The 103,912-nt window shown below is 35.7% G+C and overlaps 14 protein-coding genes and 1 pseudogene across 39 annotated transcripts in view; 6 read left to right on the forward strand and 9 right to left on the reverse strand.

Moving 5' to 3' along the window:
• LOC18585699 (ent-kaurenoic acid oxidase 1) overlaps nt 1-15,419 on the reverse strand; it is a 19,586-nt gene extending 4,167 nt beyond the window's left edge. The window contains exons 1-8 of one of the 2 annotated variants that reach the window (XM_007008644.2): nt 14,964-15,418; nt 13,155-13,632; nt 12,806-13,069; nt 12,615-12,704; nt 12,427-12,505; nt 12,214-12,320; nt 11,973-12,094; nt 11,585-11,715 (exon numbers count right to left, since the gene is read on the reverse strand). In XM_007008644.2, the coding sequence (XP_007008706.2) occupies nt 11,598-11,715; nt 11,973-12,094; nt 12,214-12,320; nt 12,427-12,505; nt 12,615-12,704; nt 12,806-13,069; nt 13,155-13,632; nt 14,964-15,196 (1,491 nt within the window). In that variant the 5' untranslated portion in view covers nt 15,197-15,418 and the 3' untranslated portion in view covers nt 11,585-11,597. Of the gene's footprint in view, nt 1-11,584; nt 11,716-11,972; nt 12,095-12,213; nt 12,321-12,426; nt 12,506-12,614; nt 12,705-12,805; nt 13,070-13,154; nt 13,633-14,963 lie in introns of both variants that reach the window. The other variant, XM_018129705.1, reaches the window with a different exon arrangement.
• On the reverse strand, nt 17,195-24,510 carry LOC18585703 (probable serine/threonine-protein kinase At5g41260). Of its 8 annotated transcripts, none has more exons than XM_018129525.1 (12): nt 23,991-24,510; nt 23,545-23,895; nt 23,279-23,412; nt 22,610-22,715; nt 22,333-22,418; nt 21,309-21,497; nt 21,040-21,198; nt 20,618-20,731; nt 19,145-20,306; nt 18,730-18,830; nt 18,451-18,616; nt 17,195-17,746 (listed from the first exon to the last, which is right to left on the reverse strand). In XM_018129525.1, the coding sequence occupies exons 1-9, from the start codon at nt 24,451-24,453 to the stop codon at nt 20,055-20,057; spliced, it is 1,854 nt and encodes a 617-aa protein (XP_017985014.1). In that variant the 5' UTR covers nt 24,454-24,510; the 3' UTR covers nt 17,195-17,746; nt 18,451-18,616; nt 18,730-18,830; nt 19,145-20,054. The 8 variants fall into 8 exon arrangements, with proteins under 8 accessions (XP_017985014.1, XP_017985013.1, XP_017985012.1 ...); XM_018129524.1 differs by having other exon boundaries at nt 18,451-18,632; XM_018129523.1 differs by having other exon boundaries at nt 18,451-18,637.
• On the forward strand, nt 29,489-33,571 carry LOC18585704 (protein NRT1/ PTR FAMILY 7.2). The gene is made up of 5 exons (XM_007008652.2): nt 29,489-29,625; nt 30,862-30,988; nt 31,434-31,651; nt 31,782-32,344; nt 32,494-33,571. Exons 1-5 carry the CDS (start codon nt 29,596-29,598, stop codon nt 33,383-33,385), a joined length of 1,830 nt encoding a protein of 609 aa, XP_007008714.1. The 5' UTR covers nt 29,489-29,595; the 3' UTR covers nt 33,386-33,571.
• LOC18585705 (NADH dehydrogenase [ubiquinone] 1 alpha subcomplex assembly factor 3) lies at nt 33,938-36,901 on the forward strand. 2 transcript variants are annotated; one of them, XM_007008654.2, is made up of 5 exons: nt 33,938-34,338; nt 34,469-34,585; nt 34,971-35,005; nt 35,676-35,776; nt 36,330-36,901. In XM_007008654.2, the coding sequence occupies exons 1-5, from the start codon at nt 34,163-34,165 to the stop codon at nt 36,426-36,428; spliced, it is 528 nt and encodes a 175-aa protein (XP_007008716.2). In that variant the 5' UTR covers nt 33,938-34,162; the 3' UTR covers nt 36,429-36,901. The 2 variants fall into 2 exon arrangements, with proteins under 2 accessions (XP_007008716.2, XP_007008715.2); XM_007008653.2 differs by having other exon boundaries at nt 33,948-34,338; nt 36,398-36,901.
• Nucleotides 37,157-41,723, forward strand: LOC18585706 (ribose-phosphate pyrophosphokinase 1). 2 transcript variants are annotated; one of them, XM_007008655.2, is made up of 9 exons: nt 37,157-37,639; nt 37,752-37,931; nt 38,062-38,310; nt 38,867-39,010; nt 39,382-39,549; nt 39,995-40,064; nt 40,250-40,331; nt 40,957-41,116; nt 41,453-41,723. In XM_007008655.2, exons 1-9 carry the CDS (start codon nt 37,547-37,549, stop codon nt 41,489-41,491), a joined length of 1,185 nt encoding a protein of 394 aa, XP_007008717.2. In that variant the 5' UTR covers nt 37,157-37,546; the 3' UTR covers nt 41,492-41,723. The 2 variants fall into 2 exon arrangements, with proteins under 2 accessions (XP_007008717.2, XP_007008718.2); XM_007008656.2 differs by having other exon boundaries at nt 38,140-38,310.
• LOC18585707 (WD-40 repeat-containing protein MSI1) lies at nt 42,027-44,553 on the forward strand. The gene is made up of 4 exons (XM_007008657.2): nt 42,027-43,074; nt 43,439-43,563; nt 43,747-43,842; nt 44,087-44,553. Exons 1-4 carry the CDS (start codon nt 42,250-42,252, stop codon nt 44,313-44,315), a joined length of 1,275 nt encoding a protein of 424 aa, XP_007008719.1. The 5' UTR covers nt 42,027-42,249; the 3' UTR covers nt 44,316-44,553.
• On the reverse strand, nt 44,697-47,077 carry LOC18585708. Of its 8 annotated transcripts, none has more exons than XR_001929788.1 (6): nt 46,713-47,073; nt 46,083-46,179; nt 45,700-45,754; nt 45,305-45,608; nt 45,089-45,130; nt 44,697-45,000 (listed from the first exon to the last, which is right to left on the reverse strand). XR_001929788.1 is itself a non-coding variant. In XM_018129065.1 (4 exons), the coding sequence occupies exons 1-4, from the start codon at nt 46,842-46,844 to the stop codon at nt 45,365-45,367; spliced, it is 528 nt and encodes a 175-aa protein (XP_017984554.1). In that variant the 5' UTR covers nt 46,845-47,073; the 3' UTR covers nt 45,077-45,364. The 8 variants fall into 8 exon arrangements, 1 of the variants encoding a protein (XP_017984554.1); XR_001929787.1 differs by having other exon boundaries at nt 45,082-45,130; XR_001929785.1 differs by having other exon boundaries at nt 45,082-45,130; nt 45,239-45,608.
• On the reverse strand, nt 47,385-55,889 carry LOC18585709 (putative ABC transporter C family member 15). 2 transcript variants are annotated; one of them, XM_007008659.2, is made up of 11 exons: nt 55,422-55,871; nt 52,092-54,445; nt 51,831-51,917; nt 50,878-51,528; nt 50,158-50,322; nt 49,594-49,888; nt 49,172-49,386; nt 48,677-48,982; nt 48,361-48,424; nt 48,027-48,266; nt 47,385-47,921 (listed from the first exon to the last, which is right to left on the reverse strand). In XM_007008659.2, the coding sequence occupies exons 1-11, from the start codon at nt 55,450-55,452 to the stop codon at nt 47,794-47,796; spliced, it is 4,536 nt and encodes a 1,511-aa protein (XP_007008721.2). In that variant the 5' UTR covers nt 55,453-55,871; the 3' UTR covers nt 47,385-47,793. The 2 variants fall into 2 exon arrangements, 1 of the variants encoding a protein (XP_007008721.2); XR_001929783.1 differs by lacking the exons at nt 47,385-47,921; nt 48,027-48,266 and having other exon boundaries at nt 49,172-49,336; nt 55,422-55,889.
• On the reverse strand, nt 58,415-69,544 carry LOC18585710 (DNA replication ATP-dependent helicase/nuclease DNA2). 4 transcript variants are annotated; one of them, XM_018128575.1, is made up of 34 exons: nt 69,063-69,542; nt 68,820-68,975; nt 68,519-68,737; nt 68,263-68,313; nt 67,795-68,004; nt 67,638-67,691; nt 67,499-67,560; nt 66,932-67,064; nt 66,640-66,750; nt 66,415-66,511; nt 66,131-66,213; nt 65,709-65,774; nt 65,146-65,301; nt 64,974-65,029; nt 64,790-64,847; nt 64,529-64,639; nt 64,380-64,436; nt 64,053-64,187; nt 63,723-63,968; nt 62,970-63,044; nt 62,670-62,791; nt 62,465-62,537; nt 62,251-62,355; nt 61,952-62,119; nt 61,231-61,300; nt 61,000-61,151; nt 60,465-60,542; nt 60,282-60,374; nt 60,049-60,189; nt 59,901-59,940; nt 59,743-59,816; nt 59,500-59,562; nt 59,255-59,374; nt 58,415-58,884 (listed from the first exon to the last, which is right to left on the reverse strand). In XM_018128575.1, exons 1-34 carry the CDS (start codon nt 69,480-69,482, stop codon nt 58,720-58,722), a joined length of 4,020 nt encoding a protein of 1,339 aa, XP_017984064.1. In that variant the 5' UTR covers nt 69,483-69,542; the 3' UTR covers nt 58,415-58,719. The 4 variants fall into 4 exon arrangements, with proteins under 4 accessions (XP_017984064.1, XP_017984063.1, XP_017984065.1 ...); XM_018128574.1 differs by having other exon boundaries at nt 59,500-59,634; nt 69,063-69,541; XM_018128576.1 differs by lacking the exon at nt 62,970-63,044 and having other exon boundaries at nt 59,500-59,634; nt 69,063-69,541.
• Nucleotides 69,878-77,691, reverse strand: LOC18585711 (annotated as a pseudogene).
• Nucleotides 79,692-82,170, reverse strand: LOC18585713 (sister chromatid cohesion protein DCC1). 4 transcript variants are annotated; one of them, XM_007008664.2, is made up of 4 exons: nt 82,069-82,170; nt 81,206-81,393; nt 80,175-81,101; nt 79,692-80,085 (listed from the first exon to the last, which is right to left on the reverse strand). In XM_007008664.2, exons 2-4 carry the CDS (start codon nt 81,367-81,369, stop codon nt 79,983-79,985), a joined length of 1,194 nt encoding a protein of 397 aa, XP_007008726.1. In that variant the 5' UTR covers nt 81,370-81,393; nt 82,069-82,170; the 3' UTR covers nt 79,692-79,982. The 4 variants fall into 4 exon arrangements, with proteins under 4 accessions (XP_007008726.1, XP_007008727.1, XP_017984122.1 ...); XM_007008665.2 differs by having other exon boundaries at nt 81,206-81,484; nt 82,069-82,166; XM_018128633.1 differs by having other exon boundaries at nt 81,206-81,586; nt 82,069-82,166.
• LOC18585715 (protein ECERIFERUM 1) lies at nt 85,811-90,525 on the forward strand. Its single transcript, XM_007008667.2, has 10 exons — nt 85,811-85,925; nt 86,048-86,271; nt 86,435-86,667; nt 87,448-87,667; nt 88,528-88,903; nt 88,994-89,101; nt 89,227-89,427; nt 89,658-89,756; nt 89,861-90,034; nt 90,145-90,525. The coding sequence occupies exons 1-10, from the start codon at nt 85,866-85,868 to the stop codon at nt 90,319-90,321; spliced, it is 1,872 nt and encodes a 623-aa protein (XP_007008729.1). The 5' UTR covers nt 85,811-85,865; the 3' UTR covers nt 90,322-90,525.
• Nucleotides 94,442-95,589, forward strand: LOC18585717 (50S ribosomal protein L18). Of its 2 annotated transcripts, none has more exons than XM_007008671.2 (2): nt 94,442-94,877; nt 95,138-95,589. In XM_007008671.2, exons 1-2 carry the CDS (start codon nt 94,814-94,816, stop codon nt 95,515-95,517), a joined length of 444 nt encoding a protein of 147 aa, XP_007008733.1. In that variant the 5' UTR covers nt 94,442-94,813; the 3' UTR covers nt 95,518-95,589. The 2 variants fall into 2 exon arrangements, with proteins under 2 accessions (XP_007008733.1, XP_007008732.1); XM_007008670.2 differs by having other exon boundaries at nt 94,459-94,877; nt 95,122-95,589.
• Nucleotides 95,711-99,526, reverse strand: LOC18585718 (UMP-CMP kinase 3). The gene is made up of 10 exons (XM_007008673.2): nt 99,164-99,526; nt 98,609-98,665; nt 98,360-98,411; nt 98,108-98,225; nt 97,268-97,424; nt 97,056-97,136; nt 96,823-96,930; nt 96,664-96,735; nt 96,005-96,059; nt 95,711-95,925 (listed from the first exon to the last, which is right to left on the reverse strand). The coding sequence occupies exons 2-9, from the start codon at nt 98,633-98,635 to the stop codon at nt 96,048-96,050; spliced, it is 627 nt and encodes a 208-aa protein (XP_007008735.1). The 5' UTR covers nt 98,636-98,665; nt 99,164-99,526; the 3' UTR covers nt 95,711-95,925; nt 96,005-96,047.
• On the reverse strand, nt 99,833-103,828 carry LOC18585719 (dynamin-related protein 1E; the record flags this gene model as incomplete). Its single annotated transcript, XM_018129578.1, has 13 exons — nt 99,833-100,208; nt 100,468-100,854; nt 100,949-100,999; nt 101,117-101,342; nt 101,790-101,860; nt 101,941-102,060; nt 102,144-102,338; nt 102,477-102,541; nt 102,642-102,732; nt 103,096-103,157; nt 103,248-103,298; nt 103,376-103,477; nt 103,711-103,828. Coding segments are annotated over 13 exons (1,668 nt in total), but the record flags the coding sequence as incomplete, so codon positions are not given.

Below are 103,912 nucleotides of genomic sequence, written 5' to 3' on the forward strand. Positions count from 1 at the left end.
ATACTAAATGTTACTAAACACCTAAAAACACTAAGTTACCTTGAAATTCAACTAAATTCATCACCAACTTTCTCTCTCCAAATCTGGCCAGCATATTGCCCCTCATGAAAACTTGAATTTAATTCATGGAAAATGGAAAAAAATGCATGGGCAAGATGAATTTCAAGCTTAATATTAAAAATCTTACCTTTAGTCATCAATTTCTTGAAAATTCAACAATTTTTCCTTAGTTTTTCCTCCCTAGGGTTTTTCTTTTCTTTTCTTCTCTTTTCTGCAGGTGCTGGTCGGCCTTGAAATGCTGAGTGGAAGAGTGTGGGCTGGTTTTTAAATGGCAACATAAAAATATTAAATTTTTGACACATGTCACCTTTTTATTGGTCCACTTGTTTTAACTTAATTTTTAAGCCTTTTCTTACCACCACAAATGCTCTAATATTTATCCATAGCATAAAATAACAAGAGGTAGAATTCTGGAGCTTGAAAAATGTTATGGTTGTGTAAAATTACAATTTTGCCACTAGGGTGGTAAAATTACCATTTTACCCCTATGCTCTGAAAATACCAGAATTAAATTTTTTTTTCACTTATTAACCTCAAATCATACTCCAATACTCAAATCATACTATAATAAGTCAAATGGGGTCAAAAAATCGTTTCTAAAAATTTCCATTTTGTCCCCAAGTGGCAAATGACCATTTTTCCCCTGGATAGTGAAAATTCCGTTTGACTCCAAATTTATCCTCGAACTCCAAATCACCATATTAAACCATTCTGGTACTTTAATATCCTTAATTTCATCTCAAATTCTCTATTTGATCTAGCTCGAGGCTTAAATCAACTTTGTTGTACCTCTAGGTACAATACCTACTTTTGTAAATTTTTCGAGACTCTCTTAACATGCAATCATGCTATCATCACATGTATGTCATGACAAGTATTTTATAAGGTTGGGCTTTACAATATACTTTAAAAGATTGATTTATTAACTTCATTCATTAATTTTCCTGCACACTTAAGTAAAGGCATTGACACAAACGAATGAGAATGTTTCATCATCATCAAAAACTAATGGAGCCAACATTTTTAATGGATTTTTATTGTCATCTTAAGTATTTTAAAGTTTTTTTATAGATTTCAAAAGATTTTTAAGGTGTTTTCAAGGATTCTCAAGGGATTTTATGCATTTTTAAGGTTTTGAAAGTTATTTTTAAAAGATCTGTAAAGTCTTTCGAAGCATTTTTTAGAATTTTTAATGAATTTTAAAAATATTTTTAAAGATATTTAAAGATTTTTAGAAATTTTTCAAGAAATTTAAAGGATTTTTAATGTTCTTAAGGTATTTTTAATTTTCTTAATTATTTATTATGAGTTTTTAGGATTTTTAATACATTTTTAAAGATTTTTAGGGTCTTTCCAAAAGTGTTTAAAGTCATTCTAAGTATTTTTAAGGTTTTTTTTCATTAACTTCAAAGGATTTTAAAGTTGTTTCCAAGGTATTTTATGAATTTTTAAGGTTTTGTAACTTATTTTTAAAAGATTTTTAAAGCCTTTTGAAGCATTTTTAAGGTTCTTTTCATGGATTTTAAAGTATTTTTAAAGTCCCTATAAGGATATTAAAAGTTTTTTTAGAGATTTTTCAAGGAATTAGAAGGATTTTTTATGTTTTTAAGGGATTTTTAATTTTCTTAATTATTTATTACGAATTTTAAAGATTTTTAAGGCATTTCCAAGGATTTTAAAGCTCTTTTTAAGGGCGTTTAAGGTCATTTTAAACATTTTCAAGGTTTTTTTCATAGATTTCAAAGGATTTCTAAGGTGTTTTCAAGGATTTTTAATGGATTTTATGGATTTTTAAGGTTTTTTAAGTCACTTTTAAAAGATTTCTAAAGTCTTTTTCAAGATTTTTAAGGTTTTTTCCATGAATTTTTAAACATTTTTAAGGCCTTTTCAGAAAATTTAAGGTTTTTTAGAGATTGTTTATGAAATTTAAAAGATTTTTTTATGTTTTTAAAGGATTTTTAATTTTTTAACTATTTATTACAAATTTTAATATTTTTAAGGCTTTTTCAAGATATTTTAGGGTCTTTTAAGGATTAATGTCATTCTAAGCATTTTTAAGGTTTTTTTCATTAATTTCAAAAGATTTTAAAGTTGTTTTCAAGGTATTTTAGGGATTTTTAAGATTTTATAAGTTATTTTAAAATATTTTTAAAGTCTTTTGAAGCATTTTTTAGGTTTTTTTCATGGATTTTTAAGGTCCTTTTAAGGATATTAAAGGTTTTTTAGAATTTTTTCAAGAAATTTAAATGATTTTTAATGTTTTTCGGGTATTTTAAATTTTCTTAATTATTTATTAAGATTTTTAAGGATTTTTTAATATTATTTTAAGGCATTTTCAAGTATTTTCAGGGTCTTTTTAAGGATGTTTAAGATCATTCTAAATATTTTTAAGGTTCTTTCATAGATTTTTAGGGTCATACTAACCATTTTAAGGTTTTTTTTCATGGATTTAAAGGATTTTTAAGGTGTTTTCAAGGATTTTTGAAGGGATTTTTTGCATTGTTAAGGTTTTTCAAGTCATTTAAAAAAATTTTAAAGACTTTTTAAGGATTTTAAAGGTATTTTTAGTGGATTTTTAAGCATTTTTAATGGCCTTTCAAAGATATTTAAGGCTTTTTAGAAATTTTTCAAGAAATTTGAAGGATTTTTAATGTTTTTAAGGTATTTTTAATTTTTGTAATTATTTATTAGGATTTGTTAAGATTTTTTTAGATTTTTTAAAGAATTTTTAATGCCTTTTTAAGGATGTTTATGGTCATTCTAAGCATTTTAAAGGTTTTTTTCATTAATTTCAAAAGATTTTAAAGTTGTTTTCAAGGTATTTTATGGATTTTTAAGGTTTTGTAAGTTATTTTTAAAAGATTTTTAAAGTCTTTTGAAGCATTTTTAAGGTTTTTTTAATATATTTTTGAGCATTTTTCAGGTTCTTTTAACGATATTTAAGGATTTTTGGAGATTTTTCAAGGAATTAGATGGATTTTTGATATTTTAAGGGATTTTTTAATTTCTTAATTATTTATTACGAATTTTAAAGATTTTTTAAAGTATTTTCAAGGACTTTTTGGATCTTTTCAAGGATGTTTAAGGTAATTCTAAGAAGTTTTAAGGTTTTTTTCATATAGTTAAAAGGATTTTTAAGATGTTTTCAATGATTTTCGAGGGATTTTACGAATTTTTAAGGTTTTGTAACTCATTTTCAAAAGATTTTTAAAGTCTTTTTAAGGATTTTTAACGTATTTTTAATGAATTTTTAAGCATTTTTAGGTCTTTTTATCGATATTTAAGGGTTTTTAGAGATTTTTCAAGAAATTTGAAAGATTTTTTATGTTTTTAAGGGATCTTTAATTTTTTAAATTATTTATTATGAATTTTAAAGATTTTTTAAGGCTTTTTCATGGATTTTTATTGTCATTCTAAGCATTTTAAAGTTTTTTTTTATGGATTTCAAAGGATTTTAAGGTGCTTTCAAAGATTTTCAAGAGATTTTATGGATTTTTAAGGTTTTGTAAGTTATTTTTACAAGATTTTTAAAATCTTTTAAAGCATTTTTAAGGTTTTTTTCATAGATTTTTAAGCATTTTTAAGGTCCCTCTAAAGATATTTAAGGTTTTTTTTTTTAGATTTTTCAAGGAATTAATGGATTTTTGATGTTTTGAAGGGATTTTTAATTTCTTAATTATTTATTCTGAATTTTAAGAATTTTTTAAGGCATTTTCAAGGATTTTTAGGGTCCTTTTAAGTATGTTAAAGGTCATTCTAAGCATTTTTAAGGTTTTTGTTCATGGATTTCAAAGGATTTTTAAGGTGTTTTCAATAAATTTTCAGAGATTTTGTGGATTTTTAAGGTTTTGTAAGTCATTTTAAAAAAAATTTTAACGTCTTTCTAAAGATTTTTTAGGATTTTTTTCATTAATTTTTAAGCATTTTTAAGGTCATTTTAAGGATATATAGGGTTTTTTTATAGACTTTTCAAGTAATTAAAAAGATTTTTTATGTTTTTAAGGGATGTTTAATTTTTTTAATTATTCATTACGAATTTTCAAGATTTTTTATGAAATTTTCAAGGATTTTTAGGAGTTTTTAAGGATGTTTAAGATTGCTCTAAACATTTTTAAGGTTATTTTTTCATGGATTTCAAAAGATCTTTAAGGTGCTTTCAAGTTGTTTTCAAAAGATTTTACGGATTTTTAAGGTTTTTAAAGTCATTTTTAAATTATTTTTAAAGCCTTTTCAAGCATTTTAAGGATATTTTCATGGATTTTTAAGCATTTTAAGGTCCTTTTATGGATATTTAAGGTTTTTTACAGATTTTTCAAGGAATTTGAATGATTTTTTATGTTTTTAAGGGATTTTTAATTTTCTTAATTATTTATTACGAATTTGAAGAATTTTTTAAGGCATTTTAAAGGATTTTTAGTCTCATTTTAGGGATGTTTAAGGTCATTCTAAGCATTTTAAAGTTATTTTCATGGATTTCAAAGGATTTTTAAGGTATTTTCAAAGATTTGCATGGGATTTTATGCATTTTTAAGGTTTTTTAAGTCATTTTTAAAAGATTTTTAAAGTCTTTTTAGGAATTTTTAAGGTATTTTTAAAGGATTTTTAAACATTTTTAATGTCCCTCTAAGGATATTTAAGGTTTTTTTAGAAAATTTTCAAGAAATTTGAAAGATTTTAATGTTTTTAAGATATTTTTAATTTACATAATTATTTATTAGGATTTTTGAGGAATTTTTCAGATTTTTTAAAGAATTTTTAGGGTCTTTTTAAGGATGTTTAAGGTCATTTTAAGCATTTTAAAGTTCTTTTCATGGATTTCAAAGGATTTTTAAAGTGTTTTCAAAGATTTTCAAGGTATGTTATGGATTTTTAAGGTTTTGTAAGTTATTTTTAAAAGATTTTTAAAGTCTTTTAAAGCATTTTTAAGGTCCTTTTAAGCATATTTAAGATTTTTTAGAGATTTTTCAAGGAATTAGAAGGATTTTTAATGTTTTTGATGGATTTTTAATTTTCTTAATAATTTATTACGAATTTTAAAGATTTTTTAAGGCAATTTCAAGAATTTTTAGGGTCTTTTTAAGTATGTTTAAGGTCATTCTAAACATTTTTAAGGTTTTTTTCAAAGATTTTTTTATGTTTTTGAGAGATTTTTAATTTTTGTAATTATTTATTACGAATTTTAAATATTTTTACGACTTTTTCATGAACTTTTATTCTCATTCTAAGTATTTTTAAAGTTTTTTTCCTGGATTTTATATGATTTTTAAAATGTTTTCAAAGATTTTCAGGGGATTTTATGAATTTTTAAGGTTTTGTAAGTTATTTTTAAAAGATTTTAAAATCTTTTGAAGAATTTGTAAGGTTTTTTTTAGATTTTTAAGCATTTTTAAGGTCTTTTTAAATATATTTAAAAAATTTTAGAACATTTTCAAGAAATTTGGAAGATTTTTAATGTTTTTAAAGTATTTGTAATTTTTTTAATTATTTATTACAAATTTTAGGATTTTTTAGATTTTAAAGGATTTTTAGGGTCTTTTTAAAGATGTTTATGGTCATTCTAATCATTTTAAAGGTTTTTTTCATTAACTTTAAAGGATTTTTAAGTTGTTTTCAAACTATTTTATGGATTTTTAAGGTTTTGCAGGTTATTTTTAAATTATTTTTAAACTTTTTTTATGAATTTTAAGCATTTTTAAGATCCTTTTAAGGATATTTAAGGGCTTTTAAAGATTTTTCAAGGACTTAGAAAGATTTTTTATGTTTTTAAGGGATTTTTAATTTTTTTAATTATTTATTACGAATTTTAAGAATTTTTAAGGCATTTTCATGGAATTTTTAGGGTCTTTTTAAGGATGTTTAAGGTCATTCTAAACATTTTTAAATTTTTTTTAAGGAATTTGAAAGGATTTTTAAGGTGTTTTCATGGATTTTCAAGAGATTCTATGAATTTTCAAAGTTTTGTAAGTCATTTTAAAAGATTTTTGACATCTTTTCAAATATTTTTAAAGCTTTTTTCATAGATTTCTAAGTATTTTTAAGGTCCTTTTAAGAATATTTAATGTTTTTTAGATTTTTTTGAAGAATTTTGAAGGGTTTTTGATGTTTTTAAGTGATTTTTAATTTTTTAAATTATTTATTACTAATTTTAAAGATTTTTTAAGGCATTTTTAAAGATTTTTAGAGTCATTTTAAGGATGTTTAAGGTCATTCTAAGCATTTTAAGTTTTTTCTCATGTATTTCAATGGATTTTTAAGGCGTTTTTCAAGGGATTTTATGAATTTTTAAGGTTTTTCAAGTCATTTTAAAAAGATTTTTAAAGTCTTTTTAAGGATTTTTAAGGTTTTTTCATTAATTTTTAAGTATTTTTAAGGTCCTTTTAAGCATATTTAAGGTTTTTTAAAGATTTTTAAGAAATTTGAAGATTTTTTTTTGTTTTTAAAGGATTTTTAATTTTCTTAATTATTTATTATGATTTTTAAGGTTTTTCAAAAGTTTTTTAAAGGACTTGTAAGATCTTTTTGGAGATGTTTAAGGTCATTCTAAGCATTTTGAAGGTATATTTCATTAATTTTAAAGGATTTTTAAAGTGTTTTTATGGGATTTTAAAGATTTTTGAGGTTTTGTAAATCATTTTCAAAAGATTTTTAAAGTCTTTTTAAGGATTTTTAAGGTTTTTTATATATTTTTGAAGGAATTTTAAGAATTTTTTTATGTTTTTAAAGGATTTTCAATTTTTTAATTATTTATTAATAATTTTAAAGATTTTTTAAAGCTTTTTTAATGAGTTTTAGGGTCTTTTTAAAGATGTTTAAGGTCATACTAAGCATTTTTTAGGGTTTTTTTTAAGGATTTCAAAGAATTTTTAAGGTCTTTTCAATGATTTTCAAGGGATTTTATGGATTTTTAATGTTCTGTAAGTCATTTTTAAAAGATTTTTAAAGTCTTTTTAGGGATTTTTAATATCTTTTATGGATTTTTAAGTATGTTTAAGGTTATTTTAAGGATATTTAAGGTTTTTAGAGATTTTTGAAGGAATTTGAAAGATTTTTGACATTTTTAAGAGATTTTTAATTTCCTTAATTATTTATTACGAATTTTAAATATTTTTAAGGCATTTTTAATGATTTTTAGGATTTTTTTAAGGATGTTTAAGGTGATGCTAATCATTTTTTAAGTTTTTTTCATGGATTTGAAAAGATTTTTAAGGTATTTTCAACGATTTTCAAAGGATTTTATGGATTTTTAGGGTTTTGTAAGTCATTTTTAAAAATATTTTAAATTCTTTTTTAGTATTTTTAAGGTGTTTTTAATGGATTTTTAAGCATTTAAGGTCCTTTTAAGGATATTTAAGGTTTTTTAGAGATTTTTCAAAGTATTTGAAAGATTTTTGATGATTTTGAGGGATTTTTAATTTTCTTAATTATTTATTACATATTTTAAGGTTTTTTTAAGTCTTTTTTATGGATTCTTACAGTCATTCTAAGCATTTAAGGGTTTTTTTTTCATGGATTTTAAAAGATTTTTAAGGTGTTTTCAAGGGATTTTATGGATTTTTAAGGTTTTTCAAGTCATTTTTAAAATATTTTTAAAGTCTTTTTAATTATTTTTAAGGTTTTTTTCATTGATTTTTAAACATTTTTAAGGTCCTTTTAAGGATATTTAAGGTTTTTTAGTGATTATTCAAGGAATTTAAAAGATTTTTTTATGTTTTTAACAGATTTTTAATTTTTTTAATTATTTATTACGAATTCTAAGGATTTTTTAAGGCTTTTTCATGGATTTTTATTGTCATTCTAAGAATTTTAAAGTTTTTTTCATGGATTTTAAAGGATTTTTAAGGTGTTTTCAAGGATTTTCCAAGGAATTTATGGATTTTTTAGGTTTTGTAAGTTATTTTTAAAAGATTTTAAAATCTTTTGAAGCATTTTTAAGATTTTTTCATGGATTTTTAAACATTTTTAAGGTCTTGTTAAAGATATTTAAAGATTTTTAGAAATTTTTCAAGAAATTTTTCAAGAAATTTGAAGTATTTTTAATATTTTTAAAGTATTTTTAATTTTTTTAATTATTTATTACGATTTTTTAGGATTTTTTTAATTTTTTAAATGATTTTTAGGATCTTTTTAAGGATGCTTAAGGTTATTCTAAGCATTTTTAAGGTTTTTTCCATTAATTTCAAAGGATTTTTAAGTTGTCTTCAAGGTATTTTATGGATTTTTAAGGTTTTGTAAGTTATTTTTAAAACATTTTTAAAGTCTTTTGAAGTATTTTTAAAGTTTTTTTCATGAATTTTAAAAGCATTTTTAAGGTTCTTTTAAAGATATTTAAGGTTTTAATTTGTTTTCCTTTCTTGTTGCTTATCCAATATTTGTCGTAACGTGTGGGTCCGGGAACCCGACCGCCAGACGCGAGTGAAAACTCTAAAACTAGGAGTCGCCATCAATCTTTTTTATTAGGTGTGATTGGTCACCTATTGACTCGATTCTAATTGACAGAGTCTTAATTAGATTTAAGCCCGCCGAAAGAATCTTAAACTGATCTACATTTTTTGAGATCTAGGTTCGGGAGTACGGTTACGCCCGGAGAAGGATTATCACCCCCGGAACGCCCGTTCTATGAACGGTACCATTTTTAGATTATCCTATTAGGCTTTATTTATATTTATTATTATTATTTATTTTTTTTAGTTCATTTTATTTCCTTAGCTATAACTTGCTTATTATATCTCCAATTTTATTAAATTATTTTGTTTGATTTTAAAATGAAATGCAAGTGTGAGGTAAGATTAAATGCATGGCGTGGGATAAAAGTATGTCGGATGAATATCCTTTTATCGAGGACGTTCTCCTGAATTCGCCCATCATACTGGTGGGATCCGGGGTGTTCTCTCACCTAGGGAATTATTCGAGAAACTCGCCTTCGCAAATTCAACGAATAATTCCCATCATTGGAGTCATCGTACGTTTTTCTTTAAAAAATAATATTTTCATTAATAATGAACCTAATACGAGCGAAAGCTTTTTATTAAAGATATTTACCGAGCCCTCCCATCATACTGGTGGGACTTGGGGACATTTATCACTTAGAAAACTTTTCGAGAAATACTCACCTTCGCAAGATCCTCGAAAAATCCCATCATCGGGGCTTAACTCATAAACAAAAATACTTATATGCAATGGTATGCATGATGCAATAGAAATATATGTTATGTTTGTGAAGTTTATGCTTATTTTATTTTTATTTATTTTTATATATTTTTTATTTTCATTTTTTTCATTTTATCTATTTATTGTTTTATTATTTTTCTTATTTTTGACTAATTTTTTTTATGTAGTAAAATTTTATTTATTTAGAATAAAAATCTTGAAATCTCAAAATCGAGACCCTCCCATTGTACTGGTGAAACCTTAATTCAGATTTCAAACTTAGGGAAAATTAGCCCGGGATTACGACTTCTCGCGTCCCGACCGATCATCCCATCATCGGTTATATTACACTTGTAGTTAATATCATGGTATTTTGTATTTATTTATTTATTTATTCTATATTTTTTATTATTATTTTTTGTTAGAGTTAATTTTCCAAGATTGATTCCCATATCTATTTTATTATAATTATTTTAATACTTAATCAAATAATTTTCAAATTTTTTAGTTAATCTATATGTAAATCTTTATCCTACCCTTTATTTCCTTCATTTATATGTTATTTTCCCTTTTTATATTTATTATTTATCTCCATAACTCCATCATTGTAAACATATTCCACTTAACAATCTATTTTTTTGCACATGAACTTCACTTGCCTAAGTTTAAATACTTTTAATAAGTATTCTCCTACATTTAAATTTTCCTTAATTAAATATACAAGTTTTTATTTTTATATTATATATATATTTATATTCCCCTATATGTATTATTCTCTTTATCCGAAAAATAACATATAAAAATCTTTGAACATTATGCTAAAGTAATCCAATCTTAATCCTAAATGATTAAATAATAAATCTGAAAGCTAACAAAATGAGCAAGCCCAAATCATTACAAATCTTAATAGCATGACAAAGAATTTACCTTTATGGGCCAAATACCCACCCAACTTTAGTCCTCCTGCTTCTCCACGGCCCGAATTCTGCTTTAGGAGAACCTGGATCAGTAGACGGCCCGCTTACCCACTTCAGGGATTCGGTCCCTTCTCTCCAAACTGTGTCGTTTCAAGCTTTTTAATTGTTTACAACCTTCCCTGAAACGGTGTCGTTTGAGCCTAGATCCAAGTATAAAAGCTCCCTTTCTTCTTCATGTCTTCATTTTCTATCCCCATTTTCTCTTTCTACCGCTAGACTCTCTCTTCTCTCTTTAAAAATCTCACATTTCTCTCTCACGCTACCCGTCGGCAGCTTGAGGAGTTTCTTTTTCTCTCTACTGTCATTGGCTACGAGACCCAAAGCTTCCCTTTCGCCGAACCTCTCTCACTCCCCCTTAACCGATTGGTTCCCTCTCTCTATATTCCTCTATTACCTTTCGCCGGTCGTCGGCTCTCTCTTTTCATCCCTATGCCTACCGTTCGAATCTCTCTCCTCTACCTCTTCCTCTCGTCGACGGCAAGCCCAAAGCTCCAAATCTCCCTTCCTAAAACCGACGGCAGCAAAGCCCAAATCCTAATCCCCCTAAACCGACAACACTTTCCCAAAGCTTTTACTCAACCGGCTGCACTACCCAAACCAAAAAATCCCTCTCCAAAAATCAAAATCCACCCTTAAAAAAAAACAAACCAAAGAAACCTCTCTGTTTCTCAGTCTCCATGGTGTATTTTTTTGTTGATTTTTTACTTTTTTTTTTGTATTTTTTGACTGTGGATTTTGTGGTTGGTTCATTGGTTGGCTGCTAGAATAGGATTTTTATGGTTTTGATGCTGCTAGGTTTTTGGGTTGCTAAGGATTCCTAGGGTTTTTCGATTCAATTTTTGGCTACTCTATGATTTTTTGCTTCTGGATCCCTTTTTGCTACAGTGCCCCCTCCCCTTTATACTCAATTCTTGACCTCTGGAGGGGGCACGCTCCCACTACTTTGCCAGACGCGAGTTTTTCGCGTCTGGCAGAAAGGGTGGTGCTTGGCAAGGTGTGTCCGCACCTTGCCAGTCGTACCCCTCTCTCTCTCTTCTATTTTTATTATTTTTTTAATTCATTTTTGTTTATGATTTTTGTTTTATGATTTTTTTATTTTCTCTTTTTTTTATTAATAAAGTTTTATTATAATTTTTTAGTGTCTACGATATTAAATAAATGTTGGTGATTGAATCTGCATGCAGGGTATTTTAATTGGTGAAGACCTGAATGGCTGTGCATTTGTTTGTGGATCATTGTTCATTGATCTCCTTGAACAATACCTCCTGTTCCTTTGTGAAATATTGCTACCACCACCACCACCACCATCATCATCATCATTATCATTATTACTATTATTATTATTATTATTATTATCATCATCATTATTGTAAAAAGAAATTATTATCATACGTACAAACCTACTAATATTTTTCACTTTTCTTCCTTAGGCAGACGAGGAGGGTGTTTCTTAATTCTCGCCAAGCAATTATCTGCAGGTCTTGAATGTGGTAAATACCTAATTTTACTCTCAGGATTAAGCCGCTCCAGCCTGCAACACACCAGAACAAAAGGAAAATATTACTAATTCATTCTTATTAGAAGTATGCTCCAATCAACGTGGTGCTTAAAGGCATTATCAAACACCAAACTGTGACTTGCAGCATTTTTCTTAAATATTGTTGGTGATTGTGATGATGTAATGTTTTTTAAATTATTAAAAAAATGATGTGAAAACCGATAATCACGTTATAAAGAAATCATGAACTATATATAAAGATAAATAACTGACATTGCAAAATAACTTACTGATAGTTGAGGAGAAAATGATGAAGAAAAATAGCAATTTCAAGCTTGGCAAGATCATTTCCAGGGCACAACCTGCTTCCTGCTCCAAAAGGAAGGAAAGTTCCTGCTCTGGCAGCATGATACTGCACAGATTTTTAAATTTGTACAATTTATAACTAATATGTTACGCTTATGGCTGATGCACATAGATATAGAGCAAAAGCATTAATTTAAATAAGTATGAAAGCGCTCTAAAACTTACGTCCCATCGAGAAGGATTAAATTCTTTTGGATTTGTATAAATCTCAGGATCCAAGTGAATGCTTCTGAACCAGACTAAAACTTTCCATCCCTTGGGAATGGTGTAACCTGAACAAAAAAAAACAAGAAATTCATGCAACAATATTAGTAATGTATGATTTTGGAGTATTTCATAAACAGACCTAAATTAAGAAATTCTGGAATGTCATATTACCGCTTATATGGACATCTGTTTTTGCCTCTCGGAAGACCGTCAATGAGAATGTTATCAAGCGAAGCGTCTCATCAATCACCTTCATATATAAATAAAATTACTGAGTGAAATGAAAGGTTCCATCTTGTACTCAACATCAGACAATCTTGCCCAAACCATAAAATTCACCAAATATAACAGAGAGGTACCTTAGAAAGATAATCCATTTCTCTAATTTCCTTAAGGGTTAAACCCTTCTGTGTTGATGGCCTTTTTTTAATGATCCTCTCTTGCTCCGCCTGTAACATTGTCATGTCTAATGAAAAAGCAGCAAACGAAAGCTCTAATAATACTCAAGAAAGTAAATTAATTAACAAGAAACAGCTCTATGTTATGTTACCTTTGCCTTTTCTAGAAATTCCGAGTATTGTTGCAGGAAAATAGTGGCCCACATTGTAGTATGGCCAGAAGATTCATGGCCTGCATTCAGGTACATCAGCATGATATCAATGATTTCCTCGTCATCTAATGTTTCACCTTTCTCGTCTTTGACATCCATCAAGGCATCTAACATGTCTTTCTTGTTCGTTGAGTTATTCATCTTCTTCTGCTTTCTCCGCTTATTCACCATAGATTGAAACACTGCCACTAAGTTTTTCCGAGCCTGAAGGAAAGAAAATCCAGTTCTATCCCTTGTTAACGTTCAATAATCATCTTCGCATGCAAGAAAAGAAGTAAGAAAATCTCACCTTGAGGGCTTTATGGTAAGAAAATCCGGGGACATTGATTGCCATGGCTCTAACTCCATAGTTAAGCGTTGTGTACTCCCTTTCCAAGGCTTCCATTTCCTCTTCGCTTTCTGAGCTGAGGAAAATATACATTATTATCCTAAAAGTGAGCTTTCGGAGTTCCGATAAGAATTCATTATCTCCCATCTTGGACCATTTGTCCAAGGCAGATATCACATTCTCTTCAATGTATTGGATGTACATGGACAATGCTTCATGGCCATTGACAGAAGCTGCAGTTAAACGGCGGAGACGCTTGTGCTGTTCGTAAGAAATGCCAATAAATGATTTCTTTCCTATGAGCTCCACTGTGGCAGTCGGCCATCCTGGCTTAAATGCATCATCATCATTTAATACTCTTTTACATGTTTCGGGCGTTGTGACAATTACACTGGGGCTCCCAAACATGAAGGCCTTGTAGATTCCAATGTGTCCGAATCTGCGTGGTTTGTTCAATTACGCAGCAAAAGTTATTAGCACGTTGGGAAATAAGCTCGTGCATCAATGAAGTTGTGATAAAAATGTACAGAAATGCCTAATTTTTGGAGAGTTAGAGTATATTATTTATACAAAATAAGATAAAATATTGTAAAAAAAGTTAATTTTTTTTATGTTAAAAGTATTTGATAATGATTGTATAATTATTCAGAAGAAATAAATATTTGTAAAGTTACTATTTCATTACTTTATGGCATTATTAAAAACATGTGAGTGCCCAAAACCATTCAAGTTTGCATAGATACTGTGTTTTCCTTCATGACCACGATAGCTATAAATGTTGGATTGTACATTGTAAGTGTTAAGGAGAGAGAGAAATGCTCAATATTTATCAGCTTCCCGCTGGAAAAGGAGAAAGTGTCCGATTTGGTTGCAAGCCGAACCCAAAAGTAAAACAGACGCTGTGCGTGTATGTTTGCCAAGTTTTTGAAGGTGTCGGATAACTTTACCGACTCCTATTGAAAAAGAAAAACACAAGTCTTGGACTAGGATAGTGAAGTGGAATGTGCAGATACGCGTGTTCTAGCAAATAGCAATAATAGTAGGCGACAAGAGTGCCAACTGCCCCATTCCCCAGACATGAAGTGGTGGGTCCAGAAACAAAGTTGGAGCTCAACTCACGTGGTGCCCAAACATGTACGATACGAGTCCATGTACTTTTGTTGAAAACTGGAAGTTAACATTGGACTCTCTAAGATGAACTGTGAAGGTTGGAGTATTTCATGACAGACAATGGAGGTCGGTCAGATCCTGGATGCTCCTCATAACACTACGATGCATCTATGATACATTTAAATAGCCAAAGCCAAAGGCAATGCTAAAGCAATTAATAAACGCAACATATTATTGTAATTAAACAAAACACTTAGACGGGGTAGCAAAAATGACAAAAAGAGGCCAGCCTTTCTCTCTCTCTCGCTCTCAATCGAAGTATGAAACGTCTTGCATGACGTCTCTCAATGTCCTTTCCGCACTAACTAAAAGTATTTCGCCCGAGATGACACGCAGAGACAAACAGTTAGCTGCTCCACTTTGAACCACTTACCTACTTCAAACGATCCTCCACCCCAACAAATTCTATTTGGATTTTCCTTTCCCTGCCTAATCGTTAATTTTAGCTGGTGGGGATAGCTATTCCCAGAAAGACTCAAGAGTAGAGATGGATACTTCTGTATGTATATCACTGCAGACATACACTTTTTTTGGGGCAAATCAACTTTATATATAAATACATACAGAAACTTGAAGAGAGAGAGCGGTGAGGGAAAGTACCTGGAAACGAAGGAACGGATGAAAGAGTCACGATCGTCGGACTTGAAGGCTCGCAGGAAAGACCACATATCGCCAACAAAAGGCCAACCCAAATCCCCTGGCGGCAGAGAGTACTGCATATCACCCAACTGGGATTCATACAGCCACCAATTCACTCTCTCCAGAACCCATTTTACAGACGCCAAGCCAGCCAATATTGCTAAGAGGACCATCCACATCGAACCCATCTCCATTGCAGGGTGCTGCACAGCTTTAACCCCCAATATTTGTATATCAAACTTGAGACTTCTCTCAAGGATGTGAGTCGTTCTATATCGTGCGTTCTCAATGGCTGTTAGAGCCACAATATACAATATACTATCACTGAAAGTGATAAAGATGAAAGGGCAGCACTTTGAGCATTTAAGGAAAGTGACAGAGAGAAACGAAAGCAAGACCACAAAACATGCTAGTGAAAGGCTAATGGTGCTACACTAACTTACCATATTAAAGGACCAAGGAAATAGAAAGACAGGAGGAACTTGCCGGCCTATATTTACTCTTTTGTCGTTTCTATATTGGATTTGATTCCCTATAAGAGCCTTCCTTCTACTGGTCAGTAGTCACTCTACAATCTACTTACCGAATTAATTAACATTTCTAATTATGCGTTTAAAATAAATACTATACAAAACATTCGTTCCTCCATATATATATATATATATATATATATATATATATATNTTACTATATATATATATATATATATATATATATATATATGTATGTATATTTGAGCTGGAATACTTTCATTTGCATTACATAAAATTCCGGGGTGGGAAATCTTATTTCTTCATCATTTCTGCCCTCTTCAAATTGAAATTACTTAATATCGAAGATACTGTAAATAAATCTCTACCACTACATAACATATAGGTTGAAGTAGTCTCTCACAAATTTAATCTTTTCCTAAATTCTTTTAAATGAACACATCTCCATGTCTCCAAAAGAATTTTCCAATAGCTTAATTATAAAATTAAAAATTTCAATATCAAAGATCTTATATTGGAATCTCGGATAAGAAGACAGAAGAATAGAGATTTTATCATTCAAATGCTTTTAAATTCTCACTCGTGCTCACATAGGGGTTGTGCCAAGATTTCGACAGGTGCAAGCAAACAGAAGCAGAGTTGATGGCTAAACTTCTTGATTGATCCCGATCCCTATACTGTATGCCTTTACTGTTCATTTTAATATGTTTGACGGTTGTTCTAGATGGTTAATATATAGCTATCAACCAAATAAAATCATTAAACATGATAACATGTTTTATAAATGCCTGTGTATATATATCACAAAGGTCAAGGGCACCTTTTTTTTTTTTTCCTTCCTTTCTTCTTTCTTGCTCTCAAGTCTGTAGAAATAAATAGGCGTTCTAGACACCAAGCGCAATTGTTGAACCACTAAATTTTGGTAGAAGGCACAAGGGCCATGAGATTTTAAGGCAAATCAAATGTCCCCTAAAGTTAGCACAGAAGAAGGAATTGGTGGTAGCTGACATTAGATCCTTCTTTGATCATGTCTGTCCTTGAGATCTTTGATTGCGACTGAAACGCAATACAACACGTTCCTGTAATCAGTTAGCCATACAAAAAAAGAAACAGAGAAGACATCTCTCCAACCTTGAAAAATAAAATTCACTGCCTTCTGACTGTTTGCATTCTTCTCCTATACGTACAGGATGTGGACACTTAAATTCCTTAAATAATTTCTTATTCTTTGGACCTGAAAAAGAGAAATATTATTCAAAGATGAAAGAACAATCCCAACCGCTGATATAATTCAGTAACAACATCATTCATCAGTTATGACCACACACATTGTACTGTCATCAGGTTAAGATTCACCATTAATTGTTGTTACTTGTTAGTTTTACAAGTACTAAAAGTAGGCAGTTGTACTAGTTGTTATTCTTCTCTGGGGTTAGGGTTTAGGGTTTAGGATTTAATTTACATTAATTGTTGTTACTTCATTGTGTGAGCTTGTATAGTTCGACCTGGTAAGAAATTTAACTCCACTTGTTAGATATCGAGCCAAGGATGGGTATCTCTTAATACTTGGCTTACGGGTTAACGAATCTAATCGATTTTAGCTCGACTCCAGCCCATCACCTCCCTGATTATATCGCATTAAATAACACATTTCAACAAAAAGTTAAAAGAGAAGTAGAATTTGCAAAGCATGCGTTGAACTGATGAAAAAGACGCATGAAGAAAGCATGCTTTGACTGCAAAGTCTATGAGGTTCATATGGCAAACAATTGAGTTCAACAGATACATCCGCAGTTTCACCAATATTATTTACAAGTCCACACACACAGAATGACAGTAGTTCTAGATCATAACAGACGATGATTGAACGATACATTACATGCACCCATTTACGAGGTTCAGAAAACTCCTCCCCAAGTCTCTCAAGAAGGGAAAAAGAGAAAAAAAAAAAAAAAAGGTAAGAGGAGACGAATTTTCACCATCAAGTCTAATTCTTCGGTCCGTTCAGTGTAGATGGTAAGCTCTCACTGTCAGGTGACTGGGAATAGGATATGGAGATTAGCGCAGACCTGTATTCTTCGGCTCCATCACAATCTATTCCTTCATCCAGCTTCTCACATTTCAAATTATCTGATGAGAGTTTAGAAACAACACCCTTGTCCGGTACAGAGGAGGAGATAGCAATGAGTGACTCCCGTGTCACTTCCCCTTGTCCCTCTCTCCTCGGTGTCTTATTATCCATGAAATGAAAATCTGCATGAAGCAGATAAGGTTATTCTATTTGGTACAACTCAACTAATTCAACGACAATATCAGGAATTCAGAATAGGAGCAACAGAAAAAGACTTGTACAGCAGCAGAAGGATTGAACGTAATCTGTGCACAGCCATCTAAACCCTAAAGCATGGAGATCAATCTCTTAAAACAATAGGGGAAAAAGCATAGAGCTACAGCGAAATACTTTAATGTACCAAATAAAACTTAGGGGCGTGCTTCTACTCTTTTCTCCTGTAAACTCTGACTTTGTTTTAGGGCCAGATTCCATAATTTTATCGATTCCCTTAACTCTTAAAGAAAATGACCCCATTAGATGATTGCCCCAGTAATCTTAAACACCTTTTCAATTGCATTATTAAGCACTCTTTTGTAGCGCAAACTATGCTCTGCCACTGTTGTCAAAGTATAAAGCCTCGAACTACTAAAAAGAGAATTATGAACTTTTAAACATATACAGAAGAGTTCAGTCAATGAAATGATTCTAATTTTCAAAATTAAAAAAAAAACATATACAGAACAGAATCCAAGCAGTTGGAGGAAACGAGTTGATTTAGCGAATGCAGGAGAATGAGGAAGAGGTCTAGAGTTGGGGGCGTGGCTGCATGCAATCTTTGCAGTAAAAAAGGGTTCAATGCACACAACACAGACCCACATATCTTCCTATGGAGAAAACTGCTCACCAATGTTACTTTGAGAATTTGTCGAAGTTTCATCAGAGAAAGTAGTGGGAAAAACTATCCTGCAAATAAATCTAAAGAAGCAGTGAACAGCAGCAGCACAAGGTTCTTAGAAAATGCAGCGGCAGCATATCTTAACAAAGCCCTCTCAGTCACACATCTTGCTTCCCTGTTAGTTAAACCGCCTGGTCTTTCAAAATCAATGGAAAAACTGGAAATTTTCAATGTGGACATGACAAATTTCACATAAAAGACTAGTTCCAAAAATTGCGAATCTCTTACTCGTATCGTTTCTTAGTACTCTTTATAACAATGTTTCGTAAAACTTGGTTATGGGCTGATTAGAATAAGGAATATACCATCTTTTCTGTTGCCTGTATTAGCTATGAGAAAGACAAAAGCTTAAAGTCAAACGGGAAAAACAAGAAGCTTTGGAATTAAAATTAAAATCATAGATAGATCCATTAAATTGAATTCTGCAGAGGTCTAAAAAACTCATTTTTAAGAATTCACGAGGCGTAATTCTAACAGAAAAGAAAGCCTAAAGAAAATAATAAAAATGGACATTGAGCTGCAAAGAAATAAATAATAGTAGTTGAAAACAGAGCAAGGATGAAAAGAAAGTAGCGACGGGCGGATGAGGTCTGGAAGAAACGAAATGGAAAAGAGATCGAGGAAGGATGAAGGAGGAACTGACCTATTTTCTTCCTTGTCCGCTTCTGCCGTCCGAATGGCTATTGCCTATGACTCTCCCTGTCCTTTTTATTTTCCTTTCCTTATAACAACAGTAAAAATTGTTTACTTCTCTGTCTGTTTTTTCATCCCAGCAGGGGTGTCTAAATAGCACAACGCTGCCATCTCTACGGAGTTAATCTTTGGCTTTTCTCGGAAGTTATCAGTTACTACTTACTGCCACTGTTTTTATACTCCTTGGGAACGTCGTGCTTCAATCATCTTTCTGTCCTAACAAAAAATACTGGTCTTTTCCTCCGATTTGCAATGCAAGAATGTATGAAGTATAAACTATAGACCCAATGCTTTCTTTCTCTTTTTTGGGTTTAACATAACAACGCTTTCTTCGCTAATGCCAACCCCATGAATTAAAATAAAGTTGCTTCTCTTTTTTATATATGCTGGCTGGCTCTGTTAAACCACCATGATAAATGAAATAATCATAACATCATCCTAATTTGACACGTCCATTCAATTTTCTCTTTTAATCTCCCAATAACGTTGTGCACCATCTGATGTTAAATCTCAACCGCCCAACCTCACTCTCATGTCCTCCCTCTTCATACACCGTACCCACCCTTCGATTCATAATGACAATAGCTCATACGAAAAGTTGTACCAAAAAACCAGCACCACCAGTATCAAATTCATTGGTCAGTTACTACTCTAATTGTTTCTTCATGTCTAGTATCCTTTATACATTTCTCTACGTCAAACTATTCTTTAACATAATAAAACAACTCGACTCAAAATAGTCCTCACACACAGACTTCCTTTCTGCTACCATCTTCTTCCAAGCTCTCAGCAGCTCGACGATATGCATGGGGAAAAGAATCCAGAAAGAATTACCACCTAAAAGCTTAAAACATTGCTGCTTAGACACGCCAGCCATTCTGCTTCTTTGCCTCAAATGAGGCTCCATCATTAAGCATGTCTTGCGCATCAGTTTCCATTCCAAGCTTGGAGAGGGCAAGAGCTTGCATGTAGAAGGCAGTGGGCCATTCGGGCAAGCACACCTGAGCCTGCATGGCATCTCTCAAGGCAAATTCTGGTTGACCAATCATCAAGAATGAGAGGGCTCTTCTCACAAATACAGTACCAGAAGGAACAGACATCATCGATACCAACTGCATTTAGGGGAAGAAATGAACCAACTTTTAATACAAAACACAGTGCAAGTAGAGAGAGATCAAACTAGAGCTAGTCCATAATACCCAAAGCAAATATAAAGCCTTATTTTGCGTAGTTAAGGAGAACATGGAATAGCTACTTAACATATCAGCAGGTTGAACTACCTTTTGGAAATTCAACAAAGGCCAATTTATATTTTTCCAAACAAAAGAAAAAAAATACAAAATTTCTAACTTATTTTTGAACATAACATCCCAGGCATCAAGCTTGCGGATTGTAAATAAATCCACTAGAGAAAGAAAGGTACCTTCGAGTAGTAATCAATAGCATTTTTAAAATCTTTGTCTCTAAATGCAATATCCCCAAATTTCTTTGTATTCAGCATATCTTGAACCTGTTGCGTCCACTCTTGGAATGACAGCTTCATCAATAACACAGTGGCAGCGAATTAGATCGTGAGAGTAACAGAGAAAGGAAATGAAACCATGCATAGGCAATGATATCAGAACAACCACAATTTCTGTGCTGACAAGAGAAAACACCCCAGGGAAACAATACATGCAAATTCATTTCAATAAATTCCTATACTATTAAATTAACAAAACCAATAGAAGCCCACAACTTAAGTCCTTACGGATTCTCAAGAAATGCCGACTACTTCTGTCTGTTTTTCAGGCTCAATAACAGAACATTTTTGTACCATTGAGAAGTAAGATAGCCGTAACCCACCTCATTTTCTGCACCTTCTTCATCTCTATAACCAGTTTTAAGCAAGATATCATGCACTGCAGTAAGATCCATCCTGGCACATGCCTTTCCAAGTGCAGAAAGCATAGTTGGCAACAGTGATGGGGTTCTTGATAGACCCATTAGAACATGTGATGCAACCTACAGAAAGCAATGTGAACCTATTAATTTAGTAGGGTTTAAGATGCATCCATATATCACACACTTTCAAAATTGAAACAGTGGTGACTTCAATGACTTGAAAATTTCACCTCTTTCTGCTTTTGAAGAGGTACCACTGCTGAAAGGAGGAATTCAATATCAGGTCGATCTCTAGCCTCGTACTGAAGACATTTTGAAGCCAATTCAACCAATTCGCTGGCATCTTCATTAGCATATTGACCTTCCAGAGAAGAATCCATTAACAACAATAAATTCTTTCCTCTTATCAAGTCCAATGCCTGGAGAATCAACAGTGATGCAATAGTGTTAAAACCAATGTACACAGCATTGACTGCAGATGAAGTTGTAGCATACTCAGAAGCTTATAAGAACAACGACCAAAATAAATGAATGAGCAGAATGTCACCATTCACCATTCACCAAAAAAGAAGCCCAAAATCAAAAAGTCACAGCCCCAAGTAAGGCTTGCCCAAGAAAAAGATATACAAGAGAAGGTACCATCCTTCAAACAGTGCAAGAGTCACCCGATTTTAGTGTCTGTTTGAGCCTCATACATATGATATTTCCATTGTTTTTCCTTGACCAATCTTATGGGACACAGCTGAAACTCACTACCAAATACATGGAGGTCCAGGTATATGATATTATCCATAGGACTGTTCCAGAATAGAAAAATAAATATTAAAGACTTTTACTTTAGGACATTTTGAATTCTGATAACATTTTACAGAATTTCCATGACTTTCTAAGCCTCCCAACATTAACAACTTCCTGTGGAACTTGGCAGGAGGTCTTAATTGCTTAATTAATTAAACAAGCTCCAAAATGTACAAAAAAAATCACCAAAAGCCTCAGTTCCAGGTACTTCTTAGATGAACAGCATCATCATTAAATTCCAATTCTAAGCTCAATTATCAAAGGAACAGTTTCTAAGAAACTCAAAATAGATTCATCCAAATTCTACCAGAAAAGCAAATTTTCATCACTAAGAACTTTATGAGCGATATTAGCAGGGAAAAAATAAAGAAAGAAAAAGTTATCTATAAAAAACTAAATAAGAAATCAAGGAACACATTGGAGGGCAACCCAATTAATTTGGATAACGTATCATACATGGCTGGGAGGAATATGCTTTCCACTTAAGAGATCCAAGAGAACAGTTCCATAACTGTAAATAACACTCTCAGGGATGACCCTGCCTGCAGAGTTGAACATTCAAATAATCAGCAGTGAAAATATCCATTCAGTAATTAAATGCCTTACATTCCAAAAGGGCCATAAAATGTCTATTCTTTCTTATTTTAAGATTAAAAAAGAAAAACAAATCAGTTTGTTAAAGTTGAAAATCCTAGTAGTTAATAGGTGAACAAGTGAAATCAGAAGAATATACCTGTCCTCAAAAACTCCGGAGGAGTATAAGCCAAATTAGTACTGTAACTTTTTCCATCTCGGCTATTTTTCATCAATCCAAAACTAGATAATCGAGGATCACCATCCTGGCAATAAATGAAATTAAAAGCAGAAAATAAACAGGAAAGTTCAATGTCAATGCTGGCAACTGGTCTGTCTCGAGATGCAAGTCATAAACATGAAGCACATATCAATCTAAACTTTTACATGGCAATTTAATACTTTTGAAGACAGGCCATATTTCTATTTTGGCAATGCTACTCTCTATATTCCTCTATCCTGCTCAAACAATCAACTTTGAGATTTCCCAAACTCACACCATAAGGCCCTTGCCAGGCGAGATGCGGCCAACCATTAGAAGGCTCTCCAATGAGAATGGGTTGAAATTCTAAAGAAATAATACCATTTTTCACCCACTACGAAAAGAAACTGACACATATCATAATGTCCAAAAGATTCAAACATTGAACTATACAGAATGCTGAGAATAAATGGATACAACAACGATGAAACTACTCCCAACCTGAACTAGAGTAACAAGAAACAAGGTGTCATTCAAACTCCTCTTGAATGAGCCCTATTTACTAAAGCCATGGAAGCACAGTTAAGATAAATATCGTGGTAGAATTAGGGAATAAGCAAAGCGTACCTCATCGAAAAGAACTCTGTAAGCATTTAAATCGTGATAAATTTTACGGTTTTCAGCGTTGCAGTGATCAAGGGCTTGTGCAATATGGTACGCAACTCTGAGGCGCATTTCCCATGGCAAAGGCTGTTTCTCCCCTGCATTGTTCATGTTTCATACATAAATAAAGCAAGCAGTGAATGATGGTGTTTTTCTTTTCAAGAAAAACATCAAGAAAGAAAATTTTAGAAAGGAGCAAAGACAAAAACAAAAACAGGAAAAAGACGTGCAGTGGAAAAGATGCTTAGAGAGGGTATCATTAGGCATATACTCAGCGACCAACAAGCGCTCGTCTCCCTCGGCGCAACAGCCAATCAAATTGACCAATCTTTTGTGGCGGACTTTTCCAACCCCAGCAGCTTCGTTAACGAACTGGTGAGGATCAGGCCATGACTGCCTCGAGAATCGCTTAATGGCCACCACTCGATTGTTCTTCAGCTTCCCTCTGTACACCACATTCGGAGCCTTCTCTCCGCTCTCTGAAACTATCAGCTCACTGCTGAATCCGTTGGTCGCCGCCCGCAGCTCCACCAGACCGAACTCCTTGAATGCGGGCAATGACGACTGCTCCCCGTCCCCATCTGATAATTAATGATAATAATAGAAAAACATCATCAGCAAATAAATAGAATGAGCAAATGAAAATGTTTAATCTCTAGGAAGAGAGGAAGGAAACCTAGATCTGGCTTGGTTTGAGGAGGAGGATCTTGATCAGGGGATGGAAGATGGGTGGTTTTGGACTGAAAGCAGCCCATCACTGTTGGTCTGCCTTTGTTCACATATAATAGTATAAGCAAGAGCAGCAGGAGCAGGAGGACTCCAGTGTAGAGTATAGAGTAAGTGTGGTATAGTATAGTAGGAACTTGGAACAAGACTTGAGAGTTTGGGGAGGCAGGACTGAGGAGTGGGAAGAAAGAAAGTTGACTAAAATGAGGAGTTGAATGGGGGGTTCCAAGTGAATACTTTTGCCCTTTTTGTTTGTTGTGAATTGAAAGAATAATACTAACTCCAAGTGTGAGTTTTTGATGTGATAATATAAAATAGGGTTTTTTGTATAAATAATAACTCCAAGGAAGGATTTTTGTTAACATTACGTAATAATAATAGTAATAATAAAAGTATAAATTAGTGGAAAGCATGAACAGACGAGAAGAGGGCGTGGGGACTGACTGACTACTGGGCAACACAAACAGAAACATAAGGCAGAGTGATTCAACCAACTCAAACAAGAAGAGTGAAGAGAGAAGTGGTCACATGACATGCTGATCCGCAGCACGTGAAGCGAAGCGTAGAGACATATTCTTTATTATTTATGGTTGGGGATAGTTACTGCAGTACAGTACTGTCTAGTACAGGGTTTGAGTGAGTAAGTAGCTAGGCGGAGCCTCTCATCCCATTCGTTTTCTTTTGCTTTTGGTTACTTCCAGAAGAAAGAGAGAGCTGTGGTGTTGCCCTTCTGCAAAATCTCACTTTCCCCAAAAGCCGCTGCCATTTGCCTTGCCTTTCTCTACCAGCTTTACATTTCATCATCAAGATAATTCTCGTCTTTTCTTGTTGCTGCCTGTTGGTACAAATAACAAAAAGCAAAAATAGCGTATTTATAGGTGGGCCAGGGCCAGGGCCACCAAAAAGTATACCCTTCTTTCCAGTACTGGAGAGGGCTTGCTCCCTTGGACACTAAATCCATCGAAAACAGGCCTATTTGTTATAGTGGGTCTGCCTCCTTCCATTGAAAAACAAAGCAACAACATCAAACGTTTGGATGGATTCCAATTGCGTTATGCCTATGCCGTGAACAAAAACCAAAAAATATGCATAACGCCTGCCTAACCAAAGTCATCCTACCTATCACTCTATCTATATCTGCATCCCCTGGCGGCCGCCTTGTATTCATAACAAAAGAGAGGCAAAACAGAATGACGTGGTCTACTTGTGTTTGCTTATGACATGAGCTATTGTTATATAGAATATGAGCATGAGCGTTTCTCTTCCTTATTCCCATTGTTTGTGAAACATATTTTAATTAAAGAGATAGGTCTTGAAAAAGATGCTTGGCGTGAAGCTCATATATTGTAAAAATCAACGTGGTAATCGTAACAAGACTTTTTTAAAGTTGCAGCTAGCTAGTAGTCAACCGATGCTTATCCAAGAAAGTGGACACAAGCAAGAAACAAGGAGAAAGCTATGGTATAGGGTATACGTCGGGTTTGAAAACCTTGCCACTGGCTGATTAGGTTGCTGAAAATGTCAAATTAGCTGATAAGCACACTTTGCATGAGATATTTGAGTGTGCTTATTCACGAAGATCACATGTAACCACTTGTCACTTTAGACCTTGATAAGCGACAGGAAATAAGCCGTGGTGCAATTGAATACGTGCTGCTGCTTTTAATAAATGGACTATGGGAAGCCAAGTTGGACACAAAGTCTAAACCTACCCATTTGGAGGCTTTCTTTCTTGCCCCGAAAAGGCACCACAAGGCCACCAAGGGCAGAGCCATCACTATTGTCCACTTGCACTGTGCAAATGCTAGTTACTCTGTAGGTCTTGTAGCTTATCTTTAATTACTTTTGCGTTACCATACGAATTCCTTCAACTTGCAAGATTTTTATACTTTATTCCACAGATTCTCACTGGAATTTTGTTCCCATTTGAGCTATGTATGCAAGTGACATCTAGCTGGACTCATGAATCCCGTTTCACCTCTTGGAGTTGAAACCTTATTACAAAACAAAAATTAAAAAACAAATATCTTCTAATGTTGGATGTTCAAATTAAAAGGAACCACATATATAGTTGGAAAAAGATTTTTGTAATTCAGCTTTCACGCCCCACCCATGTCTAGTCTTCTAGGCATTAGGCATACCTAATTACTTGGGTGGACACATCTGATAATCCTTTCGGCAGTCTGCTAATTACAACTTGATCGCATTTAATATATATATATATATTTAAGGTAAATCAATCATATTTATTTATTGATTATATACTTACCTTAAGTAAAAATGATCCATATTCACTTTACAATGAAATAAGTTGAATAATTAGCCACAAAGATATAGTTTCTTATGAGACCATATATATTCATGTAACAATCATAAACTTTTTTCATATACATATGGATATTACAACTTAACAACCAATTAATAATACCTATTACCTAACAGTTATCTATGCATTTAATTTGTTAGGTAATAGTTAGGTAATTATTAAATAAATCTTGGTTAGGTAATTAATATAATAATTCGACATTCATTGTATCAAATTAATTAGGTGATATATTCTTTTATTAAATAACGCTTGGTGTAAATTACTTTGAGTTATTGATCAATAAATGAGAAATTGTTAGGCAATAGAAATAAACACAAATGAGGACCTATGGCCGTTGAAATTTTTGTACCACGCACTAGAGGAAAGAAAATATATATGACCATTGATTATAATTGTTTTGTTGGGACATACCATTGATCATAATTTGAGTGGTTGATATTAATTGAGAAAGTAGTCGTTTATATACTCAAAACTTGTGATTGTGGTAATGTCACGTCCAAAATTTCGTGGTAATTCTTTACTCGATGGGATCATCGATTAATTCGTAAAATATGTTCAAATAGACATACATGGCATACAATATAAGTTACACTCACCACCAGCAAATCATAAGAAAAATTTTCTTAGTTTAAAGACTTTTAAAATTTAATAATGATATTTGACCCATATGTTCATATGTATATCTTAATTCAAAGAGTTGGGTTTGAATTATCTTTCCCTAGAAATTGTATCTTATATGAAAAAAATTTATAAAGATATTAATAAAGCCATTTACAATCAAATTTGTTTATGTTTACAAGAGATTTATCAAATTAAATGTTGTTTCTAATGAGACATTTTAAGTGATAGGATTTGATATTTTAACCTATAGATTTTAGTTGTTTTTTTATCAATAGAATTTTAATTTGACTCTTAGGATGGAGTGGAAGGGTTTATGGATATAAAATATTTACCTCCCTTTATAAAATAGAATTCTTCTCTATTGGGAAATAAAAGATTAATGGTTTAATTCTATAAGGACTCTAATTTGTTTTAGTAGGCCAGTAAACATATATATATATATATATAATCTATTTGAAACCAAAATCATTAATTTGGGGTTTTTGTTGAGGTATTTAATTCATCATATAATTTTGGTGATTTTTGAATAAATAGATCCAATTACATACATGGATTTATTGTATACCTCTTTTATAAGTAATCAACAAAAAGAATAATGTCTATATATATATATAGAAATTTAATAAAATTATTAAATTTTAACTATACACATATGTACACTTGTGTGTATATATACATATATATTTATTGAGTTTCAAAACCTATTCTTTAATTTAGAACATTCCAACCAAATACATTGAGGTTAATGTTATTTGCATGGGAACATCGTCTCTGAGTCCTAGCAAAAAAGAGAGGGAAGCTTGAGGGACAGACAATTACTGTGTGATACTTCCTAAGTAGAAGACTGAGGCTTGCTTTCTCGCCGTAAAGGTCATTGATGTATGGTTGTACTGTTTGCCTGGTTCTGCATCTGCATCAAGTCATGTAAAACATTTGTTTTGATATTCAAGGTGCCGCAGTAACTTGCAGCTAGTTATTAGCAAGAAAAAAAAAATCATCACGCATGGAACCAACTCAGAAAGCAGGCTTATGAATATGCAAGGCCTTAATTACTTTACATTTGGAAACCTCGTGCTTAATTAGTCACAAGTGGTCGGATCGTGAGTCTAGTCAGCTGATCAACATCAAACAACAGCATCGATCCCTGCCAAGATCTCAGTCTAATACGCAAATTATTTTAATTTGATGCCCCGCTCTCCCTCTAGATTAATGGTTTACTAGTGCTAGTAGTAATTAATTATAATAATGCATGGAATAAAGTCATCAGAAAGAAACTAGACATACTCGGCTGCTGCACAATGTCGGGGTCTGCAGTATTCCTTTTTGCTGACTCATGGATGCCTTCTCCGGTGCTGGAGCCTGGAGCGGACTGCAGCAGATGGTATGAAATTGCTGACCACCTTGTTGAAATTTGAAACTTGAAAGTGGTAGTGCAGTCTAACCTGCACATGAAAAGTGAGCAAACAAAAGAAACAAAATTAAAGTATAGATATAGCGTCCACATGCGTTGCATCAATGTTGTCTACTCAACGTCTATAGATAGCTTGCCCCTTTTTCCACGTCATAACATCATATAAATCACGTCTTAATCATTACAAATGTTGATCAGTTTCTTGATTCTAAGCGTATTTATCTTAATGTAAGCTTTGGTTGGCTAGAGATCAGCTTTTTTACTTCATTCGTAAATCTGCTGGCCTAGCTATCAATGTTTTCTTCAACTTTTCTAGCAAAAGTCTTGCATAATTCGAGGAGCAAAATTGTTACGTAGCTAGGATATGGTCCATCAAAGAGAAAAATCGTGTTTTTCTTTGATTTAACGTCCTGGAAATGTGGCAAAAAGTTGTCCAAGAAACACCCTTCACTAGATACATTTGTGTATACTCCAATCATGGTCCCAAATAATAGCTTTGCCTATACTCCATTTCCCTGTTAATGAGGCCAGAAACTCTAGAAGGCTGCTAATAAATGAGCAATTGTGAAATTTCCCTTGGAAAAGAAGCCTAAAAGAAATTGAACAAATATTTGTTTGGTGATTGACTTGATTCTGCACACCAATAAACCCTTCAAGGGTCCTACAATGAATCACAACTCACAAGTCATACCAGAGAAAATAAATCATCAGATGCATAAAGAGCATGTCTCTCAATCAACAAAAAAAGGAAAACGGGCCATTTTCAAAACATGTCAATATCAGGACAGCTTAGTCACAACCAGCACCCCCTACGGGTAAGTGCTATGATTCCAGTCATAGTCATGATGACGGTGGTGAAGCTGGCGGTCAATTGGCCATCTCATCACTATATCCAGCAATATCACGACTCTTTTTCTTGTGCCCCCATCTAAGCCTGTTGCTTCCCAACGCTTTTTGCTTTCCTTTTCATTTCCTAATTTCCCCCTGTACACGTGGGCCATCCCTGTTGTTTCACCTATGAAAATTCAGCCGTCCATTAAATGCTGCCTTCCTCTATATAAGCACAACCCATCCACCGGTAGCCATTGCCTTCAAACTGTTCTTCTCTTCTTTGTCTGGTCTTTTAGTCTCATCTCCCAAGCTTGTTTTACTTACTAGTTTGAGATAGTCATTATTCGTTTTTGTGAGTTGGCACCCATGGCTTGTCTAAATAACAATTGCAAAGAGGTTGGTGATTTTTTCTTTCTTCTTTTGGTCATCCCGTACCAGCAAGCTAGCTAGATCATGATAGAAGCAGATGACCTTTTGCAGAAGGCCTTTTCACGAGGGGGTTTCTGCTAATATTGTATCTATATGAAATGGGGTCGTCTATTTTAGTACCATTTCTGTTGATGTTATTTCTTCCGGCAAGCTAGCTAACCTCTCACCATATATACAACACACAAGAATAAAGCTGTGCTGCATGCCATGAGATATTTGCTATGCCTTGGGATTTGCTTTTGCCTTTTCACCTTTCCTATATTCCCGTATAATCTGCTTTTCTAGGGTCGGAGACAACAAATGAAAGAAAACAAAAGGGTCAAAATATTTTTCTTTCTATCTTTTTTGTGTATACGACTACTATGTGATAACCGTATGTTATTTATATATTTATCTAGGTAGATATAACTTGTTTACTTATGCAAGAAAAAGGATATAATTTAACACATATAGGATATGAAAGGCAGAGTCCACTAAATCAAAACAGGGTTAATTTCGTAGTAAAATGAGATGTTCTAGCTTGACGCAGGTGGTTTGCGTACCTTCTTGTTTCTTTTTAACAAGCAACGATTCGATACATATGGTGACATTGGATTTCCACTAGTTAATTGGTAGTAGGGTTTGTTTGTCCTGGATGAAGAAGGAAATTTCTATTTGCTCTCTTTTTGGAACAAAATTTTGGAGTGTAGTCAGAGAAAACTTAAAATTTGATGCACCCTATATATAGATGATTATAGAAAATCGATTATACACTTGATCAAAATAAGCTTTCACCAACAAGATTTTAAATATTTCTACGATTGTGATTCATTAAAGTGCTTAACTAACTAGTTGAGAAAATCGATGCTCGTGTATTTGTTAGGTATTATTCAGTATCTTCATGTTAACGTGGAACTGTTTACGGTCGTACAAAATAATATTTCTTGAATATTGCGACTTTTGTCTTAGGCTGCTAGACTGCGTTGCATCTTCATCGCAAGGAATTGATTGGTTCCAAGTCTAGCGAAGAATAAAAGAAAAGTCCTCTTGATCAGAATTTTAACACCATTATTTTTAATTTACGGATTAGATCTCTAAACACAAGGAATCAAACTCATTAATTAATTCTTAGACATTATTATTCCACGTCTAGCATCTTTCAATTTTTTTTATTATTATCCTTAAAATTGCAGATAATTAAGCTGTATACGTTGAAATTATCAGGTGAGCATTGAGAAGAAGATGATAAAGGAGGAAGAGTCATATACCTTAGATGGAGCTGTGGATCGACATGGTCGTCCCGCTATTCGAGGCAGAACTGGAACATGGGTTGCTGGAATTCTACTTCTAGGTAAATCTCCAAACTTACACTGCAATTAGAGCAGGTACACACATGCATGTATGTATGAACCAACTTCTCCTTGTAGAATTGTTGGAATACTTGGTATCAATATTTTTATTCTGATTCTAAAAGAGTTTTGAGAATACACTCATTTAACATGGCTTCTGTACACGGCAATCTTAATTAGTACTAGAAATAAGTTTGCGCCTATAAGTTTCTTGTATGCAAAGCTTTTTTCATATTGGATAGTCAACAAATTACACTTTGAACACGGGTTTAGCACTTGTGTTCTGTTCCCCTTACCACACCAATATCGACTTGCCCACTAGGTTTTTCTTCACATGGTTTACGTGATCCCTTTATTTTTGCCTCACATCATCACATGTTTATTATCCAAGATTCCTTCTCCCCTAATCAAATCTCTAATTCCTTCAATTCAAACTACTTCCATCAGTTAATCAAGGTCTGGCAACATTGGCATTCTTTGGAGTTGGGGTCAACCTGGTGTTGTTCTTAACGAGGGTGCTGGGCCAGGACAACGCAGATGCTGCAAACAACGTCAGCAAATGGACTGGGACGGTCTACATTTTCTCTTTGCTTGGTGCCTTTCTTAGTGACTCTTACTGGGGAAGGTACAAGACTTGTGCCATATTCCAGGCTGTCTTTGTTGTTGTAAGTTACAAACAACTTCTCTCATCTTTCTCATGTACATGCATAAGTAGTACTAATTTTTTATTCATACGGTAGAAAATTGAAATTCAATTGTTGATTCCATGCTAATGCAAGTTTTGTTTGAACACAGGGCTTGGTGCTGTCATCGGTTTCAACCTCCGTATTCTTACTCAAGCCTAGCGGCTGTGGTGATGAAGACACTTCATGCGGATCTCACTCCGCTTTCCATATCGTGTTCTTCTACTTTGCCATATACCTCGTAGCCCTTGGAAACGGAGGTTACCAGCCTAACATCGCCACTTTTGGGGCTGATCAGTTTGATGAGGAAGACCCCAAAGAAGGGCACTCAAAAATAGCCTTCTTTAGCTACTTTTACTTGGCTTTGAACCTTGGATCACTCTTTTCAAACACCATATTGGGCTATTTTGAGGATCAGGGCATGTGGGTACTTGGATTTTGGGCATCCGCTGCCTCTGCCTTTGTGGCATTAGTCCTGTTTCTGATCGGGACACCCAGATATAGACACTTCAAACCTACGGGCAACCCTCTCTCAAGGTTTTGCCAAGTATTGGTTGCTGCATCAAGAAAATGGAAGGTTCAGATGACACCAGGAGGAGAGAATTTGTTTGAAGTGGAAAAAAAAGAATCTGCCACGAATGGGGCTAGAAAGATACTCCACACAGAAGGTTTCAGGTAGGTTCATCTGCTCTCTCTCTCTTCTGCAAAATTGTTCACGTGCTTTCTGATAAATACTCGACAAAAATTCTCTCGAGTCTAATTAGATTAGATCAACTTGATCGTAAGATAACTTTATTAACATTGTATTCATATTCATTTTCCAGGTTTTTGGATAGAGCAGCAATTATGACACCCAGGGATTATGCTGATGGGCAAGAGAAAAATATCGATGGTCGCAATCCATGGTCCCTCTGCACAGTAACACAAGTAGAAGAAGTCAAATGCATACTGAGACTCCTCCCAATATGGCTATGCACCATACTCTACTCTGTGGTTTTCACTCAAATGGCATCACTCTTTGTAGAACAAGGAGCTGCCATGAAAACTACAATTTCAAACTTCCACATCCCAGCGGCGAGCATGTCTAGTTTTGACATACTCAGTGTGGCAACATTCATTTTCATTTACAGGCGAGTTCTTGACCCTATTGTTGCAAGAATAAAGACAAAACCAAAGGGCCTCACCGAGCTCCAGAGGATGGGGATTGGCCTTGTTATAGCTATACTGGCAATGGTCTCAGCTGGAATTGTAGAGCTTTTCAGGTTAAAGTACGCAGACAAAGATTGCCCGAGCTGCGAAAATGCCAGCTCTTTGAGCATATTCTGGCAAGTTCCTCAGTATATGCTTATAGGAGCATCTGAGGTATTCATGTATGTTGGTCAATTAGAGTTCTTTAACGGGCAGGCACCAGATGGGTTAAAGAGCTTTGGAAGTGCACTTTGCATGACATCCATATCACTGGGGAATTACGTGAGTAGCTTGCTAGTGACAATTGTTATGAAAATATCTACAAGAGATGATATGCCTGGATGGATCCCAGGAAACCTCAACAGAGGTCATCTAGACAGATTTTATTTCCTGTTAGCAGCTTTGACAACAGCTGATCTAGTGGTGTACATAATTTGCGCCAAGTGGTATAAATATATTAAGTTCGAAGGAAGGAGTGGAGAAGATAATAGCACTGATGGGCAGGCAGCAGCGGAGCTTAAAGTTTAAGGAGTATGTATGGTCAATGGTGTCATGGTGTTTGCTTGCGCAGGAATGTTTTAAAGATCAATGCCATGTTAATTGTGTTGTGATATAAATAAAGCACAAAAAAAGGAATGTGGATTGTGGAAGAAAAGAAGTCGGTCGGCTTCTGCGATGAAACTGGAGAAATTAATGGCATTTTTCATTTCTCTATGTCGAGCATTGAGCATTATTATTATAATTATAAAAGACAAAAGTTCATGAGTTGCAACTAGCAGCAGCAGAGATAGATATGTTCACATTCATATTCTATTATTTATTTCCTGGCCAGTGGCCGCTAGCTTTATGTATTCATAATTGTACTCTAAACTATTCATCTATAACTAGTACATTTTTTGCTGCAAATTGTAGTCGTAATCAAATGCGAGTTATGGCTTAAGCCACTAAATTGCCCTTGAGCGAATTAATCCGTTTCTCTTGGTTAAATTCGACCCATTTGAAAATCATGATTGAAATTAATGTGATAAAAACTTATTCTTCCAGCACAAAATCATATCACAGGTCGAAAACACCAAAGCTCCGAGTTTTTTTCCAAGTGAAAACTTTTTCCTGTACGCAAACACTCGTGAAGCAGGGGAAAGGGCTAGTTACTCGCAATAAAAGAAAACAGCAAAACGCGGTCGTTGCCTTGCCTTCATTTGTGGCCGTGGGGTTGGGCTTGGCCGATAGGCAGCCACTTAAAAGTTGAGGCTTTTGAAAGCCGTCAGCCTTGGGAGAGGCAGGGGCAGAGGAATATTGAACAAGATGGCGGCGAGAGGCAGAGCGGTAGAAACGCTGCCCAAGCTGATCAGAAGCCTGAGGAAGGACTCACCCTCTTCAACCCGGCGTCAGCCCTTGCCATCCCTCAGACGCGCTTTTTCTCTCTATGATCAGATCAATCTCATCGATAATGTCCCCGAAGACCAGCTTCGTTTCCAAGGGTATATCTTCTTCTTATTCTCGTTAATTTTATATCAGCTAACATCAAATCCAACGCTGACCTTAAATTTCATATGGGTCGTTCCCCCCCCCCCCCCCCCCCCTCCTTTGTCTTTTGGTTTGATATGGCAGATATACCGACACAGGATTCACCGTGAATGGGGTCAACTATGAAGGCAGCTTGCTATGTGTGGGAAATTTGCTCACTTCTTGGGTTCCCAATAAGTTTTCTCAAATTACTCCCGACAGGTATTGGCTTCCCTAATTGTGCTTCAATGCTTTTCTGCTGTGCTTACTTAATCTAAAATTTAGTACGTCTCTTATACTAGCCATTGCTAAAATCCTTCTTGCTTGCACTCTCCAATCACATTTTCTGTTCACTTTACCTATTCCCCGGTGGTTATCATTTTTCCCACTAATAGTTTTCGAACTATAGTCTTAAAGTGAAACTAAATTTAAATAATACTTTTCTTCAAAAGCTTTAGCTTTTCTGTCCCCTAATCAAAATGATTAGTGCCATGTCTGTATTATGCACAAGCTTCAGCTGGCTAACAATTTATCTCCTGGAACAATGAAATATTGCAACTTTAGAGCACCAATATCTCTCATTATATCTTTATTGTTCTTTGTGCAGCTTATCTATCTTCCAAATCATACGACCTATTCCAGGTGAGACTACATGAAGAAGAAATTTGATACTTAATAGAGAATATCAATGATGCATCCCCTGGGGTTAATCATCTTGTGGACCTAATTTAAGTTGCATGGCACTTAGAGTTTAGGTATATCACTCAGGTATTAAAATAGAAATATTAATGCAAAGATGCACACATGGCCATTAGCCTCTTGTTGGGCACCTGTCCTTCACAGTTAGAGTGGCGGATGTTTAACTGTCAAAAGCAGTTCGGTCTCTCTATGTTGATAATTGGTTTTTTACATCTATCAGACTTTTTCAGCTTTTGTATTTATGAGCCATCACCTGTGACATCTCTATGTTATGGCTGATATTTTTTTCTTTTAGGAATAATTATAGTTATTTCATGATATCATTTTGTCTTGAGGCCAGATCTCTTGTAATGGTTTAACTAGGACATGTTACTTGCAGCATTGCCCTTCTGTTTTTAGCATTCCAGTAATATCACATGCTGCTATGCAAAGTGCTATTTCTGGAGAACAAACAATGCTGAGTATGATTGCCGGGCACAGTTAGACAAAGAAATAAGCTTGTTTATGCATGTGTTCTGTTTCTTCGTTTCTGCTGTTTTTGGTTCTCATGGAGCATTTCTCTCTCTGCCTCTCTTCTTATTCTTTTTTTTATTTTTTTACTTTTTTTTTGTAGAAATCTTGATTCTTGGCTGTGGAAGGAACATTGAACCAGTGGATCCTGAACTCAGGCACTTCATCCGATCTACTGGCATGAAGTTGGAAGCTCTAGACTCGGTATTATCATTTTCATTGCAGTATTGTAGTTGCTACTGAGTTTGAGAAATTTAATTTTGGCATTTGATAGTTTTTATTTGCATGTATATCATATACCTGTGTGACTAATTTCCTACATGGCAGGGGTTGGACTGCCCCTCCTCTCCTGGTCAATCTATTGCCTACCCTTACATACGCGAGGCTGAATAAAATTACTAAGCTATGTGTTATTTCGCAGATTTGAATTAAATTACTAACCTATACTTTAAGTCATCAAATTATAGGCCTTCTCATTTGCAAGAAGGCTGAGAGGTTGCACTCTTCTTTTCTTATGTACAAACCTTATTTCTGTGGAGGTTAAGAGACTGAGTTTCGGCACCAGTTTCTCAATTATTTTTCCACCTTCAATGTGCCTGCTTCAAGCATCAAGAGCTCTTTTACGTTCATTCATTAGAATTCCACGTACATATTTGTGCTTGTATTTTGTGTTTGACTTCTATCTGTCTATTTGCTGTCTTGATTAATGCATGTGCGTAAATGCTGTTTGCTGATGCTTGTTTAGTGGTGAAATTAGAAGCACCAGAAGGAACCAACTTCGACCACAATCTCCGGGGGCTCAATTTTTTGTTTCTCCTGTTGCAGAGAAATGCTGCATCTACTTATAACATACTGAATGAGGAAGGTAGAATTGTGGCTGCGGCGCTGCTCCCGAATGGAGTTTCTTCATGAATCTTGCAACTTCTGATTTTACAATGGAGGGTTTAAATTGTGTCAGAGCTGACAATTATAGGTCTGAAGGGTTTACCCTTGGTTGAAAGTGAAACACAGTGGCTGGCTTTACAGCCGTTTCTATTTTGTGCCTGTGTTATTTTTGTTGTTCTTTTCCCCCCAGTTCTTGGGAGAGGTGGAGGCTGTGAACCCCCTGATAGTGACATAAATTTTAGTTGCTTATGATTTGTCGAGACCTAAAACTGAAGCCATTCTGAGTTGTGGACAGCTAGCTAATAGAAGTAATGCTTCAGGCAGTTGAACGTGATCGTGACTTATATGGATCTTGGTACGAGGAAGGAAGCTTTGTTGCTTCCATGATAAATATATTATTTTTTTCGGTTTCCATGTGAAATGTATTAGTTGCGTCCTTCGATTACTTTTATCTTGGTAAAGGCTGTTATTAATAGATGTATGATGGGGCTCAACAGTTGTCATGGTAAACTGTCAAGTCGGGGGAATTTGCAAGTTTTGGGCTTTTAGTTTGGATTTACTGCGGAATAGACAAACTTTGTTAGATGTATGATAGAGGAAAGGAAAAACAAAAGGGAAAATCAGAAACTTGATTGATTTGAAGGGGGTCATAGTCTTGGTTCTTGACACAGTTTGTACCCAAAGAAAGAATCTTTACACAGGATAGGAAAATAAGGGGAAAGAAATAATGCTTATTAAAACATGTGCTGAGCTCGTTGCACTCATACATGCTCTCTGAACCCGTAAATAAATCTTTGACAGCTTTCCTTTGCAAAATCAAGAGTGAAGACGTAGATGGCTCGGGGATTTGTTAAATGTTTTGTTTGTGAAAAGAAAGGGACCTTTCTTTTTCTTTTTTTTTTATTTGTTTTTTGGGTTCCAGTTCAAATGCCTACCAAAACCAAAATATCTTCTAGGTCCTAGTATTACTATTAAGCCTCTACCGAGCACTTGAACAACACCCACAACAACAGGAACAGTCGACAGTTGAATAGAAGATGAAGAGAAGCATCTGAAACCCTAAAAAAAGACCAGAAACCAGTTGAATGCATGGCCTCATCTCTGCTCTGCACTCCCACTTCATCACTCTCTCCCGCTACTCTCTTCAAGGCTCACCCTCGCTTCCCTCTCCGACACCGCTTCGTGAGTTCCCTTTTTCTTTTCTTTGCTGTTAATTCAAATCCTTTTTCTCTTTGAATTTGTTATGAATATCCAGCTAAGCTAAATCCTGGGCTTTTTGTTTGCGGTGTTTTAGAGATGTAATGTGGTCGAGCCGTTGAAGTTCGACAATGGAAAGCCTTTCTTTCCTCTCCTCACCACAGACCCTGCATTGCCCACCTTTTTGTCTTCAAATTCCCATTTGGAAAGGTCTATCAACAAAAACGATACAAGGCTCCGTATATTTTCTGGCACTGCTAACCCTGCTCTAGCTCAGGTTTTGATTTTGTTATGCTATATGATAATATACTTTTAAAAAACTTTCTTTCATATTGTTTGGCTATCTTAAATCTATAATCCTTTTATGTTTGTGTAATTTTTGATATTTCTATTTCTGTATTGGATAGGAAATCGCGTGCTATATGGGTCTGGAGCTTGGGAAAATCAAGATAAAGCGTTTTGCTGATGGTGAGATTTATGTGCAGTTGCAGGACAGTGTAAGAGGGTGTGATGTGTACCTGGTGCAACCCACATGTCCTCCTGCCAATGAGAATCTTATGGAGCTTCTCATTATGGTTGATGCTTGTCGAAGGGCTTCTGCTAAGAATATTACTGCTGTCATTCCCTATTTTGGCTATGCCAGGGCTGATAGAAAGGTATCTCTTCCCCAACTATGCACAATTATTAGAATTTTGCTGCAATCTTTTGCTTGCTTTCAATACTTCTGGAATGCTTGATCAAATGGAATTTAGTTCCAAATATCCGGTTGAAGTATTGTTAATTCCATTTCTTGGAATCATTTCATTCATGTGATAAAATTCTCTTTATTGTTGGCTTTAAAACGTTGAATCTATGTCCTTTTGCATTGTTCTAAGTGAGGGAAGTTAATCTAATTCTCTTGATTTATATTCATTCCAAACAAGCTAATTGAAGTATGAAATGGATTTAGTTGAATTATTTCCCTTGGAATTTAATTCTTCAGGTTCAAAACGTTGGCTTTTTAGAATTTCCAAATATCCATTAAAACCATGAAGTCCCTGGATTTAGAGAAGCAAAAAAGAAAAGAAAGGATACTGTTGCCAAGTATGAAGCTTTAGAGGTCTTAAATATGGCAAAGGGACAACTGAAATAATAACTATATTCTGCACATGCGTTCTTCATTGAACACATAAATATTGCTTGAATGGTTATGTTTGTCCACTGTTCTTCCAGACTCAAGGGCGTGAATCTATTGCTGCCAAACTCGTAGCAAATTTGATTACTGAAGCTGGTGCAAACCGTGTTCTTGCTTGTGATCTTCATTCTGGGCAATCCATGGGTTACTTTGATATCCCTGTGGATCATGTTTATGGTCAGGTAATTCCCTTATATATATCCCTTCAATATTTTGTTTTTAGAGGTAATAAATCAATATTACATATAAGCATTAAGCACAAATATTGGAGTATGGTACAAGAATCTGAATTAGAATTACTTTTCAAATAAAAAATCTGAATTAGAAGTTATTTCGAATTACTTTAGTACTTAAGAAAAGCTTAAAATATAATCTTCCCATTATCAGTTGCTTTATATTCATATTTTGTTTTTGACATTAACTTATGAATTGTTGCTGCAATAGCTTTATCCATGCTCTATCAGCTCCTCTTGCATACTGGTCTATTCTGTGTCAGCAACATTTACTATATAAACTTTTTGCTCATTATGAATATTTCTCTCTGCAATTCCAGCCTGTGATTCTTGATTATCTTGCTAGCAAGACAATATGTTCTGATGATTTGGTTGTAGTCTCACCGGATGTTGGTGGTGTTGCCAGAGCTCGTGCTTTTGCCAAAAAATTATCCGATGCACCTCTTGCAATTGTTGATAAAAGGCGTCATGGGCATAATGTTGCAGAGGTGAGATCTACTTCATTTTGGGTGTGGTGTTATGCTTCCTATTTGGATAAGACAGGATATCGTTTCTCTTTTTCGAATATGTCTTGATTGATCAAGATTTCAATGTTTGGGGTGAAAAGAACGTGATGGATAGAAATGTGAATAATCATGAACTCAAAAGAAACAGAGTAGAGAGTAATATAGAGGGTGTAAGGCAGGTTAATATCATTTCAACAGATGATAGATATTAACTAATTGAAATCATGTAATGTAGTGGCTGTGCACTGGCTATGTACATGGAAAATTATTTAAAACTGATTAAATAACACTCTTCTATTCCAATGTCTACTCCATTCTCATGCTTGATCCTTTTATTTCTTCCACTCTTTCTCATCACCCATTTTCATCTGTAAAGTAATACTATGTATTCTCAATTTGAACTCGACTTACAACTATTATCTTGTAGGTGATGAATTTAATTGGTGATGTGAAAGGAAAGGTAGCAGTTATGGTGGATGACATGATTGACACGGCTGGTGAGTTATGTATTATCTCTTTATCTTTTGGGAAAAATGTGATTCAGATGATAATTTGTTGTGTCCTAGAATCAGGATATATCGGCCATGCTATATTATATTTTCTGCTTTATCTAGTGTTAACATGTGAATGGTAGTTATTGATTCCTTAGTAAATGTTAATTATTGGGTTGTGGGCTTCACAGGGACAATTGCCAAAGGTGCAGCTCTATTGCATCAAGAAGGGGCACGGGAAGTGTATGCATGCAGTACGCATGCCGTCTTTAGGTATCTGGATTGTTAATGGCTCATGGATGCTTGGTAGTTCTATAGCATAGCGTGAAAATCTGGTCAGCAGAAGTTGTTTCCTTATAATTACATATTTGAGCAATTTCACCTTGTGCAGGGGTTTCCGCATATCTTAAAAGTTTGAGTTTATCCTGAATGCTCTTGTAGCTGTTTTAGGAAGTTAGTTCCCCTCAAAACTGTTAAAGTTTGCTATTTATTAATGAACTTTGTTTGAAATGCTATGAAGGCAATTGATGCTCAAGCAACCAAATGTTAAAAGAAGTGATTATCTTTTTTGACAGTAATAGAAGTCTAACTGAGTGTCTGGAATAAATCTGGCACCAGGCTGTTAAAAGTACTGAATGACTTCCATTCTGAGTTCCTTCGCATGCATTTATCACAATGAAATCCGACTGACTGTTGGAGATCACAAGTACCTATATGCTCTCCACAGAGGGTGATATTGGTTGCTTTTTTGTACTCATTGCAAAAGCCTTGTAGGTGAAGACATAAGACATTGTTTTACTGCATTCTGTTGTATGTGTATCTTTGATAAAGACTGCTATATCCAATGGTACTATTAAATGCTCATCATACTCATCCGTTTGTTTGTATGGTTACACAGTCCTCCAGCAATAGAGAGGTTGTCAAGTGGTCTTTTCCAAGAAGTAATCATAACAAACACCATACCAGTGTATGAGCAGAACTATTTTCCTCAGTTGACAGTTCTCTCTGTGGCGAACCTTCTGGGAGAGACAATATGGCGTGTTCATGATGACTGCTCTGTGAGTGAATCATTTTAATAATGATCGGCAACTAAATTTGTTTTTTCTAGGAAAGTAGAAAAATGAGATTATTTCATCTCTGCCTTAGTTCATGAGGTGTTGATTAGTTGCAAATATGTTTTTTTTTTCTTGTTCTTTATGAGCTTTGATGCATTTATGTTTCCGGGATCTGCTGCATCATAGATTATATTTCTAAAGATAGGCAGAGGGATTGTTAGAAAGTTATGATCTTTCATAGATTTCACCTAATCAGGGGGTTTTAATTCTGATTTTTATCTAGTTTGGGCAATGTGGAGTAGGGAGAGTTTATTAATTTGATCTCATTGTGATTGGCAGGGAGGGTTCGAACCCTATTCAACATTGGGCATTGATTGATGAGAGTTGCCTGGGAATCATTGTCTATCTGGTGCAGAGGGGTAGTCTCTTTTGATCCACACTTGGTCATTTGGAGCAAGGAGTGTGTTTTTCGCGTTTCATTTTGTGGGATCTCATTATTCTCGTTTCCTTTTCCTTGTTATGTTTTTGTAAATAGTTCAATTTGGTTAAAAAAAAGGGGTAATAAAAATAATTGACTTTTATAACGTTAATAGTAATAGGATTGTGAATACCTGCTGCTGTTGCACCCAACCTCATCTCCATTGACAATGTAATTGCGTGGGAGCCACTGCGGTAGCAATGGCCTCCTCTAATCCTTTCCAACAGAAATACTCGTCAAAAATAGTATTGCCTCATCCTTGACCCATTATCATGTCATCTTATCAACACAATTCAGCACATGGAGCTTGCTTTTATCTTTAGGGATAAAAAAAATTAATGAATATGTATTAATTTTGTGACTTTGTAAGGGCATTGGCCAAATAATCATAAAATAATTCTAACTCAAAAAAAAAAAAAAAAGAAAAACCCCTAGTGTAAAGTAAAGGCAGGAGGAAGGAGGTATCCATCAGGTACGGTATAAAATAAAAAGTATAATTATTAGGACTGGTTTGAAAACCTGCTAGGCTAGGGTTTCAGGAATTCTGTCTCGTAAGTTGGCTCCCAAATCAAACCCCTTGGCGGGAAGTTGCCAGTGGGAACCCAAACCAACCCAAAAGATAAGAACCCTAGCATTCCCCGACGCAATTGAATGAGAGATGGGAAAGGACGAGGAAGAAATGCGTGGAGAGATTGAGGAGAGGCTGATCAACGAAGAGTACAAGATTTGGAAAAAGAACACTCCTTTCCTCTACGATCTGGTCATTACACACGCCCTTGAGTGGCCCTCTCTCACCGTCGAATGGCTTCCCGACCGCGACGAGCCTCCCGGCAAGGACTACTCCGTTCAAAAGATGATCTTGGGCACCCACACCTCTGAAAACGAGCCCAATTACCTCATGCTGGCCCAGGTCCAGCTCCCCCTCCAGGACTCTGAGAACGACGCTCGCCACTACGACCACGACCGCTCCGATCTCGGTGGCTTCGGATGCGCCAGCGGCAAGGTCCAAATTATTCAGCAGATCAATCACGAAGGGGAGGTCAATAGGGCTCGTTATATGCCCCAGAATCCTTTTATTATAGCCACCAAGACCGTCAGCGCTGAGGTTTTTGTGTTCGACTACAGCAAGCATCCGTCCAAGCCACCTTTGGATGGGGCATGCAGTCCTGATTTGAGGCTCCGGGGCCATAGCACTGAGGGGTATGGGCTGTCCTGGAGTAAGTTCAAGCAAGGCCATTTGCTTAGTGGGTCTGATGATGCTCAGATTTGTTTATGGGACATCAACGCCACTCCCAAGAACAAGTCTCTTGATGCTACGCAGATCTTCAAGGTCCACGAGGGCGTCGTTGAAGACGTTGCCTGGCATCTCAGACATGAGTATTTATTTGGTTCCGTTGGGGATGACCAATACCTACTTATTTGGGACCTGCGAACCCCATCTGTCACCAAGCCTATCCAGTCCGTAGTTGCTCACCAGAGTGAGGTGCCTATCAATCAAATTTATCTTCTTTTATATTCTATGTATGTAATTTATGTAAAGAAAATTCAACTGTTTTCACTAAACAATTGTGCATTAGCTGAATTCTTTTCTTTCTGTTTAGTTAGGTTGAATATTACTTTCGCTTCTTGCTTCATTTGTCGGTGCTATTTTAGTACAATTCTGTTCTGGCTTCAATTGCTGCTGCTTGTTTAGTCATAATTCAAATAGAGTAATGAATTGAATTTATACATGCTCCAATAATTTGGCTTTTGTTGATTGGAAATGCTAACAAGTTGCTAATTTTCAATATTTTATGGCAAGTTTGTATACCTTCTGTAGTTTAATGTTATTATTTTCATGTTATCAGGTTAACTGCTTAGCTTTCAATCCCTTTAATGAGTGGGTTGTGGCCACGGGTTCTACTGATAAGACGGTTAAGTTATTTGATCTCCGCAAGATCAGTACGGCACTCCACACCTTTGATAGCCACAAGTAAGAAATTCTACCCAAGACATATTATTGTTACTATTGTGGATTTGTGAAATATTCTTGTTTTCTCTCTTTTTGGATACTTAATGCATTGGTGCAATTCTTGGAGATATATATGTTTATAACCAATCAGGAAGTGTTTATCTTTCTGTCTCATGAAGTTATTTTTGCAATGGTGTGCAACAGGGAGGAGGTTTTCCAAGTTGGGTGGAATCCAAAGAATGAGACAATCTTAGCATCCTGTTGTCTTGGTAGAAGGCTCATGGTGTGGGATCTTAGCAGGTGAGTACTTTGTTGCCAAATTGTATTTCGTTTTCCAAGTGAATGTAACCTTTAGTATAGTTTCTAAGCAAAGAGAGAGAAAAACAGAAAGTAGAAAGGAACTCTGTACATTACATTTCATGTTTAGTTTTGTCTCAATAAAACTGACTGGATTACCTACTTATTTTCTTTTTATGCAACAATATGCAATGGCCTCTCTGGCATTAATACTATATGTTATGATCATTTGAATCTTCTTTTGCAGGATTGATGAAGAACAGACACCAGAGGATGCTGAAGACGGTCCACCTGAGTTGCTCTTCATTCATGGGGGTCACACCAGTAAAATTTCTGATTTTTCGTGGAACCCATGTGAAGATTGGGTTATTGCTAGTGTAGCTGAAGATAACATTCTTCAAATATGGCAGATGGCAGAGAATATTTACCATGATGAGGATGACATACCAGGAGATGAATCCACCAAAGGTTCTTAAATGGTTTTTTCTCCCAACTTGAGGGGAGCCATAGGAGGTTGACAAATTTAGGAGTAAATTTAGCTTGTTTTTTTATGTTTCATAGTTAGAAATGGTGTACCCAACCCGCTTTCAACTCTTTTAACTCCTTTGTGTTGAGTTGGTGATGTGATCACATCTGCTGAACTGTAACTGTTACTACAATACATGCATTGTATTTAACTGTTTATTTCAGAGCTATCTTCTTTCATTCTCTATATTTCCCACGTTTAGTAAATAGCTAAAGTTCTGATTGATTAATGTTTTTGTTACTTATTTCTAGTTTTGGAAGTAAAAAAGCAAAAAAAGTAAATGGATTAAAATGTAAAATACATTTATTTTTGTTAGAAACTTGTCGAGAAGTAAAAGATGAAGAAACAAACGGAGATTGATTCGTTTCATATGCAAGTCTCAGACTGAGACCTACGGATATACAGGATTTTCCGCCCGTTCCCTGCCCTTTCTCACTCGTTGACATGGTGATGCAGAAACCAAACCCAGGTTTGGTCTTCATTTGTACTAAAAGCTACTGTCTCGTAGTAGTCCGTCACTAATTCTTTCCTCCAACCGGCCTAATCATGTGGCTCATTTCATTTTAGCCTCACTTTGGTCTTTAACTTTGCAAGACTTCCCATTGCTTCCTGCTGTCCAGCTCCAAACCAAAACCCTGAAAAGACAAATAATTCTCCTTTGGATGCAATTATTAAAGAGAAGGAGAAAGGGAAGCAGAGGAGGGAACGGTCTTTACTACACACCAGGTTTACTGCCTAGAGGCCGCAATCTCATTGCATCAAAATCTGCAAGGAGTATCAACTTGTTTAACATCTATGATACTAGCAATGTTTTATCCCAAATTCTTTAAGCCTGTAACACTTGTGCTCAATATGAATATACAGAACTTGCACCTTTTGGAATTTATGGTTCCCATCCCATCTAAGTAGAATTTCAGACGCACGTTTAGGTTTAATCACCTCTTGGGTTACAAAACATGGAGTCTCCTTCAGTAAGAGAAATTCAGTATGGAAGTCTCATCATGCTGTTATATCCATGTTTCCACCAGCTCTTTCTATCTCATCATCTGAATTGTTCTGCTCATGATGAAGCAGTCGGTCTGCTGCACTCTGTGAACCATGGTCACCTTGAATCTGATACTTGTTATCTTGGGTGTGATCATCATCTCTCTTCATGAAATGGAAGCCCATTATATACCTGTATTCCCCAGTTCCAAGGCATCGGGAGCAGTAGCTGAGGCCACTGCCACCACAAGTCCTGCACCTGCAGAAGTGATCAAAAGAAGTTGATTGGAACACCACTACCAGTGAATATTGCGGCTTACTTAGGAATGATGTTTATTTTGATACCTCACCATTTTGGCCATTCTCCTTTGGGAAGCATCTCTAGATGAACATGATTTGTCCTTCCTACAATATCACAACACAACAGTACCATAAGCTATAACCAAAGAGCTGAATACTGCTAAAAACCAATACAAGTAGTGGCAGAAAAAGGTAGAAAGCAAAAATTTACAGCCTCCCCAAAAGGGCATACAAGAAAAAAAAAACAAGTAGAATTGATCCAAGAAGCCTAAACCTTTTAAGTTATAATCCACCCCCACATCCCCACCCCCCAAGAAAAAAAAAAAAAGTCTTGTATCTATGATTGGCATCAAGACTGCATGAGTTTTGAAAGTCTAAAATGGCAGTTTTAACACTAATCGTTCCCAGATATCATATAGGAGGGAAGAGAGACCTCTTCCATAACAATATTGGCAATCAACTCTTCCGCTTCCCTGGCAGACAACACATGGTGGATTAGGCTTCTTCACTCTCTCTCGCCGAACATTAGACTGCACAAACAAGAATTGAATGAATGGAAACAACCCCAATCACTTCCAATTTTTCCTCAATTCATAGAAACGTAAATTTTAGTTTGATGGCATTTAGGTTGCAGATAAAACAAATCCTTTTTAAACTGATGAGATATGTTATATTGTTTTTGTTCCAAAGTTTAGTTGCTACCGATTATAAGAAATTTGGAAGTATAGCTCATGGTTATAAAACCCTAATGCATTTAGCACAAGAATTACAATACAAGCATGAAAAGTTCTTCATTGGCGGTAAATTTCAGCATAATAGAATCAACTATGGACATGAGGGTTTGAACAAGAACTACAAAGAACATGAGCAGAAATACTAAAACATAGTTAGTATATCTTTTGCTTTTCAAGAAATCCAAGAGAAATTAGAAACTTTTGGAGCCCAAAACTACAATTTTGTTTTGCCGCAGAAAAAGATAAGCTTGGTGTGGTTGGTTTGGTTGTCCAGGGAAATGGAAAATTGAAAGACTGGGAAAAGAAAAAGAAAAAGAAAAGGGCTTTGCCTCAGTTCTGATGATCCAAGTGGGCTTAGCGAGTGAGAGACGAGGACGAGCAGGAACACCACCGTTGGACTTCCAACTCTCCAATCGGACAGCTGTGAGCAGGCTTGCCGCCGACGCCACCGCCATCGACATTCAATTATGCAGCTTTCCTTCTTCGCAGGCTATAGACCACAACTCGGAAATAACATTTACTTTAGTAGGTCGGGCCCCGCCCCACTAGTATTAATTTCCCCTAATTTTTCAACTTCTACTATTTTATATCCTTGTGACTGGCTGTGCTGTAGTAGTAGATGGCATTAAAATCTCCTCTCCATCTTCTTCCTGAACTAAACATGTACAACTTCCATTATAAAATTGCTAAATGGGAATATGGAGGATGATGATCAATTATTATTCCTATTAAGCTTGCAATGGGATTGAATTGGGTGTTGATTTCTGTCTCTTTCCTTCCTTGCTTTCAACCAATTACAAGATTAAAGTGATTTACCCATGGTTTTTTTTTTTCTTTCTTTTCAACCTTCTAGTCGATTTTCAAATGGCATAGTACTAGTAACCCTTTTTGTCAGAGTATTAGTCATGAATATCAACTGATACACGTTAAAAAGTTCTTTTTCTCAACAATTTTTAGTCAGTGCTGATCGAGGTAACTAGAAAAAAAAAAGAAGGAAAGAATTCTTCAATATGGTAGGCTAGGCAAGAATTCTCATTCATCTTTTTTATTTGCCATAATGCTAAGTTGATTACCTTATACATCATCAATAATTTAATCTTGGCTTCGGACAGATCTTCTTCTCCCATCACAAGTAGTGTTTGAAAGTCTCGTAGATGCTACCTAGGATATCAGGATAACGATTTCATGACTAGGGGGCTACCGGTTTGACTCTTTCTTTTTTCCTACGTTACTAGTTACCAACATAGATAGTTAGATACTACTACGATCGGGGGATTCATTTCTGTCTCCTTTATTATGCAGAATGATCATTCAAACATCTTTTATAGGGGGATTCATTCGCTACTATATCATCTCCCTTGCACCATTCAATTTCAAATGTTTTATGATTCCCAGAAGCAGATGCAGGATCTAGATGTGCAGATTTGCTAAGCTGTTGAGGGACTTTGATCGCATGGAGTACTCCTTTATAAGCTTAGAGAAGAATGAATCCTCTCTTTCTAATAGCTTTGCAGGCGTGTCAAACTCTGCAACTCTTCCTGCAGTTAACAAAAGAGAGATTCAGTTTCTTTTCTAATCATTCTACTTTGCTTATGTCATGTCTTAATTTGTATGCAGACAAATATTTGTTCATCCATACTTACCATCACTTAGAACCAAAACAAGATCGCTTTCTATTACCGTGTGGATTCTGTGAGCTATTGTCACGACAGTCCGATCTTTGAACTCTTGACTAATAATCTTCTGTATCACTCCATCAGTTGCGGAATCAACTGATGCTGTAGCTTCATCCAGTACAAGAACGCTGCTTTTCTTTAGCAATGCCCTTCCAAGACAGAATAACTGCCTTTGGCCCACGCTCCAGTTTTCCCCATTTTCAACCACTGTTGGAGGCATTTTAATTAGTAGCTTTCGCTAGCAGGTTAGCAGCGAAATACGATCAAACTATGTATTCTTGCTCAAGTTTATGAACCTGACCTGTGGCATCCAACTTTTCTTGCTTTGCACGCACTAGTTCACCAAGTTGGCATTTATCGAGAGCCTGAAATATTGGGGTGTTAGGTCCATGGTTATAATTTTAAATGAGTATTTTTGTATTACTAACAAATCGTGATACCCAGGAAAGATCGTGGCAGTAGCATTGCGCCACCTTTGTATGAAAACTTTGCATGCAGGGCACTCTATATATTGTGTATTTTCTGTTGTCTACCTCACAAGTAAAGCTGGGTTCTTGGTAAGAAAAATATTTAGTTCCATAATTCACTTTAAGGATATGTTTGTGAAGATCAGTTACCTCCCATACTTCATTGTCTGAATATTGCACTAGAGGGTCAAGGTTCCCTCGAACGGTTCCCTCAAACATTGTTGGGTCCTGTGGAATGATGCTAAGTCTTGATCTCAAGTCATGAAGGCCTATCTTACTGATATCCACATTGTCTATTATGATGCTCCCTTCTCTGGGCTCAACAATCCTGAAAATAGCCTGTATTAGTGTTGATTTCCCACTTCCTGTCCTTCCCACAACACCAATCTTCTTTCTTCCAGGAAATGTGCAGCTAATATTTTTTAGGACAGATGGAAGATGCTCAGCATAACGGATCTGCAAGACGGACAAAATTAGTCTATGCATCTCCACTTTCCTGCAGACTTAGGGCGCGTGAGAGGAAAAAACTTGCAGTGGCAGTAAACGTAGGTTCATTAAGAAACAAGTTCAGAACAGATTTGATTGAACCGGTTGTTAACATTTGCGAGGCAAATTTATTATGCTTTACAACCCTGCTGACCGCACCTGCAAATTTCTGAAGCAAATTGTTCCAACTTCTGGCCAGTTGTTAGGTGGTCTGCACTCTTCAATCTCGAGGGCTGATTCGCTAGCTAAGTTTGAGTACTGAAGAATTCTTTCTACTGAGATCATCTTGTTTTCTGCATTGCATATGTTCCATATTACTGACGCCTGCAAAACATTCAAGTTTATTCCATATGTAACTGCCAGTCCTGCGATGCCTGTTGGAAAAAATTTGCTTAATTTTAGTTCAGTGCTCATCTTTTTTTCATAGAAGATGCAATTCTTGTTATAACTTAAGTATTAGGTGACTCGTAAATAACGTAATTTGGAAATATCTCTACATTAACATGCGTGAATATCTATTCTATGTACGAACATCAATTCTCCCAGAAAGTAAACAGGGTATTAGAACATATCATACTTACTTGGATTGATGATTCCTTCGGGGAGCGTGACCAGCACAACCAATGAGAAGGCAAATACAAAATTGGACAGTAGATTTAGTCTGAAAGAAAGCCATTCCATTGCTGAGACATTATGAAACCATGGCCTCGAATGGTTGTCAATAAGGCCAAGATTTGCATCAATAAAACGGTTTTCTTGATCAAATGCACGGATTGTTGCTGCACCAGCTAGTGATTCTGCAAAGTGGTGGAGGATAGGAGCTCTTTGTATTCCTGCTAAGCGGGCCAGTTCTCTTGCTGTTGGTATGTAATATTGCTGAAACAGTTATGCATAAGATGAATTGGTAAAGCTATTCTTTTTTCAGGGCAGTTGGCAATAGTCGATTTTTTGCATGGAATATGGCATTTGCTTTAGCATTTTTCTGATTTTCTCTGAAATTAATCTGTCCCTAAAAAAACATTACAAATAAACAGGAACTCTATTTTCTATATTAACACTAACTCAAACTTGGTTTTTCTTTCTGCGTGGCATACCTATCTAATCATCTCCAGGTAGATTAGTAACGAATTTGAACTGTCACTTACTTGGTACCATATGCAGATTGCAGTTACTGGAATGAAGATGACAAACACTTCCCATGCGACCTGCGACATCACTGCTATGGTCCCAAGAATCTGTATTATTGAAAAAGCACACCAGCCTAATTTGGTTGCCATTTCCAAGTCTAGTACACTCTGATCAGTAGATGCCTGGAAATAAAACAACTTAAAGACCATGAGTCTTCGTAATGCAATCATATATAAATGATCTGTGGCTAATTTTCAATAAATAAATGATCTGTTTCTATTAAGCTCCTACGCCCGTAGAAGGTTGAGTTTACCCGTTAGTACAAGTGCAATTACTAATTTACAGACATTTAGCTGCCCATTTAATTACATTTTCAGGCTATCTTATTATATCTAATACCTTTAGGCATTTCTATTTTCAGAGATCTGATCATTTATGAATTAAAATTTAGACTTATAGCGTTTGGAGATTAGAGTCATTCGATATGACACCATCTTTGTAGAGTTTCTTCTCCCATAAGCTGTGGTCCATGAGGTGTTGGGAATTGAATTGAAGATAATGGCTAGGAATTGCTTCACCCCTAATGACCTATTAGGATGAAGGAGGGAATGAAAGAGAACTTGCATTTTGCATCAAGAACTATGATGAATTGGGTAATGATCTACCCGGTGTCTGTTACCTACATACTTCTGTAATTGAGATCAGAGAAAATTTGCTTAGCTCTATATGCCACTCACCCGATTTAAGATTCTTCCAGCTGGCGTTGAATCAAAAAATGCCATTGGAGCACGGAGAATACTGTGCAGCATGTTAATGAAAAGCTTCTGTGCTGTCCAGAGTCCTGCTACTGCCACTACCATGGCTCGCACCAAGACACAGAGTGAACTTCCAACGGCAAGTAGTGAATAAACAAGTAATATAAAGTTCATCCCAAACGTAGGCTCTGTTTCACTCGTAGGAGGAGAAGCCCATGCCATCCAGTAGTTACTTGCTATCTGTAATACTTGGAATGATGACTGTGCCACCAGTATTATTGGAATCAGAAGTCCACCTTTCACAGTGGTTAAATAGGACCAGTAAACTTCTTTTCCAATGCTTCCTTTCTCCCTCTCTTCATCCTGCACGAGTTTTCCTCCATTTTCTGTTATCTCTAGAGGAAGGTTATGCTCTGAGCCTTGCTGCGTTTGTAGCAGTTGGGCGTTTGAAGTCGAATCTGTGTTGGATTCACCATCAGTTGGCGGATCTTGGGATATTCTACTGGAATTTTCAACTGTCAGAACAGATTGTAGTGCTTTGCTATGGGCACCAACTAAAACTTCAAATCCTATATTTTGCTTTAGAAGCTCTTCAAATGTGCCTGCTTGTGCAATTCTTCCATTTTGCATCACCTGTTGAGATAGATCATAGATGTCAGTTATAAATGTATAAACTATATATGTGCAGAAACATAGAGTTGACACTCTTCAACTTTGTGCCAAAATCTTCAACTTTTTGAAAGTTCAGTTATTCCAAGTACCATGATTAGACGTAATCTAGGTACAAACCTTGCTTTCCTCTTTAAATTGTTTTAATCGATAAAAAATTAATTCGTACCATTAAAATAGAACACAGTAAGTCTGGTTAATTATTCTCAATGGACTACGGATTTATTCTTTTGAAATGACTCGAGAAATTTGAGTATCTTGCTTACCAGAATGATGTCCGCTGCTGGCAGAAACTCAACTTGGTGGGTAACATAAAGTGTAGTCTTGTCCTTGAGAATTCCCATCAAGCAATCCTGCCAAGTTAAAAGATAACTGGTCTTAAAAGGTTTTTTAATAGTTGAGAAAAGGTAGCCATAGGAATATAAAAAGTATAATTTTTAAGATTCATGATATAAACTTATTCTCTGGTATGCTGCCCCCACACCTTTCCTCCTCAAGGACACCAAGTCAGAATCTACATTATTTACCTCGAAGAGCTGTGTGCCTGTATGAGCATCCACGGCACTGAATGGGTCATCAAGTAAATATATATCAGCATCCTGGTAGACTGCACGGGCAATTTGTATCCTTTGCTTCTGTCCTCCACTCATATTAATCCCTCTTTCTCCAATCTCTGTTAAATCACCACAAGAAAATAGCTCCAAGTCCTTTGTCAAAGCACATGCTTTAACTGTTCTGTCATATTTGTTATAGTCATAAGGATTCCCAAATAAAATGTTCTCCCTGATATTCCCTGTCAATATCCATGGCGACTGAGGAACATAAGCCTTTGTACCACTAATCTTTATGGTTCCTGACAATTTCTGTATTTCTCCTAGAATGCATGAAAGCAAGCTAGACTTGCCTGACCCTACAGTCCCACATATTGCCACCTTCATCCCTCTCTTCACTTTTAGTTGCACCCCATCAAGGGTTGGGTTGCCTGACTCAGGGTCCCAGCTGAATTTTCCATTATCAATTTCCACTTCAAACTCTGTTTGATCTTTGGGAACGTACTTAATGGCATCCTGCTGTATTTCTTCTTCCTGGAGGTAGGAAGCAACTCTATCTGCGGAAACTTTCCCCTGTGCTATAACTGAGAGTAGATCAGGTAAATTGAATATAGGGTCTTGTAACATTCGGAAAGTAGCCAGTGCAGACAATACTCTGCCAGCTGTGAGTTGAATCCCCATCAGCATACACGCCCCAAAAGTTACTACAGAGATAAACGTTGGTGATCCCCAGAAAATGAAAGCTGAAATTGCTGCCAATCTTAGTGATTTCCATAACCATTCATACTCTATCTTCCTCAAACTCTTTAGCTTCTGGAGGAACTGACTGTCCCATGCTTGAAGTTTTATAGTCTTCATGTTTCGCAGAACTTCTGCAGTAGCCTTCATCCTGTTATCCTTCGCATCCATGATCTTAGATTGGTACCTTTTCTGGATTCTTGTGATAGGTATGTTGCAAGACATGACTATTAAAGTTGCAGCTAATGCAGCTAACGACCCCAAACCTAGACTCGTGTGCAAAATGCAGATTGCTAATGAAATTTGTATAGGCAACATCCATATAATATTTAAGTACCAGATGAAGTCTGTGATTCTTTGGATATCTACACTCATATAGTTGATGATCTCTCCACTCGTGTGGCTTTGCCGAGACTGACTGGACAAAACTAGGCCCTTCTTGTATATATGAGATATTAGAGCAGCTCTGAGCCGAAGACCTAACTGGCGGGCTCCAAAGATCCATTGCCTTTGTGCTATTGTCTCAACCATCTTGGCACCTAGAAAGGCTAGTGCAAGAAGGTATCCACTTTCTAAGTTCCTGGTTTTTTTCTCAGCTAGGAAGCTAACAAAGTCATCAATCAGATATGGACCAACATATGATGCTCCTGCACTTATTACTGCAAACAATGCATTAATTGCTGCCTTTTTCCTGATGAACAGAAATATTGCTTTGTATATAGAAGGGTTTGCCGCACCATCTTTCTCCCTAATTTGTTTTAGATTCTGGTCAAAGGCAAAGGAGACAAATTCAGCAGAGTCCTTAACATCAACGTCTGGGATCTCATCCTGTTCTAGGGGTTTCTTGACCCCTACAGAGAACAATGGATTGAGCCAAGAAAAGGTAATGAGTTGAAGAAGAGTTGCTCTTCCATATGGGGATTCCCTTTCCTGTTTCGAATGTTTATCAGTTTTTCCTGTGAGAAGTGGCTCAGCAATGTTGTTGGAGTCAATAAAGACTAGACCCGTCTTCCCGCGGATTGATATAACCAGTAAGAGAAAGGATGCAAGGAGACCGATAAAGTCTGCATAATCTCGCATTTTAAGATGGCCATGTTCTGCAGTTCTTGAGTAGGTATCAAGAACTGTGCAGATAATGGACAACAAGAAGCTGCAAACCCACCATGCTCTTAGAATCCAAGGAAATCTAATGTGCCCTTTGTTTGGAATCTTGCATACTGCAATTAATGTTACTGCCCATGACATCAGTTGCATGATCTCTGATGAGTAAGCTTGAAGTATGGAGTTGCAATGGGTGTCATTCATACTATTTAGCAGCATCAGTAGCTTTATGAAATGAATGCTCAGCATTAAAGTGGAGCACACTATACTGGCTATATAACAAAAGCTGACTTTTGCACCAATGGGGTAATTTTTTGCCGCTTGATTTGCAACCTTCCTGCTGTGTTTGAGCATCAGAGCCACACTTTTTTGAACAAAATGAAGCAATGCGATTACAATGAAGCCAAGTTGCATAATTACGCTGACCTCCTCCCAGAAACAAGGTGATTTTAGGTGCATCCATGTCTCTGGGAACTGAAGAAACTTCGAGTCTGTCAGGCATCAGAAAATAGCGCCAGGTTAAGCAATGTTTTAGTAGAGGCTAGCTATTGCTTGTAAATATGACGGCAAATAAGTGCATATTGCTGCCTCTAGCATGACGTTATGTTTTGAAAGCCCATCATATGACATTGCCATTTGCTATATATTCCGGTGAATATTGAGGACAATTCGTAATGAACGTATAATCTTTTTTTTTTTTGGGAAAATTAGCGTACGTATAATCCATTCAGTAGAAACGTTTTTATCTGTCCCATCCTTTCTTAGGGAAAAGAAATGCAGTAGGGAAAATAAGAGCCGGGAAAAGGGAGAATGGGTGTTTGATGGAGTGTTGAAAGCCTGGTTGTGGGCTCATAAACAACTTACAAAGAAGTTTTAGTTTGTCATCAAGGAAGACGTGTGTTGATATATTCTAATATTGCCACTAAACAGTTTATAATTAACAAGGCACTACTACTTCTTTAATGTGCATTAATTCTCTACTTTCATCCTTTTTTTTTTTTTTTGTCTTTTTCCAGGTACATTAAAAGAAGTAGCGAAAAAGCGCTGAAACCACTAGGGAAAGATAATCAATATGGAGAAGTTTGAGTTAAGAAGGCAAAACAAAATTTTCATATTGCAAAGAATGAAGTAATCTAACCAAGTCCAACAAGACACAGCCAATATTACGCATAGGAATTGCAGTAATCCATCAATAATAAGAAGAAAATACCAAGAAACTCAACTCAGGAAAACCATAGTGCATGGCGGCCTAAATTTCATGTCCTTGCTTCGACCGTGATAACATCACAAACTAAGTTTGGGTATTAAGGCCAATAATTATTGGATGCAAATTATTAAGATAAGTTTTAATCTTTGGGTTGGAGTGCATGTATCTGCGCATGCCTCCATGCAACTATATATATATATATCTAAGGAGTAGGAAGAAATGAAGGAAAAGTGACGAAAAAGATATATATATAGACTTACTTGTTGCAATGAATGAAGTGAACACGTCCATGGTTCCTTGTTCCCTTTCTAGCTTGAAACCTCCAAAGTGGCCCTTGAGCTTTGTATCTGATAAATGAATTCCATGGTGTGAGCGCAGGATGAGAGGGTTGAAAGAGCAGGTTAATGCATGTCTAAGAGATGATATTGAGTTTGAGGTGTCGACAAAGAAGATGTAATAAAATGGGGAGAGATTAAATTAAAGATTCGGAGAGCACAAGAATGTATATATAGCTATATTTGTGTAAGTAAACAAGAGGAAATTTTATTTGTTTATGTAACGAAGGTGGGGATACCACTTGATGGCTTGGCGACGGCGGTTCTTTGGCTGGTTGGTTAAACTCATGCTGATGTTTTCTAGTGACATGATTGGAAAGCATGTGGGAGAAGCATGGGAAGCTGAGTGATTCCTCCCAAACAGAAAAGTTGAATAAAGTCGAAGCGAGCCCCCACTAGGAGTGAATAAGATTGGTGCTTCAATTATTTGTGTTGCCTTTTTCGTGGTGGAGAATCCTTCGAAATCAGCAGTCTGGATTTATGTCTTGTTTTGTCATTTCGTGATAAGATATAATTATAGTGAGTTTAAATCCTATCATGAATTGGTAATCCACTAGTTGTGCTTTAATTAACTTGACTTGTATTTCAATTTCGACCCTTTGTTATACGTCTATATATATGTGCTCTCGTTTCAGGTGGATATATCTGGAATGAAAGACTTGGCGTTAGTTGATGTCAAATGGAATTAGGAGTCTTAGCAAGGGATATTCTTTATTTCATGCCTCGATCTTGATCTTGTGACGCCAGAGTGATTAAAGCAAATTAAGAGTGCTGATTAATTATGATGCCTTAATAATAAAATTGCTGATGATTCTGATGTGAACCAACTAGTCAAGATGGATGGGATGTCTACTGGCCGGCACAGCCACTGCCACTGGCAGTTGATATCAAGGCAAGTCTCTTCAATCCTAATCCTCATGTTACCGCTAGTCTTAACCTAAACTTAGGGCCGCAAATATTCTTATTGTAAAGACTGGAACACACCAGACGCCATCTACCTTTCTCAGCATTTCAAGTGGAGTGAGCTCCACCTGTCCTTGTCGTCTCTGCATATAATTATGGGGAAATAGTATATTCTACTTTCAAACTATTTAATATTAATTAATTAATTAAAGGTTTCTTAGCTACGAAATTTAGGGTCGCTAATTAATAATTAAGAAATTAGCAATGAGAATGATTACATAGATGTTGTGCCGGAAATTAATGACCACATGTGAGGAATAATTTAATCCACGAGCATGAACAAGGTATTTTTCTTAATTAGAGCCACACCAACACTTAATTAATACTATACTCATAAACAAAACATAAATGGAAACTTAGGGAAGGCAACATTTCGTGGGTAGGCATATGGACGCATGTTTGTTTTATTTTATGCACTATGTATTAAAGCAGGCACTAGGCAATAGGCATGGTCTGCTACATTAACTAAACTGAACTTTACAGAATGATAGATAACTTATTTTAATTGTCTTGTGGAACTATTCTCTGACAGATGCATGCCTGATTTTTCAATATACGACTCATCCCATTATTAAACAATATGAATTCCATCCCAATCCATGTTAATTTCACTATATTAATACAGAGATGTATGACTGTTCATAAGGACAGCAACAGGTCATATTAATTGTCTTCCCTCAAATTCAAAACCATGCGCCTACTTCCCTCTCTTTTCTTGATACGCAACTAATTGATTGAAATTCAACCGTCCATATCATATGCACCTACCTTGAGTCTACTTAATTATTATGGGGCTCAACAACTTGTCAAGCTTAAATCACATCCTATTAACATCCCGCATAAATTAAGTATCATAATTTCATCCGTTCAAATTTTTTATATTTTCATTAAGATCACATTGATATATTTTTAAAATAAAATAAATTATGTATTTCAAAGTGAAAAAAAATCTTACCTTTTCAATGTAAAAGGTTGTCTATTGACAAAGTAACCATTGGAAAGACAATTCAACTGAAAGCTTATATCACATTACGTGATTATGAGATTGTGGGTGATCTTTCACATGAAAAATTATATAACTTAATAGAGTGATATTTGAAAAAATATCCCCAAATCTAAAAAGTTACGAGGCAATTGAAAAATATCATTATTCGGAAGTTTTGATATCAAAATTTATCTTATCATATTGTAGCTCAAAGATATCTTATGATATAAATAGTTGTTTTTTCATAATGTTATTATTGGAATAAGACTGTTAACCAAAACTATGTCTTGTAACATGCAAAGGTATATTTTAGACATAAATATACCTCTTAATGAAAGGGTTGTTTTCTTAAAGAAGAACATTTACAAAGTCTATATAAAAAACTTGTTGTCAACTATTTTAATACATAAGAAAAAAACAAGGCAAGAGCAAAAAAATAAAAGCAAAATAAATCTTATGATATGAAAAAGTCTTGAACACTTTGAGTTCTTACCATCGACCAAAGGTATCTAAAGTTTTATAATCTACTTGTTACAAAAAGCAAGCTCTAAGACTAAACAATTTTTATTGTTTTATATATATAAAAATCCACTTTCAGTTATTTGTTGGAAAGTTTATTTAAGAAATAATATCATATAAAAAATTTACAATAAAAAAGATATAAGTATATTCAACTTGCATTTTAATACATAGATAATTTTAAAAATTAATATTACATTTTCAATAAAATACTTACAAATTAAACACTGTAATGTTATCTTATCAACATTTTAATCACACTTTTCTTAATATACCAAACGTTACTAAATTATCTAATTAGTAATAATATTTTTTACAATCATATTATTTGTAATTGCATTGATGTGACTACATTGTAACACACCAAATGCAACTTTAGATCGAATTAAAATGGGCTTAAAAGATTGCTTCGGTTAAAAAGACACATTATTAACCCAATGCTAATCTTAATAAAATATTGAGGCCGAATAAAATGTGGACATTTGAAGGCCATTTGAGTCCAAGTCCCAACCAAAATAGGCTTTCAAGATTGATTTGAGCAGCCCATTAAAGAATATCCATAATCCATGCACATCCCACTGAGCACAAAAGCTAATCAAATGATATGCTCACTTCTCTTACTGTTTTACATATCATCATCATCATCACCATCATAGATAAAATATGAATATCTGCAGCATAATACGATCAAAATATAATTTTATATACACCGTTCAAATATACATATGAACAAATTCCCATCGGAAGGGGCTAATTTTACAATGATCTTATCTGAGAGCACCTCTTAAGTACCGCTTTGTGGTTGATATCCTTCTTCGACATATTCATAACGCCTGACTGCTCATCAACTTTGTCAATAAGAAGCTTAAGCATTGGAACCTTCGAAAGGGTTCTGCACGACCCCACCATGATCAACTTTTTCTGTACAGTACAGTGAATCATAAACCAGGACTTGTCTGTAAGCCTGTTTAGCTTAATTTTTTTTAACTTAAAAATTATTAAGAAGAAAAATAATAATTTTTAAAATTAAGTTAAAACTGTTTGATAAAATAAATTATATATTTTAATTTTAGTTAAAATTACTATAAAAAATATTCATGTCACATTTAATCATCTAATAAACCAATACGAAATAAATTTACTTCGAACTTATATACGATTTCAAATATTAAAATAAAAAAAAACCATACAAAAACAAAACAAGTCTCAAACAGGTATTATAACCAACTCTTTCTTCCACTATGCTGTATTAACAGATGAATTTAACTCAGAAAACTGTGATAAAAGCTACCTTGGCTCGTGTTAGAGCAACATTAATCCTATGCCAGTCTGCAAGCAGTGAAGAAGAGCATTTTCTAGGATTCTCATTAGACCTAACAAAGGACACCAGTATGCAGTCCTTGTCTCTTCCCTGTATTATGGTAAATTACAACAGGGAATGACACACTAGTTAGTCCATAGAAACTTTTCATGCAATTCCATGCTCAAGAAGATGAAGAATAACACAGGAAAGAAAAAAAAGGCTTTTAGCCTAACCTGGTATTTATCAATAGTATGCGTCTCCACAGATGCTATGCAAGCATGTCTGATGAGATTCGCCTGAGAGTTATAAGGGGTAATGATGCCAATATCTTTTGCTTCAATTCCATTGTTAACTAATCCATCCGTTATCTATGTTATACATAAAAGAAGTAGATGTCTTGCATAAAGTTGCATACTGGTCACATCAACAACACAAGAATTGCAGAAAAGCATTTCAGAGTCAAATGAGGATCTTACCTCTGCAATTATATAAGCTTCCATTGGATTATTCACAGTTTTATGGTCTCTAGCCTCGAAAGCAGGCAACAAATCTAAGTCATGGAAAACACTCTGGTAAGAGTTCAAGACATACAAGTATACAACATATCATATATAAAAGATAATAATTTTCAAACCTGTGTTAACAAAAATGACTGGCCTGCCTGGATTTAGAACCTGCAACCATGACTAAGTGTAAGTTTTAAATATCCTATCTAAATAAGTTTTGAAAGGAAAATGCTAATTTAAGTATCACAAACAAGAAGATTGAGAAATCACTCTTACAGCTTTTAGCCAAGATGAACAAGAAGCGTTTGGTCTTGAAAATTTGAGTTTGGCATTAGCTACTTCAGGGGAACCACAACGCAATCGATCACCATATACCAATGCATTTGAAAGTCCCATAATGCTTTCACACATACGATACTATAGAAAAATAATTTCATAAATTCATGCAATAGAAAAGTGCCAAAAGAAAGAATTGAAATATATAAATTTTGGTTGTCTCTAGAGGAAACCTGGCTTTGTAGTGGTGAAATTGCATGTGGATGTGCTTCTGATAGTATGCAAAACAAACTTATTCCCATTCCATTCTCTCGAGCCTCTGCACTCTGGAAATCAATCAGCATTGCAATGTTAAAGAGCTTCAGGTCCTGCCACGTAAGTTAAATAGCTAGAACTAATGATGCATGCATACATGCCTGAACCAGAGGAGGCAATTGGTAGTGATCTCCAACTAGCACAAATGTAGAAGCAAACATCAACGGTCCCAGTGATACCTGATAGGGCCATAAATATTTCATTAACTAAGCAGGAAATTAACAAAACATTTGACTTTCAGCATATACAAAATATACTAAACAACATGACAACATCCTCACATAATCAAATATTAAAATGTGCATTGGGTATACTTTTCTGGGCAGCAAAAGCTCAAAAAATAGATTCCTCAGCATGTAACTTTAGGATTTATTTTCAATTATTTTAGCCTTTCTTTTGTGCTTTTTTTTCCCAGTTTCACCTGCATTTTTTTTTTAAAAAATATCAACTAAAGACTTCTGTTTCTAACTCCATTCTTTACTTTTCTTGCCCCTTTCTCTCAAATTCTAGAGGTCTACAATCTAGATATAGTATCAGTGAACATGATTCATAATTTAAGTGCATAATTGCACTTTCACCATACAGAAATCATGAATGTTAGATTATCAAAATGCATAAACTTGAAGTAATACAAACCGGGAGAGTTGTCTGTCCAGCTTCATCTATAATGCAAACATCAAATTTCTTTCCAGAGAGGAATGGACTAGTGATGCCCAAGCAAGTGACGGCAACAACTTTGACTTTGTCAAATTTCACTTTAATTTCTTCAATGCTACTTAGGTTCATTCCTGTCAGAAACAACTTATTACATGAAGTAAATATCAAGTAACATGCTGATTGCAAATCGTTAATGACATACTCTCCTACCTGAAAAACAATGCCCCTTAATTTCCTCATGCACAGATTCATGTCTTCCAATGCGTACAAAATCAATGCTCTGCATTTTTTTTAATTTCAATAAGGAAAAAAAGAGAAATAACTCAGAAAATTTGCTGATTCATCATATGTGAAATTCAAAGTTGATCCACCTAATTAGCCTTCAGTGACAACAGTAGAAACGGATGACAAGAGAAGTTAGTGTCTAGAAAAATCTTGGAGAAGTAGCGATAATGTCAAGCATCACATTGCAATGCTTACAAAATGAAATCGTATTTTGAGACTTTTTAAATGGCAATGTAAATGAAAAAGGAAATAATAAGATAGAAGATGACTCAATTTAAACAGTGAGGAATAGAATATTTCCTACAACTTCAACATGATATATACATTAAAAAGTACCTTAATCACACTTACACAAAGGAAAAGAATGTATATATGTATGAATGAGTTTGTACAATCCCTGTTATCACATCTGTTTTCTTGGAGTCATAGCAGTTTTCTTCCTCTAAACCATTTTTCTTACATGCAGACACACCTAATATGCTAACTTACCCATTTCACCATCTTGTATAGCTATGCTATACGCATATTGATTTTGCAACTTAAGGAGTTCTGCATGCTGGAATTACGTGCACCAATAAATTGAAATGACTATGCAAGAAAGCTAACACCTCGAAACATAACAAGACAATTTGAGAATAAAGATGACCTGAGATTTTAATTTGATGAGTAAATTATCAACTGCGGAGTTTGTGTAGGATGTAAGCAAAATGGATGCACCTCTCATCAACAAGGCTTTTACAGCATGTACCATTGTAGATGTCTTGCCCGTTCCAGGCATTCCTAGAATTAGAGCATAATCCTTTGCTGTAAGTATCTGAAAAAGGAAAAATGGATTTGCAGAATAAGTAACAACGCATTTTCTTTAGAAAATGTTAGGTCAACTGGGAATGTTTCTTTTTGAGAGATAAAACAGGTAAAAAGTCATGTTAACCGGGAAGTGGAAACCTTGAGAATAGCTCTACGCTGATCATCATTTAAGCTCTTCTCTGACCACACATAAGATATTGCTGGATCTTGGCTGAATATGCATCCACTGTCAAATCTAGGAGCCTGCAGTAGGCAAAGCAACATACATAGAAAGATAAATAAAAAAAAAAAAGACATTACATTATGCAAAAAGCTATATAGAAAACAATATGAGAGAGCAAGAAGCATTCACCGCAAGGTCAACAATCATCTTCCTGAGATGAGAACTTTGCTCATTTTGTAGAAAAATTTGAATAAGGTTGAACCTTCAATGATAACAAGGAAACATAATGAACATAAACAAAGAATATTTCTTATCTCTTGACAGTCCAGATGCCACAAGAGAATAGAAGAAAATAATAAAAATGGTCAAAATTTAACTATAATGCAGAAATTACCGCATAATGGAAAATGAGGTCATGACTTCATCCTTGTCAATCCGCCAGACCTCCTGAAATAGTTTCTCCGTCATTGAAGACAAATTACCCCCAGGTAGCCTTAAACACTTAGAAAAAGAAACCTGACTTCCACCAAAGCAAGACAATCTAAAAGCGTTAGACCAGTTTGAATCTGATTGTTTAAGGATGGTTAACATTAATTTCTGAGCCACTTTAGCATGCATCCTATGACATCTTGTAGATGATGTTACTGCTAATAATCCAATTCCATAGTAGTAGCACAGGAAACTTTAAGCTTACAGAAACACGGACAGGACTGATTTCCACAATGACCCCACTTGCTACAATTTGATGACCAGATTCCGTGCTAAGTATCTAACAACCAGAAATCAAATTACAAATAAATATTGTTGGCAATGAGAATTTGGATGCAACATCATGAAAAACAAAATTTACGAAAGAAACTGCTCATCACCAGTATTACGAAAAAGAAGAAATGGTTCATGATGTTTCTTAACAAGCTCTAGTCAAAGACAACCAAAGTGTAGCAGAAGAGTGTGGACAGTGTTTCAGATTTTCATGGAATCAGAGCAACAAGAACGTACAACAGAAAATTAAAACTATACAACCTCCCAAAAAACGCAAACATGATGCATTGCAGATGCATAACAATCATTTTAGATTCACTGCAAGATTTTAAGGCATACAACTTAAGGCAGAACAACTAAAAGATACATTAAGATAGGAATGATCAAGCAGAAGAAATGCAAGAAATACCTCAATATTAATTCTTTAAGTTGGAATTATAGTGTAAATAAAGATGAAAATGGATTATTAATGTGATGAGATATTTAATTGGAAAAATTTGAAAGAGAAATAGTTTTAGTAACATCTTGGAAGCACATTAAAGAGAAACCTGAATGAAAATAGTAATTAAATCTTAATAAGCACTGCTTAACAAAAAAAAATCTTAATGTTCACTTTGTGCCAAATGAGCAGTAGCATTCAGCTGCGTTTCTGTGATCTAAAGGCTTGTTAGACGAGTAATCATACCACATAATCTCCACATTTAAGTGTGCAATCCAAATCTTTGGTCAGAGAAGAGGCAGCACTAATAGGATTTCTATCAGATCCATTTAGATTGGAAGCAGGTGAATGTCGACACACAAAATGATAGATGAATCTATTTTCTTTGTGAGATTTCTGATGTGGAAGTTCATCAAGAACAAGAGAAGAAAGGCAACCAGTACAGTCGTCACTCTTCAGATTACGAGAATGCCAGAGATCTTTCTTTACAAGCTGGAATAGTGAAAAAAAAAAATTGTTCAAGGTGAAAAGCTTGATCAATTTATTATCTGTGCTGCTTTGGAGTAATCAAATCACCTGCATCTCTTTAGCTTCTAGGTCAATCAACCGATCCCAATGTCTGAGGAAAACACCATGAGCATTTGAAAAATGATGTACATGTGAATCAAATACATCACCTAATCCACTACTCTCTGTGTCACCACCAAGTGCCTGCAGCAATTAAACAAAATGGCCAATAATAAAAACAACTTGATACTCAGAGTGAGGAACTGCGGCTCATAGAACCATAAATGAAAATCTCGATTACGCTTTCTCCAAGGAATTTGACTTCCTCATGTGCAATATTTTGACAGGATAGCCGCAAAAGAACAGGAATCTACCTTATAGGGATAGCAAATTTACCTTATGATAGATGGTACAAACATCAAGATGGCGACAGCCTTTGCACATGCTTGGAATCTAGGATAGCAATATTAGTAGAATTTCTGTTGAGTATCAAGTAAAAACTTCTCTACCATCATATGGTTTTGATAATTCAGTAACAGGCATACCTGTAACATTGGGGGCAATTGTTGTGTTGTTAACGCCTTAAGAATATCATTTGCAAGCTCATTGCGACGCATGATTAACCCAACCAAGTCAGATCTTCGAACTACAATTCCCTACACAAACCATCAACAGATGCTTAGTGGCCTTGAAAAGTAGAGATCAATAGAGGACAGAGGGTAACTACAATTCCCTACACAAACCATCAACAGATGCTTCATGGCCTTGAAAATAGAGATCCAGAGGACAGAAGGTAGCTTACTTACTTGTGTCTGATCTGACTGGAGATAGTATAGAAGGCCAGAATCAATACATTTTAGGTACCTAAAAACAAGACGAGTAAAAAGTGAAGAAAAGAATCATTACTCAGCAACAACAACCCCACACCACTGCTGCACCCAAAACACACAGAAGGTAAAAAGAAAAGTAAAAGGAATAAGATGTAAATACCTTTCAGACATAAGGAGAGTGTACAAGATCACTTGGGCACAGTGTTCCATAGATGACTGCATTAATGACAAGGATAGGTCAAGGACAATGAGGTCAAGAAAGGGGTTTGGAAAATGCCATGTGCATGTTTCAAGATATGATCCCAATATAATTGCTTCCTTTTATTACTTGCCTGGCCCTTAGGCATTTTTCCAGTTTTAAACTCTAGAGGCATAATCTTCTCGTTGTCTTCTTTTCCACCTGACTCAATCTTCACTCTGACTGAAACATCGATCATTCCTTTCAAACCATACTTTGGGGCCCATGCCATTTCCTCAATATCAATCACCTACAATTAGAATGAAATCAATACATATAAAAATACTTACTTCTTCACATGAAAACTTATAATGACCAAACACTATCAGTTCATTTTATGAGTTCAGATTTAGTATAAAAGAAAAAATCTAGGAGAGTTGGACTCAGCCAGTGCAACTAAAGACAAGCCAAACAAAAAAAAATGCAAAAATAGGTGAAAATGCACACATATCTTCAACATTGAGTTGTGACCATATTTTGAATCCAGGAAAGTTTTCAGGATACTGTAGTGCGAATGCATGAATACATAGGTATGATTCTCATCTAAATATCGACAATATCCAAGAGCATGCATATCCAAAAAAAGGCTGTAGTCAATGCAAAGATGCATATAATGCATAGGAATCATGTATAAGAAAGGCTGAAGGAGATGCTAACCTCGAAAATATTAACCTTTTTTGGCCCATTATCAGATCCAAAATCTACAGTGGGGACTTTTGGGTCCTGCCAAAAGTTAAATTTACTCAACAATAGAAAGTTATCATACAGTAATCATCTGATATGCATACAAAGAGATTTTATATAGTTAATTACAGGATGCAATTGTCTCTTAAATTCTAAGGTGCCTGGTACATCAACCTCCAACAAAGAGAAATGTATCTGTGACATATATATTGCACCTTACAATCACCCCAGCCACCCTTCAGCCGGGAGGTCACTGACCCACATGATGACGAAGCCAGCCTTCAGGCTTGTGCATTTAGATGCAGGATCCTCAAAGCCTATATGACTAAGTGTGTAGAAGAACACAAGGCAATTAACAAGAAACAAGTAACAATAATGAGAAAATATCAGCGCACCTCTGAATCTTTGAAGAGGACAATCCAATTTACTAGTTTTGGAATAGCTTCAGTCAAGGTTTTATATATTTCATTTTCATTTACTGCAATTAAGCATTAAAAAAAATAGAATCAGGATTCAGATAATGATCCCTAAGATCTACTGCTAACATGTCATTGAAACATTATCAAAAACTTAACAAAATGTGGATAAGATTTTACAAGTCCAATGGACTGATGAACCTAGATGATCTTGCCAGCGAGAAATTGGAAAATGGTAAAGGAACATTTATATAAATCTCCACCTCCACATGCATACAAGCTCTCCATGTTCTTCTGTAGCACTAGTCTTGCATATTCTTCCAAAAAGTGTATTGTAGGGGCCTCCTTCACAAGTCCTGCCTGTAAAATAAAAGAAAAGTGATATGCCTATAGATAAAATCTAAAAGCTAGTTATTTATAGGGGGAAATTAATATGAAGTATTGGACAATTTAATAAGATAATATGATAGCTTTTCCGATCCCAAGACCTGAAAAATTTGGTGGAGCAAGGTGCCGATAAGAGCTGCAGTTGAATGCTCATTGCATCGTAATCTCTCATCTAGGACAGTTCGCCTTGGGCAACTGAAACTAGCTGCAACCTAAATTGTTTTTGATTTATTAGAAAAGAAACAATTTGGTTTTAAATACCCACATGCGTCTACTCAACCAAAATTAATATAACAAGGGTAGCTGAGTGCAGCCATGATTACAAAATCCATAAGAATACATGTCACATGAAAATGCATAAAATTAAAATTTGAATAAGTGGAGGACACTTACCCGAGTTCCAGAGACCAGAATATCTGGATGAAGAATAAGAAAATTATTTTCATGATCAACATTACACTTTCCCTCATCATCAAATTCACCAATGACATTCACAGTGTCTCCTGGGGCAACAACAGTATAAGACCTGAGGTAATTGTTTCAAGGAAAAGTGAGAACATAACCTCCCCAGTGGCAACCAATCAAGGAATGTGAAAGCCAGAACCAAAAATTCTTTAAAATTTTCATCAGAAGATCAAGAGCATATGACCATTATAGCAAAAACACTGATGAAGAACCATGCAAAATGCCACTAGAGATGGGTCAATAAGCATGTAGAGCAGCCACTTGACATTATTGAACATTAGTAAAACCCTAGCACTCTCTAGCCTTATTACATCTACATCAAAGTTTTATTCGACAATTCTATTAATAAAGCTGGAAAAAAAAGTGGGCATGATCTGAAAAGTGCATTTCTGAACATCGCTCAGGTAAATATCGAGAAATTATTGAAAGTAAACTGATTTTGAAATAATGTCAAAATTATTGAATAGTTGATAGCACATTCATTGAACTACATACCACTCTTCCCACAAATAAACGGCGCGCTCTTCCCCACATTTCTCATTTACCAAGCGAAGAACCTGAGAAGCAATGTCAATAATCCCCTTCACAGTCCAATGAAGCATTAAGTGGTTTGTGATTATGGCACAGTAAAAACCTTATATGGGCATTGTAAACCAACAGACTCAGAAAAAGTTCGCTTTTCAGATACCTTCAGCAGAGATATAGTTGCAAAAAAATCAGTATCCAAGAATATATTGTTTCCTTCATAAAAGGTTACTTAAAAAGAAAAAAGAAGGGAAAAAAAGGCATACCTCCAACACTAGGAAATAACCATTAGAAGATGTTTCACTGACTTCGTGTGGTGGGCCCATTCCAGCTCCTTTTACTACTGAATCAGCTATTACAGGCATTTCGTTGGGCTGTCCATCTTGGGCGTCAGATGAATATGGCTCTGATTCAGTGGAAACAAAATCCTCAACAGAAATGACATCTTCTACTTGATCTAGAAGTGCAAGCAATGCCTATAAGAGAAAATAGACAAATGAAGATGAACAACAATAAAAACAGGAAGATAATTGAATGCTAAAGGTTAAAAGGAATAGGTAATTTAAGTAGTGTGGAAACTTTTTTGATAATCTATGCAACAACATAATGTATACCTAAAATGTAGCAGTAAATAAACTTCCATTTTTGTTATATAACAATCAGATGTGAAAGCAAGGTACGGAAGTATGTTAAGATAAAGATATGAACATTGAGAAAGCATTTTAAAGTGAAACCTTTTTGTGCTGCCTCAAACCCAACTGGTCAGATGTAATACCATTAGTAAGCTGCATTTCAGTTAAGGCGTAAGTCAGAGAGAAGACAAATTACAGAACCAGCATTTCTAAGAAAATTCAAAAAAAAAAAATGCAGGTAGTATGACCTTCAGTCACTTTCCATTTGAAGAGGACTAGTTTTGGTCCAAAACCAAAGAGGAAACAGGAAAAAAAAATAAAGAAAAGCGTTACTATGAAACCAATTACTACTAATTACCTTATCAGGACAATATGGTAGCGATGGTGGAGTGCGGAATGGACTCTGTCTACTTGCTAAAGAAGTTTTCTCATCAGCAATTCTCTCACTGACCTCTGTATCCTGAAATGGGTTCGCTCTTTTTAACCCAACCCTGTTGTCTGAAACCAAAGATTTTTTATCAGCTTTGGGAGAAGGCGAAGAAAGCCACTTGTCAACCTTAGCAGACATATTTAGACCCTGCAAAGTGCAGTGCATCGATTTGTTATTAATTCAACAAAAAAAAAAGGCATTTGATAGAAACCAAAAAAAAAAAACATGCCTTGTTTTGGGAGCATTGGTTTATGCTGAAAGAGTCGTGCTTCGAGGAATCAGCCAATACAGGCATGTGCTTTGAGAGTGCTTGAAGCCGTTCGTTGACCGGAGATATCTTCCATGTCACCACATCCCCTCCATCATCTTGGCTCTGCTTTATCAACTACAATTCCAATTCTGCCCGTTAGTTTAATAGACTACGAAGAAAGAAATGGAAAAAGGAGGGAAAAAAAGCTGAGAATTTGTTTACCATTCCAGGGGAAAAATTGAAGCGCTTCAGAGACGTAGACTTGGAGACTGAAGGCGACACCTCAACATTAACATCAATGGCAGGTGGCTTATCGGCAGAGGAATCAGAATCGATTTTAGGGTTTTGCGACGCAGAATGAGAGACGACAGCGCTGCTAGCGGCTTCAAGTGGTAAAGGCAAAGCAGCTGCATTGGCGTTGGAAGAGGATAAAGGGTTATGGTCTGGGATAGGAGACTTAGGGGCTGCTGAAAGGAGGGCGTTGGGAGGAGAAGATGGGTGGTTGTGGGTAGCTACAAGGGCGTTTTGAGTATGGCGTTCGAAGAAATGTTGGATGCCGAACTTGGACGGTTGAGATTGTTGATTTGAAACGTTGGGCTTCTTGGATGAGGAAGAAGAGTTAATCTTTCTTCTGGGAGGCATTTTGGGCTGATAGGCAGAAGCAAGCTTTCCAACTCAGTTAGCGCTGGCAGCAGCATAGTGAGAGACAGAGAGATATAGGGGTGGGACGAACACAACCATTTTCCCGCCAAAGCAGTTATTTTTGGTTTTTCTCGCGTTGAATAAGAATTGATATTGGTCCGGCCCATTACAACAAACCCAAACTAAACATCCCCTAGGCCATCTACCTCTTGTTTGTTTTTTAATCTTGTCACCTGGAAAGGAAATGAGACGAATTGTCTGGTATGGTATAGATTAAATTCATTCTATTTTCCAAACACTTTCTAAACCTTTCCATCGGAGTTTTGGTCACATGACAACAAACCTTATTAATTTTGAAAAATCATAAAAAGTAACAATTCTATCAATTTCAGACAATCAAACAAACAACAAACTCTGAGAAACAGGCTATGGCCTAGGTAGGCAGGCCCCAACCTCTCAAGGAGAAGAAATGTAGGAAGTTGGGGAAGATCATAGTATGTTGGCAGAAGCCATAATGGAATTATTACTTGTAGCCAATTTCTCACGACTGCCCCGAAAAAGAATGCTGCTTCCCCATGCCTGACTGACCCTACTGTTGTGACTTCTGTGGATATATAATGCGATCAAGAGGATCCCATGTACTCTACGTGACAAGCCACATGTAGAAGGCTGTCCAGAGCGTGAGAGAGAATGCCGCCACCACATAATTCCAAAGCATAAGTACAGAAAATTCCCTCTCACCGCTTCCTAGCATCTGGCTTATTGTACCTGCATATGTTAATGTGCCAAACATCAATAAACCAACAATTCCATTATATATTTACCACAATTGTTAGGCCATCTCACCACTTTTTCACACACACATACACACAATGACAATGGTTTTCTTTGTGTGGCACTTGTTATCTCCAAGGCCCTTGAAAAGCTATCTGATAAAAGTCACCTCTTTTAAGCCTCAATATTGGTTTATACAACATAGAACTAGCAGAGAAAACTATCATTAAGTCTTTACCTATGTTCACTGCGGGTGGAATGGCATACTGTAGCAGAGGAGTGAACTGATAAAACGAGTCCGACTCCACTACACCTATATAGCTCGCAGCTTTTACAACAAGAATGCCAGATGCAGGCAAAAGAATAGTCCTTATCACGATAATGCCCACAATAAGAGATGCCCCTACTCCTGATCCTCTCAACCCTGGAGGGGGTAAGTTAGGTAGACTCGTAGTTATTCAGATTCAGAAAGAGCGATTAATATATATAGAAGCTATGCCCTTATGGTACACAAGAGCTTGAATAATACCTGCTTAGCAAATTACCTTTTAGAAGATTTGCTCCCACTATCAGGGTAATGGAAGGGATTCCTGCCTCTCTACACATCAGATAATGAATATAGAAACAACCAAATTATTGACGGATGTACTGCATCAAAGAGTACATTAAGACTATATATTCCAACTATCTTTGTTCTCTACACAATATTGTCTAAATTACATACTGTAGTTATTAAAATACTTAGCCAATGCTACACAATATTGTTCGATGAGTATGCCAGGAGAAAATTAAACGAGCATTGGCAACATAGACACACAGAGAGAGGCAGATATGTCCACCTGCATGCATACGCTATGGCACATGCACGAGTACTCAAATAGAGGGAGAGATAGAAAGGACCAACGGACAATGATAGAGGCCTTGGAAGCAAAACAGTGTATTTGTCGGGATTTGTACGTACCCTATCAATTCTGTGGAACTGTAGATGACATGTAGCGCAGCACTATCACCAATCAGTGCCTTTCGAATTGGAGAGACTATTCCGATAATAAACCCAACAATCTACAAAAGAAAGCACCAAACTCTTTTAAGTTTCCTCCGTAGCATGAGCAAAATGCAGACAAGAAGCGGTTAATACAGCACTTTATTTCACCCTGCCAAAACCGACAAGTAAATTTTGAAGTCGGAACCTCTATATATTACTGTACTCATAGTCATTGCCACCATGACAAATTAGGTAATACTACATAGAATCTTTTTGTCTCCTTTCCCCTCCAAGGCTCCATCATTTGTCTAATCTGTCTTTAAGTTTGCAAAGGTCAAAGCAGCTATATGTACATATTGTTAAGCAAGGTAATAGGTCTACTAAAAGTACTCTACATGTTGGGTTTATAATACCAGTTAGAAGTATTGACCAGTTTCCAATAATACCATTGTTAGGAAATTCAAGAAAAGTTGATCGCTAAACCAAATGACTGCAGTGCCAAAATGAAATGGACAGATATTGCTACCTAAACTGAATTAAATGCCAGATATTGCTATCTATACTGAATTAAATGCTTCTTTCTTCAGTGCATTTTACTAAATAAGCACTTACACAAGGTACGTAGGGAAGAAGGAAATTAGTTTCTTCCTTAATTAACAGCATGGAAATGCGACTTTCACACAAGATAAGCAAGGCAAATGAAATGAGCATATACCGCTGCAATTGTAGATGGTGCAAAAATCATCTTCAAGCTCTTGCTTCTAATAACGGCCATAAAACATTGCTTCATCTTTCCAAAAGTTGAAATCTAAGAAACCATCATGAGAAAAATGTTATTTCGATAAAGCAAAAACCTCAAGCATCCGTTCCACCATTCTCCAAAACAAAAGAAGAACATCGCCTTACCCTTAGTAAAGGAAGATTATATATATGTACAGGTTCACCATATATATACACACGTCCTAGACTCCAAAAAAATCTAGTTTAGACTTTAGACAAGATCTCTCTGTAAACAGAATTCATAGAGACTAAAGGGGCTACCTTCAGAAGAATATAAGAAATCCAAGTTACTGGGTTAACAAAGTTATAAAAGAACATGAATAAATGACTAACAGAATACATGACACAACTGATGATCATGCACAGAGTTAGAATAACTCTTAATTCCAATATTAGTCATATGAACAGAGTTAGAAATCAGATATTCCTTCTGGTTTCTAATGGTTCAGATCATATTCATTGCTATTTGCTACCAATAATCTCTTTATAGCTTCTTGAGAAAAAAATGTTAAATCGGAGGGGAAGGGGATGGCAAATGTAATGGAAATTGAATAATTGTATTCAAAGCGAAAGTGGAGTAGTAAACCTTCTCTTTCCCCTCATCCCCAATTTGAGGCAAGTCAACTTGATATATGCTGTGGCTAGGGCATCCATTTGAAGAAAGTAAAGGTTCTGTGAAAGTCTCTGAGAGTATTTCTGTGGTTTCTCCAGATGACTTTACGGTGATTGTACAGTCATTTGTCTTGATTTCTTCAACGTCACAGTTTGCAGACACCCGCATAATAAAGTACAAAATAGACCAGACATATATTGCTTGTATCTGTATTATTAGCAATAAAATTACATGCTCATTACTATATATAGCCGCAAGAAAAACTAAAGGAGTTTAAAAAATGCAGAACTGATATATAGCTGCCTCGAAATTATTTAAGGGAAAGGAATGTGTCCTAAAAAAAATTTGACAGCAAGACAATTCATTCAAAGTTACTCGATGAGAAATCAAAAGATGCACTACATAATGCCCCTTATTCTACTAAGCAGTAGACAAGAAATCGGGCCAGGCATTGGGTGACCTCTAATCTTTCATCACAAACATGTCATATTACTACACTTCTTTGGACAGTCATGGATCAAAAGTTTTCGACAATATCGCTAGAGAAAGTGAAGCATAAGCCTCTCCATACGCAGCGCAGGTGGATGAATCTCCAAATGGACTATTTGTCTCTTCACAGATTGCTGGAAGTATGATAAGAAGCATGTTTCCCAAATTTGCTGTGCACATCAAACACACAAGCCTTAAATTTCAACTTTGGGGCAATGAAGCAGAAGGAAAAAACATAATGAAGGCATTTAAAGATGCAGGTGGTGAACAACTTGGAACACAAGCTCAACATAAGAAAAGGGGATTTCGAGTTCTTGCTAATGTGCAATCTGGTACCCAACTTATCTCCTATTTCATTTTGTTTTCTTTTCCTCTGTCAAAGAAAGAAAAAAGTAGACACTATGATCTCAGGCTTAATGTAAGTATTGAGTATGAGTCTCCTGCACGAGTGACAGTAAGTTGAATTTCTATATCCTGTGTCAGATTTGTTAAAGCCCAACAAGACCCTCATTTGTGTTTGTCAAATTTCTTCTTCTTGAAGTTTTATAGTTTCGTTGTTTCAGAGGTAAGGTATCGCTAACATTAGGCTGCACATCGGCCGCCTATTACCAGTTATGATTCCTTTCTATTTGTCCTCGTTCCATGCATCATTATCATAAAAAAACGACTGAAGAAATCTTCTTACCTGCAGAAGAGCAAGCGATTACAAGGCCCTGTAGGTGTCGAGGAGTTCTTGCAATCTTTACAAGTATCCATCTGTCACGCCCCAGATCCGAGACATGACATATACCGCATACCTATAAGATATAATCATATATACATGCAAAGCTTTAAAATATATATCTTAAACCATTACAAAAGAGACTGATTTACCTGAAAAATTTAATGATTTATAAACTATATATATCGATAAAATTTTCAAAGATCATAATTCGATAATATTCAAAATTAAATCTCCAAAACCATAAAGCTACCAAGTCAAGATAAAAATCTGAATACTAATTAAGATAGTTCGATATTCATAATATTTAAGTAAATCCTAGACAATTTAAGTGCTACTAAATTAAACATCACTCCTCGAAATTCTCACGTGGTTGACCAAATCACAACCTGAAAAAAATTTGAAGGAAGGAGTGAGTCAAACTACTCAGCAAGTAACTAACATCCCTTCAGTCGGATTAAGCATGCTTAAAACATTTAGGCTAAAATATCATTTACAAATGCTGAGACAAAATATTGGGTAATTTTATTCAGAATCATATACTTTAAAATTTACGCATTCAAATAACAGAACAATTATATTCACAATATTTAACTTTTAATGATCTCCCGTAACATGTTACGACCACACTTAACCCCTGTAGCACAGGTTAAAAATAGAACCACAATTAACCCCAGTGGCACGGGTCAAAAGAAGCAACCATTGGCTGCACTGAACAGATATCACAGATACCACTATTCTATAACCGGTGGTGCGGTTGGGAGATCAATCTCTAATCACAGAATACATGTCGACATGGCCAACATTTAACCCTCATTGGCAGGGTCAGAGCATAGCCATACTAGGAGACAAAACAGAAATATATATATTTTTAGATTACTCAAATTTCATAAAACAATATATCAACTTTCTCAAACACATCTCATGTACCTCAAAAGCATATTCGTTTCAGACTAAATATTTATGTTTATATTCGCAAAAAACATATATGGATACATTATACAAAGTCATATATAAATTTCAAAATAAAAAATCATACTTTGCATAAGCTACATTCTAAATCCAACATATAAACTTATATACATATACATTTTGCATGCTCAATCCAATTTTAATAAATCATAGGACGAAATATTATATCTTATGTACAAATTCAGATTGAGGCTAATTTTTAAGGTGTAAAAACACCGAAGGAATATCAGTCACTTACTTGATCTCGTTAATTTCACTTTCAAGTAGTAAATCCGAAAATCCTCTTAGTAGCCTAATATTTCGAGAAACACATACATACAAAAATCAGAACTAAATTTACAAACAGATCCTACAAGGTGACTTTTCGTTGACCATCCTAAGCACTTAGGGTGTGTAGCGATTTCTATTACAATTTAAAAATATTTTTGGTTAGTAAGATAATATTTTATTATTATATATATTTTTCAATTAAACAAAATTTTCAATAAGGTTGAAAATTAAACTTAAATCATAAAATCAGTAAGGACTTTAAATTTCAGATAGAGAAATAATACTAATTTCACTTGTAAAAATCATATTTAAAATGATTAATTTCATAAATTTTGATATTTTAATAAAATCTACTAATTCAAGAAATAAATTTGTAAAATATAAAGATACATACTTCTTGACATAAAAATACAGTAAAAATCACATATCCAATGTTTATAAAATTTACAATAGAATTTATCACATATTAATTAAAATCAAATTTTAAAATAATTTTTTTTAAAAAAAATGATTTTCTTTTTTCTGGAATTTCCAGAATCTGTATGGCCATTTGGCTTATTTCAAGCTCTCATAACTTTTAACCCGAATTATTTCCAGTGATGAAATCAACACCAATTTGAAGTATTCATATCATACTACAAGACCAAAATTTGTTTCGGTTAAAAAGACTACAAAACTCCTAAGTTTCAAAAGCCAAAATTCAAGAAATCATCACAGAATACCTAGATTTCTGAGTTTTTCAGTATCAACGAGCCTACTTTGAGGCTTTAATTCTCTTAACACAGAAAGCTTCTAACGGAGCCATTGACTCCAAATAAAACCTCTCATTTCATACTACAAAAGCCCTCAAAGAAAAGACCAAAAATGTTCCCGGAATATGGAGTTCCGGTGACCCAAAATTGGGCTGTCAAAACTGTTAAAAATCAGGTTTCTAATTAACTTCAAAAATTCATAACTTCCTAACCATAAGGCCAAATGAGATGCTACAAAAACAATTGTAAAGATCTTTTCAAGACCTTTCCATTGGTACCCATCATGCTGTTGGAAAGTCATCGAAAAAGTATCGGATTTAAATAAAAAGTACCGGATTTAAATAAAAGGTAAAAAATGTAACTAATTTAAGATTTTTGTACCCAAACTATAAAAATATAATCCCAAATCTCTTTCCCTTTTCTTTGTCTTTCTTCTTACCTGGTATTAAGCTTTTTTGACTGTCTGTTGTTTGAATCTGATGAATAAATTAACGTAAGTTGTTGTCTGTTCTTTTAAAACTTATAAACTACTTAATCCCACTAACTTAAACGTAATAATAAACTGATTTTAACTCCACTAACTTAAACGTGATAAGTAAACTGACTTTAATAAAACTTCTTCATTTACTTAAAAATCCTTCTTTTATTTTCTAATTATTAAAGCACCAAAGGTCATAACTACAAATAAATAAAATATTAAAATAATATCTACTTATTATTTTTTATAAAACTATAGCTTAATAAATTTAAATATTTTATAATAAATACTTTATGAGGGGTATTACACCATCCAGGTGCTGAACCAATGATACATGAGATAAAGATATTTACGGGCATAAACCACCTAGACATGCATCCAATAAATAAAATGATACACAGTGGTTAAACGAGTGGGAAATATACTTCAAGTTTGTTTAGGTAATAAAGTGATGATAAATGAACTCACAGGGTAGCCAAGTTCTCAATAGTGATGGTATCAGCAAGACTGCAGCCGATGAGAGCAGGAAAGAAAACATAAAACACCAGCTGCTCATAAGAATTTGTTATAATGAGTCCTTTGTCTATACAAGTATTTGTAATGAACTTAAAAATAAACACTCATGGATACAATATATCCCTCCATTTAGGCAAGGGAAAGATGTTAGTAATAACTATTGAAAAATGCTTCACCAGCTATATAAAATATACTTGACAAATCTCCTCACTCTGTTCTGGCAGAATTTGATTTTCTTCTTTCGCAGCACTGTAAATATCTGTGACTTTTATTTTGGTCAATGTAGTAGTCGCAGCGGTGCAGTGTCTGTCAAAGTTACACTTGGCACCATCGGTCTCTTACTTCCCTAGTCCGTAACTGGCCAAGTCTCATGATTCGTTAGTTAAATGTTTTTTTCTACATAAACTATTCCTAGTTGCTAATAAGGATTTATCCTGGCAAGATAAGATTAGATTGCTTTCTTCATTCTTGGTTGAAACTTTTCTTTTCCTTTTTTGTTCACAGCAGGCAGAACCTACTTGCTTGCCATTAGCAAGAATTTGCTTTCTAATATCGCCTTTTAAGCGGTGATGGCGATGAATGGCGGAGCAGCACTCCAGTGTCACTGTAACAGTGATACACATTCATTCCCATACCTCTTTTCAAGTCCCACACCCAATCATTTTCAAGTATTACTTTGTCATACTTTTGTTGCTATTATTATACACATAAAATGTGAACTTGCATTATTCAAATGGCGCCTTGCATCTGCCCCCAAAAGATCAACACGTTCTGTTGCAAGGAATAAGCCAACAGCAATAACCAGCAGTACTTTTATAACTGGTATCACTGATGTAATGAACAAATCCAGCAACTCCATTACACAACTCTGCCAAGAAATTCACTCCTAGAAAGTAAACCCATTATCAAGTTAACATTACATTAAAAATACGTTCTAAAACAAAGGGATAGCACATCAAAGTCCACAGCTAATATCTTTTCTCTTGAATTTTTCACAGAAGCACCAGATTGATATGCCTAGTTTCTATCAGAAAAGACCAAAAGAAAACGAAAAGGTGAGAGATTCTGTGTTCTTTATTCTGTAAGACGGACAGAAAAGAAGGAACCAAGAACATGAAAAACAGAGTACCTCGAAATGCATGGTATTGCTATTGCGGATTGTTAGGTTCTACGACAGAAAATAGCTCAAGCTTTAATTTGCAACAGAAAGAAACAACCTGAACTGCGCATCACAATTAGATGGAACCAAATTTCTTTACGTTTTGTTTGATAGACTGGCAATGATACTAATATAAATTGTGAACTTCAATAGTGACAAATTTAATCAAAGCAGGCAGCTCATGGTAAAGCTTTCACTCCCAGCAGATTGGTCTGGTGGGAACCACTACTTTAAAAGGTAAAACAAGTCCAACTAACTTATTAAACTGGACTGGGGAACAGTGATTGTGTTATTGCAATTATAGGTTTCATTGTTAATAATGGTTGCACAAAAAGCTAAATACTGTTGGGAAGGTATGGCTATAAATGTACTATATAGTATATACTAAACAAGTAGCTCCACTTCTTGCCCTTAAAAAGATTTCTTAGGTTTGAATCTTTGCATTATAATCAGGAAAAACATTCCGCACTAGGAAAAGATAAGAATCTTAGAAATTAAGAAAACACAAAGAACGAGTAGCAGAGCTGATGTGAAATTGTTTGCGTCCATGTGTTATAGTAATAAAAAATCAAGAAAAAGTCCTTGTAACACGTTGTTGTTCAGTTTTCACCTACAATTCTACCTCCACACCGACCGCTCTCCTCCAGGATCCAGGACCAGCTCGCTTTTACACATAAACCACGTGCCAACACGATGCCTAAATAAAAGCCAAACCAAACAAGGGTCCTCGTTGATTTTGTCTCCGACAAATAAAACATTGACTGCCATAAACCATGCATAATCCGAAATACCATGATATTTTTTATGATTTTGGATCTATCTGAGTCTGACTAAACAGTGATTAACCTCGTCGTAGACTAGCTCATTTCTTTTGATTTTTGACCAATATTTTCCACTGGACACACAGCTTTCCTCCATACTTGACTATGTCATTCACTTTCTTTCACTGCTGGGAAACGTCAATTCTCTCTTGGTCCTTCCACTAAGAAAAGGAAAAGAGCAATTCATGCTTTCTTAGGTTTAAAGCAAAGCCCTAGCCCTGTAACGAATGACGTTAAGTTATTATTTTATTTACTATATTCATATTCATAGTCATAAAAACCTCCTCATTGAAAAATGGAAGGAGGGGCAAGAAACGCAAATATGACATTTTCCGCCAAAAAGAAAAGAAACCCAAAAGACAGTGTGAAAGCAGCGTCAGACTCAGGTCAACCATTTCATTTCATTTCATTTCTCACGGCAGCAAAACTGGTCTGAGATCATACTCATAAGCCTCAAGCTACTAATCCGTTTTGTCCATCCACCTACTCTTCTGACGACAGCTTTCTATCAACAGGGTTAAGGTGGGAAAGGGATCCACCAGGGAATGCTTCACAATTACAACAGAAAATAGCAATGCTCTTGGGACATTGGTTGGCTCACATTGGAACCATGGACCTGGGAAGGTTTATTAAGTTGAACGATAGCACGTCCTAAAAGCCAAAAGTAGATCAAGTTGCGTTTACCTTTTCCTCCCAATCCCAATCTAAATTCATTAGCTGCGTTCTTCATGATCAAATTTCTTTAAAAAAGTAGTAGGACTGTAGGAGCTGCCCTAGATTCTCATCAGTTTTAGTAGTAATTATGTACAAGTAGCTACAAATTTGTGCCAGGGCCATTTCTATTACTTTCAAAAATATTAGAGTAATCCAAAATTTAGATAAGATGATCAAATATATACCTTTAAGAAGCTTGGATAGAATGAACTTCTCTCAATGAGGAAGCTAGGTACAGCAATCTAGCACCACGGTGGAGTGTTTAATCGAAACAATAAGTAAATATGAATAGGTAGTTCCGTTTCTGATACAATTCGTCTTACATAGTTCGCATGAAAGGACAGTAATGGCACCTTCAAATGCCAAGGCGACATATTTGTACTATCTAGCAGTAGAAACAGTGCTGCATCAATGGTTGGTTGAGATATTCAAGGGTACTGAAGCAACATATTTGTACTATCTAGCACTAAAAACAGGTTCTGCATCAATGGTTGGCTGAGTTCTTCTAGTGTACTTCAAAAGCAAAGCTTCTGAGGAAAGACCCGGTACATTTAGATCCCTAAAAATCAAAAAATCAATTTCGTAAATTATTTCTGGGACAAGGAATTTGACGAAACAGATCAATGTATGATACAAAATACAAAATACCTGACATAGGGCTCTAAATCCTTCCACTCCCATTTTGGTCGTTCTTTGAAGAGGATGGAAAAACGTTCTGCAGGAGTAGAGGGCAACGAAGAAACACTGAAGGCATGAACCCATGTTTCTACACCAACCTTCTCGGTCAACACTTCGCCTTCCAACATATCAAAACTGGCCTGCATCTCTTCTGGAATCTTCCGTGTCCACTCCTCCATGAAACTCTCCATCTTCCTCTTCCCTTCTCTCAAGATCTCCCTTGCAAAATGCACACATACTCTTCTTGCATCCATCCTCCACACACCTTTATCCATTACCTCCTCCACCCTACTACCATAGACATGCAAACAATGGTAGGCAAGTTTGCGTGGAAACCCATCTGATTCCAGTACACTCACAACTTCATCTTCAATAAGTGTGTTCAGTGACCAGTCATTCAACACAGAATTGTGCAAAAGCATCCTCAGAATCATGTCCATGTATTTTTGATCCACAATTCTCCAATACCCATCAATCTCCAGAGCTGAAAGAGCCTTTAATCCAGACCTCAATTCATCATCACTAGCCTGAACCATGTTAGTAAGGTCATCCCATGTATACAATCTTCTCATACTTCTCTCCATAAATTCCAAATCCTCCATCACTAATGCCTCATCAGAGCTGTAAAGATTCTCTGAGATAATTGATTTGAGCTTGTCAAGTCTGGGAGCAACCTCAACAAGCTCCATGTTACCAGATGCAACTTTGATAACTGACGCACCAACTTGTTGCTTGTAATCTTCCCCATCACAATCTTGTGAATTTTCGCAGAATGTTGAATAATCTGCATGTGGTACCAGGAACACAGAATTTGAGGTTCCAACAAGCTTAACTGAGTAGGTTTTTGACTTAGTGCAAAAAACTGCATCTTCATCAGGCTGTCCTCTTAAGGTTACCCTGAGAGAGAGAGAGAAAAGAAGAAGAAGAATTCAAAGAATAAAATTGGAATATTAGAAAGATTACATGAAACGTCTACATACTGAATTTAAGTTATATCTTACCTCTGGTACAGGACATCTGGGAGAAGTTTCTCATCGAGCTCAAGGAGAACCAAATCATCATGAGGACCAAAGAGCCGGTGATATTGAATCCAAACTGAAGAGGTGGGTTGGAGATTTAATAACACTTCAGCTCCCTTGCAACATGGCTGAGGTTGTTCCATCATGCACACCAAGCAAATGAGAAACACCTAAGTAGTTGGGAATTCCAACAGTCAAATCTTTGGTTTCAAAGGCAAAATGAACTACAAGAGCTCTTTCGCAGCCTGTTTGATCAATCAACTGCATTTTGGGCGTACAAAAAGGAATTACTCTGCTACAATCTTCATTTAGTGATACAAAGCAGGATGCACCACAACCTACGACAGAACATTTGAAGGCTTCCTACTAGAACAACCAAGATAAACAGGGATACTAAGCTATAACCAATACAAATATACTAGGAAAAAAAAAAGATCAATTGATAGTCTATTTGCGGCTTGCACCAAACAAACTACTAGTTCTAAACCAAATTTCCAGGTAACAATATCCCAAACTAACAGATGATAAAGTACATTGCCAAAACAAGACCCACATCCAAGACATTAAACATGGCAATTGAAAGATGAGGTCAAAGTGCAGACAATTGAAAATATCAAAAGATTGAATGCAATTCATACCAGCTAAAAGAAAATGCAAGATCCAGCCAGACCCTGATAAAGTTGTTTTTTCAACTATTTCTTAGAACCCCCAAATTGATAAGCTTTCAAAGCATTGACATATCCCATTTCTTATTCCCTTCAAATAACAAAGAAAAGAAAAGAAAAGAAAAGAAACAGGAAACAGGAAACCATTAAAGAAGGATACTTGAAGAAGAATCAACTCACCGTTTAAGCTGAAACTAAAATCCGAGTGAGCAACGAACGAAAATCCTAAACACGATGAGTAGTTAGGGTTTTTCAGCATTTCATGGATGATCTTGATTTCCTCCTCCAATCCAAATTACCCGCCAATATTTGTCTGGGCCTAATATGGGCTTAAATGAGCCGATACGATAATCGTGTCAACCCAGTTTGTTGGGCTTGGGCATATAAACAACTTAAGGGCTAAGCTAACCCAAATCCCAAATGACGCTGTCGAGTAGAGTCCACAGATTTTAATTTCTGCTACTAATCCCAAACACTAAAATAAACAGTCCAAATCCAATGAATTTATAGATACTCATCCTTGGAATATTAATTGAGAGAAAATAATAATAGAAAAAAGAAATGTGATAAATTTCATTAATTATTTATCCTATATTTGATGTTATTCAGATTATCCAACATTCAATCAATGGTCATTCGAATATGTTGGGGCTGCTTGATTGTTAGGTACTTAATTAAGGCAACTCAACCCCCCTCCCCCCACCACACAAAAAAATGTTAGATAAAAAGTAGAGTTGGGGTATGTACTTATCATATGCGATACATATGCCTATTCCTACCTAATATATTCTTTTACATTATTATTATTATTATTATTATTATTATTATTATTATGTTTAATTTGATAAACAAAGTAGCAGTTAGATATTTGGTTTTGTAGTCTTAAGCATCCATTTGTCGCATTGCATTGAATTGGGTCCTTCATAATTAATTAATTAACTAACTTAATGAGTACTTGCAATTAATATAGTAATTAATTTGTACAGTCCATGTACAGTATTTTCTATCTCTTAATTTTCATAGGTTTGCGTAGGTTAATTGGATCCCATATGCTTCAACTCAGAATGAATGGAGTGTATAATTAATTAATGAAGACTTAATTTTGAGATTATTGTTCTATATGTGAGAAACGAATACAAATGAATTTAGAAATTATTATAATAAATAAAGTGAAGAATATATGTACATTAATTATATGTATAGATAATTATGTATGGTGTGGTCAAAGTGGGCTACATGTATCTGTTGAATTTGGCATACAAATGGTGAAAAGACAATTAATAGATATTTTATTCATGGATTGCTCAAATTTTATATAATTAATTTATATATATATATTGTACGTTGAAAGCTTTCAAGTTGCAGTTGCCAAATTAATTCTTAAATAAAGATATCTCTGCTTTGCTCTAATTAATTAATTCGCAAATTAACGTACGAACTTTAGGCCTAATTTGACACGATTGGGTTAATTAAGGTTGGGACTAGTGTTTAAAATGAATATTTGAAAAATGATATGATTTTTAAGTAATACTAGAACAATCAAACTGCTCAATAGAATAACTACACCTACTGTCTCCAAGGTAAAACGAAGAAAACTGGTACAACCAACACAATGGTTAAAGGCATAAGAATATTTAATTGCATACTATAACAGATTTTATTTAAGAAGTCATTGTAAATAAATAGTTTAAATCTTGTATATAAGAGAGAATGTACAGATAGTTCATATCAAACAATTTAACATTATGATTATATAAAGAAAAAATAATAAAAATTTATACATTTTCAACCTCAAGCTCTTTCCTCAATCCTTTCATTGCATGTTCAAGTTTTTCTACTTCTGCTCAAACACACATTTGCACATTAAATGTCAAATTCAGAATCGATTTGCATGTGCTTGTCTACATAAGCAGGCATAAAAAAGACATGCTTATATTTTTTGCATTTGCTGCAGCTTGTTGCGCTTCACAAAATTGAATTTTTAGTTGGCAAACTTTATTATTAGAGTTGACCAATTTCTACCTAGTGTAGATAAAAGAATAAAAATATGATCTTTTTAGAATTTAGATGAAATACTAGTATCATGTGTTTATATTTCAAAATAAGATGGTAATGCAGATGTTACCACATAGATGTAATAATTGTTGCATCCACTTGGAATGGGTTCTTAATCAAGATTTTAAAGGTTCTAAAATTAGATTCATTTTGCACAAAAAGTTAGATCATTTCATTTATTTTAAATAATCAAACTAACTACTCAAAGAAAATAAAATCAGCAGATTCAATCAACAGGTACATAGAAAATAAAATGAAAATTTTCATATTAAATTAAACATATCTTAACACATATTCAAAGGAGGAATCAGAAAGAGTGTACTTGAGAGAAAATTGATGTTGCTTCTATAAAAATTGCCGACAAAATGAGAAAAAGAAAATGGGGACGAAGGAGATGCTATTCAAAAAACCATTTAACTAATTGAGTGAGAAGAGAGAGAGGAAGATCGATAGAGGAGAGAGAGACCGACGTGACAGGAGAAGAGATGGAAGTTGGCCTGCAGGCAAAAGAGAGGAACCAACTCGAAGAAATAAGGAAGAGTCAAACGCCATAGAGATAAGGAAGAGTCAAAAGCCAGAGAGATAAGAAAGAGTTAGATAAGAATGTAAAAAACCTAATATCAATACGACGTCGTTTTAATGGATCAAAGATAAAAAAAATAGAAAAGTTTTAATTAGACTCAATTAAAAAAAAATTAAAATATCTTACTTTTATATATATTATAGATATGTAGAATTCATTTTTTACTTGAGATGTTTATCAGACTCTGGGCATGGCCGTGTGGTAATGCTGTACTCACTGTCTGGGAAGTAGCATTAATACGACGGAAATTGGCGTTTGAAAATAGTCAAGAAATACCGGCAAATTAAGCATGAGAAGTTGCAGCAATTAATAAAGAGGTGCAACTCCACTCCATGGACAAGGAAATCTATCCTCCACCCGCGCTTTTGATTTAATGTCCATGTTACACTAACAAGGAAAACTTGGAAATGCCACCGACCAATCCAAAGGGGATGTGATTCCCGAGGGAAAGTGACTTCCCATGGAAGAGGGAAAGTCATGAGAATGGGTTGGACAGGTGTACTCTTTTAAATTAAATATTGGCAACTCCTTGATCAACTGTTGTTTTCACGTCACCTCCAACTTAAAAACAACAGAAAACAACTTTCTTTAATTTCTCTTTCAGAATCCACAATAAATATTAGCAGTTCAAACTATGAACATTGCACTAGATCATGCTGTCTGCCTGCATGCGGAATCACAGATGACGTTCCCCTTGAAGCCGGGTGGAGTTCTCTAAATGGCTTCTCTACCGCGTTACGTCGAGGCTCTCTAACTAATTAAACATCCTGAAAAGTATATAATGCGAATCCATGAGATATATATATTAACCTTCAACACAAGGTAGAATTAATTAGAAAAAAGGGTATGCTGGGAGTAGCTAGGAGGGAACCTACGCTAAACATTGCAATTTGCATGAGCTTGCAGGTACCACTGTTTCGGGTACAGTTTGGCAGTTAAGCCATTCCGAAATTAGAAAAACAAAAACAAAAGATTGAAAGACATGTTTGGCCTCTGATCCATATGATATAATGGACCACCAGCAGAAACCGTTGAGAACAATAAATATACGAGTTAAAACAGTCACCAACAATAACCAAGTGTCCGGCATCTTTCACATACTAGTGATCACTTATGGATTAATTGCTCTCACAACTCTGATGTCTTGCATCTAAGTTTTGCAAGGAGACTTAAATCCCGACAGAGAAAACGACGTCACGGGTCAATTTTTGATTGGTTGCAAAAGAGATCTGATTCACCCCTTGACAGCTTGAATACACCCTACACAAAACCTTATAAACCACCCCCCCCCCCCCCTTCCCCTCCTCCTAAGCGATTTGCACAGAAACTGTAGTTAAGCATGGCCTCTAAACCAGGAATTCTCACTGACTGGCCGTGGACGCCTCTCGGAAGCTTTAAGGTCTGCTTAACTTTGATGTTCCTCCCATCCTGCATTCAGCCTCATTTTCAAAAGCATGCAAGTCGTATACTTCTTTGCCCTCTTACTAACGCTTTGTTTTGTCGTTTCATGCATTTTTACAGTACATAATCTTGGTTCCATGGATTACCGAGAGCATATACTCCTTTATAGCTAATGATGAAAATGAGAGGGACTTTTCCAACCTTTCCATATTCCCATTTATGTTGTGGAGAATGTTTCACAACCAGATATGGATTAGCCTTTCTCGTTATCGGACTGCCACAGGCAGCAACAGGATTGTGGACAAGGGCCTTGAGTTTGACCAAGTCGACAGGGAAAGGAACTGGTCAGTAGCAAAATAATATAACAGACAGGGCATATATATAGGAAAATCTAATGTAACGGGGGAAGAGATACTATCTATGCATACGCCCTGTTAATTAGTACATTGTAAACTTGGTTTATTTTGATTTGCAAATTCACTGATCTGAGGAGTTTTGCTTTGGCAGGGATGACCAAATTTTGTTCAATGCAATCCTGTTTTACTTGGGGAACAAGTACGTTCCTGGAAGTTCTCACTTACCCCTTTGGAGAACGGATGGTGTGATTTTAACCATCTTACTCCATGCAGGCCCCGTGGAGTTCCTTTACTACTGGCTTCACAGAGCACTGCACCACCATTTCCTTTACTCTCGCTACCATTCTCATCACCATTCCTCCATTGTGACGGAGCCCATCACTTGTAAGACCTCCGTGCATCCCCATTTCTTCATATCAATCACTATCCCACATGCATGCAGGCTTTAATTTAGAATTTTGCCAAGCTTTCTTGTTTGAAATTGTAGTTCACATGATAATGTCATATATAAGTAGTAGTAGTCTTGTTTGACAACAACTACATGGGCAAAAAATTTAAAAGAAAAAGAGAATATGTACTACTACATTTTAATTCTTGATGTACAACTTTGGTTGACCCAGATTAAATACGTAATTAATCTTGCTGACAAAAAGTGGTTTTGGTCGGATTAGGCGCACTTTGGTAATCAATGCAATTGGATTATTGAGTTTTGAGTGGGTGTAACGTGCAAAAGCAAAGAGCCATCACGTGGCCTAACTAACTAAAAATAGAAAAAAAAGGCATTCGGTTGTAGGAACACTATAAAAAGAAAAAAGAACATAAAAATAAAGGAAATTAACAGGAGATAACCATTTTTGTTTCTATAATAATGTGAAATTGCGTCTAGCTGAGGGTTTGATTTAATTTGATTGCCCCAACCCCAATTCTCAGAATACTTTCTCCTTAAATATTAATTATATAATTTGGCATAAGAAACAAGCGAATTGCCTAAGCAGCTGGGGCCCGGTTGCTAAAATTATAGGTGGGCGATGAGACACCTTTGTGCCCGTGAATCGAGGTGCAGAAACATCCATTGATCTGTAGAGAAATGAATGGAAACTAACTGGCAAAACCCGAATATTTGGTTAGAATGATGATTATTTGTATTTTTGTGGGCACTCGCAGCTGTGATTCATCCATTCGCAGAGCACATAGCATACTTCGCCCTCTTTGCAATTCCATTGTCGACAATTGCGTTGAGTGGAACCGCGTCCATAGCCGCCATTGCTGGGTACATCACTTACGTGGACTTGATGAACAACATGGGTCACTGCAATTTCGAGCTCATTCCCAACTGGCTCTTCTCCGTTTTCCCCCCTCTCAAGTATCTCATGTACACTCCGTCGTAAGTCTCTCAACCCTCTCTTAATTTCTATCCTAATCTTGTACTTCTTGCTAAGAAAAAAACCAACGAGTCAACGCATTACACCTCACCTATAATAGCCAAACCATTTCAGTAGAGTGTAGAGAGTAAGAATGAAAGAAAGGCCCAAGTCCGAAGGAGGTAGTGGCTGCGGGCCTTGGTGTCAGCTAGTAATTCATGGGCTTAGCTCTTCCAGTCCAGCTAAAGCAGGTTGACTGGCAGACACGTGAGGTGTTTTTTGTTGGGGAGCATTTATTCGGCAGCAGACGGGCTAGGTTGGCACCGTACCGTTGGTCTGCAATTTGAACAACTTTCTTACTTTTCATTTATAACCTCAGACCTCGGGCGTCAGCTAAAAGGACATTCAGGTCGACTTGGTTGATTGCCAAGTGTCTCATCTGTCACCTGCTTTTCTTCCCATTTCCCATGCCCTTACCCTGTAAGCTTAGTTTTTTAACTTAAAAGATTATTACGAAGTTTTTATTAAAAATAATAATTTTTAATAAAATAAAAAGCAACATATTTATACAAACATTAATGGCATCAAAGGCAACATATTCAGTGTTGCCCTAAGCATATTGCTTTATGCATCCCTATCAACTTAAATGTTTTTTCACCAAAAAACCAAGAAGATGAATTCCCTGCAAGAGATTTATATTGCTAGCCAGCTAGTGTTTCTACAAATGTGGAGGGCACCTTTTGCTCATTTAAGAAATAGGGTCCATAGATGATAGCTAGGCTAGCTTGCCCCTTCGTCTTTTTGCAATGGTTGTAAAATTAAAAGCCCTCGTGTAAAGTATTTTGTCTCGACGTTGAAAACTGAATTCGTCGATTGATGTCAGGTACCACTCCCTGCACCACACGCAGTTCAGAACCAATTACGCACTGTTCATGCCATTCTATGATTACATCTATGGCACAATGGACAAGTCTTCTGATACCTTGTATGAGAATTCACTCGAAAGAAAAGAGGAATCACCCGACGTGGTGCATCTAACGCATCTAACCACACCTGAGTCAATCTATCATCTCCGTCTTGGATTTGCCTCCTTGGCCTCTAAACCATACTCATCAACTTGGTATTTGTGCCTGCTGTGGCCTCTGACATTCTGGTTCATGATACTTACCTGCTTCTATGGTCGCACTTTTGTCGTTGAAAGGAGTCGTTTTGATAAAATCAGACTACAAACCTGGGCCATACCAAAGTACAAAATACAGGTAAGGGAGCTTTATAAGTATTCCCTCAATGGTGCACCCAAATATTTTCTATGTACAATCTCTATGGTTGACGTTGCTGTTAATTTTCAGTACCACTTGAAATGGCAAAAGGAATCCATCAATAACTTGATTCAGGAAGCCATATTAGAGGCTAAGGAAAAAGGTGCAAGAGTGTTGAGTCTAGGCCTCTTGAATCAGGCAAGTTATTTTCCCCCTTCTCCCATAAGCAGTTAGCGGGACAAACTACTGCCAGGACATTTACGTAAGAAGAAAAAAGAACTTAAACTTGTCTAACAAAAAACATTTGATGCTAAAATTTGCAGGTTGAAGAGCTCAACAGGTATGGCGAGCTGTACGTGCACAAGCATCCCCAGCTTAAAGTGAAATTGGTCGATGGGAGTAGCTTGGCAGTGGCAGTTGTGCTAAACAGCATACCAAAGGGAACAACCCAAGTACTCCTGAGGGGCAACCTAAGTAAAGTTGCTTATGCTGTTGCATTTGCCCTATGCCAGAAGGGCATCCAGGTAGTAGGACATCCCTTTGCATGCTATTGCTCCTTATTAGGCAGCCCCAAAAAAAGCCAAGTTACTCCTAGTGCCTACAATGCAAATTGTCAACTACGCCTAACTTTTTGCCCTTTTTTCATCTGCCTAACACCGTTGGAAGCTCTAACTCTAATAATGCATTGTTTTCTGACAGTTTCTCATTTTCTTATTTCTAGTTAATGTTCTTGCATGATTTGAATTTACTGTAGGTCGCTGTATTGCGTGAGGATGAATATGAGAAGCTTAATAAGTCACTTGGCACCAAATCTGAGGGTAATTTGGTTATCTCAAAGGGTTACTTTTACAAGGTAAGTCGGTTAACACTGGATTTCTCAACTCTCACTGCAAGCCAATACAAGTTAAAACAGAGGAATGGCAAACAAGTTTTTGATGGAATTAATATGTTGCACAGACATGGTTAGTTGGAGATGATTTGAGTGAAGAAGAACAAAGGAAGGCAACCAAAGGAACACTATTTATTCCCTTTTCGCAATTCCCACCAAAGAAATTGCGCAAAGACTGCTTCTATCACACCACACCAGCAATGCAGACTCCCATGTCCCTTGAGAATGTGGATTCTTGTGAGGTCGGCCCTGCACATTCTCCATTTCCCATATTAATTTATTATTGATTCTCATTCCTACATTCTGACGTTAAAATTTTGTTGATAACAATGCTACCATTTGAATGTGACAGAACTGGCTGCCGAGGAGGGTGATGAGTGTATGGCGCATAGCTGGAATAGTGCATGCACTAGAAGGATGGGAGGAGCACGAATGTGGTTACACCATGTCAAACATTGAGAAAGTTTGGGAAGCAAGTGTCAAGCATGGATTTCAACCTTTGAGAGTCCCAACTCAATCAAAATCCTAGAATAATTGGCAATCTCTAAATATTGTATGGTCTGCAGCATATTGAGCTGCGGTTAGCTATGTGTTTGCTATGCAGTAAGCATTTAGGTATCCAGGAATCATGTGAGTCCACATCCAACTGCAGACTCCATGCCTCCATATAGTATGTATTAGTATTTTCAAATAAATGACAAATCAATTCGGGAACACTACTCTCAACAGCAAATTGGAGTTGATAGAATTCAAACCATGAATCAATCTCATATATTTCAACTGTATTTTGGTCCACGTGGACAAAGTTACAAGAGGAATTCTTTTTCTCCATGTGTTTTGGGCCATTAATGGACCCCTTGAACCCTGCCATTGGACAGCCCACGAAGGAGCATGGTGCTGCAGAATTGGCCCCAAAAGGTGCCAATTGCACCCCAATCAGTACATGCCGGACGGGGCCTAAAATAACACAGTGCACGCATGCGTAATATATTAATTGAGACACGGTAAGATCAACCAACTATTTTTAGCTTATTGCTTAGAAGCGACTAAATAGTAATTATAATGATGAGACTGATAATTCCTTTCAATTTCCTTGGTGGGATGGCTAAACAATCATTTAAGGCTGCTTTTAACTTACTATTTACTTTTGTAATAGTACTGTTACATATTTATACCTTTGAAGGAAGCATGAAGTGCAACATTGAAGAAGAATTATATCTATACGTGGTAAGATAGTTTTCAACACGGCTTGATTGAAATCCTCATATCTCCTACATGGGAATATTGAAGCTAATAATTGATACTTTCCGTACATACATATATCAAAATGAACCATAAGTAGATCCAATATGCGTGATATTTGAGGGTCATCATTATGAAGGCTGAGCAGCTGCACTGCCACAGACTACTGTTTTTGCCGGTAAACCACAAAATACAACACCTTGACGTCCAATGCAGACTTGTGTTTTCCAAATGGGTGGTTGAAGAGCAAGCCAACCAAACCACATGAAATACAAAAAAATCCCAACAAAAAGGCAAAAGGAAGAAAAGTTCTTGGCTACCTACCATTGAAGCTTGTATAAAACATGAATAATAAAGTTCAATAGCGTAATATAATAGTATTTTTTTTGAAAAGCGCGTAATTAATATCATAGTAATAATGGGGGAAGGTATCAAGTTACAACAATGCACCCTGAAGTGGTAATACAACAGTCCTCTTTGGATCGTACTTACCAAAAGCAAAGCAAAGATGACAGATGGGTAGACGTGTTCATTATGATGATGAAGAAAATTGTGCTAATTATTCTCCTTGAGATGTGGCTACGTCTTCTCACTTCCCACTAACATTAATGGGTTGGTAGGATTCCAGTGGTCAACCAACTTGAACCATTTTCATTCACTTTCTTAAACCCCCACCCATCCTTGGCCTAAGCCTCACAGTAATGGGCGTTTGGTAATGGAGAAGTGAGGAACATTCCTTGCAATTAAAATATAGAGAATCGTACTGCAATATTTGGTTGATGTTTTGAGATGGGAAAGTAATTCCTCAACAATGTGATTGCAATGAGAGGAAAGTTACTTTCCCTTAGCAAATGGAAAGTAAAAAACTTTTTGTTCCTCAACTTAACCTCCTTACCCTTTCTCTCCTTCCTACCTTCTTCACCACTTTCTTCCTTCTTGCCTTTTGGCTTTTTCTCCTTTTCTCACCTTGCCTTCTTCTCCTTCTTCTCACCTCGCCGTCTTCTCCTTCTTCTCACTACCCGTGGGAAGGGTAGCTTGTCACTAACACATTTTGATCAAATTTCATCACTAAATCTAAAAATTGGAGAGATTGAGATTTTGAATTTTATGAAACTCTAATTTAAATTTTCAAGAATTTATAAGTGTTTTGAGAAAAAAATTTATATTTTTTATTTGAAAATTAAAAAAAAAATATTTAAACGGTTTAAAATGGAAAAAATTTACTAAAGAATTAAGAGGATTTGAGAGGGAAATGTGTTTGGGTGTCACTGTTTGACAGAAAGAAAGCGTTAGGCAAGCTTAAAATAATACATCTATGGATAAATGAAAACATCTATCCTTAGATTAAGTTCAAACTTTTAGTAGTAGATATCTATCTATCGATAGATAGATTATGTGATTTATCAATAGAAGTTTTTATCTATCGATAGATTTTTTTTGGATAATGTTTTTTATTTTTAATTATTATAAGTTTAAGGTAAAAATAAATATTTAGTAATTTTATATATTTTAATATTTAAATAATTAATATAAAAATATTATGTTATTTTTTAATGTTATTATTTATTATTTAATTACTTAAAATTGAAAAGTTAAATTTTATATTAAAAATTATAAATTTATTCAATTTATATATTTTTTATACATAAAGGTAATTTTGTCAATTTACATTACATTTCAAGTTAAATGGTTACAAACCAAACACTATAATGTAATGTTTTAGACAATCACATTTCATGTAATCATCACTTTTTCTTGTTATATCAAACGTTACAAAATTATATTTACAGTAATTACATTTTCAACAATCATATACCCAACAATCACATTTTCAGTAACATAACAAACGCAGTATAAGTCTCAAGTGCTCCCGCCTCCCTCCCAGTCTCAGGTCACAAAGGGCCATTAATTACTGTACCATAATCATAATTTCCTGGAATACTCGGAACTTTTGGATAAAGAATTCAACGATGCAATAAGGTTGATATGCAGCTTGCCGCCTTCAAAGAAAGCACAGCTAATTCACATAAAGATATTGGTAATAAGTTTTGCTATCTCAACTTTCAGCAGACAAGGATCAATCCAAGAAAAGTTTGAAGAACTCGTTGCTGAATTACAGAGAATCCTTCTGTTCAGATAAAATGAATGCACTACAGAAGAATGTGTTTGGACTTAGGACACTGAGGAAATTAATTAAGGCAGGAAGAGCTTTAAGAGCAAAAAAGAAATGAAAGCAATCTTCAAAACTATACCTGGATTTCCATCCTAGATCAAGGTACTTGTAAAGTTGAGAGGACGACTACTCATTTTCCTAAAAAGATTCTGCAAAATTGATAGAATAATGGAAGAGAAAAGACCACGTTGGTTTTGTCTCCGGCGAACAGATACCTCATTTCTGCAAAGAGGACAAGTGGGGCGATTTTGGAACCACGTATCAATGCAATCAACATGGAAGCAGTGGTTGCATCGGGGGAGCCGCCGGAGCCTCTCGCCATCTTCAGCTTCGTAAAGGCACACAGAGCAATAGGGCGTGGGTGCTGCACCAATTCTGCTGGGATTGTAATGGAAGGTAAAGACAGGAAGGCGGTCCTTACTGAACCATACAAACTTTGCACAAAGACTAATGGCAAAGAAGATGATGGTGAGGACAAGGGTTTTGTTCTTCCAGCTACTTGTAGCCAAGGAAGTGCCAATCTCGGTAATGAATTCCAAGTGATCTCTCATGGCAACTAATGGCTTCATGGAAAACCTGATCTCTCCCCTGTTTCTCTCAGCTCCAGAACATGAAAGGAATATTTTTCATGTCGGATTCCTTGTTAGTATTTTTCTATACTGTATATGATAGAGAAGTCCACCCATAACATTATTAAATGTACTTTTTTTCCAAGACGATATGTATGTGGCGTCCAAGCATATGTAAAGTATACTCGAGTATACTTGACTCCTTAAAACCAACTTTATACCTAATAATAACGTGGCATCCCCTCATAAACATATTCCTTTCAATAATCCAATCTCATTTCTCACAAACCCTTTGCCACTTTCTGCTTGATTTTAAGAATATGTGGTGAGAGATGATGTTTAATGAGGAATGCTTATATCAAATGTTGCGAGTTGGGTTCTTAAACCCTCATTAGTGAATAAATAAGCAGAGCAATCAATCTTGGAGATTACTGTAAACGTAGATTGAAGCAACCAATGGTTTGGCAGAGAGTGGAAACTACGACTCCAAATTCCAATCAGTAAGGTTTCAACTGCTTCGTTTGAAGGAGAGGAAAACAGGTGTACCAACTGCAGGACTGCGATGTCAAATGCTTCTTCGATAAGAAAGGAAATCAGATTACATTTCGACGGGTCCTTGCCGTATCCAATCCCACGTCTAGGTTTGGTTCTTCTATGTATTTTTGCTCAGAAGTTTTGTCACCGACATGGGCATCCTTACGTTGGAGATATCCAGGTTGGGCTTAGAATCACTCCAACATGGATACAAGGTCAGCCCAATCCTAAAGCCTAAAGCCTGATGCAAAGGATAAAGCCCAAACTGGCCGAGTGTTTCTGTTTTTGCTTGTGAGTTGCTGCCTGCAGCCATTCGGCTGGCTTGCCTTCGCCGGGCCGTTGGGGGGTTCTGACTTGTGAGAATATCATTCACAATAGCAGCAGAGTGAGAGCGTGGAGAATCTTAAGATGGACGGCAGCATTTATTCGTCTTCATCCACCTCCGTCCTGCTTTCTCCCCAGTCGACTTATCCAAGTTGGCACCTCAAAACCAATTCTCTGTCATGGTCTTCCTCCTTACCCAAGCTTCACCTCTCTACTCCCACTCCCATTCCCATCCGCCGCAAGGTTTGCTGTTCTATCTTTCTTTCATCACGGGCATTTAGTTTTCCTTATATTTAGGATATTCCTTATTCATTTCTTTCTTTCTTTTCCTTTCCTGAGGCTTAATTAAATTCCAGCGAAACCCCGTGCGTGCAAGTGAATTTGTTTTAAAGGGAGTGCTAGTTAATATCAAACACCCAACTTATAATTCTCAACCTGTGCTGCTGAATCATCTATACCTAAACTTGAAGTTGCTTTCTGTTGATAGGATTTTACTGTTTCAGCTGCATGGACCAGGAGATCCCGAGGTGAAGTAGCAAAAAGGCCTAACCGGAAGTCATGGAAGCAAAGAACTGATATGTACATGAGACCCTTCTTACTGAATGTTTTCTTTTCAAAGCGATTCATCCACGCCAAAGTGATGCACAGGAATACCAGCAAAGTGATATCTGTTGCTAGCACAAATGCCAAGGACCTAAGGTACACATTACCATCACTCACCGACGACAATGCCTGTAGGGTTATAGGGAAGCTAATTGCCGAGAGGTCCATGGAAGCTGATGTCTTTGCAATGTCTTATGAGCCCCAAAAGAATGTGACAATCCAGGGGAAACTTGGGATTCTCCTTGACACCATTAAGGAGAGTGGGATTATTTTTTACTAAACCTCAAATACTTGGTTTTGCTCGAAGTTTAGTAGCAATAAAAGCTTCCGAGTTGCTGTTGCATTTGAGATATATTACTATGATTATTTTTTCAGGTTTAAATATCATCAAGTTAACAGCCCATAATGATAAATACACTCCGCCTTTGAAGCATTCACAGAGGCAAACTTAATAACAATAATAATGCAAAAGATTAAGAATCACGTCGATCATAACTATAGAAATGGGAGAATTTATTGTGAAAAATCAGCATAAGCGTTACGATAACAAGAATATGGAGGCATCAACCTCTCATCATGTAACTATGAACTATAAAACCCGCTATTGCTAGCATAAAATGGCAAATGCTATGTGATACAAAGCCTCACAAATCAGAATACAGAAATGTGCAGCAAACCGTGACATATCCTGCACGGAAGAATGTGATATCAGTGACAAAATGTATGCTTGATATAGAGCACTTCAGAAATTTGGATAAAGATGTCACCTCGACTGAATATGCTCTTACAACACTGGTAGAGTTGCAAAGCCTAGGCAGTGACCTGCATACACCACATATATCAGTCGAGAGGAACATGCAAACCAATATGGTTTATGCGTTGAACCAGCCATGTTATGTAATCAAACTATACTCTTGTAGTTGTTGAGCAGTTATATAATTGCTCGTCAATTATTCAAAAATTAATGTATTGAAAGTGCTTCAAATGACCCTCCTGGGTTCCTAAGTAATCCCAAATCTATCCTCAAACATTAACAATTTATTTTCCTAACTTTCACAGATCAGTTGCCAAGACCTATATATTATTTAGAGCAACATATATTTTTCGAGTTTTTGTAGCACTGGATATTTCAGTAAGAATTTCATGTTTTGATAGAAAATTCATGCTATGGACAAGTACTACTCTTTTTCTGGTTCCATACATCACCTCAATGGCTCAGTCAAATAGTTATCCTCTACCTCCCAATGATAATTAAATTCTTAATGCTTTACATCACAATTTAGAAAATAGTACGCCGTTCATCTAGCAATGACACAGATATCCTCTTTTCTTCTAATGACAAAAACATTCTTTTGATGGTGTACCTATTGACTGCTTCAAAGAAAAGTAATAACGTACGATTAAATATACAACTATGACTCTTTACCTTTTCCCCTTTTGGGGTGAACACAACTTTAACCGCCTCAAACACCTCTTCAATGGGCTTTGCAGCATCAATCTAAAGGTCAAAGCAACACAATATGACGTTGAGGTAAAGATTCCAATATCTAGAGAATAACCAAACAATTCAGTAACAGAAGTTTACCTCTCGAACCTTCCCCTTGGCCTTATAGTACTGAATCACAGGAAGGCTGGACTCTAGAAACACATTGAATCGCTTCCTTATCGTTTCAATGTTATCATCTTCTCTTCCCTTCATTAGAAAGAAAAGAAAAAGATTAAACCAACACAAAATGGCACAAGACAAAAAGAAACAAGGACATCTTCTGATATAAAACATATAAATGACCCATAGAAGGAGAGAGAGAATCAAGGAACCTGGTTCCTACTCAGAAGACGCCTCTCCATCTCTTCTTCAGGGCACTTGAAAAACAGGACAAAGTCTGGCTCGATTTTAGTCTGCAGAACCACCAAGTTTTCACCATGTTAGAGTAGCTAACTGAATGATGCTGAGAAGACTAGGTAAAAGACACAAACAAGGGCATGTAAACTGAAAGAACAAATATGGAACCAGAGAATGATAAACTTACAACAGCTTCAAATGCTGCACGGTTTTCCTCATTACGAGGAAAACCATCAATAAGGAACTTGTCATTACCACTTTCAAGCATTGCTTTTTGAAGAAGCTTAATTGTGACCTCAGAAGGAACAATCTTTCCCTCTTTGATCATATTCTGAATCATAGTTCTGCAGATCAGAAGAAATAATGTGTTCAATTTGTATAAAATGATCTTGCAGATATGGGGTGGCATGGGGAAAATGGTTCAGATGTAATCAGAAAAAATTCTCTACATACAAAAAGGTTCAAATACAAACAACTGGTGTCGAAGGAAATAAAAATACAAACAACTGGATTAGTACATGAACCTCCACCCGCTTCTGCCTCTAGCTCAATGTCAGAATGCAACAAACACAGAAAACATGCAGTTCAGATTCAGGAACCAAAGAGGCATGTCCTTAGAGTTAAACCAGAACAGAGAATGCAAAAAGCTTATCTATCCATTCCATGTCATGTCCAAAGAGAGGGCAAACCTAGAAAATTTCCAAGGATACAACTTATTTGTCTAAATGATTGACTAGCTGAGGATAAAACAGCCAATAATCTTCAATGAAAGCAATCCTATATTAGAAAATCCATCAGATCTCAGAAGGAACAACCTAGGAACTAGGTACATCAAGAGATAACAATGATAAACAATCATTAGAAACAAGTTTTTCCTCAATCCAATAAGTCTAAAAGTTTAATTGTTTTCTTAAATTGAAGCTGAATCCAGATCTGAATCATCTATAATGATCAGACTGTAAATCAAATGTCTAAAGTTAGCTAGAAATCTATGCATGTCTGACTTTTTCAGCCATGAAAGTCATACCCATTTTCAGAGCCAGACTTAATTTCTGCTCGGAGAAGATCTCCAGCACTGAGATGGGTGTAAAGAAAGTGTTGGACAATATTTGCACACTGGGTACCTTTCCCACTTCCCGGGCCACCTGATCCATCAACAGAAAAAAAAAAAAACTTTAAGAGTCTGTAGGCATTTACAAACAACAAGAAAATTAACTGGATGAGAAGCTAAATGTACAACTATTAACAGACAAAAATAACAGAGCAAGAAGTGGCTTACCCAGAACAAAAACAACTATTGGCTTTTCGTCGGTCAAGCTAACATTGACATCCTGTAGTTAGAAGATTTTGTCAGAAGCAGATGTGGTGGTAAAAAATGGGAATCTATGATAAAGGATGCTTGGAGAGGGCATCACTTTTCCAAAAGTAAGGTATTTTGACAACGTCCTAATGCATGACAAGTCTAATTCTTTTGTTCTTTAATAAATAACAATTGGATCAACAGAATAAATTCCATATTCCTCATTACCTTGTTTGCAGCATCAACAGTTCCCATGAGTGAAAGCTAACTGCCCAGCGTTTAAATCTGCATAAATCCAAAAGAACATAGTTCAAGAAAACGAACAAGAAAAGCAAGAAATCCAAACAAAACACGATGATCTGATCTGTTTAATTACGCACACAAGTTTAACATTGAGTTTTTAAAAATGGCAGAACAAAAGGCAATTCAGAAGATTTGGAAACAAACGTAGGACGAATCTATAGCAGCAGCAGAACATGCAATGCAGGAAATGCAAGAAACAAAAGCAACGTTGCTTAAACAAAAGAAAATACATCGGATCCATGAATTTCAAATCCAATCACATTCACATAGACGAAGCCAAGAAATTTTATAAAAAAAAGAAAAATCAAGTAAAAATGAGCTGAAGCACTCAACCCTACACAGATCGAATCAGAAAACAGATAAAGATGGCGTTTTGGCTGGCATTGAGAAAAGAAAACAAGAAGAGAGTGATCAAATCGGTTCAGATCGGATCCAAGCAGATAGAGAGAATGAAGGAAGGAAAGAGAGAGGTCAGCTTACCTGAATTATGAAGTGAGGGAGAAAGGACTTTCCTCTCTGAATGGATCAAAACCGGAACTTGGAAGGGCAGGGGAAATTGAAACAAAGAAATGCAGAGAGGGCCTTTAAATACAGGCAGGCCAACACTTTTGAAATGAGTGTTGCCCGGACCCGGGGTTGGGGGGAATTGAGCCTTATTCGGTTATTGGCTTCCCAAGGGTATATTCGGAATAACATAATCAAAAAGTGGTTGTTCTGTTTGCGTAATTCTAACTGCTAAAAAACGTCAGTCGGTGTGCCGTTGAATAAAGCGAATCACTTGGATTTTTTTCCCCCTTGTTCGTCTCAATTCAAAGGTATTTCTTTTTCTTTCAACAAAAAAAAAAAAAAGGAAGAAAAAGGAAAAAACCGTGTCGGCTTCTGAAAGAAAGATCTAACGCGCCCTCGTCTGCTTGCATTTTCCGCTATATTTTGTCTTAAAAGAAGGGGAGTTTTTTATTAAATAAAAATCATAGAATATTCTTTTCTTACTTACATGGGAATATTCTTCTTCTACACATGAAATAATGTTTCCCCATCAATCAGAACTATTTAGAACATGCCAAACAAATGGGATTGAATCCTCCATTCCAACCTTATCAAAATTTAATACAAATCAGAGATGCATGGATGAACCGCAATCAAGGAAAATGTAGAGGGGAAGGCCGGGAAAGAGCTACATAGATAGATAAACTCAAGCATTCGTAACAGTACTTTCCTACATAAATATTCAACCCCTCACGAGGTTTCCAAAGTCATAAAGAATAGCATAACAGCAAGAATACATCCAACAAAGAATCTAAGCTGTCAAACAATCAACAAAAGTTATACTACTGCTGGTATCGAATGTGGGTGATTCATTTTCGGAATTATATGATATTATAATAGACGGTAAGTATCATCGGGCCCATGATACAGAATCTATCTCGTCCCTTGCTGCCTTGTACAATTCAAGCCTTTTAGCACACTGTTGTCTCCTTTCCATCAAGGCCGGATCCTCATCTAACAATTGCGAGAGCTGCTTCGCCTGAAACAAACAGATGCCAAAACCATACGACCAGTTAATACGTATGAAGAAATCCAAAGCACTGTTTTGCTGAACAGCCAGAACCATACAACCACTTCAACCTAAATGCTGTCAAATGCATGATTCACCATAGCATATGCACATGGAAGAAAGGTCACATATGACCCACATGCACAGAGCAGTGTCTCACCCATGCTTACCAAAAGATAATAATCTTAATAATTAGAATTTTTTAAAATTTAAGGAAAATTGGCATTACCTCTTTCTTCCCTAGCAGTGTGTAAAAGCGGTTTAGCAATGATTGTTTTGCCTCCCTAACTTGACAGTAAACCACAGCCTTCGGAATTGTGTTCTTAAGTGTCTCTGACACCATTCCAACATATGAGGAAACATTTGACCCTATCCTCCGAAAATGGCCCTCACCATACCTATCTGTATTTGTAGCTGTGGCTGCAGCTGCGGCTGCGGGATTTCCTCCTTTATCTACTTCCTGTGGTAGCCTCCGGAAGAAATCCACCGTTAAATATGACGATTCCATATCTACCAATCGGATAACTGTCTTCTTACTCTCATCCCGAAATCTCTCCAAGGCCTCATTAGCAGCTGCTGCTATTTCAGCTTGCAGAGTGGGAAAGCGTTTTAATTCCTGCTTATACAAACATCAAAAGATCGTCACCTTTTGCAGGATACTAGAACAACTTAAGCTATATAAAATATGAGATCAATTCCCAAACTTTTACCTGAGTTTCTCCTACAGATTTCCTCACAAGTTCTTTCAGGACAAAGTGAACCTACATCGAAAATATTATATCAGCTAAAACTAGTGTGCCAACTTCAGAACTTTGACTATAAAAAGATTTCAAGATAGATCTTCAATGACCATAAAATAATAAAGGATGACAACTTACAGCATCCACAGAAGCTTCAGCTGGTCCCCTGAAATAATTTAATGCCCCTTCAATGAGCCTCCTGTAACCTTGCTCAGGGGCTATCAAGTGTGGTTGATAACCATCTGCCTCAGACACTACTCTCCTCACATTTTGCAGAGAAAGATGCCGGTCAAAGGGAAGCTTCCTCAAAGCAGCAGGCAGCTGGTTGTCAAAAACTCCATAAACACGATCACCTCCAGGTCGCCTAAGATATCATAATCCAAAGGTAATAAGGAAGATGCTCATAATCTTAAATTTTTAAAGTACTATAGTTGATTACACACTGATTTAACGTCTATTTAAATTTAGATCCTATAGATTAAGTATAGCCATTCATCAAATCATGAGATGCAATGACTTAGATTATTTTTGCAACCTTTACTAAGGATATTTTTATTTCAAAAGCAAAGAATCACTCCAAATCTGCCTAAACATATTATGAGCTCAAGAGCATGGATCTAATTCGAGGATAAATTATTTTTAACACTTGAATCCTGTTTCACCAGGCTTTTGCTTTTAAGAGGTAGATAAGTTGAAAAAAAACTAGGCCAAACAGGCACTCAGGCCAATAATGCTGCCAGAGAACAAAAAATGGCTTACTCTAAGAAAGCAGCAAAAGAGGAAAAACGAATTAGTAGCAGAAGCAATTTACCCTCCATCTAGATGCTCCTTGAATATCCGGTCAAACGCACGGCAAAGTTCCAATATGGTGTATAATTGAGCCTAAAATACAACATCACAATTATACACAGCACAGAAAGAAGCTTGTACTTATATGGGAATAGGAAAGCTATGCTACTCACCCCAGCGTCAAGGGCAATAGGCCTACCAAGATGGTCCATCTCTGATTCAAGTTCATCAATGCTTTTGTTTATCAATGAAGTGATACTTGGTATTCGAGCCCTAATTACAGATTCTAAATGCTGAAAACAAGGCAACATCATCAGAAAGATGCCCTTTAAGATTGTAAAGTCAATCCTAGAATAGAATGCACGAAAAGTCAAACCTGTGAAAGAAGTTTTGCAAGATACTCTGAACCCATTTTACTCGCTAAGTGGCTATAGTCTGGACTAGTGGCAAAATACTCACGCTCCTTGCGTCTTGCCACAATCATGTCCACATTTTTGTTTATATCAGCTTGTGAACGGTTCACAATTCCAACCCAAGGTTGTTGCAGCCGGTAAGATCTTCCTTCAAGAACCTTAAGAAAGAAAAAGGCAAATGAAAAGTGTCATGTTTTCATACAAAGTCAGCAACAAGAAGAAAACCAACAGATAAAGACACATAGATACATTAAATTAAAAAAGTTCTATATAAAAGAGACAGCACAAGAACTCACATCCAGAGCATTAGTCCCTTTGTCCATAAGATCCAGCTTAGTTAACACCCCGAATGTTCGGTCACCTGGTAAAAAAGGGGCACAAGATTTTGTCAGAGAGGAATAAAACAAGCAAAAATTACTTGGCAAAGATATGCATGTATGCCATAGTGAAAAGATACATACCGGAAGGATCTACTTCCCTAGCAATTTTGATAGCATCTGAAGTTGCTATATCTTGATTGGCTGGAGATATAGCTAGTATGATACAATTAGGCTGCCAGAAGCATAATAATGATTCAGATTGCAAATAAAACACAATTAAGATTTTTCAGTTGAGATTGTTTATGCACATAAGACTTAAAAAAAAAGTATATATGTAAAGATTTTGCAAATAAAAAATAATGCTATCACAGGTTGGTTAGTTCAATCATTCATACAAACAAGGAAGATATTTCTCATATAGTTTTGATTAGAAGATCTTAAGTAGCCCTTCTCTTTTCACTAAACATCAGAATCTAAGAAAAACGGTCCAATTCAACATGAGAGAGAGAGAGAGAGAGAGAGAGAGAGAGAGAGAGAAGGAGTAAAGAACCATGATCTGTTAATATAGCACGGTTAAGGTCTTCAAGGTGCTTACCTTCTCAACATATGATCGAACCATGGTTTCAATGTCTTGAACAATACTTTCAGGCTGTCCCTCTGAAAGAATAATGATTTGCATTCATCAAATGAATAGGAAACCCAAACAATGAAGTTAAATTCAGATGAAACAATTAAAATAACACTTACCGACTGCAACTTTTGTTAAACCAGGCAAATCAATCAGGGTTAAGTTGACAACTGTCAGAAGAAAATAAATGGTGTTAGGTAAATGACTCTGATTAAAAAAGAAACATAACTGTGATGTTGTTACGAACCATGTGGAGAGTAGATACTGAGATGAATAGGAACAGGAGATATCTGCTTGGTCTTCCCAGTCATTCTATCAGTTTCATCCTGAATTTCTTTGCGGACCATTGCTGCAAGTTTCAAACTCAAATTAGGAGGAAAAAAAAAATCCATCTTTAACAGAATTTGCAACTAGCAGGTCCAAATACAAGGACGTAAGGTAAGTGTTATTCTTTCATTTTTAATTGCCCATAATTTGAAGAAAGGAAAGCTAAAACATGACAAAGTAATTTTCAGGTATCCAAAGGCAAAGTAATATGAAAAAGATATGGTCTTAGAAGATTATGTAAAAAATAAAGCATACCAAAATCCGTGAATCTTCTCTTGGGCAGGTGAAGAAACTCAGCATACTCCTGTGACGATTGGTCTGTCTTATGAAGCTGCAATACCAGAGGCCGTCTCGTCACGATTCCTGGACCAAATTAAACATCACTATTACTCCAATTCAAGAGACTAATATTATAAAAAGAAAAGGAAGAAAAAAAGGAAAAAAAAGAACGAACCTG

This window comes from Theobroma cacao, chromosome 10 (assembly GCF_000208745.1).
Source record: "Theobroma cacao cultivar B97-61/B2 chromosome 10, Criollo_cocoa_genome_V2, whole genome shotgun sequence".
Lineage (NCBI taxonomy): Eukaryota > Viridiplantae > Streptophyta > Magnoliopsida > Malvales > Malvaceae > Theobroma > Theobroma cacao.

Excerpts from the sequence above, each read along its gene's own strand:
- LOC18585704 (XM_007008652.2), top strand. The coding sequence starts at position 29,596 with ATGGCTTGTCTAAATAACAATTGCAAAGAG. Across the intron at positions 29,626-30,861 it reads TAAATAACAATTGCAAAGAG|GTGAGCATTGAGAAGAAGAT; the intron begins GTTGGTGATTTT and ends TGAAATTATCAG. Across the intron at positions 31,652-31,781 it reads TCCAGGCTGTCTTTGTTGTT|GGCTTGGTGCTGTCATCGGT; the intron begins GTAAGTTACAAA and ends GTTTGAACACAG.
- LOC18585709 (XM_007008659.2), bottom strand. The coding sequence starts at position 55,452 with ATGGACGTGTTCACTTCATTCATTGCAACAA. Across the intron at positions 49,387-49,593 it reads CGAAGGAATCATCAATCCAA|GCATCGCAGGACTGGCAGTT; the intron begins GTAAGTATGATA and ends TTTTTCCAACAG. Across the intron at positions 47,922-48,026 it reads TGTTTTGGTTCTAAGTGATG|GAAGAGTTGCAGAGTTTGAC; the intron begins GTAAGTATGGAT and ends TGTTAACTGCAG.
- LOC18585703 (XM_018129522.1), bottom strand. The coding sequence starts at position 24,453 with ATGCTTTCCACTAATTTATACTTTTATTATTACTATTATTATTACGTA. Across the intron at positions 23,413-23,544 it reads CTCTAAGCATCTTTTCCACT|GGGAGAAACAGCCTTTGCCA; the intron begins GCACGTCTTTTT and ends TGAACAATGCAG. Across the intron at positions 22,716-23,278 it reads ACAGAGTTCTTTTCGATGAG|GATGGTGATCCTCGATTATC; the intron begins GTACGCTTTGCT and ends ATTTATTGCCAG.
- LOC18585708 (XM_018129065.1), bottom strand. The coding sequence starts at position 46,844 with ATGTCGATGGCGGTGGCGTCGGCGGCAAGCCTGCTCACAGCTGTCCGA. Across the intron at positions 45,755-46,082 it reads CCAATATTGTTATGGAAGAG|GAAGGACAAATCATGTTCAT; the intron begins GTCTCTCTTCCC and ends GTGATATTGTAG. Across the intron at positions 45,609-45,699 it reads AAAGGAGAATGGCCAAAATG|GTGCAGGACTTGTGGTGGCA; the intron begins GTGAGGTATCAA and ends TCACTTCTGCAG.
- LOC18585715 (XM_007008667.2), top strand. The coding sequence starts at position 85,866 with ATGGCCTCTAAACCAGGAATTCTCACTGACTGGCCGTGGACGCCTCTC. Across the intron at positions 89,428-89,657 it reads TATGCCAGAAGGGCATCCAG|GTCGCTGTATTGCGTGAGGA; the intron begins GTAGTAGGACAT and ends AATTTACTGTAG. Across the intron at positions 90,035-90,144 it reads AGAATGTGGATTCTTGTGAG|AACTGGCTGCCGAGGAGGGT; the intron begins GTCGGCCCTGCA and ends TGAATGTGACAG.
- LOC18585717 (XM_007008670.2), top strand. The coding sequence starts at position 94,719 with ATGGACGGCAGCATTTATTCGTCTTCATCCACCTCCGTCCTGCTTTCT. Across the intron at positions 94,878-95,121 it reads CCATTCCCATCCGCCGCAAG|GATTTTACTGTTTCAGCTGC; the intron begins GTTTGCTGTTCT and ends TTCTGTTGATAG.
- LOC18585706 (XM_007008655.2), top strand. The coding sequence starts at position 37,547 with ATGGCCTCATCTCTGCTCTGCACTCCCACTTCATCACTCTCTCCCGCT. Across the intron at positions 37,932-38,061 it reads CTAACCCTGCTCTAGCTCAG|GAAATCGCGTGCTATATGGG; the intron begins GTTTTGATTTTG and ends TGTATTGGATAG. Across the intron at positions 40,332-40,956 it reads AGTACGCATGCCGTCTTTAG|TCCTCCAGCAATAGAGAGGT; the intron begins GTATCTGGATTG and ends ATGGTTACACAG.
- LOC18585705 (XM_007008654.2), top strand. The coding sequence starts at position 34,163 with ATGGCGGCGAGAGGCAGAGCGGTAGAAACGCTGCCCAAGCTGATCAGA. Across the intron at positions 34,586-34,970 it reads TCTCAAATTACTCCCGACAG|CTTATCTATCTTCCAAATCA; the intron begins GTATTGGCTTCC and ends TTCTTTGTGCAG. Across the intron at positions 35,777-36,329 it reads AGTTGGAAGCTCTAGACTCG|AAGCACCAGAAGGAACCAAC; the intron begins GTATTATCATTT and ends TGGTGAAATTAG.
- LOC18585707 (XM_007008657.2), top strand. The coding sequence starts at position 42,250 with ATGGGAAAGGACGAGGAAGAAATGCGTGGAGAGATTGAGGAGAGGCTG. Across the intron at positions 43,564-43,746 it reads CACACCTTTGATAGCCACAA|GGAGGAGGTTTTCCAAGTTG; the intron begins GTAAGAAATTCT and ends GGTGTGCAACAG. Across the intron at positions 43,843-44,086 it reads ATGGTGTGGGATCTTAGCAG|GATTGATGAAGAACAGACAC; the intron begins GTGAGTACTTTG and ends CTTCTTTTGCAG.
- LOC18585718 (XM_007008673.2), bottom strand. The coding sequence starts at position 98,635 with ATGGGAACTGTTGATGCTGCAAACAAG. Across the intron at positions 98,412-98,608 it reads CTGTTGATGCTGCAAACAAG|GATGTCAATGTTAGCTTGAC; the intron begins GTAATGAGGAAT and ends TTCTAACTACAG. Across the intron at positions 96,931-97,055 it reads GTCTTCTGAGTAGGAACCAG|GGAAGAGAAGATGATAACAT; the intron begins GTTCCTTGATTC and ends TTTCTAATGAAG.
- LOC18585710 (XM_018128574.1), bottom strand. The coding sequence starts at position 69,482 with ATGCCTCCCAGAAGAAAGATTAACTCTTCTTCCTCATCCAAGAAGCCC. Across the intron at positions 67,065-67,498 it reads GTTTATTTGTGGGAAGAGTG|GTCTTATACTGTTGTTGCCC; the intron begins GTATGTAGTTCA and ends CAATTACCTCAG. Across the intron at positions 59,941-60,048 it reads GTTCATCTTGGCTAAAAGCT|GTTCTAAATCCAGGCAGGCC; the intron begins GTAAGAGTGATT and ends TCATGGTTGCAG.
- LOC18585713 (XM_007008664.2), bottom strand. The coding sequence starts at position 81,369 with ATGATGGAACAACCTCAGCCATGTTGCAAGGGAGCTGAAGTGTTATTA. Across the intron at positions 81,102-81,205 it reads CCAGATGTCCTGTACCAGAG|GGTAACCTTAAGAGGACAGC; the intron begins GTAAGATATAAC and ends TCTCTCTCTCAG. Across the intron at positions 80,086-80,174 it reads GATTTAGAGCCCTATGTCAG|GGATCTAAATGTACCGGGTC; the intron begins GTATTTTGTATT and ends TTTGATTTTTAG.